This window comes from Phodopus roborovskii, unplaced genomic scaffold, assembly GCF_943737965.1.
Source record: "Phodopus roborovskii unplaced genomic scaffold, PHOROB, whole genome shotgun sequence".
Taxonomy (NCBI): Eukaryota; Metazoa; Chordata; class Mammalia; order Rodentia; family Cricetidae; genus Phodopus; species Phodopus roborovskii.
Window position 1 is genome coordinate 5,235,618 of NW_026126599.1, and position 121,086 is coordinate 5,356,703.

Consider the following 121,086-nt stretch of genomic DNA (forward strand, 5'->3'; position numbering starts at 1 on the left):
AGTCTTTGTTTTTGAGTCAGAAAATCCCACTAGGTAGACCAGGCTGATCTGTAATCTCTACTTCCCAAGTGCTGGGATCAAAGATTTATCCCACCATGCCCGGCTAGAATGCATCTTGATTCTGTTACTGAAAACTGACAGATCCCAGAGCCTGGGCTCCAATAGCCTGGACAAATGTGACAGACATCCAAGGACTATCACAGCTGAGCTATTGTTAGGGATGGGCCCGAGCATGACAGGAAAGAAGCCTTCACCCCCATGTTCCTTCCAATCAAGCAAAACAGACAGCTCCTGTTAGAGGAAGCAATGGGAGGAACTGATGCCTGGTGAAGTCAGTCTGGTGAAGGCTGCGACAAACCCCAAGACTCTGTCAGTGACTGTCTGCCCAGGGGTCAAGAGACAGAGTGCTGGCACCACAACAGCCACATCGAGGCCAGCAAGTTCAAGCAGGAGTAGAGCCTGTGGCAGGAGGGTTTGGAGCTTTGCTGCCACCCCAGGAGGGAAACCCTTGCTGGACTGAGGGGAAGGCTTCAGAGCACGTTGGCACATGGCCAAGGTAGGAGTCCAAGTTCAGGATGCATGCATATGGAGCCTATTTTGATTACCTGCCCCCCCCCCCAGACAGGAGAAAACTGAAGCATATCTATCACAGCAAAGAACCACACAAATACCCCTAACAAAAGAACATGGAAGGGGCTGGACAGATGGCTCAGTCAGTAAAGGTCTTGCCACAGAAGCATGAGGATTCAAGATCCATATAAAAATTAAACCAAACTCCAGACCAGTGGGCAAGTAGGCCATGTGTAGCTGAGCACTAGTCAGGTGCTTGTTAGTCAGCCAGCTTAGCTAAGTGGGTGAATTTTAGGTTCAGAGAGGTCTCAAAAAAGTAAGATTTATTTACACCTTTGATTCCACCCCTTGGGAGGTAGAGGCAGGCAGATCTCTGTGAAGCCAATATAGTGGACTCCAAGCCAGTTAGGGCAACACTGAAACCATTGTTTCACAAAACAATAAAAGATGGAGAACCTCCATAGGCACACTTGTACACAAACTCCTGGATGCTAAATCCCTACAGATGCTATATAGGCCAGGTGTGGTGGTTCCTGCCTGTAATCCCAACACTTGGGGCACCAAGGCAGGGGCATTCTAAGTTTGAGGGCAGACTAGGCTTTGTAGAGTTCAAGGCTTAGCCTCGGCTACAAAATTCCGTCTCCATGTTTGAGGGTGGTTCTTCTTGGATAGCACCTGTGACCCATTATGCACACGGTGTTTAGTGAAGGTCTGGGTGTGATGGCAACATTGGAAGCCTCTGGATTTATTAACTAGGGCAGTGCTTGAGAATCCAGGTAAATCCAGAGTGAAGTACAAATCTGTAGGTCATGGTGGCATTTCTTTAATTCCAGCATGCAAGAAGCAGAGGCAGGAAGATCTGTTTGAGGTCAGCTTGGCCTACAGTGAGTTCCAGGCCAGCCTGATCTATATACAGAGAAACCCTGTCTTCAAAGAACTCCTCCCACGCACATGGTACCCAGGAAAGCTGTAATGAATCCTGAAAAAAACTTGTGGGAACGAAGGTCTAAAGCCTTAGCAGTGGGTATGAACATGCAAGCAGGGTCATAGTGGTGGTGGGGGAGGTGAGGGAGGCCACTGTCACCTAGAAGGGAGGATGGGCAGCTTTTACTAATGCAACCCAGCTGCAGAGCCTTAGCCAACACAATGTGTAACCTATGCAGGTGCAGTTCAGGATGGTTGGGGACAACTAAGGAAGTCTGTAGGCAATGATTGCTTTGGAACTTGGGGATATAGAGAAATTTCATCCCTAAATTTTACTTCAGCAGACTTTTTCTCATGTGAAACAAATCCAGTAAGACAACAAATGGCAGGAAAGGACACTGTGTCTTCCTGGAGTGCTGTCTTGGCTCTCCTCGATCTGCAGGTCCCATTTCCCCTATACCTAGGTCCTCCTGGCTGGGTGGCAGACAAGGGGAAGGGGTGTTGTCTGGAGTGCAGTAAGCCAGTCAGCCAGGCCAGGCAGCCCCATGCCAGACTAAGTGCTGTTTTCTTCTCCCTGTCGTTTGGGTGAGCCTAGCCCAGGATTTGAGGGCTACCCTCTAATGCCTCACTGGGAGCATCTGGGGAGTCCTATAAGAATTACCTGTGCTTTCAAGCGGGTTCTCTAACGCGACATAAATTGTGTGTCCTGGTTGGGACTTGGCAGCCAAGGCAGAGTTTCTCCCTGGAAAGTGAAAGGAGCATTTCTCCCCATCCCATGCTGCTGCATCCTTCATGGGGAAGTGAGTGGCACTTGGTGCTTCTTTGCACCCAAGGGCTCCTGGGAACCTGTAATCTGAGTGGCCACAAACAGCTGAGAGTAGCCTTCACAAACATTTATTTACACAAAATTCAAGTTACATATGATACAGTCTTTTTACACAGTTTAAACAGACTTGGTTTCCTTCTCTATTTTTACTACCAAAAGGTAAAGAAAAGCATGTAACCATCTACTTCATTTTTTTTTCTTTTTTCTTTTGTACAAAGTGAGATCATGCACTTTTAACTTTGAAATCTTTTGCTAAGTGCAAATACTAGATTCTCTCCAGTTTTAAGGCAAGTACACTGGGGGTGGCTAGGCAGTTTCTCAGATCAGGAAGCGGCCTGGGCCCCAGAGGTTGGGTGCCAGCTGCCTCAGGGGTCCCTGCTGGCACACAGATTCTGGGAGGGCCACTAAGGACAAGATGCCTTGATGGAGACAGGCATAAGCAGTCTGCCCTGCAGCTACATGAGGCCACAGACAGGCTGTATTTCCAAGGACATGACCCTGACTTCACCTCGCTGATGGTCAAGGTCTGGGTGGCACCTGTTCTTCCAGCAACCCCAGAAACTGCCAAGCTCACCTGGCCTCTTGGTGGAGTTATGCGATAGGGGTACTGGGTAGACCCAGAACTGAGTGTCTAGTCCAGCGGCTCATGAGGCTTGGAGGGGCAGTGCTTGGAGGAACCACCCACCCGTGGGGCCTCTGGAGAAGTGCAGGGAACACAAATACACTAAAAGTTAAGGTACTTGGAGGATCCTGTCATGCAGCATGTGGCCCATCTTTCCAAGGCACTGTCATTCAGACTAGTAGCACAGTTCAGGTGACCCATAGCAGAGCTCCTGAGTGGCCACTGTGTGTGCCCCACCTACACTCAGGTGATCATGGGCACCTCAAGGAGTCTTTCCCCTCTACAGGGACATCTCACTTCCAAGTCTGCACACTTTGACCATGGGGCACCCCACAGCAATGGGAGGAAAAGGACAGCCGATACAACTGAGAAACCCACCTGCCTCCAATCCTGTTTCACAAACAGGCTACAGGGACACAGGGACCTGGTGTGGACAGGAGAGGACACAGGCAGTGGGAGCATGGCTGGAACATTCAAGAAGGCAGCTGTTCTCATCCTGGAGCTGGGCCTCAGCCTCTGCCTGCTTCCACTACTAACTAATGAGGGAACAGATAAGCAGGCAGGACGGTTGCTGTGACAGCTGCAGCAGTCACGAGGCCATCTGCGCCCCTAGGGAAACCCAAAACACCTTAGAGGAGATGTGGCTCATCCCAGGTTGGTGACAAGTGAGCCCTCTGCCCCCAAAAGGGGGTAGCCCAGGAGTAAATGACAACTTTGCAAAAAGGCCCTTTTGTCTGATGTCAAGTGTTAGGATGACTGGCTCTCAGCAGTTGCCAGCCCTGTGGAAATACTTTCAACTTGACTTTCAAGGATGGGGACAAACTTGAGTAGCTCACAAACAACTTCAGGTCAAACTATGTGAACAGGAGCAACTACATTGATAACAGAACAAAACTTGGGCCACAGACGAGTCTTGAAGGCCCTTAAACCTGAGTAGGCCTTGGCTTACAAGGGGAGGGAGGCCTGGCCTTGGGATGGCAGGTTACTTCCCTTGAGCTTTCAAATGTCTGCTGGGGAGGGAATGTGGCAAATGACTAAAGGGCCTTAGCTTCATGGACTGGACCATTGTACCCTGGAACAATCTGGGAGCTGCCCTAACACTGGCCCAGTGACAGTCAGCACCCAAAGGGTATCAGACTGAAGGATCAGTGACCCTTGCAAAGGAAAGAGGAGGAGGACACAGGTCCACCCTCAAGAGGGAAGCAAAGACTCCACCCACATAGGTGAGACTGGGTCCTCCTGCAGACTCAGTGTGGCTGGATGGGCTTTGGGTGTCAGAAGCGATGCCGTGGCTGGGGGCCAAAGTGCATGGGCAGGTTGTGCTCCAAGGGCACATGCACATGGCCAAAGTCGTAGTTGACACGCACGTTGGGCAGAGGGGGTACGTAGGGTGCGGGCACAGGACCTATGTTGATGGGGAAGTTGTTGAACACGGGCCGTACAGGTGCCAGGGGGAAAGGTGGGTGCACAAAGGCATAGGGTGGCATCTGTGGGTGCAGGTTCTGTGGGACAGGCCGTGGCAGGGCTTCTACACGCTGTACTTTCTCAGCTGGCTTCTCCAGTGGGGGGCCGATGCGTTTGAATGTGTTCTCTGAAAGGAAGATGGGATTCAGTGGAAGCAAACAGAACTAACTCCAATACACTTTTGCCTGTGACTAGGGCACTGCATGCCAATTTTTACTGTGCCATGGCATGGAAGCCCAGCATAAGAGGGCTACTTCTGACTCTCGGTATACTCTCCTTTGGACCCAGAAGTTGTGGCTCTGAAGAGTAGGCTGGATGCCAAATTCCAGACAAAAGAATGTCAGAGCAAGATGCCAAAGGGCAAATCTATACTTTGCCAGTGGTCACTTGCATAGCCCATAGAGGGCAGTATATTGTTTATCTAGCTTGGAACAACCCACATGAGATGTCCCTTCATAGCCTCAGGGACTTGCTGTCATTTCTCCCTAAGCCCCAATAATGGTAAGGCAACCTTCTTAGTCAGGCTTCTATCTGCCTTCAGTGTGCCATCTTGAGGAACCCATGACTTTCATTGACCTCCCATGGCTTGAAGTAGTCACCCGAGGGACAGCCTTTACCCAACCACCTCCAGGCCCATTTGTGCCTGGAAAGAATACTTGCCTCCATTCTTCCTTTTCTGTTCCTCTTCAGCCTCCTTTTGGATTTCCTCAATCAGCTTTTCATCATCTTCCTAGAATAAAAGCAACACCAGGGGGTGAGTCTGTAGCACAGTGTACTAAGGCCAGAGGGCAGCAGCTCATTAAAGCACTTTACTATCTCCTGCACCGTCCTCCTTCACCAGCTGTTAGCCATCTAGTAAGGAGGCCTGGGGGTTGTTGAGTGGTGTCTATGTGCTCAGTAAGCTGCATGAAGGCAGAGGGCAGGTGGTGACAAAAGGGCTAAAAGCCTGAGGCAGCTCTGGGCATAGCAGGCCTGCTGGGTGGAAGCTGCCTGTAATTCTGAATAGCTGGGTTTTTGCCATGTGATTTTTTTTTTTTTTTTGTTTTGTTTTGTTTTTTTGAGACAAGGTTTCTCTGTGTAGCTTTGGAGCTTGTCCTGGAACTAGCTCTGTAGACCAGGCTGGCCTAAAACTCGAACTCACAGAGATCCACCGGCCTCTGCCTCCCAAGTGCTGGGATTAAAGGGTGTGCCACCAATACCCAGCAATGTGCTATTCTTGTGTTTCCATGTGCTCCGAAGGAGACCTCAACTTTTGTCAGAGCCATCACCCATGCTTGCTTCATGTGTGGGGCTAGGGGTCATCCCATTCTTGAGGAGACTGCAAAGTAGGATCAAAAGGCTTCCCTGTTTTGAAAATCCCGACCAAGGGCTGTGTATGGTGGCACACACCTTTAATCTCCACCCTTAGGAGGCAGAGGCAGGAAGATCTCTGAGTTGAGGCCAGCCTGATCTCCAGAGCTAAGTTCTCTCAAGAAACCAAAAGAAAATCCATCAAGATGGTGGACGTTTTCAGGCCAGCAAAAAGTCTCAAGGGGTGGTGGCTCATCAGAAGCAGGGCATGGCAATACAGCAGACTTGGACAAATCAACAAAACTGACTGGGAGCATGTGAAAGAGCTCATTAAGGGTCATAAACAGCCAAACATGGTGCATACCTATGATTCAAGCAACTAGAAAGCAGAGGCAAGAATACTGTGAGTTCTAGGCTGGCCTGGGCTACCCTAACCAAAGCTGAGTGTGGTGGTGCATGTCTGTAATCCCAGCAAGATCAGGAGTTTAAGGTCATCCTTTGGTTACATAGTGAGTTCAAGGCCATCTTGGGTTACTTGAGACCTGGTCTCAAAAAACCCACATGGGGAGTGAGGGCAAGTTTGTAAGTTCTTGTAAACACTTGATTCTCTGCTTCACCAACCTATCTTTGACAATGTTGGTTTTTTTCTCTTTTTTAAAAATTATTTATTTATGTACTGTATATGTGGGGTGTGTGTATGTATGCATGTATATGTATGTTATGACACCTGTGTGGAGGTCAGAGGCCCGTTGGCAGAAGTTGGTTCTCTCCTTTTACCATGCATGCTCTCAGGTCTGGCAGTAGGCTCCTTTATCACATGCATGATCTTGCTGGCTCTTTTTGAGACAGGGTCCTACTGCCATCGATGCTAGCCTAAGCCAATAAGTACATATGCCATTAGGGTTCTAATGCTGATCTAATGATACCCAAGAAAGTTCTGGGATGAAAAAGGATACATAGAGCCTGAAAGTGACAAATACCATATCCCTGGACCTCTTGCTGAGGAAGTCTGTGCATCTGCATTGCAGGTGAGTGACTCAGGTCACAGCCAAGCAGTAATTATTGACCTTATCACATGGCTATCATGTCCCCCAAGCCAGGAATTTCATTACACAGATGTGTACCACTGTTCTGTTGAGCCCACCCAGCAGGCCTGTGTCACTATGCAGCATATTCCCTTGCTCTGACAAAGGACTTTAGAATCTAAGAGAGCTGTTGGAGCAGGTTCTGTAATAATTTAAGTAACATTGGCAAATGCTCACATTCTCCAGGCCTTAGGTGACAAGTAACAAGCAACTGAAAATGATCCAAGTTTTTTTTGTTTTGTTGTTTTTTTCCATAACAGGGTTTGTCTGTTTAACAGCTCTGGCTGTCTTGGAACTCTCTCTGTAGACTAGGCTGGCTTCGATCTCACAGGAGATCCACCCGCCTCTGCCTCCTAAGTGCTGGAATTAAAGGAGTGTGCCAACAGACAGAGTCATAGCTGGCCAGATATGTCCCCCAGCATTTCAGAAATTGTAAGATAATGCCCATGTTCACTGTCTGGGAAGAGCACTGAAGGTCATACACATCTTCTAGGTGATACATAAAATCCTCTACATGAAAACTCAAGGTTGTTGGGTGGTGGTGGCACAAGCGTTTAATTCCAGTACTAGGGAGGCAGAGCCAGATGGATCTCTGTGAGTTTGAGGCTACCCTGACCTACAGAGAAAGTTTCAGGATGGCCAGGACTACACAGAGAAACCCTGATTTGGGAAAACAAAAACAAACAAACAAAAACATTGTCTGCTGGCTAAAAGTTGTTTTCCTTTTTTCACTACAGAGCTAGTAGCAGGCTTCTGAAGAAAGATTAAACAAACCAAAGTGACACAGACAACTGGGACGTTCAATGGGCTCTCTACCACAGGCTAAGTGGCCCAGGCACATTCCCACCAGTTGAGTCTCAAGGCATTGCCCTGAGAGAGGTTGGTGAAGGGTTCAAATAAGACAATACCTGAACAGGACTCAGTGCAAGGCAAGCACTAATTTAGAAGGCATGAAGTTCTGCAGGAAATGATGGACACAGGTTTTAGAAACATTTAAAATAAGGTAGAAATTGGGACATGTCTTTATTACATGTTTCACTGGTCTTTAAAAATTATATTTGGGACTGGAGAGATGGCTCAGAGATTAAGAGCACTGGATGCTCTTCTAAAGGTCTTGAGTTCAATTCCCAGCCAACTACATGGAGGCTCACAACCATCTGTAATGAGATCTGGTGCCCTCTTCCGGTGTGCAGGCATATATGCAGCCAGAACATACATAAGTAAATAATTAAAAAAAAATTGTATTTATTTTTTACTATTATTTATTAGATTTATTTTTCACGTGCACTGGTGTTTTGTAAGCGTATATATCTGTGTGTTGGATTTCCTGGAACTGGAGTTACAAACAGTTGTGAGCTGCCATGTGGGCGCTGGGAATTGAACCCGGGACCTCTGGAAGATCAGTACATTCTCTTAACCACTGAGCCATCTCTCCAGTCCATATTTATTTTATTTTTAGGACAGAGTCTTTCTATGTGGCCCTGGCTGTCCTAGAACTTGTTATGTATAACAGACTAGACTGGCTTCTGTTTCTTGCCAAGACATCCTGGCAAGAATGCCTTTTTAAATCCAGTGTCACTCAAATAGTTTCTTGAGGAAAATTCAGTAAAGGAATGCTGAAGGTCCTTTTATCTTGAAGGTTTACAGAGCTTAAGGGTGGGTTGCCTTTGCCTGCCTTCCTTTAGTTTGTGAACCAACACTATGCACTGTGCACTATCTTGAAAGATATGGGAAAGGTGAGGACAGAAGAAGTGTGGTCCCCTACAGGATCATCACAGTCCTGAGCATAGGTTGTAGATGGCTCTTCACCACACACTTTTTTGCTATTAAGTTTCAAGAGCAGTGGACACTAGATCCCTCTGTCTCAGTTTTAATGAGCAAGAATACTACATGGACTTCCAGATCCATGAATTTAACCAACTATGGATGGAAACTATTTGGGAGAAAAACAGCATTTGCTGAGATCAGGGCAGAGCCTGAACATAGTACCTCTGACTTGGAAGCCATGGTTTTGGTTAATTGCTTATGCTCTGAGGTGGCAATGTCTAGACAGAACCTTGAATCTGCCACCAAGGATGGCTGGAACATAAGAGACATGGGAGCTTTTCTTTTTAGAAAGAAGGCTATATGCTTGTCACTCAGAATCCTTTCCTGAGAACAGTAAGCAGCCACCACAGCTTTTCCTCCCATTCCTTCCTTTGTTTTGATCATTCCCTGATGTGCCAAGTATCCTCAATACCATTTGTCCTGAGTCTGGAGATGTCTTTGTTGCCTATGTCAGTTTCTGTTACCGAGACAGTGGGGCTCAGCTACGATCTATGAAGAATCATGAGTAAACTTCTGGTCAGTCAGTTCAGACCTCAACTATGAGCTGGGCATGGGGCACAGACTTGTGAGGCTCACCCTTAGATGACAGAGGAAGGTCTGTGAGTTTCTGGATAGTCTGGGTGATTTAGCTAGGGACCCATCTTAAAATGAAAAAAAAAAAAAAACCCAACCAAAAAACCCAACCAACTCTGAGCAAATACTGCATCAGTTGGTTTTTGCTGTTTAGCAACTTTAAGGGGAGAGGGAGAGACAGAGACACACCACATGCAGCCAGGATGTGTTCTCTGGTCACTTCCTTTGTCACTGAGTGGAGGTCCCTACCCAGCAGCTTCCCTTCAGTTTATAGTTCCTTAAGCAGAGGCTGGACCGACACAGTTTTTATCTAATAATTACTTTATCAAAACTGAAGAAAAACAAGTAACGTTAAAAAGCTAGGGAAGGCTGGGGTTTGAGGTTGATATAACCCTTTGGTCTGAAGACAGATGAGGCAATAGAGGTTCTATAAAGACACTCTAGGTCACACTGGCTTGCTGTGGGGCTGCTGGAAATGGGAACAATAGGAGGAAAGAGGATGATAGGCTAGTCTTCCAGCTCTTTGGCTGAGTCACTTGCAGGAAGCTGAAGCCTGTCTGGCCATAGCCACAGGGTTAAGTGGTGGATGTGACTAGAGCACCTACCTACAACTCTGGGGGCTCCAGAACCAGGTCTGGGGTCTAGTCCTAACCCCACTCCCTACCCAGGTAGAAGGTTCTTTAACTAAGGAATTACCTCCATCAGAGCTGCCACAGACAAGTCTATGGGAAATTTAAGAATTCCTGATTACTTTAGAGGAAAATAAGGTACACTGAGGTTCCATGTAGGCCGTCCCCTCTACAGCTTACAGCACTTAGCCACACAAACCATGGTTTCCAAGTCAGAGGCCTATGTCATTCAGTGTGTCTTGTTCTTTGAGCAAATGTTATTTCTTCTGCTCCAAAATATCTTCCATCCATGGTTAGTTATTGGCTATATAGGGCCAAGGTATTAGTGCACACAGGCTAGAGATGATGGTTCAATGACTAAATGCACAAATTTCTCTTGCAGGGGAGCTGAGTCTGAATCTCAGTACCCACAAATAAGACCCAACAAATAAAAACTTTCAAACAAGCAAAAACAACCAACCATCTACTGGAAGCAACTCTTAGTAACATTTTGGTATACTACCAATGTTTCTTTCTGACTTGACTTTAATTCCTGAGATTTCACACTGAAAGGATCCTCTGCAACTGCCACCCTATACCATGGCTCATGTTTACACACAAGGACTGGCAGGGTACAGTCAGAAGGCACTGAAGCCAAAGATCCAGAGATATGCTGAGAGTCGGCCCACAGGACCTCAGGCTATCCCGAGATCCACTCCCACCTGCCTACCTTGGCCAGAGGCAACTGTGGGGAAGAATCCTGCAGTGTTCTCTTCTGGCCCTCCCTGGACCCTGGCTGTAGGAGGATGCTACAGGCCTGAATGAGTTTCTCTCTGTGTCCTTTTTTGACTCGTCCTAATCTTAGGGTGTAGGGCAGGTATTTACTTTACATATCTACAGAGTTCCTTTCTGAAGAGCAGGGCCAGCTGATGGGAAGCAGGTGGACACTGGTCAGTGCTGACTGAAGCTGTCTTAAAGGAAAGGGGTAAGGACACATCAGGTTGTCATGGCAGTGCATCAAGTGCCTCTTTCACACTTACAGCCCTTAGATTACCTGAATTCCGTGAGAATAGAGAAGGAAATATGTGAAGCACCCCACAGTGGACTAGGTCACCCCAATTTGCAGGGCCAAGGACAAAAGAAGAAGATGTAATGTGGAACCTCATACCCAAAAATTTCCCTGGAGGAGTGAGTGCTTTCAATAAAGACAAGGAGGGTGGGAGATGTTTTATTTTCCATCCTTGAAATCTTTGAGCTCAGCAAGACACAAAAGGCCCTGGCAAAACTTTTTCACATGCAAGGCTACAAGGCATGTGGGTGGGGAGGAGAGCTGGGTACAGTCTGAGGGAGAAAGCAGGGGCCCAGCTGTTCTAGAAACTCACAGGAAGTGAGGTAGAGTAGAAATCACCAGAGAAGTTTTCATTAAGAGTGCAAAGACCTTTGCTTGTCCCTCAACCGCAAGTGCCACAGCTGTCCACACAGCAGGGTCTGGACAAAGAAACCACAGAAGAGAAACCCTAAGTAGTGAAGTGGAGACAGAGGTTGTCTTTACAGGTCAGGTACTAACAGCCACCACCAGCCACGGCTTGTGGATCCCAAGATGGATGCTTGAGCACTTGGCACAAACTTTTCCAAAACCTGATGAGCCCAAACCCCAATCTGATTTCTCATTACTTGCTTGCCTGCTGGCCTAGATCATGTGACCACGGGTGACTTTAGTTTTCTCTCCCCCTAGAAAATTGACAGGCAAGCCTGCTGCTGCCCAATCCCAGCCCCTTCCCCCGATGATTCTGGGCCAGGATTCTGGTCATATGTGGTCACAGCTGTTGTTAATAAACTTGCAAGGATTTTGTGAAAGGCTTCCAAAAGGCTAGAGATTTAATTTCAAATTATTCCCAGCTCAGTTGCGGTGCTGCCTGAACAACAGCAGCCCTAACCCCCACCCCCAGCTGTCTCCCTACAACAGGAAATTGGTGGTGGAGGTGGAGGGGAAAGCCCAGCTCAGGGAGGCACATGCTGTGCAGAAGGAAATGGACAATGTGCTGGGGAGGAGCAAAGATTACACACAAGAGCTCCAGACTAGCCTTTAGCTTCAGCAGCCATCTTATAGTCACAGACACCAGGCATCCAAGTGCCTCTGACTGGGGTACCTCCTCCACAAAGACGGAGGCAGGCAGAATGTGTCAGTTTGACTCCAGGTAGGGTTCAGTGTTCAGGCAAGGCCTGCTGGGCACTGCTGAAGATGATTTGCATGTGTACAGGGACTCACTGGACTGCTGTCCACTCTGACAAGGTTTCTTTAGTGATTCAGTGAAGGAGGTGGAGCTGTAGGGCTTCTCCTACCATCTGCAGCTTGCTGGGTTGGGAAGGTCAGTGAGTCCCCATCCTATATTACAAGGCCTGTCTGGTTCACAGGAGTGACCCCAGGGGCACCTTTAGGACATCTCCTGTTTTTGTGGAAGAAGCCCGATGGGCAGGAGATGTGGGCTTTCACCCTGCCTTTATTAAGTCCAGAATCCTGGGCAGTTTTCTTAGTCTGTAAAAGTGGGAAATCACTCCTCCCTGCCATGCTGTCAAAATCCCACCTAACATTGGAAAAGCAAAGTGCTGTGTACTAAAGGAAGTTATGACACCCACTTTCCTCACCTTCCTCTTTGTATTTTCTTATAGACACAATGGGATTGAAGGCAGTGACTAGAAATAAAAGCCAAGGCCAGCTGTTGGAACTGATGATTGGAAGGTTTTTTGGTTTGTTTATTTTGAGACAGTCTCTCTATTATTTAGCTCCAGCTGTCCTGGAACTTGCTATGTAGACCAGGCTGACCTGAACTCACAGAGAATTGACCTGCTTCTACAGCCCAAGTGCCTGCATTAAAGGAGCGTGCCACCATGTATATTAGCTAGGTTTTAAAACTGGGGACACAGATGCTGACTGCTTTTTGGGTAAGAGATTGTTTTAGTTCTTTTAATACTATAGATGAAGACATACAGCAACATGGTGAGGGCTCTGAGAGATTAGATCCATGTATTTGAGTGAGGTTCTCTTACATTTTAGAGGAGGCAGGGGCGGGTTATATCATGTGACTGATGGGTAGTCTATAGTACATGCTTATAATCAGACTATCTGATTCTAGGCCAAAGGGGAGGAAGTGGGAGAGAGACTGTAAGTCTCTCTAGGGACAATTTACAGCCAGGTATGAGAGAGCAAGAATATTGAAAAAACAAAAACAAAAAAAACAAAAACAAAAAACAAAAAAGGTTAATAAATTGGGCATAGTGGTGTATGCCTCTAATCCCAGCATACAGAGGCAGGTGGATCTCTGTGAGCTTGAGGCCAGCCATCAATTTCACCATTCCAGAGCCCAGCTTGCCAAGTGATGCTCTTGTGAACACAGCTCTAGTCAGATACAGCTTCCTGACCGTGGCTACCCCATTCCCAGCCATGTGTGGACAAGCAGAATTGAACTCTGGGATTTAGTCCTTTCCTTGAACAACTCTCCACTTCAGAGCAACACCTGCCCCTTCCCTCTTCTGGGCAGCACTGGGGTTTGAACCTAGAGTCTTGTACATGCTATGCAAGTACTCTACTGCTATGTCCCTTGTCTCACATCACTCCTGGTTTCCCTTCTTCCTAAAGGCAGCTTGCTTCATGACTTGTTTCTGGCATACTTGTGGCAAAGTATTTGTGGTAGCAAACAAAGAGAACTACTATTTGCCATCTGAGCCTTAGCGTAGAGTCCATTCAGGATCCTTAAGCCACCTCTAGTCATTAAGGGCTCAAACTTCTCTTCACTCCAAGCTATGCAGAAACAATTCCCTGCTGACAATGAGAGCTTCTTCCTGGCCTGCTGGTTAATGAAGCAGAGGCTAGGAGCAGGACAGTGCAAGCTTTGTCTCTGGCGATTCTGAATGGCTTTGTGTTCTCAGAGGACTCAGCAGATGCTGGGTTGGAATTTAATCCGTCTCCTGGTGAGATCAAGGAAACCAGGCTGATCCCTGGTTTGATGGGAAAGGGACAAGTGGAACAACATCTATAGGGGAACTGCTATTTGCCTGACCTTCTTTTCAAACTTGGAGTGACCACAGAACCTTCTTCGGAGATGGTAATTCAACAAAACAGGGACAGGTACCTGTTATGGCAGACAGATGAGGTGCAAAACAGAATTCCATGTAGGGTAAAAGAAAGCATGGAGCAGTAAACAAGACAGTGGCTCCAAGCCCAGGCCTGGCTGCTAAACTCCAGCTTTGTGTGGTGATGCCCACTGTACTGTTTCTAGAGATGAAGTACAGCTCTAGAAAAAGCCCCAGCTTAGGAAAGAGACTCCATTTTCTCCTGAACCTCTCCAGATGCAAGTTAGAGAGGCAGTGGCAGGAGACAGCAGAATGACCAGGCCTATCTCAAGCGGCCTCCTAAGTACCTGAGGTGTACGCCTTCCCTTGTAGGCTGCCTTCCCACAGCCAGCAATTTGGGAAGATTATACTTTCTACCTGTAAAACCTCTGCTTTGTCCCACGGACCCATTGGAGGATAGGCTTACTGGGGTTTCATTGGCTTGTGTGCTACATGACCACTTCTGAGGTCAGTTCCTCAACTTATTACCAGCATAATGAGCCATTGGAACCTGCTCCCAACAAAGCATTACTGACATAGGCATGCCTGGCCCCCAGACCGTCACTGCTTTCCCACTGTGGTGGCTCTGAGGCTGGTATGGTTACTTTTTAAAAATACATGTATTTAAGTTAACTTCCATGGCTACCAGAGTGACCTGGCTGTTTGTGATATGTATGCCGGACATTTCCACACCAAAGCAGAAAAAGGTCTTTGCTTTGGGTGACAGATTCCTGGCTGGAACAGTTTTCAAGATACTTGAGTAAATGCCAATTTTTTTTTTTTTTTTTTTTTACAACCAGAAGATCTTACATTAAGGCACAGATTTTCTGAGAGTTGGAGAATGGGACTACTCTAAGCAGCCTCATGTGACCAGCAACAAGTGCCAAACTGAGCAGCAGCCCCTAAAACAGGCCACACCTTTCTGTGCCATGCTGGTTCCCCAGAACTCAGGCCAGATTGCCAGCTGGCCCTAGGGTAATTTGTCTATGGCTCCAGCTATAGCCATGTAACTTTTTCTACAAGTTAATCTTTCACATTTCTTTTCCATATTTGGAGAAAACTGACATACATATGGCATTTTTTGTATTATTCTAACCTCAGCATATCTAAAATATGACATATAACTTGGTCTGAGCTATTTAAAAAATGTGGTTCTAAATGTACAATCTTTAAATTACTATGGAGCAATTTTGTAGACCTTTCTGAACCGGTCATTAACATAATAGTTGATACATATTCAAATTTCTGCTCTGGCCATAATCCTAGTTACTTGGAAAGCTTGGGAAGGAGGACTGCAAGGTAAGATCAATGTAGGCCACACAGGCAGCACACAGTGAGAACCCATCTCAACAAATCCCCTTTGTACACTGTCCCCCACATGTGCTTGTTACTTCAATGTGCATGGTGCCACTTCCCAATCCCTCAACAACTGGTTCTTATGAACAGAAGCGAACTTTGACAGGCAACATGCCACCTCCATGTACTAGATATTAGGGATGTCAGTACCATCTGTTCTCTGCTTCCTGTAACTCTTCACTTGCTTATTCATCTCTTCCAGCAGGAGTAAACTGAGTTGACTCACTTCAAGAACATTTGTTTCTCCAAAGCAAGGGGATATTAGCTGGGTCCATCCTCACCTAAAATACATGCAAAGATCCTATCTCTGGCATTACTGAGACCACAGGATTAAGATTCTTCTAATGGGACCAAAGCAGAGGTGACATGAGGCAGTGTCTATCTGGAAGCATGACATTCTTGAGTTAGACAGGCTCTCTGTCCCTTTTAGCCACCAGTCATATGGGATTCTAAAGACATGAGTTCCTAGATGGTGAAGCAGAATGCTAGAAGCAACTGATCCCTAGTGGACTGCTACTCTAGTCCAGGGCTGTCCACTTCTGGACGCAGAGAGGGTGAAAGGTATCTCTAGACACTTTCCTTTTTATTTTTGGATGCTGAACCTAGGTCTTTCCATATGTGCTAGGCAACTGTTCTACTAAGCCATTTCATTGGCCACTCTCACTATTTTAGGCTCAATGTTATACCTAAGCTGATGATGCTTTTCTAAAAAATTTATTTATGCATTAAAGGTACGTGCCACCACTGCCCAGCATAACATTACTTCTTAAAGTTAAAATTAAGAATGCAGCTGGGGATGGGGATTACACTTGTAATCCCAGGACTCAGGAAGCAGAGGCAGGAGACTCTCCAAGTTCGAGGCCAGCCTGGTCCACAGACTGAATTCTAGAACAGCCAGGCCTACCATTTATTTGGTTTTGCTTCCCTTTTTAAATTTTTTGGGACAGGGTCCCAAAACCCCTATAGAGCCTTAACCTTGTAATCCTCCTGACTCATCCTCTGAATGCTGGAATTACAAGTGTGGGGTCTTGTTTCTCTGTGAGGCTCCTGAGAACTCTGCAGGACTCTTTTGTCGGTAACTTTCCATCGCTCTGCATAACACTTTAGATGGCAGAGAATTTGCCCAGAAGACTTTTTTTGAGATGGTGCTATCCTCTGTTGCTCAGTTGATCTCAGTGATTCTACCTTAGCCTCTTGAGAACAGCTATAAGAGATGCCCACCACACCCATTTTGTGATGAGTGTTTTTTGATGACATTTTAAGTTTTTCTTGTGGTTATTGGTCTATGTAATTCCTATGTTTCCATGAGTCAGAACTTGTCATGTATATACAAAATGTGTGCCTGTTTTCCCATATTTGGAACTGGGCTGCCATGCATCTACTCACAGTAGGGTCGGTCCAGAGGGAACACCTGGAACATTCCTGGCAAGGGGCTCCTGGAGAGCGAGGATGCTGGCAGAAATGGTCATAGCCATTGATAGAAACTCGACAGAGGTAGCACATCTGGGCACCACAGCGGCAAGACATTCGGTTGCAGCCTTCGGATTTGATGAGGCCGGTCCCACACTTGTGGCATTTTCTAATTCGAGCAGCAGTCATTTTCTCTTCACTGAGAAAACAAACAAACAAAAATAATATGGTCACTAATATTTCTTTTTTCCATGTGTAATGACTGAGGCTTTTGGTGACATATAAACAGTGGAATGGGCCTATGTTTTGGAGGCTGAGAGAGAGCTAGGCTCAAACTTGGGTAAATTTCCCAACTGCCAGGAGACTCAGTTTTTTCACTTTTAATTTTTTTTTTTTTTTTTTTCCTTTTTGGAATTCAAGTAAGATTTAAAGCTGCCTGGCCCAATGCCTGGCATTTATCACTTAGAAAATGACTTCTTCATTTTAGAAATTCTACAGGCTAACAATGTGGAGAAGAAACTCAGCTTCTTCCTAAACCAAATTTCATTTATGAAAAGCTAGTACCTAAGAACCTGGAGCCTAAACCTTATACAACCTGGGCCTCTGAAAACTTGGCCTGAGAATGAGCAATCTTACTGTCAGTATACTATTTCCCTGTTGAAATAACATACTTCTTATGTCAAAAGTTCCCTCTCCCACAGTTCCCCCAAGTGAGATTGTTTTTAGAACCATTTTAACTGATAAGGAGGGCACCTTACTTTTGCCAGGGACTCCTTGTTGTGTTGAAATTTTGCTACTGAGACAAAGAGTAGCCAGCTACAAGATGAACCAGTGAGGGAGTTCAGCAGGATGTGCTGCAATCTAGAGGTGAGTCTAGGCAGGAAGTGCTTCTACTGCACTACAGATATTTAAACACTGCTGCAGTTCCCTCCTTAAGACACCAGACCATGTATCTAAAAATAGTAAAATGCATGAGAAAACTGGCTGATACTTGTTTAGGTCCAATCGTTCAGTGGCCTGAAATGGAAGAAGCAGAACTTTATAGCTTGGAAAGAATTTACAGCCAGTTCATGTTACAGAAGAACTAATGATTTCTAAATATTGCTGAATAGAAGGCCAAGCTTAATTAATCTTTGGGAACCAGGGTCGCACTAAACCGTTGCTGGCTGGGAATTCACCATGTAGGCCATGCTGGCCTCAAATCTACAGAGAGCTGCTTATCTCTGCTTCCTGTGCTGGGATTAAGACCAGCACAGGAGACCAGATTTAAAAGTGACTTTATTACTACTGCTGACTGAGAGTAGTACATGAGTTGATGAATGTATTTACTTGGGAACTGTGAAGATACTTCTCAATGATGCTTACTAAGACTCAAGGTTCTGCCAGGCCATGTGGTGGTGAACGCCTTCAATTCTGGCACCTGGGAGGCAGAGGCAGGTGGATCTTGAGTTCTAGGCCAGCCTTGTCTATAGAGTGAATTCCAGGACAGCCAGGACTACACAGACAAACCTTATCTTGAAAAACCAAAACAACAACAACAAATCAAATCCCAAAAGGACAAAAATGGGCACACACCAAAAAAGAACTGCCACTATGAGAATGTGCTGCTAGGTGGAACTGAGAAGCCATTGCTGCTGCTTTTGTTAGAGTGATTCAGTAAGAAGTCTGTGAACTAGGCAGGAAAGAGTCCCACAGGATGTGCTTCCAGAAGCAGGACAGGAAGTGAAGCCTAAGTTGAAGCTGGCTATGTCTGCTGACCTAATGTTCAACAGGAAGACTCAGGGACATCCTCTGTACAGCCAGCTGACATCCCATGATTCTGTTACTATTGTGCTTTACTATCCAAGGGTAGTGAAAAATAATCCTTGGGAGTTTCTTTCTCTCTCTATCTCCCCTCCCCCTGCCAAGATCTTACTATGCAGTCTTGGCTGGTCCATAACTTACTATATAGACAAGACTGGCTTTAAACTTATAGAGACCCACCTACCTCTTTCTCTTAAGTGTGGGGTTTATAAATGCATAAGTACCACAATTAGTTTAGGACAATTTCTTTTAAAAAAAAATTAATAGGATTGGATAGATAATACAGTTGATAAAGTACTTGTCATATATAAGCACGACTTAAATTAGATTCTCAACACTCATGTAAAAGCCACGGATGGCAGTGCATGTGTCTCAGCCCAGTACTGGAGAGGTGGAGACAGGAAGATCCCTGGGGTTTGCTAACTAACTAGTTTTGTTGAATTGGTGAATTTTAGGTTCAATGAGAAACCCTGTCTTAAAACATAAGGTTAAGTGCTGGTGAGAAGGCTTAGTGGGTGGGGCCATCATCAGTCCTAGGACCCACATGATAGAGGGAACCTCCTGAAAGTTGTCCTCTGATCTCTACAAGTTATGTGTGTACAGGGTCAGGGAGATCTCTGTAAGTTTGAGACTAGTCTACAAGCCTGGTCTACAAGAGCTAGTTCCAGGACATCCTCCAAAGCCACAGAGAAACACTGTCTCGAAAAAAAAACAAACAGTCTTAGCTTCCAAGTGGTGGTGCACACCTTTAATCCCAGTGCTTTGGAGCCATCCTGAGTCACTCTTCCGAGACAAAGTCTAATGCAGGCCTCAAATATGCTATTTAGTTGAAGATGACCCTAAACTCCTGATCCTCCAGCTTTGACAGCCCAAGTGCTGGGATTACAGGTATGTACCATTGTAGCAGGTTTTATGAAGTGCTGGGAATTCAACTCAGGGTTTTGTGTATACAAATTAGACCCTTTACCAATTGAGCTATAACACTAGCTCTCTTGGATTAATTCTTTTGCTCAAATCTGTTATTACATTTTCATAGTTTTTCACTGCAGCTCTTGTAATTTTCAATGTTATCTTTCCATAATCTTTCGTTATTTTTCACTTGCTTATTCACCTTGAACTGGCTTCTTTTTACTCTCTAAGACAATAGACTTTAAGGATTGTATAACTCTGTCCAGAGTTTTTCCCTAGGTGAATAGACCACACTTCCTAGTTTTTTTTGAATGTCTTGCAAATTTTGGAAATTCCAAATCAGATGCTTTTTAAAAGCCCTTTCTGTAAGCATTATATTTTCTTTTGTGTGGGGTTATGATTTATGATCAATGCTGGAACTGAGAGATATTTTTTAAGCCCTGAAGCTAAACACACAGAAAAAAAAAAAAAAAAACCAAACAAACAACGGTAGGTATCCTGATCCCTGCTGGCTGGGTCTGATTCTACCCTTTTTCTACCTAGCCAAGACTACTTTCAACTCCCACCTGCCTTTTATCTGTCATTAGCATGGCCACAGTGGAAGTCCAAGGTTGTAGTGAGATATTCACCTTGTAAGCACCTGTGGCATAGACCATGCCCATTGGGGGGTGGAGACAGGGCTGGACGTGACCTGGGGGGGCTAAGGCTGAGGAGGGGGCTCGGCGAGCTCTCTTGCTGACAGCACGGGGACAGGGGTACACCCGGAAGCACCAGGAACCTGCTGGTGTTCATCTGTCTATGTTGTAAGTTATTTCTCCCTGAATAAACATCTATTTGGCCTATTTGTTTCTCCTGACCCTTATTAAACATCAATACAAGGTCTTCTTGGATTTGTCTTAAGTGTGTTACCCTGGTCCCGTGGTCATTCATACAGCCTCCTAGGTCTCAGGTTGCTGCAAATAGTCTGTCTTTAAATCTTCCCAACAAAATCCCTGGGGAGGTTGTTCAGTCCAAGGTTTGCCTTTGGCAGCTCCTGTTAATTGTTGCTTTAGTGTGAAGTGTGTGCTGTTTTCAGCTCCATACACAACCATTTTTAGCAGCATCATTTTCCTTTCAGTGTATTAATTTTTTTTGGTATGAAATAAACTGATGCGTCATGAGGCTGATTGCTATGTTCACATGTGAAACCTTAATTTTACTCCATTACTGCCTGTCCTGATTTAGTCACCCAGGCTGGAATCCTGAGAATCCATTACTGAATCAATCTACTTTCACACCCTCATCTATTAGTCCTGCTAATTTGTCTCTTTAAAAATTTCCTAAATCTGCTAGATACGATGACACATGACTTTAATCTTAATCCCAGCACTCAGGAGGCTGATCTTCTGAGTTCCAGGTCAACCTGTTTTATATAGTGAGTTCTAGGACAGTCATAACTATACACAGATCCAATCTCAAAAAATAAGCAAAAAACCAAAACACACCACTACCAAACCTAAACCTATCTCCCCCTTCAGTGTCATGATCCCTTGAGGCTCTGTAACTGTAGCTTGGACTACTGCAGGAGTTTTCTGCCCCCCTCCCCACCTTTTTTGGTTTTTCCAGACAGGGTTTCTCTGTAGCATTTATCCGGGAACTCACAGAGATCTGTCTGCCTCTGTGCCTCCTGAGTGCTGGAATTAAAGGTGTGAGCCACCCCCCCCCCAACACTTCTTTCCCTTTTTTTCCTGAGAGAAGAGTCTTTTCTACTTAGTTCATTCTGGTCTTCAACTCACTGTATAATATGGATTACTTGAAGTTCTACTGTAGACTACTGTCCTCTTCCAGGCATGGTGGTGCACACCTTTAAATCCAGCAGCAGTCGGGAGGCAGAGGCAGGCTAAAGTACATAGAGTTCCAGGAAAGCCAGGGCTGCATAGAGAGACACTGTCTTACTCCCACCTCCAAAAGAAAGCTGACCTCTGAGAGCACAGCAGCCTCCACCATTTCCGAGTACACGTACATGAATAACCTCAGAGGATGCTAATCTGAGATTTCAGCTACTCCTTCACCTTCTTCTAATTTCTATGTAACTGCCCACATTGCAAGTAGTCTCAAAGGCTTGAGAGGTGTAAGAATATATAGAACCACATCCTGGGGAGAAAGAAGTAGGAGGATCTCTGTGTGTTTAAAGGCTAGCCAAGGTTATAGTGAGACCCTGTCTCAAAAAAAAAAAAAAAAAAAAAACAAAAAACCAAACAAACAAACAAAAAACCAAACAAACCAGGACTTGGGGGAGGGCCTAGGCCCTACCCCAAATGACTTGACAGACTTTGATGATCCCTCATGATGGCCTCACCCTCCCTGGAGAGTGGATGTGGGATGGAAGGGTCGGTAGGGGGCATGGGAGAATGGGAGGGAGAGGGAACTGGCATCAGTATGTAAAATAAGAAAGAAAAAAAGTTAGAAAAAGAGAGAAAATATACAGAGGAGAGAAGCTCAACATGAACAGGTAGGCTTCATTTATTCAGCTGCAGGAAGTTAGCTTCTCAGGTGGAACTTTTGCTGGGATGGCTGTTTTGGGATTACTCATGCTCTAAAAGTAAGCCCAATATTTTATTTGTTCCCCAAGTTGGTCCTTTCTAAGATGAATATATGCTTACTTCCATCTCCCCAGGTAAAGTTTAAATGACAACTTATTTATTCTTTTTGAGATTGTTTTTCTGTGTAGTCCTAGTTGGATCTTACCTTGTAGACCAAGCTGCACTGGAACTCACTGATATCCTCCAAGCTTCTCCCGTCTGAGTGCTGGGATCAATACAGTAGTTATCACCATTCAACAACTTCTAATCCTGTTGCTTTCACCTCCTGAATGCTAGAATTGTGGCTGTTGGCCACCATGCTGGGCTCTTTTTAACCCTAGCCTATTTTTTGTTAAAGATATTTGCCATGTAGCCATCAACTCCAAGGCATCTGGGCCTAACACTTGTTTAGGAGCATCTGATGCTAGGCCAGATAGACACTTAAGTAGCTCAGCTCCTCTGTGAAATCTCCTCACTAAAGCCACCTGACAGCAAAACTTTCACACCTGACTATTGCGGTAAATAAGGATCAGGATAAACAAATAGGCGGAATAGATGTTTATTCAGGGAGAAATAACTTACAACCTAGACAGATGAACACCAGGGAATTCAACCCGATCCTCTCCTGTCCGAGTCACGCCAGAAAGAGAGAGCGCCTTCCTGGCCCCCTCCGACCTCCTTCCTCAGGTCACCTCCACCCATCGCTCCACCCCCCAATGGGCGTGGTCAGTGCTACAGAAGGACTACCTCACTACACCTGACTCTATGCTAGAGGACATACAAGGGAGAAACAAGTCTGATAGGACCATGAGAACGCAGTCAATGTCAGAATGTAATCTGTAGGCCAACTGCTATTGTCAGAAGTCACTAACATGGTAATCTGTGCAAGATTTTGGGTATGGGGCTAGCTGGTGAACTCATGGGAAAAGTAGACCTTCTATGGACCTGATGTGTTGCAGTTCTTTTGAGACAACTGGGGGCTCATGAATCTGGCAACAGACACTCATTACAGACTTACTGCCAAATTTTGTAAATGATGACATTGGCAAATGCTAAGTACTTAGGGCTGTAACATTCAATCCCAAGGACAAACTTGCTTGACACTACATAGGGCTTTGCCTGGCGTTGGTGGTACAAGCCCTTAGTCCCAGTGCTTGGGAGGCAGAGGCAGGTGGGTCTCAGTGTTCGAGGCCAGCCTGGTCTACAGAGCTAGTTCCAGGACAGGCTCCAAAGCAATACAGAGAAACCCTGTCTTGAAAAAACAAACAAACAAATAATAAACAAATAAAAAAAGAAAATATACAGGGCTTTAAACAAGCACAACAGACAGACAAAGCAAGTATGACTACTGGGTGTTAATTCACCAGTATTTCTACTGTAGACACCTGAAGTTTATGTGTTGCTAAGTATCTCATCTGAGCCTCACACATCTAAGCAAGCACTTTAATCACTGAGTTGCACCACCAGTTGGATGCTTAAGTATTTTCATAAGATACGAGTGAATTTTTAAAAACACAGATGGGGCTGGAAAGATGGCTCATGGTTAGGAGCACTTATCATTGCAGAGGACACTGGGTTTGATTCCCACCACTTACACTTTGGTTCATAAGCATCCAAAACTCGAGCTTTAAGAGATCCAAAGCTCTCTTCTGCATTTCTTGGGTATCAGGTACGTATAATCAAACATTTGTATATCATAGCATTCATCATTACAAAGTTAATTTTACTGCTTCCCATTGCTGTAATAAACTACCTGACTCTAGGAAATTAATAAAAGGTTTATTTAGTTCATAGTTCTGAAAGTTCAAGAACACAACAATGACATCTACTTGGCTGTGATGAGAATCTTGATGTAGATGTCTCATAGCAGGGAAAAAATGCACAAAGGATCACATGGTTATCCCTCCTTTTTGGTTGAGAGGGTCTACCTTCCTATGCAGGCTCTTTTTGTGTAAACTGTCTTTAGTTTTGTGAAAATGTCTTCTCATTGTATACAGCCAAGGCTGGTTCTGACCTCTAGGTAGTCCTCCTGTTTTTCTCTGAATACAACAGAAAGTACTCAACCACTGAGTCACATTCCAGTCTAAGTTTACTATTGTTTTGGTTTTTTTTTTGGTGGCTGTCCTGGAACTCAGCGATCCACCTGCCTCCCGAGTGCTGGGAATAAAGGCACGTGCCTCTACCACCTGGCAAGCTTATTCTTTTAAAATAGCCTATTCTGATGGGACTACCTTGGTTCTGTGGGAGCTAATATTAACCTTATCCAAGGGTAGTGCCCCAAATTTCCTTTTGGTAGATACCACTTTTTTGTTTTGGGGGCAGGGTGTCAAGACAGGGTTTCTCTGTGTAGCCTTGGCTATTCTGGAACTAGCTCTGTAAACCAGGCTAGCCTTGAACTCACAATTCTTGTCTCTGTCTCCCAAGTGCTAGGATTAAAGGTGTGCCCCCCCAACCCCACTTATTAAAGGTCCTGCTACCTCAAGACACAAAATTAGGGGCAAAGCTTCCAGCACATGAAACTTTAGGAGAAACAATTATACCAAAGCCTACTGTGAGGTGAATGTTCTATATTCAGCCCTCTACACAGTTTTGCCTTGCATGTGTGTGTTGTGTCTTTATTTTTGAAACATGGTCTTACTCTGTAACCTAGGGAAGTCTCAAAATCATAACATTCTTCCCACCTTAGCCCCCTAAGTGCTGGAATTATAGGCTTATGCCACCACACCAAGCTCAGAATACATGTCTTGCCAGGGCACCCAGACAGAGCAGTATCTCATAGCATTTCTCTGAGTATACCTTGAGTTTTTTTATTATTGCTACTTGGCAACAAGCAGGATCCCCTAGGTCAAAAAAGGGCTACATGGTAAGGGGGGCAAATTAAAGCTCCCCAACTCCCACAGGCATTTTAAGAGACTGTAGTCACCACTGACTTGATTCTCCTCACAGGTTATTTACTTCTCTTTGTGGCCTGCACAGAAGAATGGGCCTAGGCAAGCAGTATGCCAGGGACACTGCTGATGCCTCATCAGGTACAGAATAACTGCAGCTGTTGTTCCAGATGCTATTCTTACTGTAGCAATAAACAGCTCCGGGCAACTGGCACACAGCTACTGATATGGAAAATGCTTTTATTCTTTTGTTCAATGGTAGAGAATAGCAGGTGACAAGGATCTTATCTGTCACACACCAAGACAATATATTAGTCTGTGACTCAAGTGAAACACAGACAGGTCTGACCTGATGAATACAAGTAGCAGGTGATCTAGATGCACTGATATGGAACAGTGTGGGTGTCATCTCTACAAAGTTCTGGTGGTTGGGAGGCCAGGTTTGCATCAGGACAGCCTTCCCAAAAGCTAGCGTGTGTTGTGTATCTTCACTGTCTTTCACTTACAGTGAGGCATATTTGGATTCTGGAACTGACAGATATTGTATTGGATGGTCTACTCTGATAGGTCTGTTGATCTAGAAGGTACTGCATACTCCAAGTGTCCAGGGCTATCAGAATCTCAGAATGGGAGTATCTACTCTAAAATAATTACAGACTCCCTGAGAAACATCCATGGCCTGCTGGCTACACAGCTGAGCTGTTGGCAAGATGCAGCTCCTTGATACTGAGGATCAATATTTCCATTTCTTTGGTGGCTGCAGGGTAAGGGTTGCTTTTAAAAGCTATCTCATTCTTGGCTTAGGGCCCTTCCCTCCAGACTTGGGTTTTCCTTGCCTTGACTGCAAAATGAGGACAATAGGACCTATCTGTGATGCAGATCCAGAGACTTCTAACTGTCCCAAATGTCATTCTCCACTTCATCTTCTAAGCAATAAATTCCTACCCCCATTCTCCCTATTTAAGAAGAACACAAAGTCATCCACCTAGAGGCCATATATAGTGCCAGGCTGTCCCTATGTATTACTCCCAATTTGAGGAAAACCTGCCTGCCTAATAACCGACCCCCTTCCTCCTTTCATATGTACAACCACCCAGGGGATACCATGACACATAGGGAGCGGGGACCTAACGGGACACAGCCCAGCCTGCCAGAGCTGGATTCTTTATGAAAGAGACTTCTCTAGCATTTAAGTGATTGCATTTTCATATGAAATTGCTCAGTTACACAGGGAGTACAGCACAGTGCTAGTTATATGGTCTTTTGCCTTTCAGAGGTTGCCAACTCTACTCACTGTCTCAGGCCACCAATATTCTATGATTCAGGCAATCTCACCTATGAAGACCTGTTACACCTGCTTACTGGCTAGACACTAAGAAGAAGGAGGTGGCTGATTTTTATTGTGCACATATAAGCCAGACATTCCACAGGTACCACCTGACATTTGAATACCTATAGTTTGTAGAAATAAAGAAATAGGCTCTGGGGTTATGGTCCTGCCTAAGATTCCTCTGTGCAGGGGTGGTTTGAGATGGTACTTCCCATAGAACCCTGTGCTCCTTGCAGGACCAGCTCAGCCATCATATTTACTCACATAGATGTCCGGTACTTGATGTCATCCTTTTCGGCCAGCTCTTCACAGGTGAGGCCGTTATGCTCTTTCCAGAGTCCCTGACACTTCCTACAGGTCTCCTGAGGGACAAAAGACAGACACAAAGACAGTTTGTGGGTGCCACACAACTTTTGTTAACAAAATGCCTATAATATCCATTTCTTGGGGCCCTGAGTCTGTCTGCTGCTGTCCCAGTGAGCAAGTCTGCTTCTGAAGACAGAGAGCAGCAGCAGGAGAGAAGAGCACCAGAAGGCACAGGCTAGTCTTCAAAACACTGTGAGCTGCTTGAGGGTGTGACTGTTAGGATCTTACCCTCCACAATTCTTCCAGCCAGGCTCTTGGCATAGAACTGAGGAATAGTTTGGATTATGATCACTAATGATAAAAAGGGGTGGGTTGGAGTGGACTGACACAAGATTTTTCCTGTAAGTCTCCAATGTCTGCCCCCAAGACATGGTGTCATGCATCCCTGGCTCACTTGATTTTGCCATAGAGCCGAGGATTACCTTAACAGCCTTTTAAAATTTCTTGATACATATGTGTGTGCATGTTTATGTATGTAAGTGGATGTTTTGCCTACATCTGCATATCAGAAGAGGTTATCCCATGGAACTATAGTTATTGACAGTTGTGAGTTGCCATATCGGTACTGGGAATTGAACTCAGGACTGATGGGCCTTTGTGAGTTCGTGGCCAGCCTAGTCCACAGAGCTAGCTCCAGGACAGCCAGGGCTACACAAAGAAACCCTGTTTCCCAAAACAACAACAAAAGACTTTGTGTGGCTAGGCATGGTGGTTCATGCCTTTAATTCCAGCACTCAGGAGGCAGAGGCAAGTGGTTTTCAATGAATTAAATGCCAGCCAGGTCTGTGTATAAAGTTCCAGGACAGCCCCAGGGATACATAGAAAGAACCTGTCTCCAGAAGAGAAAAAAAAAAAAAAAAAAAAAGATCTTGTGACTATTCCAGGAAAGTGGCATAAACAACAGCTAGAAAATAAATGAGCTGTGTTTGGATCCTGTCCTCCTCCTAAACAATAACAAGAGCCACCCACCAGAAATGACAGCTTGTAAACAATACATAGCAGAAAGGCAGTACTGTTGAACATTTCTAGTGAGTCAGTCCTTAATTCATGGCCTGTCTTCTTAAGAGAAGAAACCCCATTCTCTAGGTAAGGCCAAGCCCATAAATTAGCCCATACACACTGGAGCCTATGGTTCATGAGGGTGAAGGGAAGTCCTCTGGTCTGTTCTTCAATACTACAGTGATCAGGCTGTTAGTTATAGTTCTTCACACAGCAAAAGGTCCCAGTGGTCCCAGAGAATAAACCTCAATTGTATTCTAAAGAGGCACTGTAGCCAGACACTGAAAACCACAATTAAAATAAGGCCAGTCCAGAGTAGGCTGGGCAGAGTTATCATGCGGAGCTCCTGGCATCAACTATTAAAGTGTGTACTAAACTGTAATTCTCTTCTCCCAAGCTCAGCTAGGCTTTGTTGCTAAACCCCAAGAAGCTTCTGTAATGTGAAGACAACCATGTTCTTCAAACAGGGGAGAATGAGAAATACCAGAAGGTCATTTTGGAGGGCAGTGTACCCTGACAGTAACTTACCAACACAAAGCACAGCACACCATATCCACCCAACTCAGCCAGGCCTGAGTTTTCCATCCCAACAGTTTCCTGGCGACTTCAGCCCAGGAGGAAGAGAGGGAACACAGGTGCTGGCTAACCTAAAGGAGCTATTAGCAGCTGCTGCTCATTATCATATTAGGAGCCTGCTGCTGAGGTCTTATGGGGCCCTTTGGTCCTTGAAATGCTAAGATATCTTGCAATACAGAGAAAAACACAAGTGGCTGAGGAAATAGCTCAGTTGGTAAAATGCTTGCAAGCATTAAGATCTGAGTTCAATCCCCAGAACCCATATTTAAAAAGGCAGGCATAGTAGAGAGTACTTGTAATCTTAGTTTTAGCAGGGAAGAAGGGGTAGGTTGACCCCAGAGTCCTATGGCCAGCCAGCCAGTTGTTAATCAGCAGGCCCTCAATGAGAGATCCCATTTCAAAAAGATGGAGGAACACCAGAGATTGATCATTGGATTCCCATGAATTTACATACATGCACACACTCAGACTCTCCTCTTATCCATTTTCTGTTACCTAAATGTTTAATAAGCAAAACAGATTAGAATCTGTTTTGTCGTAGGCCTAGGTATAATGATTGTCAAAGCCAGGCCTAGGGCGGGAGGTGGGGGACACAAGGCACTAGAGAGATGGCTCAGCTGTTAAGATCACTGACTGCCCTTCCAGAGGACCTGTTCAATTCCCAACACCCACATGGTAGCTCACAAATTTCTGTAACTTCAGTTCCAGATGATCTGATGCCCTTACACAGGCAAAAACACCAATGCACATATTACAAAATAAATAAAAAATGTAAAAAAGCCAGACTAGAAGAGTTCAAAAGCAGTATGTACTACTACATAGCAAGTTTCTGTCCCTCAAACAACATCAAAAGACAGATTTAGATGAGTATCAGAGAGTTGAATTTTCTTCTCAGAAACATAGCTTCCTCAAAACCAACAAATGTCCCTGGACCATCATCTATCTCCCACATCCTAGAGTATTACAAAGGTCTCTTTGGTCTTCAGTTTGTGGTGGGGAAAAATATATATATATATATATGACCCAATGCTGCATCAGGTATACTAACCACCCTTTCCAGGCTACTGTATTCCAGGTTCAAGCCTATCTCAGAGTCAGAACACCAGACAAACTTCTCTCTTGTTTTTGATTGATTCTTCCAGCTAAATCTTACAACCTGCTCTCCAGTAGATAGGAAATTGCAGCCACAGCTCTAGGGCGAAGACTGTTAGCCCATCCAAATCTAATCTGAGAAATTAAAGTTTTCTGTTGTCATCTAAGACACACACAGGCAAAACACAAAAAACAAAACAAAACCCCCATAACAAAAACTACCAACCCAGGCCAATTCCCTGATGTCTCCAAGTGAAAGAAGAGACACACCTTACTCCACTAATGCTCAGCAAACTCTAGGGACCACAATGACACAGGCTTTCAGGCTACCCGTGTCTTCCAGCTGCTGAAGATGCTAGTCTTCCACACCGCCATCCCCTAGGCCACATGGGTTAAGAGCCAGAAGATCTAAAAAGATACTGATTTAAGGATGTTGTGACAGATGCAGGAAGCTGTGAAAAGTGAATATATTCAGTTAAGCCAAAGCCTGGGCAGATTCAGTGAGCTTCCTTTCTCCCAGACAAGGAATAGGTACCAGCAGGAGCCTATTCTGTTCAGTAGCTACCTAGTTCAGCAAACCAAGCAGGGCACCAGTGGTATGACGTGACATAGTGTGAGAGAGTGGTGGCATGTGTACTCTAAGGAGCTGATGTCTTTTTTTTTTTTTTTTTTTTTTTGTATTTGTTTTTTTGAGACAGGAGTCTCTCTACAGAGTGTGGTAGAATATTATTTTAAGGGGTGCTACATTTGTTTATTCACATGGAACATTTGTTTAAATGATGCAAAGATGTGTTGTATTCTTTTATGTGGCATTTGTTTAACTCTGTGAAGCTTTGCCTGCCTAAAGCACCTGATGGTCTAATGAAGAGCTGATTGGCCAATAGCAAGACAGGAGAAAGGATAGGCAGGGTTGGCAGGCAGACAAAACTGGAGAAGAAATCTGGGAAGAGTAAGGAGCAAGATAGAACAAAGACAGGAAGATGTCAGGAGCCAGCCACACAGCTACACAGCTAGATAAGGGGTAAAAAGGAAAGAAAAGACAGAAATAGAGAAAGGTAAAAGCCCAGAGACAAAAGGTAGATAGGATAACTTAAGAAAAGTTGACCAAAAAAAAAAAGCCAAGCTAAGACCGGCATTTATCAGTAAGAAAGAATAAGCCCCCGTGTGTGATTTATTTGGGAGCGGGGTGGCAGATCCCTCAAAGAGCAAAGAGCCCAAAGAGTAACAGTAAAGAATAAAAAACAACCAACCAAAAATAACAGAGCCCTGGAACTTATGCTACAGACCAGGCTGGCCTCAAACTTACAGAGATGTGCACACCTCTGCCTCCTGAATGCTGAAATTACAGGTGTGTGCTATTTTACCTGGCTGGACCTACACTGCCTGGTAAGGTGCCCTTACCAGCCACAACAACTAAATATCCAAACATTTGGAAAAGACCAGCATAAGAATGAGATACATTCCGTAAGTTAAACTTTGAAACAACACAGAATGATTTCATATTAATAAACAAAAATTATCTCAAGGTATGGTTCATTACAAGCTGGATAGGTGCTATTTGGTAAGCCTGAGTGATACAATGAGATCCTATCTTTAAAACAAACAAACAATGCCAGGTGGTGGTAGCATACACCTTTAATCCTGGTACTTGGGAGGCATAGGCAGGTGGATCCCTGTGAGTTAAAGCCAGCCTGATCTACAAAGCAAGTTCTAGAATAGCCAGAGCTGCAACAAAGAAACCTTTTTTTTTGGGGGGGGGGGGACGGACACAGTAATAATATAAATAGAGGTGATGAGATAGCTCTGAAACTAAGCTTGAAAGGTAAGGAGAGAACTGGACTGTCCTGACTTCTATGTGTATTCCATGGCACAGGCTCCTGCATACACATTTGCACTCATGTGTACATCACCAATAATGAAACTATAAAGTAAAATTTTCATCCTACCATATTCTTTTTTCTTTTTTTTTTTTTTTCAGACAGCGTTTCTTTGTGTAGCTTTGGAACCTGTCCTGGCACTCACTCTGTAGACCAGGCTGCTTAACTCACAAAGATCTGCCTGTCTCTGCCTCCCAAGAGTTGGAGTTTACCACCTGGCTTCATCCTACCCCTTTCAATTTTATTTGTTCAGAGTGTCTGCAACACAGCTAACAGCATTACCCACGTGTAAATTATAAACAAGCTCATGTGCAAGGGTGTCTTCTGCTCTATACAGCCATGACACAGTGAGCTTTTAGAAAGCTGTGTGTCTATTCCTGTTGATACCAGGTAACTAAGTATAGGCAACACTTCAATATAATTCCATAATGGACTGAAGAAACAGAGACCCATGGTGAGAAGACACTTAACAAGAAAATGGAAGAAAAGTCTAGAAAGATTCCTTAGCTTGGAACTTGTGACACGAGCTGGGTTGGAACATATGGTGAATTGCACAGGATGAGAGGGCTGGTCTGAGTCAGGGCTCAAGTTTCTACTACTTGTAAAATGTAGGGCTGTGGCAGTGGGCAAATGAGACACAGTTTCTGCCATCTTGCAACTTACATTTTACTTGTTTGTTTGGTTTTTTTGAGGCGGAGTTTCTCCATGTAACGTCGTGACTAAGCTGGAATTCATTCTGTAGACCAGACTGGCCTCAAAGTCAGAGATCTGCCTCCCTAGTACTGGGAATAAAGGAGTGGATTACCATGGCCTGGTTGAACATATGTTTTAAGGAATCCAGTGCTATCATGTAGGCAGGGCAAGGCACTGGAACAACCATAGCCAGTCAGCCCAGTGGTTGGAGAAGTCTGTGGAGGATGAGATGCTGAGGCTGAGCATGGAAGGTAAGCAGGAATTGGCTGGCTAGTGATAGGAAAGTGCATGCTCAGGCATGGTAGAGGAGCAGAGAGGAGACCTGGGTTAGCAGGCTGCTGGTGCAAAAGCTACAGGAAGTCAGATGGAGTGGGAGGGTCTGATGCCTTTTTCTGGCCTCCCTGGGGTTCAGCATGCCCATGGTGAGCATAAACTCAACCCAGGTTCACATATAAACACACACACACACCCCTACCTTTAAAAAAGGAAGGTAGGCAGTACCCCAGATTTTTGGAGCTAGAAAAGACAGCTGCCAGGTACTGAAAACCCTTTGTAAGGACAGCTCATGGTGTCTCTCTCTCTCTCTTTTTTCTTCTTCAAGATTTAAATTTTTCTTTTTTAATTACATGTATCTGTGATTCTAGGTGCACAGATTCAGGTTAAGATAACTGATGTGGGTGCTGGGAATCAAACTTAGAAACTTCAGTCCCTTGGAAGAGCAACAAGTTGTTTAATCCATCTCTGCAGCCTCCGGTCCTCCTGTTTCATTTTTACAGTAACTCTGTGAAGAAAAGCCTGCACTATTAGACCTATATAGGTATGCATTTAGAAGCAAATGAGAAAGGAAGCTAAGAAAGTCACATTACTTGGCCAAGACAATGGAAGTATAGACACAATTCAGCCTGGCTCCAAGTAGGCTTGCTCTTTCCCACTCTCTGTTCCCACTGCTTCCCTGAGTGGTATTTGCTGGCAAGAACAGGCCATTGTTTAGCAGAAAACTTGAGGCACAAAGCCATGAGATAAGCTGTGATGTTCCAGTGGAGTCTCGAGTAAAGAGGCCACAGATGGGCAACTGGCAAGCCTGCATAGTTGCAGCTGTGCAGGACCGTGCTTCCTGACTGGGCTTCCTGGAGAGCTGAGAATGACCCAGTGAACACAATGGAATGGCATCAAATATGAGGCTACCCCCCCCTTTTTTTTTAGACCATCACAGCAGCCTGCTAATCAGAGTATCCTTAAACTGGTCACGTGCACGGAAGTGGCTATTCCTTCTACCTTCAGCCACTGAGCATATCTGGTAGGGCAACAGAAAGATGTATGTACAAAGACAGACTCCAAGTGTGCTTTCCACACCAGAGCCAAGGATCAGTTAGCCATTTTCCATGGCTGGCCAGTCCTGGATCTTTCCTGTGAATACTCATCATTGTCTCTAGAGTGGCTAGGACTCTGACCATTAGAATTTAAAATCTTTATGTTTTTGGGAGTCTCACTATATAGCACAGACTAGTTTATAGCCCACAATCCTTTTGTGTCTGCCTCCTGGGACTTTATACATGTGTCACTGTGCATAGCTATTAGGATTTGCTGATGATCATGATTACTACTGTCACAGGATTGGGTCAAAGTTTTGGTACAGAGTGATATTCAAAATGGCAATGACTTCTGCGCTGAAAAGAATGAAAACATTTTCACTGGCTCATTCTTGCCTCTTTATCCAGTGCTATTCGATATTAAACCATTTGGCAGGACTTCTCTCAGCAAAGGGCTGAGAGGAGGGTATTATGAGGCCCTTCCTTCTCCATCTCCCTCTAGGCTGGTTGGGTCATCATCAGGCCTTGGGGTCTTCTAAGGACAGAGCATGATGAGGTCAGGCCAGGAAAGGGAAGGTATATGGATAGAGGGGCTTCCCTTTCCTTCAGGCTGACATGAAGGCCCCGTACAGAGATGGTATTGTTGATCAACCTGAGGGTATTTGGGAAAGTTGTTGGATACAGAGAGAATTGAAGTGGGGCAGTGGTGGGATCCAGAAATGGAATGAGGAGTGTGGAAAAAAAATCAACGGAATAGCCAAGACCCTCTTGCCAACGTCCACATCCTCTATCTACCAACGGCATAGCTGTTTCATGCATCATATTAATAAACAAAAATTATCTCAAGGTATGGTTCATTACAAGCTGGATAGGTGCTATTTGGTAAGCCTGAGTGATACAATGAGATCCTATCTTTAAAACAAACAAACAATGCCAGGTGGTGGTAGCATACACCTTTAATCCTGGTACTTGGGAGGCATAGGCAGGTGGATCCCTGTGAGTTAAAGCCAGCCTGATCTACAAAGCAAGTTCTAGAATAGCCAGAGCTGCAACAAAGAAACCTTTTTTTTTTGGGGGGGGGGGGGGACGGACACAGTAATAATATAAATAGAGGTGATGAGATAGCTCTGAAACTAAGCTTGAAAGGTAAGGAGAGAACTGGACTGTCCTGACTTCATGTGTATTCCATGGCACAGGCTCCTGCATACACATTTGCACTCATGTGTACATCACCAATAATGAAACTATAAAGTAAAATTTTCATCCTACCATATTCCTCTTTCCCTTTTTTTTTTTTTCAGACAGCGTTTCTTTGTGTAGCTTTGGAACCTGTCCTGGCACTCACTCTGTAGACCAGGCTGCTTAACTCACAAAGATCTGCCTGCTCTGCCTCCCAAGAGTTGGAGTTTACCACCTGGCTTCATCCTACCCCTTTCAATTTTATTTGTTCAGAGTGTCTGCAACACAGCTAACAGCATTACCCACGTGTAAATTATAAACAAGCTCATGTGCAAGGGTGTCTTCTGCTCTATACAGCCATGACACAGTGAGCTTTTAGAAAGCTGTGTGTCTATTCCTGTTGATACCAGGTAACTAAGTATAGGCAACACTTCAATATAATTCCATAATGGACTGAAGAAACAGAGACCCATGGTGAGAAGACACTTAACAAGAAAATGGAAGAAAAGTCTAGAAAGATTCCTTAGCTTGGAACTTGTGACACGAGCTGGGTTGGAACATATGGTGAATTGCACAGGATGAGAGGGCTGGTCTGAGTCAGGGCTCAAGTTTCTACTACTTGTAAATGTAGGGCTGTGGCAGTGGGCAAATGAGACACAGTTTCTGCCATCTTGCAACTTACATTTTACTTGTTTGTTTGGTTTTTTTGAGGCGGAGTTTCTCCATGTAACGTCGTGACTAAGCTGGAATTCATTCTGTAGACCAGACTGGCCTCAAAGTCAGAGATCTGCCTCCCTAGTACTGGGAATAAAGGAGTGGATTACCATGGCCTGGTTGAACATATGTTTTAAGGAATCCAGTGCTATCATGTAGGCAGGGCAAGGCACTGGAACAACCATAGCCAGTCAGCCCAGTGGTTGGAGAAGTCTGTGGAGGATGAGATGCTGAGGCTGAGCATGGAAGGTAAGCAGGAATTGGCTGGCTAGTGATAGGAAAGTGCATGCTCAGGCATGGTAGAGGAGCAGAGAGGAGACCTGGGTTAGCAGGCTGCTGGTGCAAAAGCTACAGGAAGTCAGATGGAGTGGGAGGGAAGTATGATAGGATGGCTGCAGTGGCAGAGGTTTTTCTGTATAGTCCTGATTGTCCTGAACTCACTAGCCTCAAACTCATATATTCACCTACCTCTACCTCCTGATTGCTGTTGAGACTAACGGCATGGCCACCACTGCCCAACTACATGTGTGTTTTTAAGAATGGTCTCACTGGGGCTGGAGAGATGGCTCAGAGGTTAAGAGCATTGACTGCTATTCCAGAAGTTCTGAGTTCAATTCCCAGCAACCACATGGTGACTCACAACCATCTGTAATGAGATCTGCTCCCCTCTTCTGACCTGCAGGGATACAGGCAGATAGAATACTGTATACATAATAAATAAATCTTTAAAAAAAAAATGGTCTCATTGTAACCTAGGCTGTCCTTGTATCAAGACTCAGTTTCTTAAATGCTCTTTTACCACTCATTCTAAAAAGTGTACTTAACAAACAACTCACACCTTTCCAGGAAGTGGTGCTCTATATGTAGGGGTTTTTAACTGTTTCAAAAGGTACCATCTCTCAGAAATTTCAACCTGGGTGTGGCCAGCCAGGTAATGTGAAATCTTACAATGACCCTGGTTTTCTCTTTGGTCTCCAAGATCTGAAGGAAAAGATTATACTTAGTTTTAAAAGATTACATAAACACACACTAACTCTAAAGTATGCGTGCACTGGATACATGCTGCACTACTTCTCAGTAAAGGAACTACTCAGTGTTATTTCCATAGGCTAGAAAGTCAAGCAGATTTGGGTTTCTGTCCTAATGTTGCCCTCTAGGGACAAGAAGTTGTAAGAGCACATGGTTTCTACCATGCTTTGGAGACTGGACCCTTAGATAATAATCAGGGCCACAGAGACTGGGTTCCTTTCTGTTCAATTGGGATCAGAGTTCTGAGATAAAGTGGCTGGCAAAGCCTTTCTGGCATCAATGACAGTTCAGTTTACCTTTATCAGAAATGACTTCAAATTAAACCCGTCAATCTCCCCCAGAAGTGATTAAATACTGAGTCTGGTTTCTCTGAAGCCCTTTAAGCAGATCTTATGCAAAACCTGGCAAATGGACTCTTATGCAGAAGCTAGAAACAAACATCTGAGTTTCTTTTAGGCACTCCAGGTCCTGTTCTGGGGAATTAAAAACAAAACAAAACAAAACCCCTCATCAATCCAGCGTCCATCAGGAAGTAACACTGGAAGGAGATGGTGACATATGAGATAAGTAAAACACAAATAAGACAGGATTATAAGTACTAAAGGTGCTTATCAGAGTTAGGGTTCAGGGCTGTAGGTTAGAGTCATGAGATGGGTAGCAGGGAAGGCCTGTAATGAAGTAAAGATGTATAGAAGCCAATGTGTTATGTCTTGTGATGTCTCAGAGAACTGGGAGGAGAGGCAGATTAGTCAAGAGAATCAAGCAGGGGCTGTGGGAGTATAATGCTGCCTGGTTCTGGCAGGTAAGACCCAGAATAGACAGAGGCTAGATAGAGTCTGCTCACAGTGATCCTGCATAAGCTAATTCTAAAGAACCTCTACCTGCTGGGCTCCCTTTCAAGGGGACACTCTCAGGCTTGAGCCACACCTCTGTTAGGCTGGGACCTTGCCTGCCTCTGCTTTGTGCCCAGAGGTTCAGTTCTCATAGCCTTGAAAGGGCAGGAAGGAAGAGGCCATGACTCAGGCCCTTTCAGAGGTATTTGCCTATTACAAAGACTCCACACAATTTAGATTTGTGGAGTCAAAGTCACTGTAGTTATGAATTTAAGAACTGCAACCCTCTGGTAGGTTGTGAAATCATTCCACAAGATTATAAGTGGGTTTTGAACTAGGATAGAAAAGTGTGCATTCCACATACTAAATGTTTTGTTAAACTGTTACCTCAGACATTTATATACTCATGCAATCACTTTATCCTAAGTAAAAATGTTCATAGGCTAATATAGATTTAATCATTCCAAACTAGGTTTAAGAAAGGACCTGATGGGGCTGGAGAGATGGCTCAGCAGTTAAGAGCACTGTCTGCTTTTCCAAGGACACAGGTTCAATTCCAAGCACCTATATGGCAGCTGGTAACTGTAAGTTCCAAAGGATCAACACCCACATGCAGGGAAAGCACCAATGCACATAAAAAAAAAAAAAAAAAAGTAACAGGCTCATTATCACCCTGAGAAGTCCCTAGGATCGCTTCGGGGGTGGGAATAGGAGATGAAGAATCCTGCATGAATCCATGAACATTAGACAGAAACAGGGGCCTAACTATGGTCAAGGAGCAGGTGATATGGTAGCAAGTGGGGGACCTAACAAACAACAGACACTTCAAACTCAAAAATAAACACTGCAGGGCTTGCGTCTGCTCACTGCTTAGGCTATTCTGGGCTTTCCAGAATTTGCTGGAAATGTTGGCCAGGAAGGAGAAGTTAGCACATTCAGCTTGTCCCTGCTCAGCCTCAACTGTTATCATCCTCAGAAGGAGGGTGATGATTGAGGCCAAGTCACAGCAGTCTGTTCCCTCAGGAGTAGCATACAGCGTACATTAAAGCCACACTAGCACCAGCATTGTAACGGGCAAAAGACACAACAGGATCCACAGCACACAAGCACAGAAACTCACTTTTTCAAGATACACATCCAAGGACATATAGAACATTTAAGTGAGGTTTAAGGGGAGTGGGATTAGAAAATTAGAGTGGGTTGGGAGGTAGCTAAATTGTTTAGCATATGCAAGGCCTAGGTTTGATCCCTAATACCAAAAACGAAACTTAACAAACCTGAGAGGGGACCTTAAAAAAGACAGTGCTGACTGTGTGCTTTGGGGTAGAGGTCATGATTAATTCAGATATATAGTCGATACATTTTCCCAATAACTTCTGGATTGGCCACATCATCAGAAACCAGGCATTACCCAGTGGGGCATGAGGACAAGAAGGTATTCATTCTGGGGTTCCGTTTTCTGTCACCTTTCTACTCTGATTAAATTTAGGGATCTATTTCATTGTCTAAAGCTAACAAAATTTTTTATAGACTGCTAAGAAAATTAAAACAGTAGGAAATAGCAAACACTTAAAAAAAAAAAAAAGACTTGTCCTGTTAATGTAAAAAGAGCCATGTATTTCTCAGATGCCTCTACTAGATATTCTAAATATTAGCACTGTTCATTTTGAACCATTTGAGAATTCTTTTTTGTGTTTTGTTTTTCAAAACAGGGTTTCTCTGTATCCTGGCACTCGATCTGTAGACCAGGATGGCCTCAAACTCATGGTCTACTTGCTTCTGGTTCCCACATGCTGGGATTACAGGCATGGGCCACCACCGCCAGGCTGGGAAAACATTCATAGTGTAGGGCCCTCAATTCAATCTCTTCCTTATAATTAGTGGCTAAGGTATCAGGGTACACCACTGGTTGCTCTGAGCTGTGACCTGGGGTAGCAGTTGGGAGTCTATCACGATGTGTGGTGCTGTATGTCCCTCTGTGTATCTGCAGACTTTCTATGCCTTTGTGGAGCCTTCATGACTGTCTTGGTCAGTCTGTTCCTGTTTAGCTTAGCTCATACACTTCCACGTTCTTCCCACTAAGGACTAGAAATCAGTATAGGGCATTCAGTATGAATCTGAAACAAGAACAGACTTGTTTGCCCACAGACTGTAGGTGAACCACATGAAGCTTCAAAGGTTGGTGTGCTGAGGATTTGCACAGCTTGGCTGATGAGAAAGGCACAAATCGATCTGGTTGACCCTTCTCACCCTGTAGGTCTCCACCTACTTTGGTGAGAGTAGGGAGGGAGGGCCTATTGTTGCCTCTGGCTGCAAGGATATGGGGCAACTGACATCTCGGGGAGAAGGAAGACAGCATCTCACTGTACCTAAGGACAGGTCTAAATGCTGGGAGCATGCTAGATTGGTTTTCACCAACACTCAACATAAGTCATGCCCTGGGAGTCAAGTGCATTGGTTTTCCTGGGTCTAATCTTCAGGTATTACTAAACTAATCCTAACTTCTTAGGGGCTATGTTTTTGAGTAGTTGACACTACTTTTAAGAACCAAATTGTTAAACAAAACAGAACAAAAACTTAACATTACTAAACAGGAAAAGTATCTTAGCCGTAAATGTCAATTTCTCTCTCATACAGGGCCTGCAGTCTGTGGTCCTGTATTTGGTGAATCAAGAGATACAGACTCAGGCTAATAACTTACCTTTGAGGAAACCAGTGTTGCTCACAAAATAGCCCTGTATCATGGCCACTGGTGATTCTACTCAAAACTTCGTTTATATTTAGGGTGGAAAATGTAAGTACATGGGAACACAGCTCCCACAGGTATAAAACTGGTGGTAGTAGTTCACATGATTTTTGCTATGGTAATGATTTCTGGAAGAACATAGAATAAAACTGGTTCTTGGAAGTGGGATAGATAGAGCACAAGCTTCTCACTGCTCCTCTGTCTTATTACCCACACCACCCCTGCATGTATCCTGGAGGTTGCCTAAGTCCCACCTTGGTTTTCTAGTGACAACTTTCACTTTAAGGACTGGGCTTTGGGCAAGAGGGCCTGACACTGGTTGAGCCTGCTGTCCGGGTTACCTGACCATGACTCCACTCAACCTTTTTTTGAACTTTAGGAAATGAAGTCTCTACTTCCCTACTCCCCTTTTTCTTTTGTGTGTGTGTGTGTGTGTGTGTGTGTGTGTGTGTGTGTGTGTGTGTGTGTGTGTGGTGTGTTAGTGCTTGTGCCATGAACATTCAGAGTTTGGAAGAAACTTTCAGGAGTTGGTTCATCTTACTTTCTTCCTTGTTTAAGGCAGGTGCTCTTGTTTCTGCTGTACTATGTACCCCAGGCTAGTTACCCACTAGATTTGAGGAGTCCCCCATCTGTCTCCCATTTTACAAAAGACTTGTGGAGATTACAGAAGCTCACTATCTCATCCTACTACTCATAGGTTCCTGGGATCAAATTCAGGTCCTCAGGCTTTTTGTAGCAAGTACTTTTACTTACTAGAGCCATTCGCCATCCCACCATCCAACTCTCCCTTTCTTTGTTTCCTTAGTGTTTTACGAGAAACATTTTACTATTCTTCATCCTGGATGAACAGATTGGAGGTAGAAATGACAAGCAGGAAGTCATGGGCTTGTTTTGCAGTCATGGACTCTGAGTCCTAGTTTCAGGTATATTTTGGGGCTGCTAACTGGGAAGTTTCACTGGTTTTCCTTCTACTTTTATTTTTGAAGTTTACATCCCTCTATCTGCTGCCCAATCTCCTGAGAGGAACAGAAACAGAATGCATGTGTGTGGGAGGAGTTCAGGCTTTAGCAACGGAAACAGGCTGGAGTTTAATGCCTTGGATCTGTTAGCTTCTGGGCAGTGTAAGGACCAGCTGAAGGTACAGCTGCTCCTGACACTCAGTAGGCTGTCTAGATCATGACATGATGGGATGGCCTGGCTTTGCCCCTCTAACATCTGTGTCTTTACTGACAGTTCAGTACCAACAAGCCTGATGGGTTGCTAGCTTATACTTTCTGCTTCAATGTAGAATGTATTTATGTGCTTCTCTTTCTGTTGTTCTTTGTTAGATTTCTAGAGCAGATTCTGTGTTGGCATAACACACTTGAAAACCACTCCCCTTTCCAAGGAATGTAAGTACTTTAATAATGCCTTTTAGTTTGGTGGGATAACATAGAGAACATATTTTTGACAAGACAATTGAGTGGTTTCAACTGACTGCACAATCTGGGAAGCCATGACTCCTTTGACAGGTCTTGGTTTAACTGATCTCTTGATACCTGTTCTGACCAGGTGAGATCCTAATTTTTTTATAATCACAAGCAAGTAGTAGCTCTTTCTTTTCAATGTGCCAGAGTTCATACAATGTTCATTGGAACCCACTGGGCTCCAAATGAAATAGAAGATCTTAATTTTATCATTTTTTTGTTGTTAAAACATATAATTGTGTAGCTCTGATTGGCCTGTTGTGAACTCACAGAGGTCATCTTTCTGGTACTGGGATCAAAAGTGTATGCCACCATGCCTGGCTCTGTGTTTTTGTTTGTTTGTTTGTTTATTTGTTTTTAAAAGACAGCATCTTCACTATGTAGCCCTGTCTGGCCTGGAGCTCAGATCCTCTGGCCTCTGCATCCTGAGTGCTAAGATTAAAAGTGTATGTGGCTATGCCTGGTTGTTTTTTAAATTTTTTTTTTTTTTTAAAAGATGGGGTTTTTCTATGTAGTCCTGGATGTCCTAGAACTCAGAGATCCACCTGCCTCTGCCTTCCAAGTGCTGGGATTAAAGATGTATGCCACTATGCCCAGTGCTGCTCACCATATAGTCCTTAAATTCATGATCTTCTGTCTTGTCTTTCATTTGCTAAAATAACAAGTATGCATTATCACACTTGGCTAAGATCCAAACTTTATATCAAATCCACAAAAATGTTTTTGAAAATGCATCTGGGGATAGTGCACTGTCAGGGCAGTATACACATTGGCCACAAAGAGCATTAACACAGGTTAACCAGTTACTCTAGTCTCCACTGATGTTGATAGCAAATAATCTCAGCCTACAAAAACTGGAGGGCTACGTCTGTTAAATTTAAATTAAGTAGAAATAAGGCATACACATTTAACAGAGTGTAATATCTACCACACATTTAACAGAGTGTATGGAAGAAGACAACAAATTTTTTTCTAGTTGATTTACTTCAATGGAACGTGACTATGGATCATTTTCTGAGAACAGAGAAGGTTTAGAGTTCACAGAATCCATGTTGAATTAAATTTGTAGTTATAGTACTTAGTGTGATTGACCAGAACTATTTCAGCACTTATTGAATTTAAGCAAGGCAGAAACACATGAAACTTTTGTCTCTGACTTTTAGTGGAACAGGGTCTAACCCCAAATCTGTGAATGTGAAATGCTGCATGGGAAGTGAGTTGAAAATCTGTAACACCAGGGATGAGTATCAGCTACCAGGCAGGATGTGATTTCATGTGAAATATGGTTACATGTGTTATAGATAATAAAACATCATTTATATTGCTGTTGAGGACCAAACATATTTGGTAAGGTCCAGGGTACGTATGTTCTAGAGGCCCAGATTACCATCTTCAGGTATACACTTTACAGACTAGGGACATTTTGGCAGACCAGAAGAGCGTTTCTCTGATTGTACACACATGCTGAGCTGCTAGCACATAAACTAGACTTTGCTGTGGTCTTTACCCAGCCTGAAGCCTTTCCTCCTTCTGCCCTGTTCAAGAGATGTTATCCCCTTGCTCTTCTTTGATTGCTTGGCCTCTCTTAAGTTACTGACACCAGCCTGAACCCACAAAACATTAGCTTGTACTGAAAGTGGCAGCATGTCCTCCTCATGACTCACATCCTTGATCATTCAAACCAATGCAAGCAGAAACCACACAAGCCAGGAGAGGACTGGGTACCTCTTAATGAGTTCTTCCCATTCCAAAGACATTCTGTTTCTCCCAGACATAAACTCTGAAATTTTATCTGACCTTAAAACAAAGATGGTAGTATAAGTGTTAAGTGCAGGTAAAAATCGTAAGGCTCCAAACCATCAGAAAAGTTGTAGGACTTCCTGGCAGTAATTATAGCTGTGCTCAAGGCTGAGCAGGTTTCTTAGTTGCCTCTCATCCTGTCCTGATACCTATCTGTTTGGCTGCCACCTCCCAAGGGGCTCTTGGAACACAAAGGCCACCTTTTGTGTGGACAGGCATAGCAGGGAAGGGAATCCACATACCACTAAAAAGAGCATGGGTGTGGGGGAGGGCAGTGGTAGTCCCATCTGAGGTCCTGTTTTGAAAGAATGGCGTTTCAAGCTTAACAACTGTGAAGAAAAGATATCTAAACACCTGACTCAGTTGAGCCATGACACACACACAAGTCACTTCCCCTCTAGCCATTGTCCTCTGCTCCTAATTCCAGGCTGGCTTTAGACCTGTGAAGCAGGTGTGGGCCCACGTGGGGTCAGGGGTGCAGATATAACCTCATCCAAGGTCCATTATTTCCATGAATAGAAATCATTGTTCAGAAGTGACAAAACAAAACCAAGACATACGAGACACATGAAATGATCTAAAGGAACAGGGGGGCTTGATCTTGGTTAAAACACTGTATGGACTACATATATCCAGAACAGACTTAGGATAAATCTGATGCATGGCTTGTAGTAAAAACTCTCCTGCCCCAGCTTCCTGAGTGGGCTATCACACGCAGATTCTACAGCTTACCTGGTTTAGTCCAGAGCATGATTCTAGGCAGAGCTAATTCTCCTTAGTGACTTACTTAAGCAGAAGCCCCGATTGAGCAAGTGGTCTCCTGCCCTAGCCTAGGCTTCTTTATGTATAAAAGGAGATATCAGAAATAATTGAGGTAATGCATTCCAAGCACCCAGCACGGTGGCTAATTTCCAGCATTGACTAAAAAATGTTACCTCCTGTTCTACTTTTACTGCTATCACCAGGCCAGCCTGAGCTCCTGGGTTTTCTGTTCTCCTAGCAATGACCATGCTCAATGGGATGAGCTGAAGGCCACTTTTCATAGAGATGGGGGACAGATCATGTTTCTGGACAGACCCAGCCTACCAGGAAAGAAAGTGAGAACTAACTGGAATGGGCAGCTTAAAGGCAGAAATAAACTTTCAGAAGGATATAGTAAGAGTACTAAAAAACTGCAGCTAGATCTGCAGATCTAACAATATGGAGCTAAATATATCAAGAGTTACTTTGTCAATGACTTCCCCAACAACTCTGATAATGAGAACAAGGGAAAACAACACCTTTTTGTCTTTTTTGAGGGTCTCAACTACGTAGTTCTGGCTGTCCTGGAATTCACTATGTAGACCGGGGTGGTCTCAAATTTATAGAGACTCACCTGCTGGGATTAAAGGCATGCACCATTATGCTTAGCTGGAGGAGTATCTTAAAGTTTACTGAATGGAGCAGGAAAGACTGGGAACAGCAGGAGGAATAGTGGCAGCCACCTCTGAGGCCATGTTTAGGGCTGAACCCCACTCACCAAGCTGCCTATCTTCATTCCCCTTCCGGAGTTTCTGTCACCCTTCCCTGATCACAAGGAAGAACTAGCTGTAGCTGATACTCCACGTGCAAGGGAAAGTCATCTAAAAACAGGTAACAGGACCTCAGCCAGTTCTTGCTAAGGGCTCTGAACAAAGGATCTACTTTACTCCATCTAGTGACATGGCTTGGGGAAACTGGTTAGGTCCAGAATGGTGTGGGATGGGGCAAAGAGCTGAGTGGCCAGCTTTAAGAGGTGGGCAGGTGATAGGTGTACACTGACATGAAGAGATAGATATGGTGTTAACTAGGCTTCTGGTGCACCATGGAAACTTGGCAGAGAACTAGGGTAGCAAGAAACCCGAGCAAGGGCCCTTTGAGAGCCTTTCTGTCTCTTGTTTCTGTAGTCTAAGTATTCATGGGATGAGTGTTTGATATGGACTGTGCTCTGGAGCTATGGCAATGGACCACAAAATTAAGACCCTGAAATTAAGCAATCAAGATGGATCACCCTTATTATGGAATCTTCCCAAAGAATGTACTACTGCAGGAAAGGCGTGGGAGAAGGGTGGAGGCATAGGTATACTCTATTATTCACAAAAGGCCTTTACCAGCCTGCTGGCATTTCCCACAACTAGTCTCATGGGAGTAAGGTCAGTTTTAGAACTGCCTGTGGTACAACTGGCTCCAGTAGTCAGAATAGCATGGGTGGATGACAGAGCCAGCCTCATCCGAGCCACTTTGGAACCCTCAGATCAGACTCTCTATTGAATATCCAGAGTCTCAGGGCAGGTGAGCAAGTTGACTTCTCACAGTACCCACTAATGGCACCCTTGAGCAGATCTCCAAAAGTCTCTTACTTCCAGCTTGTTTATCAAATTGCTATCAAAATAATTTTTAAAACACCTAAGACTGGTCTGTGCTCATGACCCTCAGGACCCTGTTGCCTACAGAAAGAGGCCTACATTCTTCACAAGGGCACACCATCCCTTCCCACAGTAACTGAGGCTTCCAGTTCCCTGTCACAGGCCTTGTTCTCTAATACAATGTCTTTTTCTGGAAGGCTCCTCCATAGTCCTCTACTGAGCTCTAAAAGGCCTTTATGTTCAATAACAAGGCACTGCTATGATGGTTCTTGCATGTACCTGGCAGAGCTAGGGTACTTCTTATTTATCTACAAAGAATATGGTCTGCTTCACTGGATACTCAATACCTTCAGGTGGATTTCTAACAGGTACACCAACACAGTATCAAAGTTTCTGATCTGCTGGACTCCCCACAAAGCTGTTCTTTGTCTCCTCTGCATCACGGAAGGCTACAACTACTCACTAGTTGTTCAAGCAAACTTCCCTAATGTTTCTTTTCCCTTTAGTCCTCGCATCATATCTACCAGCTAGCCTTTCCCATTCCACCCTATGAATACCTCACATCCCCCATTCATGCCAAGGTCAACCTTTGTCCTAGACTGCCATGGCTACCTGGACTGTAATCTTCCTCAAATGAATCTTTGTGATTCTAGGCATTCTTGATATTATAAGCCTTAATTTCTGAAGGATTACTTTAGCAGCAGTTTGAAAAAACAGACTGAAGACAAACAAGAAATGACAACTACCACTACCAGGAAAAACAAAGTCCTAGCAGGAATGGCAGAAAGATTATATAGAAAAATGTCATGTGTCTTATTAACAATAGCTGCTACCTTATACAGCTAGTGTTCATCCAGTAGTGGTGCCTGGTAGCTCCAAACACTAAAGAAGGACCTGCTTTAATGTACCTGGAATGAACAGACACACACAGGACATACTTAACTTAACCACCATAACCTTCTAAATAGATGCCTGCAAAGAAATTCTCTAACTTTGTCCTAAGTGTGCACTTAACCTAGAACCTTGGTTTTCCCATCAAGTAGCCTGAAAATAACCTGACAGGATAACAGTAGATAAGCTTGTTTTCGGAAACCTAGGCAGTTCCCAGCCTATTAGCTACCTGTCACTCAGAGAAGAAACAAACAAGAGACTGCCTTTTAGCTTCCTGCAGAGGCTTGGCATTCATACTATTTGTATTTCCAAACAGACAGTGCCATTCTGTCCAGTTTGGTCAGATGAGAAGGTAGAATGGGCTGGTATGAGGTTAAAAAGACTGAGGTGTGAGCAGTAATGCAATACTGAAGCTGGCTCTGGCCCTGGCATGGCACATGTGTCCATTTTGGTTTTTTGGAAGTCTTTTTTTATGAATAGGATTCCAGGTGACTAAGGGAGGTACCAGCTGTACTCCTGAAGGGTTCAGGCAGCACAGATTCTCAGGGGTTCTGGAGATAGAAATTGGCAGGTAAAGCTGGGTGGAGGTGGCACACGCCTTTAATCCCAGCACTCAGGAGGCAGAGGCAGGTGGATCTCTGTGAGTTTGAGGCCAGCCTGGTCTACAGAGCCAGTGCCAGGACAGGCTCCAAAGCTACCAAAAAAAAAAAGTTGGCGGGTAGAGGGGCAGCAGATAAACTCACATGTCCATGTCTCCATTCCCTAGCTGGCACATTTTCCCCACTGCAAAGGGAAAAGTACAGCTATCTTAGCAGGAAGAATAGCTGTTCCAATGGGTACTCATGGCTACTAAAGGCACCTGATGAATGGAAAAAAAAAAAAAAAAAACTTATATTTTTCTGGTTTCTACCTTCTAATAAACTGAGTAAGTTTCATTATTTCTAAGGTAGACACAGTCTTACTGTGTAGTTTTTCCTGCTAAGGAACTCCTATGCAGACCATGGCCTCAAATCCAGAGATGCCCTCCAGAGGGCTGGAATTAAAGGTTCCTGGTGTGGAACTTTCTGAATACAAGTGCTCAAAGACATTCTCTACTTCTCAAAAGGGAAAAAGGCTTGGGTACCCAGACAAGTTTGGGAAGGGCTAAGGCTCCTTTACAACAGGCAGCTCAAGAGGGCATTGGACTGAACAGAACAACCACGTGCCAGAGCACAGGCCTCCAAGCGACAAGCTACCTGGGTCTCAGGTGTTGTGAGCTACAACTCTGGATAGTACTGGCTTTGCTAGTAAGCCCTCTGTATTGGCTACTAGATGTTCTTGCCACAGTGGGCCTGTCAGGAGCCACACAGGCAAGAGCAGTGGACCTCTAGCTGCTTTGTCCTCCATGGTCACCACCACTACAGATGCATAGACAGCCAAAGACAGAAATGAGCTGGGAAAAAAATAAGGCCCTCATTGATGCCTCTCAGGACTGTGACTACATGGCAGCTGGGCCACTGTTTCCCGTGCCCATTTTCCACATAGGTCTTTGGGACTCAGGCCAGGGTCTAGAGAGGATTTCTTAGTCTTTTGGAGAACAAGGGGTGATTGGTTAGCATTAACTGTCAACATGACAGAATATAGTTACCTGGGAGACAGGCCCCTAGACATGCCTGTGGGGGATTATCTTGGTTACATTAATTGAGGGAGTTGACCTGGTTACTAGGGATGGCACTTGGCTGGAATCCTAGACTATGACTAAAGAAAAGGAGTAGGGCAGCAACATGCACTCATCATGCTTTGCTTTCTGAATGTGATGTGAACAACTCCTTCAAGCTCCTGTCAGTTTACCTTCCCCACCATGGTGGCCTGTACCCTTGAATAGCGCAGAACAAACTGGTTCTCTCTTAGCCCCCCCCCCCCCAAATCACAGCAACAGGGAAAGACATAAAGATGCAGAGCTAGAGAAACTGTTCTGTTACCCACTTCCTCAGGCACCAGGGCATGCACACTAAGTACTGCTGCTGCAGCAAACAGTGCTATGAAAAAAAACCCTTCCCCTCTCCTCCCAGGACAGAAGAGATGCACAAAAAGCCAGAGGGGTGGGGGCACCATGGGGAAGTAAAAAGCCCAAAGCTGAACCTGTCAGAAGTCACAGATTTGTCCCCTTCTCTTTCACATTCCCATCCAAATGGCAAGTCACCAAGGCTGCAAACGCCTGTCTCAGGAGTAATTAAATCAAATGAATCTTGGGAGAAGAGCTTTAAATATTCAAAGCCCCATTAATCCTCATGCCTTAGAATTAAATATGTATGCTAAGAAGGCTTGGACAAAAGCAAAAACACTTTCAAAATGTGCGTTCTTTAAATCTGTTGCATTAGTATCCATTTCTGTTCTGACCTTGTAGAAAACTAGGTGTGTGTGGGTGTGTGTGTGTGTGTGTGTGTGTGTGTGTGTGTGTGTGTGTGTGTGTGTGTGTGTGTATCATAAAGCACACACTGTAAAAACTGGTAGAAAAATGCAGATACAATCTCAGGCCATATTGAGATATACCTGAATAAACAGTTTTCTCTTCTCTTTCCTTTCTTCTTCATTTCAGGAGCCTGAGTCCAGGGCTTTACTCATGTAAGTTACTGAGTCCAGGGGCTGAGCTACACCCCTGAGTCCTCACAGATTCACTTTTTAGGACTCTGAATCTCCAAATCATAACTTCTGTTTCCTGTTCTTCGATCTGACATGGAGAGACTTCTTGTTTCTGCAGTTCTGATCTCCTCTCTCACTTGAGTTTAAAAGCTCAGTGACTTCTTAGTCCTCAGAGTGGAATGACTAAAGGTTACCCCAACACATTGCATTCTGTAGGAGGACAAGCTAAGGGAGTCAGTTTTTCCTTGCATAAGTAATGTGTACATCAAAACTCCCAAGGACACTGGACAGCCACAAGTTCTCTGGTGAGAAAGTCAGGGTGAACACTCTGCTGACCATCATACAGCAGTTTTTAAATGTCTTTTATGTGATCAGGAGCTGCTGCAGGGAACTATCAGAGCCATAGTGCAGGTGGAGTCACCTACTGAGTGCCCCAGTGACAGCCCTATTACTTTCTGTTGTTAGAATCATGCACTTCTTTAAAATATATGAGTGGGGTTTGGGAAACTTGTCAAAGGAGCAAGTACTATTTTCAGCATTGGACTGTTACTTTATAGAGGGTCCTAAGGACAACTAACCAGCCCAGCTGGATTCATTACCACGGTCAATTGATTGTGCCGTTCAGGAACACCACATTAAAAGCTAAAAATTAAGGAATATGTGAAATTTCTAGACATTAGAGTCTAAGAGCAGCTGGCTCTGGAGCAAAGACAGTGGCGAAGGACCCTCTTGTCAGCACCATGGACTTAAGTGACACTCAAGTTTCTTCTAACCTAAGCTAGATTCAGCCCTCTGCTCTTTGCAAGATTCTGAGGTAAAGAGGTCTCAGAGAAATAGAATGAACCCAAATGTGAACCAGGAAAACAAATAACAAAAAAAAAAAAAACCCAAGAGCAGCTCAGCAGAGGGAAGGGATAAAAGAATCTACTTGACTTCCAAGGACCTGAAGGTGAAAGATGATAAAATTGCAGGTGTGCCCCACTCATCTCACTCCCATATTTCTATGTGTAGCTCTGGCTGTACTGGAACTCACTAAGTAGACCAGGCTGGCCTTGACCTAAGAGATCAGCTTGTCTTTGCCACCCTAGTGCTGGGATTCAAGGTATGTGCTAAGAGATCAAGGATTTGCTCTGATCATGAAGAATGGCTTGGAACTTTTTAATCACACCACGTATACCAACCACCTGCCACAGTCTGTCAACACAGCTTCCTGTTTCCTAGCAGGAAAAAAAATGGCCATCCAGAAAATGGGAGGCACTGGCATAGCACAACACATTTCTGATGACATCAGTAAGGCTATAGCTGGCTGGTGAGACACCAGGCTTTCATTTTGTTGCTAAAAGCAGAGAACTGTGCAGAGTGGAAAGCACTTCCAGCAATGTTTTGAGAGAAAAAAACATAAAAAAAAGTATAATCTGACAGTAAATGAAACTGAGGTGAACTGCATATTCTATTATATCCTCATATACCTATGAGCCAAAAAAAGAACGAAGGGCTACCACTTGGTTCATTCTAGAAAGAACAAGGGGAGGGTGTTCAGCCTAAATCACTTTTTAAAAAATTTCTGTTAGCACATGTACACACCATCCTTTATCAGTTAATTCCTCCCCCCGGGGGGGGGGGAGATATGCTTCATTTAGCAAATAGATACTGGACATTTAGAAAAGATCAGACATGTTCATCAGACACATCTGGTATGGCCACAGCCTGCCCTGGACATTTAGACAGAGGATTAAGAAGCTCACACAAGACATTTCATGCCTTGCCCTGAGCCTTTGATAAGACTTCCTTCCTTATTAGGTCTTACACATTTTTGGGATAGAATATGAAACTTGATGACTAACACTAATTCTATGTGTTTCACTTTCTTATCAATGAAAGGTTTGCTTCAGATAACTATGACACATGATCTCATGGATCAAGACATAAAACACTGCTTTTCTGTTGTTGTTTCTTTCTCTGTGTAGCTATGGAGCCTGTTTGGAACTCACTCTGTAGACCAGGCTAGCCTTGAACTCACAGAGATCTATCTGCTTCTGCCTTCCTGGTGCTGGGATTAAAGGCATGGACCACTATTGCCTGGCTCTAAATACTTTTCTTAAAGGTAAAACTTAGGGGTAGGTATGGTGGTGCCTACCTATAAGCCCAATCCAGGTGGTAAAATTTAGGAGCCTAAATGCCAATGTTGACTGAATGTAGGAAAGGAAGCAGTTAAGTGTTAAAAGACTAAACAAAAGCACTGCTTGTTCTGTCCTCAGTGTATCTGATAGACTGGGTTCTGCTCAAAACCAAGAAACAGAATGAAGGTCCATAATGCAGCAGCATCTTTAGGATTCTGTGTGTCAACCTGTATAGGTCCAAGACCATCACTGTGGGAGGAAGTAATTCTTTGGAGCAGGTTTGAGGAGTGATGGCGGCTGCAAGGTTGGTATCTCTCTTGTCAACTACAACACCATTTCTTGCTATGAAAGACGACATGGGAAACCTGACAGGATTTACTTTCAGTTTTGGGAATCATGCATAACTCATTCCAAAACTCTCTCAAGCATGGCCATATTTGAGTAATACACGGGGGGGGGGGGGGAGGAATAAGAGGGGAAGGGGAGCGGAAAGGAAGAGAGAGAGAGAGAGAGAGAGAGAGAGAGAGAGAGAGAGAGAGAGAGAGGAGGGAGACAGGGAGGTAGAGAGGAGGAGAGGGGGAGGGAGGGAGGGGGAGAGAGAGAACACCTGGGAAGGAGGAAGCTATTCCTTTCTGTTTACCCCACAATAACTCCTTATTTTCACAGAGCTCTTTTAAGAAAAGCCTAAGCTTGTGTTCCCATGTCCTCTTCTGCCTCAAAATTTTTAAATTACCTATTTTGCACACAGGAGGCAGAGGCAGGGGGATCTCTAAGTTCAAGGCCAGCTGATCTACAAAACTATACAGAGAAACCCTGTCTGGAAAAACCCAACCCCCCCCAAATATATATATATATATAATTTTACCTATCTTTTGAGACAGGGTCTCACTGTGTATCCCAGGTTGGCCTTTAGCTCCAGAGTCTGCTATTATGTGCATATTTTGCTAGCACAGCTCTGTTCCAGCAACTTCAGGTATTTTAATCACACACTTGCATAAAAATGTACACAATCACTATGATTTGAGAGGTGGGAGAAGCTGAACTTAAGATGAGTTAACTCTGGAAGTCACAGGCTTATCCAAGCACTCTGAGCCAGTGAGTGTTCACTTCCAGCAAGTGCACCCTGCCACTTTCACACAAAGAACTCTGTCCTCACTTTGGTGATACTGCAGGTTGTGACAGAAGCACTTCTCTAAACCCTTGCCCAAAATGACCAATTGAAGAGTATCTGGATTCCCACCCAGCTGGGTCTGCTTGTCTGAGGGGAAAAAACCTAGCCACACCCTGAACACACAACAGACAGACAACTTCTTGACAGTTGGAATGTATTGCTAGGAAGAATGTCTCAGGACCCTCCTCTTTGCTTCTAACTTTTGCCTTCTAAGTAGTGATTAGTAGTGTCAGGGTTTTGCAGAATTGCTTCAGACCCATTAATAATGGAAGAGGAGGACTAGGAAGGGGTTTCAAGGTTAAAAGCATCAAAGGAACTAACTGGGATAGGAAGAGGGAGAGGAGGAGAAAAACGATGTGGTCAAGCATGTGTGTCAGAAAGAGAATGCCAGTTTCAAAGAGACTCTATGGAATGCCCAGCTTTCCTTAGGAGCACCAAACAAAACAAAGCACTGGAGGCATGGCCTTTTCTGTCTGGAGTGTGCCAACATTCCTGATTACCTGTCAGAGTCCATTGGCACTGGAGAGCTGTCAGTGGACAAAACTGAGGTCAGAGGAACTATGCTGGCACCTTTCAAACACCTTATCTCCCACATTTGAAACAACTTATTTCATAAAGGGCTGGACCTGCTTGTTCAGCAGAACATGCCTGCTGCCCACTTTTTTAGAGACAGCCAAGAGCAGCAGCACATGGTAGCCCGGGTGGTTGCAGCTCTCTCCTCTGCTGTAATGGGTGGGGGTAGTCTGCATTGTTGCTACTGCTTCCCTGGCTCCACAAATCTCCATGTCTGCAAGAAGTGATTTCAAAAGCTCCCACTTCTGACATTCCTACACAGAGCTTTATAGACAAACTGAATGACAAAGAAGCCTGCAAATTATGCCTGGGAAAGGCTTAGTTTGGCTATTTGAAGAGCATCTGCTTGGGAGGAGGCCACAGCCATATGTGAATTCTTCAGCTGTTTATATCCCACATTGCCCCCTCAGCAGAGGGATTTGCTACTCAGCCTCCAGCACATACTAAAAAAGCAAGCTGTGTCACATACTAGGAAAGCAGAGACTTCATCAGCTGTTCTCACAACCCAAACCAGACATTTTAAAAGTCTGGCATGGCAATGCTTCTTGAATCAGAACCTATCCTGACCTGCTAGTCAGGAGTAGTCTTTAAACTCAATCATAAAGGTAGTTCACATCTAGCAGTGGCAGATCTAAAGCAACTGGTGTGAATGGAGCTGGGGCAGAAAAGCTTCAAGGAAAGTGGTGCAGCTTTTTCCGTTCACACAAATCTAGCACTTCACCAAAGACCGAGGCACTGAGGCATAGCAGCCCTTATGGGGAACCATGAAGACCAGCGACACACAGCTACAAAACTAGAAACACACAAACATATTTTGACTATTGCGTTTTCTTCCATTTGAGTTCTCTTGAAATGAATTCTTTAGCTCTAAAAGACTAAACGAGGGCTAGAGAGACAGCAGCAAAATGCACTGGCTGCTCCTGCAAATTGCTGACGTTTGACTTCTAGCACTCACACAGCAGCTAAGTCCAGTTCTTGGGGATGCAGTGTCCTCTTCTGGCTTCTATGGGCACTGCACACACACAAAGTGCAAAGACATTCACGCAGGCAAAAATCCAAATACATAAAATAAATCTGTGAGTTCAAGGTCAGCCTATTCTATAGAGTGAGTTCCAAACAGGCTCCAAAGCAACACAGAGAAACCCGGCCTTGAAAAAAATTATACAAAGAAATGATCAGAACGATGAATTGGTGACAACCTTAATTCTAGCAGTAAATATGTATATTTGCTTCTTCTCTTGACCCCCAGCAAGCCTTCCTATATGAGGATGTCTCCTATCAATGGCATGTATAGCCTTTCAAATCAGTTTCATGTATGTTAGCAAATATCTTTCTTACCCCATTTAAGATTCCAAAGTAGAGGTGAGTATGGTGGTGCATGCCTATGACATCAGCACTGGGAGCAGGAGGACTTTGTTTGAACCTTGTATCCAAACCAAACCAAACCAAACAACTGACCTAACACAAGCACTCTACATCCATTACCCAAATCTTCATTCTTTCCATTCAGTGTATATGGTGAAGGCGGCTACATGCTAGCATACTATATTTGAGAAGCCATATCTGATCTGCTTTATTAATTATAAACACATACTATTTACTTATTTATGTGCAACCTACAATTAGTGTCATGCTTTTTAAAAAGCACAAGTGAACAGTCAGACAATATATAGTCTGTAAAACCTTGCTTTTTATAAGAACTTTGCTGCCTCCTACCTAGCATATGCCATTGTATTAGCTTCTCTAACTATTCCCTGTTCATAGCTGTCCAAAGAGAAAATGGACAGCCTCTACTCCCTTTCTGACAAGGTCTCATTCTGCAGCCAAGTTAGCCTCAAATTCTTTCTGCCTCTGAATCCTGAATGCTGGGATTACAGGCATGAAAATGGATGTCCTTAAGAATAAAATTAAGGCCTAGTGGTGGTGATGCATGGTTTTAACCCAGCACTTGGGAAATAAAGGCAGGTGGATCTCTGAGTCTGAGGTCAGCCTGGTCTACAGAGCTTGACCCAGGACAGCTGGTCTACACAGAGAAACTGTCTCAAAACACAAAATAAAATAATAAAATTAAACTTATACTTGGGAAGAATTCAGGATGAGGAAGAGGCCAAGATTCAAGAGGGAACTTGGAGAGAGCAACCACCTCTTCAAAATGTCACTTCTTCTTTGTAGAGGAAGTAAGAAGGGAACCATGGTTTTTTGATAACAGGAAATTCCCCTCTGCTCTATGGGAGCTATTCCTTGTGTTTGTATTTTCTAAGGTTAGGCAAGACTGCTTAGAGCATACCGTAACCAAATTAGGAAACAAGTTGGCTGCTATCTCTTAAGTGGTCACCACATGGTCAGAATGTACAGGCATGCAGAGAGATGATGGATGGGGAAGAAGTATCACTCCCAGAAAAAAATGCTATTTGCTTGAGAAATCAAGCTTAAAAATTAGAATTACTCAGAATTAGTATTTTTTTTCTTGCTGTGGCAGACCAAAAAACCCAACCAACCAACCAACCAACCAAACAAACAAAATCAAAAAAAAAAAAGAAAAAAAAAAAAAAGAAAAAAAGGGAAGGGGCCCACAAGTTTCCACCAGGCTTGGTGTGCTGGTTCATACTTGTGATCCCAGCACTCCAGTGGAATTGGAGCAATACAGCACACAAGTTTGAGGTTAGTCTGAGGTACATAATAAAATAGAGGAGCGGGTGGAGAAATAATGACAGAGAAGAAGTTTCCAGAAGCAAGTCATATATGGACCAGTAAATGCCCACTCCCAGGGCAGCACAGATCCTTGAGATAGGCCAGGGATATCACATTTCAGCAATTCAACAGATCAGAAAGAGGCAAGAGCTGAGGCATATGCAAAGCCTCAGGTTTTGGCTAGTTGAGAATAAGGAACTGAAAGAAAAGAAACAAGACAAAACCTGAACTTTCCATTTTCAGGATACCAATCTAGCTGCTCTACTTGCCAGAAAATGGGGTTTCAAGCTAGTCTTAAAGCTTCAAAACAGGGTCCAGTTATGTGACACTTGACTCCCAGAAAGCAAAGCTTGGATGACCTTTATCTCCTTAAGAATTCATTCCACTCAGTTTCAGCTTCCGCTATAAAATCGGTCATAATAAAGGGAGATTTAAAAGATAATGCCAACTGTAGTTCTTTATAGGAATCCCTAATCAATGGTCCTTGTCTTGCAGTTGGCTGAAGCAGCTTGTCCTTTGACACTCTTGCCTAGCTTTATGTCAGGATGCTATCCTAGTCCCTTGGCTACGGAGCACAGGTCAGAAACTGAGCAGCCACTATCTTTAAAGTATTCTATTCAAAAGTATTTTATTAATTTTAGGGGCTTGAGAGATGCCTCAGTGGCATCTGACTACTGACTACTCTTCCAGAGGAACAACAAATGTTCAATTTCCATCACCAACATGGCATCTAACAACTGTATCTCCAAGATCTGACACCCTCACACAGACATACATGCAGGCAAAACAACAGTGCAAATAAAAGTATCATTACTAAGATATTTTTCTTTAACTTTTAATTATGTTTGTGTGAGAGTGGTTATTGTGGAGGCCAGAGGTTTCAAGTCCCTTGGAATTACAGGTGTTTGTGAGCTGCCTGACCTGGTTGTGGGGGAACTGAACTTAGGTTCTCACTATGAGCAGCAGGTGCACTTAAGCACTAAGTCAACTCCAACCCCATTCAAAGTATTATACTGATGCCAGGATAGCTGGGTGTTTGCTTTCTCTTTTGATTTTTTTTTTTTTTTTTTGAGATAAGGTTTCATGTACCCCAGGCTGGCCTCAAACTTCTTATTATCCTTGTCTCTACCTCTTAAGTGCTGATACTGCAGCTGTGCACCTACCAAACCTGGCATGAGTATTTACTTTTTAAAAAGTACTTTTATGTTGGTTCTAATAATAATTTATTACCATGGAGGAGATCCAGGGTGTTTTTTTTTTTTTTGCTTTTTAAGACAGGTTTTCACTGTGTAACAAATCCTGGCTGTCCTGGAACTAGCTCTGTAGATCAGGCTGGCCTTGAACTCATAGAGATGTACCTGCCTTTGCCTCCAAAATGCTGGGATTAAAGGTGTGTGCCACTACTGCCTGGCAGACCACCAATTTTTAATAGTTTACAATTTATGCACTTTCCAAAAGACTTCAGGTAACCAACATAATCTACCAATTAACACCCTCATTTCTACTGGCTAAGAACATTGAGGTTATCTAAGGTACATGATCTCTCAGGTAGCTACAGTTATAAGCCATGAGAACCAAATATCAACATTAAACACCTGTGCAGGCTCCACTGGACAAACTAGAAAGGGAAACAAATACCACATCCGGTTTGAGCTCCCATGCTCAAGTCTTCTTTGCAGGCAGGGCAGAGTCAGATGAGTCCTCCTACAGCTTCCATGGTCATGCTGGAGCCTGAGCTAAGCAAGACCAGGACTAATCAGAGCAGCTCTTCTTGCCTGTCTTTGCCTTCTCCCCATGGTGCAGCAGGCACAGTAGTTATAGACAAATCTCATTGCCCTTTTATGGTAGAAAAATGAATTGCTTGCCCAGGGCTGAGGCCCAGAGATGACAAAAGGGGAAAGTTGTTATTTGTTGTGGTTTTGGCAGCCACAGAATAGTGTTCTTCCTTCAGCCACCCTGGCTATATGGTACATACCAGGGATCTGCTAAGAAAGAAGACAAGCCTGGCCAACTGTTGGAGGAATCCTCCCTTACTCAGCCTGTGAAAGGACATGCTGTTTATGATGCTTGGTGAGCCCTGGTTTTGTGGAAATGTTCTTTTTTTATAAAACAAGGTATAAAAAGGTCTTGTTTTGTATGAAAGGTCTAAGCAAAAAATGTCCCAGAAGTTGAGTTCTAACCACTAGGCCCAAGCTAATGGAACTGGGGTTGAGCAGGGAGGTGGCTTCACCTGACAGGGGATTAGTGTGGCCATGGGTTCCCCTCTCCTGTGAAAAGCACAGGCAGCCAGGAAAACAGCCACCCAATGTAGATAAGCCCACACCAGGAAAGCACAGCAGTGTCCCAGGCCATTCTGCTGATAAAGCAGCAGTATGCAACACAGAGCCTTAAATTGTTTGCATTTCTGTCAAGAGGCCCACAGGAGGGGAGGGGAAAAAAAAAAAAAAAGCAGGCTTCCCAGCAGCTGCAGACACACATTGCAAAAGGAGAATTAGGCAATTCTCTGTAGGCACATCAAGAGTTAGGAAAATTAAGCTTATCTGAGTGAGAGAAATTAAGCTTAACCAACATGCTTTCAGCTGGAAAACAAGCCTTTTAAAATGGGTAGGGAGCACACAACTGTGATGCTTGAAGTTTCTTCTACATTAATGTTAGCAAAGACCCCCCCCCCCAAAAAAAAAAGTAAGCCGGCCTGTCTAATTGTAGGGACACACCGACTGCCCAGGAATCTGCTCCAGGGACAACCACAGGAAACCAGTTACAGGAAGAATGAACAATACTCCTGGCATGCATGTGGGGGTCTGTATCCCAGAAGGCCCTGGAGTGGCGGTCTGTCTGGCCCAAAGCCACCTCTCCTTGGCACATATATTTCATCAGAATCCAAAGGATTGGTGCTTCTTCAGCCACTTCTACCTTGGCCTTCTGGGAAAAGAGCCATGCAAATACTCAGAGCTTTGTTAAAAGGCTTTAAGGTGAGACTGAGCTAGGACTGTAAGACTGTGTCCCCAGGTTGCCAGCAATGACCTACTGTGGTATGTTGATGAGGCTCCCTGAAGGTCTCTATCTACTGCTTCTTCTCAAAGTTAAAGGTCCACTCTCTAAACCACCATGAACCCACTGTGGCACTTGAAATAGTTCCCTGACATCTGCAGAACTAACTATACCCTCCTTGCTCTAAACTGCGATAGCCCAGGGTCTGGAGTCTATTTCTCTGCCTAATTCTATTTCCTTCCACTGTGCTCATTACTTGGTTGATCCTGAATACAGTTTGGCTTACATGATCCTCTGGCCCCACAGTAAAATTCTGTCTCCACCTATTAAGTCTTACTGTAGCAGCGTCAGGCCAAGACCATGCTCACACCAGTGGTTTACTCACTCAGTGTGCCAAATCCTAGAGACCTTTTCTTACTGGGAGTCTCAGTATCTCCCAGTGCTGTCTACATGAGTGGGCCTATAGAATTCTTTCTACCACAGCTGCTTAATTACCAGACTGCTGCTGGAACTAGTGGCCCATTTCCTTTGTGCAGAAGCAGCAAGAGGGGTACAGGGGCAGCACTTGTTCCAGTCTGGGTAAGAAGCAGCAAGAAGACCCTAGAAGAGAACTCAAGCACTTGCCTGGAGAGCAACGAGGAGGCTTTCATGGGGCAAGAGAGCTTCAAGTTGAGAGATCTATGGCAATCAGAGGTGTTTTTAGTCTCCCAAGGCTGAGAGTGGAGGGGAGGAAGGCAAAAAGACAAGCAATAGTCAAAGACAAGAAAAGAGAGATAGTGATACTTTATTTGCTCTGGGCTAGAATCTGGATCAGCTTCTCAGGTTCAGGGAGCTTTTGAAGTGAAAATGCTTTTCATATGAACCTCTGATGGGGAGTAAGTGGGGGGGGGCGGGGAAAGTGCTTTCATGAGGCTACTGGGATTTGATGTGAAAGACTCTTAGTCCGTTTCTTTTTGAAAAGTAAATGCCAATCCTAGCTTTCTAGAAACTATTGATTTTAGGATGGTGAACACTAAAAAGATTATCTGTTTCTCTTCTGACCTTTCTGGGAATAGCCTGCATGCAAGCTGCCCTGGAGTTGGAACAATTAGCTGTAGCCACACTGATACAGGGTCTCAGGTTTCCCAGAAGCCTCTCTGCTGGCCCTTCGGGCCAAGATGAATTCCATGTGTGAGGCTCTGATAGGTTCTGTGTGTCCCACTTCCCAGGTACTGGTCAAAGAACACAGACTCTCAAAAACTCAACACAGAACCCTCCTGCCAGGACAATGACCCCTTTGACTTCCCACAGGCAGTTGCTACCACTTTCCTGTTACATCACCAATTTTTCTCATCTCAGCAAAGTGACTGACAGCCCTAGGAGAACCCATTTGAATAAGGTCTTTCCAGTCCCTGTGAGGAATGTACACAAATACTAGCAAAGCAGACAAGGGTATAGACACAGGTAAAATAAGATACAAATTTGTTTGCTTGGTGTTGTTGTAGTGCTGGAACTTGAACTCAGGGCCTTGCACATGGCTAGGCAAGAGCTACACCTCCAACACTTAGTAATGTCTTAATATTATTTATTTTTGGTAAGAAAAGTGCAAAGGTAGAATCCCATTCACCCAGTTACTAATGGCGACTAATTATTGACTCAAGGCAAATACTAGCTTATCTGCTCCCTTCATCTTCTTCCATTCCCTCCACATAACCATGGAACAAATTCCAGACTAACTCCAGACTACTTGGTTCATTTACTAACAATTCAGTGTCTGTCTCCAAAAGATAAAGACTCTGAAAACTAACACATTAAAACCACCCCAAGTATACACAATGTGCAAGTGGAAGCCCGGGGTTTGACTCCCACTGATACCACTTGCTACAGTGTGACTCCAAGCATAAAGTATCTCACACTCATTAGGGAAGAGCTCCCATTAACATGCCTCTGGACTTCAGCCTAAAGATAGGCTCCCAAGCCAGGAAGTCAAGACTACATACACTGAGTTGGCAGAGGCACTGCTCACTAGTTGTGTTTTTTGTACTTAGGACCCTGACTTCAGCTTATCAGATTCTGTTTCACTCCACTACTACTCTGAGTTACCAAGGTTACCGAGTCATCTCAGGCTTCATTACCACGGAGTGCAGACACAGAGCACACAGCACAATGCAGTTTCAAAGGGACTGACGTCTTCCCCTGTTGTAGGCAGTGAGGTTTTCCAGGCCCGGGTGTCAGACCAAAAAGGGACTGTAACTGTGGTCTGTGGGAAGGTCATGGAACGTGTAGGGGTTAGTAAGCTAACAGTTGTTTCCTGTCTCTAGTTCAGGGAGGATTAACTGGCCCCAAAATTGCTGTCATTTTGCTCAGTGAATGCTCTCCCATTGCTTTGCTACTACATCCCTCCCATGTCCTCTGCCATGACACATACAGACCCTCCCTCCAGGACTCAGGGGCTTCCTGCCTCTAGTATTGCCATAGCAACGATGTCTCTTTTTACCTGGGAAAGCTGGAAACCCTGCAGTGCTCTGTGCTGAGAATGCAAAGGAGGGAACCCGATTGCCTATGCTGTCTTTAGTACCCTCACAGCACATGCGTACTCTCCACACACAGCCCTTGCTCAAGGACATTACAATGAAATCAATAAAACAAATTAAAGTGCTGGCACCTGGTCATTCACAATTAGTGTGAAGATTAAGATGGGGTAAATCACTGTTTTTTATAAAGAGTTTGCTATCAACTCTTGAGACATCTTTAACATGAGATTTTTAAATACCATCAAAACACATTTTTTCAGTGAAGTTATAACATAGAAAAATTACATTAAATAACTTTACACAAAACATAGTAAGTGGCTAAGTAAACTGATGTGTGGTTTCTAGAAAGAGCCCCTGCAAGCTTAAGGTGCTGGTAGAATGTGCAAATGAGATGGGGCTGTGATGAGTTTAAAAAGCAAAGCTAAACCAGTGACCACAAAGCCACTAAAAGGACGGCAGTTTCTATTTCAATAGAGCAGACCTGATAAAAATCCAGTCTTTTTCTGCAATTAACACAGAGCAAACCCAAGAGATGGCAGGTATGTTCTGTTTCAAGAATAGCAGACAATAAATAGCAGCCCTGTTTGGAGGACCCCTACTGCGGGACAGGGGAAGTAGTATAAGGACCAGGGCCTCCCATTAAGTAAAAAATGTGACCAACAAGTCACACAGACAAACATATCCTATCTTTACTTTTAATTAATTCTGAGTTCTCCAGCAAAGTGTGCTGTGATCTTTCCTTTTAGGTTCTTCCCATGCCATCTCTGAGCATCATTCTAATCCTTCTAGATACCAGTGGGAAACCAATGAGCAATGCATGAGGAGAGGGGACAGCAGAGCTATGGACAGAAGTGCAAAGCCTTCAGTGACAGTAACAGTCCATAGGCAGCCTTCCTTGGGACAAAGCTGTCCCTGGGCAGTACCAAGCCTTTCTTGGAGCCTGGGTAATTTGGGTTTACAGGGGGTGGGAAGTTGGGAGGAGTCACATCTGTCCCTCATCTCCTCTCCTTTTTTCCATGTTGGGGTTATTGCTGAGTCCCTACTAGAGGGAGTTGTAGTCTTCACCCATTTATTTTGATAATACAGGCCTATAATCCTAGCACTTAGGAGGCTATATAAAGAACCCCTGTCTAAAAAAAAAAAAAACAAAAAAAGTCAAACCTACCTATCTCTTTTATGTTGTAACAGACTATAAGCAGGTTAAAAATAAGTGCTTTGAATGTAATTTTAAAATACAAGGTGAGTGACAAGTCACTTGCTTCCTGGTGGGATGTTATGCCTGGTCGCTTAACAATCTCAGAGGCAGTAAATTGTATGAATCTGGAAGAAGTTCTAACTTTCTAAGAATTCTTCTCATTACTGGGCTTGTAGCTCACTGGCCCCTCAAACATGCAGCCATTACTGAGTGACATAAAGCACCAGACACTGACCTTACCTTTGCTTATATGATGCCATGTATTTTTCGTATTTATCCCCCCCCCCCTTTTTTTTTTCTCCGAGAAAGGGTTTCTCAGTGGCTTTGGAAGTTGTCTTGGTACTAGCTCTTGTAGACCAGGCTGGCCTCAAACACAGAGATCCGCCTGTCTCTATGTCCCAAGTGCTGGGATTAAAGGCATGCACCACCACAGCCTGGCTTGCTATTTATTTTTCTTTGATTTAACAGGTAAAAAAGTATGGTCAGGGGAGTATTGAGAATAGATCTCAATGCTAGAAAGGGAAGTGGAGTCAGAGCTCCTCAGGTAACCAATGTGCTGCCCTTTTTCTGCAGGTAGCCATGACATTAGTGGACACTCACAGTCTCACAGTACCCAGCAAAAGGATGAGCCCAAAGGACTTCATCAATGGATGCTAACTTATCACCAACAGTCTTTAAGACAACCCTTAAAACAGATAGCTTAGCAAGAAAGTACACCAAAAAGGACTTGTGCTGTATAGTGCTAACAGAGGAAAAAGACATGCTTTGTTGACTGAATGGAACAGAGGGTTCTGTGATCATCTCCTGGGAAATGGTAACTCAAACCATCATCAGAGGCTGCTTCATGGGTTTGAGAAATAAGTACCAGTCCATTCAAGAGGATAGGCAGAGAGATGTCAGTTCCTGGGCAAGTGGGCAAACACCCAAAGCCCAGGGGATTTGCTGCTAGGTCCTTGAGGCCCTGAGATTCCTTGCTGACTGCTGAGCTGTAGACAGGAAAAAATGGATGAAATATAAAAACGGAAACTTTCTTTAGGGCTAAGAGGGAATGAAGGTTTTTATTTATATTTTCTTCCCCTGTATGGGGTAGTTATCATTCTTCCTTTTAAAGCCACTGCAAGTAATAGCAAACATAGGATTTATTCAACTCAGTGGGAAGATGAGGAAGAGGCACGCACGCACCCACATCCCCTGGGCTTTCCTTTGGGTTGCTAGCTCTGTCACTGTCCATCACCCAAAAATCAAGCTTCATTGTCTATTAAGCACAGTTTCTGTGGTGACTAGCACTGAGCCAAGGACTCTGGTCCATCCACAGTTCTTTAATGGGACCTTTCTGGAAACTGCATGAAAGGAAGGTCACATTCAAACAAGGACTTCCCATTCTAACACCTCTCTTTCTGACTCAAATTATGTATTATGAAGTGAGCCCTCACAGGCCTAGCAATCTTTTTGTCACCAAGACATTTAGTTGTCAATGTACTTGCTGATTAAAGGTCCTCTCTGACAGAGATGACACAAACATCAGGCCTTCTCATCTCTGGATAATGTGAAGACTTGGTTTGTCTAAGATTCAGCACACTTACTAGATTCCCCCACTAAAGTGCCAATGGCCTACTACTACAGCAGGAGCTGTCCTGGCAATGACAGCTAGGCCAGATTAATTTACATTCTCTCCACATGGGCATTCAGCTACTGTAGGCAGCTGAAGTTGCCCAGTTTTTAACAACAAACTGGTTTACTGCAGATGTGACTTTTGGTTATATTTCATAGACAGAGTTAAAGAGCACTGAAGATGAGAGGATACGATGAGATGGAACCTGAGAACTGTTGTAAATGACAAATAAACAACAACAACAAAAAACAAAAACAGATGAGCAGGTCTGTAGGTGGAATGAACCCAAGTGATTCTGAGCAGAGATAGGTAGTTACACAACCACATTCACATTCTTAGTATCCACTAAAAGACCACAGACAAGACTTTCTTCATGTTATTTTCATTCAACTCTCTATACTGGCTGCCTTTCCTTCCTTAGCACTTGCTTATTGCGGACTGGTGAATCTCTACCCCATGGCCCTGGCCAATTTTCTAGGAAGTTCTACATGTACTGTGGAGCATATAGCAAAGTTGTATCACCAAGAAGGTAGGAAGAAATTCTACAGGGAAATGTCTGAACCTAAGAATAAATATTCCACAGAATATTTGAAACCATCTCAGAACCTGCCCAAAGCTACCTTTCTTCCACTCCATGCCAAAACTACTCTTATCCACTGCTGAAAGAAGCATGGCAAAACAATGCTTTGAGAGCCACCAGGGAACTGAAGGTTCAGACAAGCATTCCATCACACCCAGGAGACCCAACCTACTTCACAGAAGACTGTCTCAGTCTTCAGTGATTTGGGTATCAACCCTCTTTCAGATTAACACATAACTATAATTCCTTATCTCATAGTTCCTGGAAGTACAACTGGATTGTAGGTTACTTGGCAAATACTGCAATGAGAAAACAGATGCCTTCAATCTTACACAGTACAAAATTAACTTGTGGATCATATTTTACACATGCAAAATTCTCAAGGATTAACTGCCAGTTTAGCCACCCTGCTGAAGAGAAAGATTGTTACCTAGAGAATTAGGGCGAGTACAGACAAAAGGGCAGACATCCTAACAGCGGAGCTATCTCTGCAATGAAGTTCTGTATGCATGCAGTGGTTTGCTTTAGTACTAACATGGAAGAATTTTGTCAATTCTGCTTACAAGACAGTTATGCTGACACATCTACGTTGGAAATACCCAAAAGGGAGAGGGACCCTTCTTGTGGAGAACTACTGCCATCTAGTGGCAGCTCACACAAGCGGGCTTTCTATTATCTCCCACTGACCCACTACCCAAAGAACAGAAAAGGAACCTAAGAACATGAGTGCCATTACCCATAGGCAAAGGTTAAATTCTGAAGCAGATGGTCCTCGAAGATGTAACACCCTGTGCTGCATTCTCTTCACGTTAGTACTTTAAACCCTTTGAGATTCCCATTCCATCATTACTAACACAATGCTAGTTCTTTGATCAAAGAAGTGTCACTTACACTTTAAAAGTGACAGGAAGCACATGTGTACTGCATTTGAGCACAGGACAGGGAAAAAAGCAAGCAAGAAATACAACACAGAAGAAGAAATATAAAACCCTTCACTTTTTTTTTTTTTAAAATCAGAGCACCCGTTTGCAACTGTAATCTATAAGTAATCTCATCTTCAACCATGATAACTAACTACCCTCACAAAGCACTGATCTTTAGCTGCTTCATGAAGAAGAACAGGCAAACTGTTCTCATGTATTAGCATGCAGTTCACAGAACAAAGTACATGGTTCATCAGGATAGTGCAAAGTGCCAAAATTCAAGCAAATGTGTTAGGAAGAAATTCTCTCCCTTACCTTCCGGCAGCGAGGATTAGGGCAGCTGAACCTCTTCACATCACTGTCCAACAGAGCAGGGAAGCTACAGGAGGGGCATCTGGAATAAATAGGGAAGGTGTATCACTCAAAATGGTTAAGGGGGTTTCATGGGATTGTGCTACCCAGCTGGAGTGTTAAGCAAGGCAGACAGTGCTTTGTACTCCTTAGTTTTCATTATAACCTAGACTGAACTTCTTCCTTTACTTGCATTTACCAGGAATAACAGATACCCATCCATCCCAAGCCCAAATTTACTAACAACAGCATACCTCAAGTTTTCAAGAATTCCCTATAACCATTATTTTTCCTACCACCCAGGGAATGGTGATTCAGCAATCAGGTGGTAAGAAAAGCACAAAAGATATCCACTGAGAGATGTTTTCATTATAAAGCTTAATTATTTCATTTCTCAGCAAGAAGTGCTAGAAAACCCAGACATGCCTGATCAAATGCTCCAACAGACTTTACCTTGGGGATCAGCGGAGTCTCAGAACTCACCGGACAAGCTCATCAGCATAGGCTGCAGTGACTTCTTCTTCAGCTTTCCGTTCATAGTATTTGAACAGAATGGTCTGGGGGAGCACCTTCTCCAGTTCACTGGTTGGGAAAGAACATGTGCAGCTGCCTTCCATGCAGCTGAGTTCTGACTAGAATAAAGCAAGCAGGCAAGGGGGTGGGGGGAGAAAAAAGGGATTCAGAATAATAAAAGAGCTAAGGAAGTCAAACACATCTTTTAAGGGAAGGGCCAATGGCAAGAACACAGATGTGTTCTCTCTCAGAAATCACTCTCAAAGCCAGGAAGCATAAAGGGCCTTCCTTGATCTTAGTAGATGACTTCTAGCAGCCCAAGCTACAATCTCTAAAGATGGAACACCAACAGCTAAAGTGACATGGTCAGTAGGTTGGAGGAGGCTGGCTACAATGTCTGAAGTAAGCTGCTTCCCTGGTAGGATCTGTAAAGCTGGAGACCCTTTTGGAAGGGAATGGAAGAGGTGGTAACTATTTTTTTTTTTTTTTTAAATTTTAAGGGGGGGGGATGGTTTGGACTTCTATTCTCACTTTCTTTGGATAGAAATCAACAGAAAGGGAAAAATGTTCAGGTACAGCTGAGCTCCAGTGTGGCCTCAAGAAGACCTGAAGCAAAACTTGCACACGGAATTGCTGTTTCCTTCTTCCCAGTCAGTTCTAGGATGCTGGGACCAGGGCAGTATCATATCTGCATTCAGTGATAATGCATTACAATGAGGATCACAACTAGAAACACTATTTAAACACCCAAAGTCACCACTCAGCCTATACACCTGTGGCTCAAATAGCTTCCAAACAGACCCTTATTAAGAATGGAAAGTGCCAGATATCTGAAGAACCATACCAGGAGAAAGATGGACACCAAAGTAAACACAGGGAAATGATCTCACAGAATGTTTCTAGCAGTTCCTGAGCATCTCCCTTTTCCAAGGGAATAAGCTGAGCCACAAGATTTTACTGGGTGTAGGAGACCACATGGCAGCTCTCTTTAGTCTGTTCCAAACTGTGTTAGGATGCCATAACTGTGACATATAAATACTGTGATTTTCAACATGGTTCTCATTGCTCATATTAATTCCTCAGTGAATACAACACTAAAGTTAAAGTTTGTGGCGTCTTATCCTTGGCTCCAGAACAGCTTCAAAACAATTTCTGAGTGATAGAATTGAGAGAATCATTTGTTATAATGTTGGGTACTTTCAGCCTGAGAAAGCAGTCTCTCTGACCCTTTCCTGCCTTCTTTCAACCACTCCTTTTTCCTACCCAAGGCAAGCCACAGATGCTAGAATTTCTCTTCAAGGCCACTCACTCCAAACTACTACATACACTATTAACTCTTTTTTGTCTTTTTGTATTGGAGCTGGCCATAAAGAATTTTCAAATCTTGTTATGTGATAGCACAATGTAGAATCCTTAATTTCAGATGGGGCCATACTCCACATCCACAGAAACACTACAGAAAACCCAGGAAGAATGTGAACGGCTTTGTTGAGTTTTTCTAGTCAAACTCTTATCTAATGCCATTTCCACAAGTTGTCCATACTTCAATTCTATGTAATAAAGTCTCCATAAAAATTCAAAGGACAGGGTCGGGAGAACTTCTGGATGATGAACTTTGGAGGCTTACAGGAAGGGGAACAACACTCCAACCCCTTGCTAGCATGTTTGTATATCCTAAGTCTTTAGGGACAGAGTTCTTATACTAGCTCTTATGCTCTGTCTGGAGCTGTCTGCTCAGTATGCTGATCTGGAGCTCAAATAACCTTTGTAATAAGCCTGAAGTATAAGCATTTCTCTGAGTTCTGAGAAATACAGGTCTTTTTCTTTTGTTCTTGTTGTTGTTTATGAGGCAGGGTTTCTCTGTGTTAACACCTGGAGCTATCCTGAAACCAGCTATTCACACCAGGCTGGCCTCAAACTCACAGAGAACCACCTGAGATTAAAGGCATGTGCCACCACAGCCTGGCTGAATTCTGAGAACTACTTTAAGCAAGCCAACTAAGCCTACTGATCAGGTCATGAAAACCCCAGTTTGTAGTTCAAAAGACAGGCTTTCCAGAAGCCTTCAACCTACAGAATCAGACACCCCCCCCCAGGTAGGTGGTATCAAAACTGAATTGACTTTACAGCATGTGAAATAGTAACAACTACAGAACTGAATGCCTGGCTTGCTAGTGGAAAGGAATCCACATGTTTAGTATGAGAGCTTGAGGCTGAGCCTTTTACCCCCAACACTAGAGGGTATTTCTCAGTATTTCATGATCTTTTAGTTAGGATGCTGATTTTTAAAGGTTGTTAGTAACTATTTCTCAATTCAGATTTGTCTCAGGATTAGATTAAAATCACATACTCATGGCAATTTTTCAGTGAACCACAAGAGGAAGTAAAAGATTCCATGGTGTCATAAAGGTGATGCTAACAGCCATTTAAAAGGTTATGTTTGAGGATGGTAGGCACAGAAAACTTTGGATGGATTTGGAAGGGAAGAGAGAGGAAGAAGGAGAGGGAGAGGGAGAGGGAGAGGGAAAAGGGGAGGGAGGGAGGGAAAGGTCTTTAAAAATAAAAAGGTCACTTTCTAGATCATGGTGTTGGTTTCTTCTCTCTTACCCTCTCTCTCCACTCTCCCCCTTCTCCTTACTCTGCTAGTACTAGGGATGGAACCCAGGGCCTTATTCATGTTAGTCCTCCCCTATTTTTTTTTTTTTTTTTTTTTTTTTTTTAACTTTGAAACAGGGTCTTGTGATCCTCTGCCTCTCAGCCTTCCATGTAGTTGGTATTAATTACAGAACCGAGCCACTTGGCTCATTATTACTTTGTTACAGTTGCTCCAAGAGATATAACACAATATACAATTCCTCTTAATATAGTTTTGTTGGTGTTCAGTGAAATGGACTTTGGACAGAGGAGCATGAACTTATAATTATTATGACTTTTAAACAAAATCTTTAAAGTATGTGAAAATATATTAATGTACTTTCATATGCTCAAATAAACTAATCCTGAGCTTACTCTTTATCTAATTGTAACCAGGAAAGTGAATGCTCAGGCACAGGGCAGTCACGGTTCTACTCAGAACCAACACGATAGAAGTCAGGTCATGCACATATCACCTATCATCAGAACATTGCTCCTCTCACACAGTCACCTTTTTTATATGTATGACACACCTTACCTTTCCAGCCCCGAACACTGCCTCTTGGGCATATCTGATAAGACATTCTTTGCAGAACAAGTGAGCATCAGTGCACTGTGTCAGTTCCTCAAATGGAAACTCCCCATAGCAGCATCGACACTCAATCAGCTGTCCGTCCTATGAGTCAAAGATACATGTGAATGCTCCCATACCCGATTCAAGCACTGAGGCCTCATTATAGCCCTTTACACTTCCTTGTACCAGACACACATTGAAGTCAAAACTGAATCCTAGCAGACACCAAGTAACAAACTTACTATCTAAAACTAGCTCAAAAGCTGGGTATCATGACAATGTATGCATAATAATGACACTTAGGACACTGAGAAAGAAGGAATTCAAGTTTGAGGCCAACCAGGGTAATGGAATAAGACCCTGTCTCAAAAAGAAGGTAAATAAACAACAAGATAAACCCAACTCAAGATATCAGTGTAACACTACACCATAGCTAAAGACAGCAAGCAACTGATGCAACAGATGCTGATATGTCTTTAAAAGGGTTAATGGCATGACACTTTATCCAAGAAGCTTTCTAAAGCTGGATTTGTTCCTCTTGTCAGAAGACAGTGGTGTGAAGAGACGATAAGCCAGCCCTTGCTTTTGGTTAGGGGACTGAGGAAAACTAAGCCCCATCCTTAAGTACCTAGAGAGATGGAATGTCAGCAGCTTGCTCTTGGTCATGCTCAAAAAGGCCACTAAGCAAGTAGGCAGATATGGCACAGAATCTGAGTGTAGGAATGCAGAACAGTGCCTTCTAGTGAATTTCTGTCCATGAACACATTTATCTCCTTTCAGTTCTGTTCTAGTGTTATATGAAGATAACCTTCTCTAGCTGATATAATTGACTGTGACTTGAGAGAACTGCAAAATCACAAGTCAACAGCAGGTCATATACAAAAAGCTTTCAAAAAGCCCAATGAGGAGTTCAAGGCCAGCCTGGTCTACAGAGGGAGTTCCAGGACAGTCTCCAAAGCTACACAGAGAATCCCTGTCTCGAAAAAAACCAAAAAGCCCAATCCAATGAGTACACCCTGAATAAATGAACTTGGTGAGATTTCCAAATACCTTTTGATACTGTTCTTCATTCATCTGCAGGGCAAGCAAAAAGTCTTCATGCTGAAGAACAAAAGAATCAACATTCAGATACAAATGTAGAAAAGAGACAACCATAAGCCATTAGCATGCATTTCAATTTATGTACACTATTAACCCTTCAGTTAACATGGTTTAGTAGTTGAAAAGGCTACCAAAGAATAAATCTGCAGAATGAATAAGGGGAACAGATTAACACAAAACACTGGAATAGGAAAGAATAGCATAAGCAAACAGGAAGCTAATGGGCCAAAACCAAGTTTGATAACACAATTTGCTGGTGAAGTTGGGAAGCAACCAGCACTTGCATATTGTTGCAGAAGATGTAAAGTGGCTGACCATGAAGGAGGCATGTAGTGTGAATTCAACAGTAGAAAAAAAAACTTGTTTTTTGAAATACTATCTCTCTATGTAGTCTTGGCCTTGCAGACCTAAAACTTGTTATGTAAATCAGGCTGGCCTCAAACTCATAAACAACACCCTACTTTCTTCCCCTATCTCAAGTACTGAGATTAAAGACATGAGCTACCTAGCCTGGCCAAAACTTCTATTTTGAGATGGAGTCTCACTTATAGTCCTGGCTGGCATCAAAATCATGGAAATCTGCCTGTCCCTGCTTCCCAAGAGCTTCAATTAAGTTGTGTGCCACTATATTTTGCGATCAAAGTCATGTTTAGGAAGCTGTCCCAAGATGCACTGAGGCATTAAAGAGGAACTGATTGATGTATGTACAAACTTGTTTACAAACAGCCAGACCCTGGAAACAAGCCTGGACCTCCATCAGACAATGTTATAGCAGTTAAAAACGGAAGAGGAAAACCTCTGGTTGCTATATGGTTGCTAGGATACACACTGCTAAGTGAAATAGCAGATGCTGGAGTACTTCCCTTATAACTGTCTTGATAATGCTATACATGTGTGTATGTAACCATGTGTCAGAAGACAACTTTGTGAAGCCAGTTCTCTCCACACACCTGAAGGTGTATGGGTTGAGTCAAACTCAGGTCTCCAGGTTTGATCCGCAACTGTCTTTACCCAGTGGGCCATCTTGCTAGACTTATTTCCTTTAAAAAAAATAATTTATTTCAGCCTATCTTTTGGATAAGAAAGAGAAATAAATAAAATACACATATATACTTGCTTTTACTTAAAGTAAAAATAAACTAAAATGAATATTATTAAGAGGAAGTGAGAGAAGAATCTGGCTCGCTGGACATTTCTTGCTTTATAGTTTTGACTTAAATAAAAATGTTACAAAACTGGCCAGGCATTGGTGGCGCACACCTTTAGTTCTAGCACTTGGGAGACAGAGGCAGGCAGATCTCTTGTGAGTTTGAGACCAGCCTGGTCTACAGAGCAAGCTCCAAAACAATAGAGAGAAACCCTGTCTTGAAAAACAAAACAAAAAATTACAAAACTGAAGGATAAAGAGGCCCCCTCAAAAAGCCATTTCCCCATAAGTCAAATATTAATAACAGTACAAATAAACATAACTACTCATGTTACTGACATAATCAGACTTGTTTCAAGCAACTTTATGGTTTTCATTTGTATTTTTCTTTGAAGCACAGTCTTGCTATGTTTGTTCTGAGCTAATTCCCCTGCCTCAGTCTCCCCTCTGGGTTGTAATAGTGTCTATCACTGTGCTCAAGTGATTTTAAATTCTAATCTGGTAGGTATTATGTTAGGTCATAAAGAGTCAAAACTGTCCTTGGCACATACACAAAATAAACACAAAATGAAAGAAATAATAAAACCTGTACATTGAGCCTGGTGGTGGTGGCACACACCTTTAATCCCAGCACTTGGGAAGCAGAGGCAAGGGGAGAGTGTGACAAATCGAGAGCGAGTGAGAAAGAAAACAAGAGAGCACAAGAATGAGATAGAGAGAGATAGAGAGAGAGAGATAGAGAGAGAGAGAGAGAGAGAGACACTTTGGGAGAATTTTCAGGTCTAGGCCTGTGCTGGATGTTTTATGTCAACTTGATGCAAGTTAAAGTCATTTGAGAGGAGGGAACCTCAATTAAGAAAATGTTTCCATATGATCAGGCTATAGGCAAGCCTGTAGGTATTTTCTTAGTGATTAGATAGATAAAGGACCCAGCCCATTACTGGTGGTGCCATCCCTATGTTGCTTGGTGATACTGGTTTCTTTCTTCCTTATTTTTTTCTTTCCCTGAGACAGGGTTTCTCTGTGGCTTTGGAGCCTGTACTGGAACTAGCTCTGTAGATCAGGCCGGCCTCAAACTCAGAGATCCACCTGACTCTGCCTCCCAAGTGCTGGGACTAAAGGCATGCACTACCAACACCTGGCTGATACTGGGTTCTATAAGAAAGCAAGATGAACAAACCAGTAACCACCCACCCCCAGCTGGTGGCTTCTGATCAGCTCCAGCCTCCAGATTTTAGCTCTATTTCAGTTCCTGCCCTGATTTCCTTACATGATGAACACTAATATGGTAATATGTAAGTGAAATAAATCCCTTCCTCCCTATGGTGTTTCATCACAGCAATAGAAACCCTAACTAAGGACAAACCCAGAGACACCAGACCACTTCACTATGCCAGACCAAAATGAGGTCAACTAGAGTTAAAGATGTGAGGAACCATGTGCGTGCTGGAAATTGAGCCTAAATCCTGTTTTTCAAGACAGGGTTTCTCTGAAACTCTTAGTAGACCAGACTGGCCTCAAACTCATAGAGATCCAACTGCCTCTGTCTCCCATGTGCTGGAATCAGAGGCGAGTACCATCATGCCTGGTGTACTTCTCATTTTGTTGCACAGAATTACTTCAAAATTTGAAAAACCAAAACAAGACAAAACAGCAAGAAAAACTAACTTTTTGACTGCTTTATCAAAGATATCGCCAGGTGAAAGTAGTCTTTCTTTTTACTTTTTCTTGGAGGCAGGGTCTCAGTATACACCTCAGGATGGCCTTGAACTTGTGATTCCCCACCTTAGTCTCCTTTGTGCTAGGACTACAGGTGTATGTCCCACACGTGACTAACAGCATATTGTGCTATTTTCTTGGTGGTCTGGGAATTAAACATAACCATCTCACACATGCTAAGTCAAATGCTCTCCCATTCAGCCATATCCTTGGCTCTCTTGATAACTAGGCTAGCCTTGAACTTTTATTAATCCCTTGGCCACAGCTTCCAGGGTAGCTGGGATTACATCACTACACATAAGAATAGCTACATAAGACTAGCATCTTAAAAAGTATGAGTGCAGAGAGACTGCTAAGTCACCACTGCTTTTTTTCTATTGCTACAAATTTAACACAGTTCAAAAAAATAAATGTGGCCTCAAATGGGACAAGGTGGTATACACTTTAATCCCAGGCAGAGGTAAGTTTATCTCTGAGTTCCAAGAACAAAACAAAACAAAACAAAAAATGTAACCTCATAGGCTTGGGTCATCATAAACTCAGAACCCACGGCCACCAAAGCCTACAAGATTTTTATTAATTAATTATATGTATTGCAATAGGATTGAATGTTTAATAATATTTGGGAAAGTTATAGAGCTAAAAGAGACTCCTGTTTTTTTGTTTTTTGTTTTTTTTTCCCCCACCAATTGTGGCTGAAAGAAGTGAAAGACATATCTTACAGGTCATGGTACACATGTGCACACAAACATACACATGTGCAATAAAGAAATGCAATAAACTTTTTTTTAAAGGTCTCTAATGTCAATCTGATTCATGAGATTAGTTGAAACCATGAGATTAGTCAGTATTATTACAAAGTATAGTTTTGTTTTTTGTTTAAAACCTTTTCTGTGCTAAAAGGACCAAAAAGAAGAAACTCAACACAGAAAGCAAACAAACTGAATAATTGATCAATGATATAGTAAGAAGGGACAAACAAAACAAAAACTCAAAAATCTTTGTTGTGAGCTGGGTATGTTGGCACACTCCTGTAACCTAAATAGTTGGAGTAAGGAGGCAGGAAGATTTCCAAGAGTTCAATACCAGTCTGAACGGCATATGGAGTACTAGGAGAAACTGGTTGACAGTGTGACCTTGCCTCAAAAAAACTAAAAACCTAAAGGCAAACTAAACTTTACTATGGAACCATTCAAAAAACAGAAATTTGGGGCGGGCTGGGTGTGTAAACAAATCCTCCAATTCAAGATTCTCCTGCTTTAGCTATCAGTGCTAGACTTACAGATGAACAACCACACTTTTCTTATGTGTGTGATACTAGTGAGGAACCCAAGCTGGGCTATACCCCAGCATCCAAAGGAACTCTTGAAGGCAGCCATGTACCATACTCCATCAGGGAGCAAACTAGAACTTCATAACCACATTCCAAGATCAAAGAACAGCTTCTTACCTCTGCCATCTCTTTGACTTTCTGCTCATAGAATTCCTGTTCTTGCTGAACAGCTGGAAGGAGGGCTTGCTGGTCATAGGATCTATAGTGTCGACGCTTGTTTTCCAGAAAGAACATCCTCTTTTCTATTTTTATGTTACCTACAGACATATGACAGAGTGAAACCACAGAGAAAACTGTTCACTAGGAATACAGGCCAAGCATTCTGTCTTCTACAACTTAGCACCCCACCAGCCCTGTGGCAAGACACTACTACAGCTTCCTACAATTCATCTTGCAGTTAGACCATATGCTTCTCATGTTTCATCTGTCATTCCTCACTTTCTTTGTGCGAACCAACTGCAAAGCCTCTCCCACTCTGACTGCACTGTTCTGAGTGATCATACAGTTTATTTTTATTTTATTATTTTTTTCATGTTCATTGATGTTCTGTCTGCATATGTGTCTATGTGAGAGGTTCAGAAGCTCTGGAATGGGAGCTACAGTTGTGCACTGCTGTTTGTTCGGGTGCTGGGAATTGAAGCCAGGCCTTCTGGAGGAGTAGCCAGTGCTCTTAACCTCTGAGCTATCTCTCCAACCCCAGAGCATACAGTTTATTACCCTTGTAGAAATAGTGGCTTTTCACTTCTGAACTATTACAGGTATACAGCTAGAATGCTTTTTTTTTTTTTTTTTTTTTTTTGGTTTTGTTTTTAACTTTGTTTTGATATAAAAAAGAACTTTGTGAAAAACAAAGCTGGTCAACAAGGTATTAAAACATATTGCAAGCAACATGCTCTCCACTACTGAACACCAGAAACTTATGACTACATCTTAGAGATGACAGAAACTGCTTTAGTTTAGCTCAGTGAGACACCTATATTATAACCAGAGACCAGTGAGATTGTCACATAAGGCACTGCTCCCCAAACTGCTGAGGGACCTGACCTCTATGTCACAGTCTCTATGTCACAGTCTCACTTACTAAAAGGTAGAACAAAGAATTCATAAATCCAAAACCTTTCTAATTTTTATTTAATCATAACTGAATGAAGCTTTAGAAACACACGTAACAAAAGACAAATTGAAGACAACTTTCCCATCTGTGATGTTGCTAAAGAGCAGTACATTCCTTTGTTGACACAATCAAGTCACACGAAATGTTATAAAATCCTGCTTCCCATGTTTGAGGGGGGCTCAGACCCCAAGTGATTTCTTTGAAAGACTTCCTGCAGTTATTCCTAATGAATAAAGTAATTACTTTATTGTTTATTAACAAGCAAAATCCATGCAGTTATCACAAAACAGAATGGAGAATCTGAAATGCTAAGCTGAGGCTCCTGCTCCTTCAATTCCAAAGGGCCAAGAATGCCTCCCCTACTGCACCTTATCTTTTAGTCACTAAAAACTCCACCCCCCAGGACCCAAATGCTCTTTTCAACAGGCTAGTGGACCAGTGACAGAATTTCCATAACGTATTCCAATGGGAATAAAGAAATTTTATAAAAATATGTCTACCAGCCATGCTATCAGGTGCAAAACTGACTCTCAGTAGCATGAATTGATTACTGACTAAAGGTTGAAACCATTATATAGCCAATTCTGACTAAGTGCAGCGTTTATCCATTAGTCCACACACGAAGTTCTCCACTGTACAACATTGTCCTGCTATAATAAACCTACAGAAAGAGGAAGCCAACAATGGCAGCTCCTGTCTCTAAGTTGTGATGTGCTATCCAAACAGTCCTAGTCAGTTCCTTTTGTGCTTATTTGGTCTTTGTAAACAATGAATACAATGTGCCTCGTTTCAGTGACTTCACAAAAAAGAAGGTACCAGATCACAACTTTACATGGTATCATCAACACTCAGCTTCCATTACCTTGTTCAAATTTGAAATCTATGAAAGAATACTGATTCATTTCTTTCCTCTTTTTCCGTTTTCCACTGGCTTCAGGTGATAGCTCCTGCCATTTTTTAATAGCATCAGAAAAGGCCTAAAAGTTGAAAAAGGGAAAGATTATCATCATAAATGTAAAGAACAAATAAAAAAAGGCAATCCTTAACGTTTCATCTTCCCTCACAGTGCTGGATCTGCCCAGTGTGACAACATTAACAGGTTAAAAGGCAACATAAAGAAACGAAAGCTATCCACACATGAACACATGCTAGGTTATAAAATACTTGTGAGTAGTACTCTGGGTTCCACAGCCACAGCACACACACTGTTTTTGGTAGCAGTCCTCTAGTCCCAACTGATTCCTTCCCTAGCACACTTTATTATATGTTGCAGTCTCAAATCCTTCAACCAGTGTCTATCTTTTTCCTTGAAACTCCAGCTTCTTCCTCATTTCTTAGATGTTTCCAATCAACACTTAAAAAGAACTCACTGATCCTTCAGTTCTTAGCCCTAACCTTCTTCACCTCTTTGTGGTTAAAGCAGTGTCTGATCATGTTTCACCCTGTCCCCTCCTATGGGCACGAACAAAACTCACAGAGGCCATGTTTCTCAGGCCATATACTAAGGAGAGGCCAAGCACACTCCTCCACATGAATCTTCATCTCCTGGACCTCCCTGGCAGTGTGCATATGCTCATGCTCCTTACTATTCCTCATTGCTCTGCTAGCCTATCATCATGTTGTGAGTCCTCTCTATCTGACAGATTCTCAGGCTATCACAATACAGGTTTGCCTTCTGCAAACTGGTCACTCTCAGCATCCCATCTCTAGACATTTCTCTAACCTTTTCTGTCCATTCAACTACCTAATAAATTGACTGCCTCAGACACTACACATTAGAATGCTTCTTATTCTTTCCCTACAAGCCAGTTCTTTTAGGTTTTCCTTCTTCTAGCAGATGACATTACAGTCTTCTTCCATGCCTGTTATGTCCTCTGTAAACTTGTTTTTTTTTTTCCTTTCAGAGAACATCTCAATCATTAACAGCATAACTGTTTGTTAGCTTCTCTGCTTCAAGTCATTTCCTCCAACAGACTATGAGCTTCTGGAGAACAAAAATTGTTGCACAGCACATAACACACCCTTGCTTGGTAACCTGCAGTTTGCATGCAAATGGTTACTGCATGTCCTGCCTAAACAACAATACCTAACTCAGGATATAGTTACCTGGTATAGTTGCTGTATGTCTTGCCTAAACACAATACTTAACTAAGGAGGGAATTACTTGATGTTTTGGGTATTGAGAAGGTAATCAACTTAAACTTATTTGTTCTTTGTATCTTAGTAAAGAAGTCTTTTGCCTTCTCCCCATCTTTTGATGGGAGTAGAAACAGACTTTGAACAATAAACATGGGCGGTTCAGCACTCACTGAACGCCCTCCTGATTCTTATCTCTTGTCTTTTGTATATTTCTTTCCTCAATCCACACTCCTCCTTCCAAGTACAGACTGGACAGACTAGCCAGCGGGACAGGACAGAAGACCCACAAAATTGGGTTACTACAAAGAACAACATACTCATATTGATGTATTATTTAAAAAAAAAAAAAAGTCACTTTAGCACCTTTCAGCTTATCCTTCCAAGAGCTTAAAACAAGGTTTAGAGAGGAAGGACTACCCAAGTTACACCTCAAAATGACTTGAATTACAAACAGTACACTATAGGAACTGAAGCTCACCTCTTTGACAATGCCACCTCATCCTCATACAAATCTGGAGAAACCCCAAGCAAAGCCTGCTAAGGGGCAAAACCCATCATGCTACTTTTTGGCTCTCCTTTGGCTGTGGAACTTCCTATTTCCTCTTTCTAAAATTTCCAAACCCCATGCATCAATCTTAAAGTCACATCTTAATACTCAGCTGCAAGAATATTATAATTCATCAACTTTGAACTGCATAGATGATTCAGTAGTTAAGAACAATGGCTATTCTTGCAGAAGACATGGGTCTGATTCACAGCACTCAGGGAATCTCACACCTTCTTCTAGTCACCCCTGGCACCATGCACGAATGTGGTGGTGCATTGACATATATGTAGGCAAAACACTTAAACACATTTTCTTTTCTTTTTGGTTTTAAAAGATAGAATTTCTCTTGTGTAGTCTTGGCTGTCCTGAAACTAGCTCTGTAGATCAAGCTGGCATTGAATTCAGAGATCCATGCCTCTGCCTACCAAGTGGTGGGGTTAAAAGTGTATGCCAACAGTACCAACAGCACCACTGGGCTCATACTTTTTTTTTTTTTAATTAAAGATTTGTCGGGCAGTGGTGGTGCACACCTTTAATCCCAGAACTTGGGAGGCAGAGGCAGGTGGATCTTTGTGAATTTGAGGCCAGCCTAATCTACAGAGTAAGTTCCAGGATAGGCTCTAAAGATACAGAAAAACCCTGTCTTGAAAAACAATTAATAAATAAAAATGAAAGATTCATTAACTTTACCCAAAGCTAAACATGCCACCTTTGAACTAGAGCTATTTGCTAAAATTCCTACCATAATTACATTTTATAAGTGAGGCCATTAAAGCAGAGGTGCTATTTGGAAGGTGAAATCAGAGCTCCTGGAATGGTGGTGTACTGGCTTGGTGGCTCCTAATAAAGGGAGGAAAAAGCTCCAGATTGGAGCCCTAGAGGGGTTGTTATTTCATTAGGTGAGAAAGTCCACTTAAAATGAGCATTCAGAACTTGTCAGGGAACCACACCTTTTAAAATGTCATATATAAATTAGTCTCCAAGTTTTCACTTTAACCCTTGTATTAGTAGCAGTGTGTACTATTTTACAGTTGGCCAAATGCCTAATTATGTAGACTAGATATAATAAGATTACAGGGCAAGAATAAGAATGTCTTATGCCCTGTGTCTATGCACCTAGACACTCAGATAACTTTCTTGCTTCAGCCATCTGCATCATGGCTTCGGTGAAAGCATCGTTCCATCAAGGCTCTGTTCTAGTGACTGTTCAGTTCCTCCAGCTCTCTTATTTGCCTTTTGAGAACTTATCACACTGTGGTTCCAAATAGCCTAAAAACTCTTTGGGTGGAAGCTACTCTGTGTCCTAGTTTTCTTTCTTTATTCTTGTTCTTTTTAATAGTGCTGAGGGTATATGCATGACAGGCATACCCTACTTTGTGGTTTACTGATCCCCCGATTTTCACTGTCAGCCTAGGTGCGAACTAAGAAGGAATCAAAAAACAAAAACAAAAACAACAACAACAACAAAAAAAAAACCTGCCAAGGAACTAAAAAATGTTCGTTTAGCTATTTATTGTCTAATCTTTTCCCCCAGTTTATTTACATTTTTAAATTGAACAGCTACTCACATCATAGTTATAAGTCAAGCATATAGTCAGTCTGATAAGGATTTTAAGACATCTAATACTAACCAAAGTTACCTTAGGAGATACATAGAGCTTCCAAGAAGCTTTGGAGGTATACACCTGTATTCCTAACACCTGGGGCCAGAAGACACTGAGGCAGTAAGATCCTGAGTTTTAGGCTAGATGAGGCTACACAGCAAGTCTCTGCCTCAGAAGAGAATGGGCAAGTTGATGCCTTAAAGGACAAGGGACAGGAAGAGACTTAAGTCTGGTAGAGTGGATGGGTAAAAGTAGGGACTTGCCACTCACACAGAAGCCAAGATGACCACTAAAGCTACATGGCAGGAGGAAACTTGGAAGCCTGGGAAGTGAACGAGCAACTGGAGAGAGACCAAGTTAGAGAATAGATTAAAAGATGACCTCAAAATAATGGAGAAAAAAAGCTGAACAGGAAATTAATTTCCAAGCTGGTGAAGCTCACAGGCCTGAGTATGCAAATCAAGACAGCCATCCTAGTCAATCTTGGTTGGATCTGGAATTAGCTTTATAAAAAAAAAAAAAAAAAAAAAAAGCCTCTGGGAAGATGTATAAAGTTATTTTCTGGATGAAATTAACTGACAGGAAAAGACCCTTCCCCAGAGTGGGCAACACCTTCCCAGCAATGGCCCAGATATAAGGAGGTCCAAGGGAAAAGCTACTGCTTTCTGCTTTCTTGTGTCTGACCCTTTGTGAAGACTGTTATCTAGCCTGCTGCTACCATTACCACCATACTTAATTTTAACTACAAACCCCGATTTCAAGAAAACATAGTAAAGAGTACATTATTTGTTCTAGTAACAAACACATTTCCAAAGTGTTAATAAAGAAAATCTTGGTGGTGGTGCATGCTTTTAATCCCAGTACTCAGGAAACAGAGGTAGGTGGATCTCAGTGAGTTTGAGGCCAGCTTGGTGTACAGAGCTAGTTCCAGGACAGCCAAAGCTACACCAAAAAACCCTGTCTTAAAAAACAAAACAAAACTATGTTGGGGGTGGGGAGGGAGAGAGGTATGTAAGACCTTCTTATAACCGACAAGTTCTCAAAATGATCCATTAAGCCTAAGTCTCTGATAAAATCATGAAGGCAAATGCTACAAAACTGACCAAAGAGAACAGAAGCTTCCAGCCTCCCACTTTAAAACTGCACACCAGCAGTTCCAGGACAGCCAGGGATACACTGAGAAAACAAAACAAAAACAAACAAACAAACAAAAAACCTGTCTGCACACAGGCATTTGAACAATATTTGATTAAAAAAAAAAAAAAGACTTATTTTTCTGTTAGGTATACGGATGCTCTGCCTGCATGTATGTCTGTCTACCATATACATGCAGTACCCAGAGGCCAGAGAAGGTGTCATATCCCCTGAGATTGGAATCCCCTGAGATTGGAGTCACAGACATGAAGTGTGCTAGGGCAGAACTTGCTTACTAAAACCCTCCTACTTGAACCAGGAACCACATCACAGCCTTACATGAGTATCTAGTTCTTCTAATGGATGTATTTGAGATCCTTTCTATATTGCAAAAAACTGAAACTCCTGTGTACCAGACACTTGCTCAAATCACAGACTAATCATCAGCAGAACCTGAATGTTTAAATTTGGAGAATTTAACCCTACATTTCATAAGATTGAAGAGCTAGAAATTTAGAAGAAAAAAAAAAAAAAAAAGTAAACATAGGGACCAGCAGATGACACCTGGGGGATTACAGTTGACAAAATCCAGACTCTTGAAGGGTATAGGATAAACAACCTTTTTTTTTTTCTTCAACAAACAAGTTTCAAGGGAAAAAAAAAAAAAAAAAAAAAAAAAAAAAAAAAGCAAGGAGACATTGAGAACCTATAGGTAAAACACTTAATAACCAAAGGCTCTACACAGGTTTAACTCAGAACTTAATATGATTGAACAAGCTATGATATGGGTAGATACACATACTCCTGGCATCCTGCTTTCCAAAGTACAAATATCATCCTGTAGAGCCTTATGGAAGATTTGTGATTCCCTGCTTTTTAGTAGCATCTTTTCTCAGTGATCTCTGTAATCGAGAAAAATCAAGGAGATCCCAAAAGGAGCTCAAGGGCATACCTTTCGGGTGATTGCATAGTGTCCTTTGAGCTCATGTAGAGCCCACTTGATGTCTTGGCTGCTAAGCATCTTGAAATCAGCCATCAAGAGGTCAGCAGCTTGGATGAAACATCGCTGGTCAAGTGGAGTCAGTTTGGAATAGTCAAAAAAGTCCACTTTAGGCAACTGAAATGAGGCAAAAAGCATGAAGTTAGAGGTGAGAGCACATTCCTCCACAAGGGAGAAAGTGCTCTACAGTTAAGAGCATTTGCTGCTTTTCCAGAAGAGCTGGGTTTGATTTCCAGGACACACACCAGACACTAAATAAAAGCTACCTGTAACCCCAGTTTCAGGGAATCCAATGCTATGTTCTAGTATTCATGGGTAACTGCAAGCATACTATGGTACACATATACATACTGGGTTCCTACCCCACAAAAAAAAAAATAACAAATAAGCTGGGCAGTGGTAATGTGTACTTTCAATCCCAACACTTGGGATCCAGAGGCAGATGCCATCTCTTGAGTTCCAGACCAGCCTAGTCTATAGAGCTTGTTCTAGGACATCCAGGGCTACATAGTGAAACCCTGTCTCGAAAAACCAACCAAACAAATAAATCTTTAAAAAAGTATATATTACAGTAAAGAATTGGTTTGTTTTCATAATTACTTTATAAGGAGGTGAACAGACTGAAACAAAAATGAGGAAGTGATAGATAAGCTTAGACATGGTGGTACATGTCTGTAATTCTGGTATTCAGGAGGCTGAGGCAGGGGATGATGAATCCAGGACCAGTAAAGGCTACACATTAAGAACTCATCTCTCTCAAAAAAACCAAAACCAAACCTCTCATATCTTTGGGGGTGGGATGGGGTTGTACCACAAATTATACTCAACATTAGCTTAGATCACAATTATTGGATATAAAGATTTTAAACTTCTGAAATTTTTAATATGGGATTTGGGTCAAAAGATTGAACACATATCTTTCTTGCAAGGATGTCTATGCATGCTGAAGTATTTGTAGGTAAGTGTAGTAATGTTTTTACAACTTAGGATGAAAATAATTCTAATAAATGGAGATAGAAGACAGAGATATAATAGAGCAGGTACAATAAAATTTTACTAGTATTAGTGGTAAGTATGCCAACAATTCATGTGATGTATTTCAATTTTTTATTTTTATTTTTTATTTTACATGTTAATCCCAGTTCCCTCCCCCTCCTTCCCTCCCTCCTTCCCTCTCTGCCCCCTCACATGCACCCTGACCTCCCTCCCCTCCCAACCCCCCACCTCAATTCCACATGTAGGGCAATGCCATCCAGGTGGGGTCATGTAAATCTGTCAAGTCATTTGAAGTAGGGACTAGGACTTCTCTCCTGTCTCTAGGTTAAGGCAAGGTCCTTTTGTGCACCAGGATACATTTTGGTTCCACTGTCCGAGGTCCCTTAGACTGCTCAGTCCTTCTGGCTGAGACCCATATTCAGGGGGGCCTGAGTCAGTCCCATGCTGGATCCCAGCTATCAGTCTGGGGGGCCTATTAGCTCCTCCTTGTGTATTCCAATGTTTGTATAAATTCACAATTACAAAATTTATTAAGAAAAACAAACTAACAGAACAACACAGAATCTTGGGCAATTCTTTTCCCATTTTAGGCATTTGTTCTGTATGATTAAAGGCACAGGGATTTACTTAATTTTTTTATGGGAAGGGGTAGATAAAAGTAACAATATAGCCCAGTGTTGGTGGCATACACCTTTAATCCCAGCACTCGGGAGGCAGAGGCAGGTGTGCCAGGGCAGGCTTGTATAAACAATACAGAGAAACCCTGTCTCAAAAAACAAAAAAAAAAGTAACAATACAAGAAGGGAGCCCAAGGAGAGTTCCAGGGAGGTTCACAAATATTCTGAAACCCTAATTTCCCTGCTTGCCTTTAAAGCCCTGTGTTAACAGTACTTTGATGCTTTCAAGACAACAAAGAAAGCATCATCAATAGAGCAGACCAGGTTCAAGTGGTGAAGCCACCAGGAATACTTGCCTTTACATCATCCTGGCTGGCAAGCAGGCTGCTGCTGGGGTGGATAATAATTCGGTCTTCTCTCTTTGGATAATCTGGGTTTTCCAGAAGAAAATTACAAAGTCTGCAAAAACCCCCAAATAGTGTTATTTTCATTACTTTCATAGGACTTTCCAAATCCCATATTTACCCACTGAGTCAGAGTACATATTTAAAAAAAAAAAAATGTTTCTAGTGGCACTTATCAAAGAATTAAGATGTACCAGTGGCAGCACATTCCTGTAATCCCTACACTCAGAGGATCTCAAATTGGACACTGTTTCAGCATAAAAAAGAAAGGGAGAGAGGGAGAGAGAGGGGGAGAGAGAGAAGAGGGAGGGGGAGAAAGAATTAAGATGCTGTACCCCAGAAAAACTAAGCAAATAATGAAGACAGCCACATCAGGTTTCTGGTTTCACTTTGCTAGATATGGTCATAAACACATATAACCCCAGGACTCAGGAGAGTTGAAGCAGAAGACTTTTAAGTCCTAAGCCAGCTAAAGCTGGACTGCAGGACTCTAGCCCAAACAGAACAAAAACAATGAACACACTGACAAATGCTCTGAACTTTCTCTACAAGAGAATGTCAACTGAAATGAGTAACACTTAAATTGCATGGAACAAGAGAATATAGAAGAAAATTAGTTACTAAGAAAACTGTGACTGGCCAGGCAGTGGCGACGCATGCCTTTAATCCCACCACTGGGGAGGAAGAGGCACGAAGATTTCTGAGAGTTTAAGACCAGCCTAGTTTAAAAAAGCCTGTACCAGGACAGGCTCCAAAGCTACAGAGTAACCCTGTCTCAATCTGTGCTCTCTGCCCTCCCAACCCCCCCCCCCAAGAAAAACCTATGAGCATATCAACAGGAGAAGGTGTTGTGGGACATTTTTACTGTGTGAAAATGTATTGTTGTGACTGGTGTAATAAAAAGCTGAATGGCCAAAAGCTAGTCAGGGGAGTATAGGTGCTACTTCCAGACAGAGAACTCTGGGGATAAGAAAGGCAGCGTGGCCAATCAGAAACAGATGAAACAGGTACTCAGATGAGGTGACAAGCCTTGTGAAGTATGTAGATTAAAAACTACAGGTTAATTTAAGTAATAAGAATTAGTTAGGAACAGGTATAAGCTAGGCTAAACTTTTATAATGAATAGTAAATAACTCTCCATGTCATTATTTGTGAACTGGCAGTCACAATCAAACATATTTGCTATGAGATTTAGTTGGTGACCAAACTCTGAGGCATCAATACCCTTTGTAAGCCTGTGGTAATACAAGCCTCTTGCTACATGATCCAGGCTCAGCTTATTAGGACTGATGAGCTGACCTAGTCTTCTCAGGACAGAATCTCTTCATATCAATAGAGGCTTTCTCTATTCACTGCTGAATATAATTCTCTGTCACTGTTGAAATACTTCAAGCTAAGATGAGGTAGCACAAGGTAACCCACAATGACACATTAGTGTGAAGACTCAGCAAAGTCAACTATCCATGCTTGCCATTCACTAACCAAGACAAATCAGAAGGCTGGAGAGAGGAAAGCACAGCAGTGGTAAAGCTGGTCTGGGTAGGGCTCAGTAACAAGAAAGTGTCAGCTCATAGGGAATCAGGATTTTCTCTGTATTCCTCTCCTCTCCTTGCTCGGGCAAGTTCCTTCTTGTTCAATATTAGTTGTGTGGCCCGTAACAGAATGACAGATGTGGCCAGAAGAGAACAGAGAAAAGGTGCAGTTGAGAGGACCCTATGTTAGGGACAATGAGGAACTGGGTGTAGTGGCATACACTGTTGATCCCAGCACACAAGAAGCAGAGGCATGTGAGTGGCCTAGCCAGGGTTATATAGTAAGACCCAGTATCAAAAAACAAAACAAATAAAATCATTAAAGAGACATTGAAACTAGCTGCATGCATCTCTTCCATGTCTGGTCCAGGGTCTTTTTTCTTCTCCCAGTTTGTTCAGTCAAAAAAATGACAAATGCTTTATGATTTTATGGATATGAGATACCTAGGATAATCAAATTCCCTGAGACTGAAGAAATGGTGAGCTTGGGGACTGAGAGAGGGGATGAGAAAGTTAAATGCTCAATGGATAGAGTCTCAGCTTGAGAAGATGCTATACTTTCTGGAGATCAACAGTTGATAGGGCTATATAATAATAAGAAAAGTGTCTAATGACATCTAAGTGTATGCTCGTAAATGGCCAAAATGTTAACTATATTTTACTAGAGAGAGGAGAGTGCACACAAGCAAGCATGATGGAATACTTACACATTCAAATCATAGTAATTCTTCAAATGAATTATCTCTTTAACATATCCACTGGCTACATCTGGAAATCTTGCTTCCTAGAAAGGAGTAAATATTACTTATATTTTGTTCCTTAGAATGGTTCTGGAAAGCAATAAAAATTATAGGACATAAAGTATATAAAATGCAAGCTGGGTGTTGGTGGCACATGCTTTTAATTCCAGCACTCTGGGAGGCAGACAAAGGCAGGCCAATCTCTGTGAGTTCGAGGCCAGCCTGGTCTACAGAGCTAGTTCCAGGACAGGCTCCAAAGCAATCCAGAGAAACCCTGTCTCGAAAAAAACAAATAGAAACAACAGTATATAAAATGCCTAAAGACCATAAAAACAGCTGTAAAGCAGCTCTGTAGCTCTGTGCTTGGCTTAAAAGCCCTTAGTTTCCAGGTTAGATGGCAAAGACGGGGCCTAGAAAAGATAGACTCATAGGTATCTATGTCTTATTATTTTATAGCTCTAGTTTCCATTCTTCCAATAAATATTGAGCATGCAGGCCAGAGATGAAGACACAATCCCCATGCTTGCCTTCAAGGACACATCTCACAGTGTCAAATAAAAACACCTGGCCAATTAGGATTAAGAGACTCAGGGAAAGAAAAAGCAGGTGACCCCCAGAAAACAAAGACCTGCTTTTTCTCTTTACCTCAGGTATCCTACTAAATTAAGCTATTAAAATGACTAATGCACTGGAAATAGAATGTTACTTTATTCAGCTGTCAGAGACTGTAATGTAAATATCCACAGGGGCTTGCTAGTGGCTGCTGCATTAGATGGCCCAGATCTAGGAAATCCAATAAACAAGAACTCAAGGCCTTTTATAAACAGGAGTTTTATAAACAGGAATGCCAGCACAAGGCACCATGATATACAGCTAGCACCAAGAGCACCTCCTGAGGGTAGAATGCATAGTCTGTGTTACAGGTTTTAGAGATATTTGGATTCCTTTTCTTTTACTCTAGATATATACTTCTTAGGAAAATCAAATTTACACAAAGCACTCCTTTGTTTATTGCAATGACAGAAAACAGAACAATGAGTATTAATAGTATAGTATTATTTAAATCATAATAAAAAGAAACTTACTGTTTCTTTCACTAATAGTGTAACGAGTTCTTGATCTACTTCAGCAGCTTCTTGTCCCCACATGTTTTCCAAATTGGCCTGCTGCGATTCTGGCAGGGGGAAAGCTGGCCCAGGGTCTTCATCAATTGCTAACTGCTCATCTTCAAGTTCTCCCAGAGGATGGGCCAGCTGAGGGGAAACAGGGCCTGGAATCCCCTCCTGCTGGGGTTCTGGCCTTGGAAAAGCAGGCTCTGGGAAATCATGGCGTAAGAACAATGGGCCCATTTCTGCTTCAGAATGCCGCTCTTGGGGTACAATCTGGTTTGTTCTCTCCTGAGGCTGTGGATTCAGAGCCTGGAAGTATGGATGGTCAAGCCAGTACTCTTCTTCAATTACCTGGTCATCTACTGAAGTTGCTGGCTCTTCAGGATTTGCTAAGAAATCTATCTCTGAGTCTTCAGATGATTGGTTCTGAGCTTCCAAAGGCTCACTTTCTGGGAAAAGAAGGCCATTTTCTCCCAATAAAATAACTTTCTGCTCCAATGTGGGGTTGACAGTGTTGTTTGCTGTCTGCTGATTGCTTGATCCAGGTGTGGCTTCTTTTTTACCACTCTCAAGATCCAGAAATTCACCATATTCATCCTCAGAATCATCCTGTGCCCCAGAACCAAACAGTGACTTGTTACAAAAGGAAAGATAGCTGTGGGTATCTGCTTCACAGTCTGCTCTAGACTTTCTAGGCCTTTCTTCTCCCAATCTGTTCAGATCTTGCCACTGGGCAGCTGGTTTGATGAGATTGGGTCGGGATGTTTGAGGTTTATGTTTCTAAGAAAAAATGAAATTTTGATAATAAAAATTCAATTTCTTTCCTATATCTATGCCTGCTTCTGACTTTACAGTAAAAGGACAGGAAAGAAACAAAACCAGAAGCAACACCTGAGGAAAAAAAAACTATCACATCTTTTTTTTTTTTTTTAAAGTTAGGGAGGGTTTCCCTACATACTCACAGCTGGCCTCAAACTTAGAGATCCACCTGGGATTAAAGGCATATACACCATAAATACCACTCATGTTTATTTTAATACTGGAAACTGATCAAACTACAGTATATGTGACTCAAAGTAGAGGCTGGGGAGACAGGTCATTCAGGTAGTAGAAGTCTTTGACATAAGCACAAGGACCTCTAAGTTTAATGCCCAGAACACAGATAAAATGTTGGGTGAGGTAGTACAGGCGTGTTGAAAATGTTGGGTGAGGTAGTACAGGCGTGTTGATCCCAACATCAAGGAGACAGGCAGATGGTAATGGTCTCCTAGCTAACCCTAACCAGTCTAGCCAAAATGGTGAGTTCTGGGTTCTCTGACAGACAGCATTAATAACATAGATAGAGAACAACAGAGGAAGACAGCAACCCCTAAAGTCTCCATTTGTGTATCACATTCGCACACAAAATGCTCCAATCACTGGCCACTGGGAAGTGTAAATCAAACCACAGTAAAAAGATAATCAACAAGAACACAAAAAATTAAACCTAGTATGAAACTAAAATGGCATAGCTGCTGGCAGGGTTTAACAGTTTGAGTGATTCAGCAACTCTACTTGGCAAACACAGATAGAAGTACACATTATTCATGAGAGTCAAAATGTACAATTTAATTGACCATCATCTGTTGTGTACATAAACAAGATGTGATATACTGTACATAAACAAGATAAAATACTGCCTGGCAATAAAAAGGAGTAAAATAGGGTCTGGTAGATAGGCCTATTCATTTAATCCCTGTGGTTGGGAGGCAGAAGCAGTTGGAATATGAGTTCAAAACTATCCAGGTCTACACAGGACTTAGAGAGACCTTGTCTCAATGCTTCTCACACTTCAACCCAAAAAATAGGGACCGGAGAAGATACAGCAGTTAAGAACACATACAGTTTTTACAAAGGACAAAATTTAATTTGTAGAACTCTCACAGGAAAGCTCACAACTACCTGTAATTTCCGCTCCAGGAGGATTTGAATCCTCAGACCTCTGCACTCACCTGCACTCACCTGCATATAACACTGCACAGACACACACATTCAAAAATAGTAAAAAAAAAAAAAAAAAAAAAAAAAAAAAATTAAAATTAAAATTAAAATAAAAAAATAAAATACTAATATGCTAAGTGAAAGAAAGAAGATAGCTGCAAAGAACTATATATGACTATATTTATGTGAAGTGTTCAGAATAGGCAGTAAGAACAGCCAGAAGTTAGATTAATGGCTGCCGAGGACAAGTGATTTGGAGAGGATAGCTAATAAATCAGGATTTCTTCATGAGGTAATGAAAAATATTCTAAAAATTATCTGTGACAACAAATATAAGACTGTATGAACATACTAAAAGCTATTGATTTATATGCTTTACACAGTTGAACTGTTTGATCCTGAGTTTGATCCTTACTACCTACATGGTGGAAGGATGAACTTGACTCTCCCAACTTGTCCTTTGATCTCCATATGTGCCATGCATGTACACACATCAAGTAAAATGTAATAAAAGGAATTATATGATGTCTATTGCAGTGTTTATCAAACTTGGAAAATAAGCTACAGAGCTAGGTGGTGGTGGCACATGCCTTTGATTCCAGCACTTGGGAGGCAGGTGGATCTCTGAGTTTGAGGCCAGTCTAGTACTCCAGGAGAGCCAGGGCTGTTGTTACACAGAGAAACCCTGTCCCAAGAAACCAACCAACCAATCAACCCCCCCCCCAAAAAAAAGAAAACACACATGAATGATTATAGTAGTGAAGAAACTACATAATAAACCAACCAAGTGTGTCAAACACGATAAAGCAGAAGAGAACTACTAAATACCAAAGCAGAAATCCATGTATGAGAAAACAAATACCAGCACCACCAGGTTAAGTTGCAGAGCTGTTTCTTTGGTAAAGGAAATGAAGAAAACCAAGGGAATGGGCTGAAAAGATGCCTTAGCTGTTAAGAGCACTTGCTGTTCTTCCATAAGACCAGTTTGGTTTCCAGTACCTTTATCAGGTAGCTTAGAAATAAATGCCTGTAATTCCAATTCCAATGGATCTGATGCCCTCTTTTGGACAAAGGCACTTGCAAACAGGTGACAGTCTTTCTCACAGACAGACAAAAATAAAAACAAATCTTAAATATTATTAAAAACAAGGAAGGAAAACAATGGTTAGTTAATCAAATCAAAAAACAACAAAACAAAAACAAACAAAAAAACAGGAGAAATGCCCAGTGGGTTAGACCTAGCACTCAACTTAGATTTAGGTTAAATCTCTGTAATTCCAAGGTCAGCCTGTTCTACATTTTCTATATAACAAGCTTCAGGTCACCTGGACTACACGAGACCGATAGGAGGGAGGAAGGAAGAAACAAATAATCAAAATGAAAAGGAAACTGAAAAAACGACAGTAGAAATAAAAATGAAAGATTTTACTTTTTTTCGATTTATATTCAAAACCATAAAGAAATAAAGAAAATAAATATTTCCATTAAGTCAGCATCAAGGTCATAAGATACTCACTTCTGTCAGTATGACATCATCATCCAGGTCGTCATCTTCATGTTGCTCAGTAGCTGGAGTAACCAGCATTGGAATCCCTTCCTCATCAGAGGAGTCAGATATGGTAATAGGCCCATCTCTGACACTCCTCCATTCTGTAGGGAGGGAGAAAATGTGGTCACTGTACAAGGCCAGAATGAGCACATTCAGTCGCCCGCATTCACTGCTGGCCCAAGCCTCAAACCAATTCAAAGCTACTAACAGTTAACTTACCATCTCAAGTGCACAGAGACTCAAGCAGTAAGAACTGTTTCCATGTTGATTTTTGCCAGTAACACTGAGAGATACCAGACAAAATAAAATGCTCACTTTTTCTTATATTAAGTGGGAGAAATCTGAAGGGTTTTTTGGTTTGGTTTTATGACAGGGTCTTATGCTATAGCCATCCATGGCTGGCTAGCTTGGTACTATGCATACCAGACTAGCCTCAAATCCCTAGCAATCCCCCACTTTACCATTTCAAGAACTAGGAATATAGGCATTTAATCTGTTCTTTTTAGTTGGGTACATTGGTGCATGCCTGAGAATTTAGCACTCAGGAAGATCAAAGAAAATCAAGGCCATCCTCCAGACATAGAAATTCAGCATAAGGGAGTCAGACTTCCCATCAATTTAAAAAAAAAAAAAAAAAAACTTTCCTTAAGGAACTCAGGCCCACTGTAAATATCTTTTTTTAATATATGAAATTGTTTTAATTAAGGCATTGTCATAGAACTACCAGTTTCTTTTTAGAGACTCCCCATGTTTACTCCTTGAAAAAAGAAAAGACCATTTTGTTAATTTAAACAGCTACATCTCAAAAAACTATCACTCAAAAAGAGTAATATATTATTCACTTAAGATTTAGAAATCAGCTTAATGTATACATAAACTATTTAAGCAAAATTTCCATTTGAACCAAACACTTAGCATCTACCAAGAAATCACCTGTCATCTGTGACAATGGGCAATTTAACTTGCCTGCTCTTTTAAATGGAACCACAGCTAGTTAAAACCAAAGACCCAGCTCTGTAGGTGAAGACGGCTGACAACAGTTGTTGCTCACTCTATAGTCTGTTTGTGTGTGAGTATGGATCCATCTGTGGAAACTTTTCCCCACTGATTGGGGATGATAGCTATTCTTACCTTTTTCTTGAAGAAATTTTTATTATTTATTTGAGTGTGGGGGCCCATAAGCACTTGTGTGTTTAGGTTGGAGGAGGAATATCAAATGCCATACTCAATTTCTCTCTGATTCAGCCACACTGATGGGCCAGTAAGGTCTTAGAATCTCTCCCATCTTTGAATCCCCAGCACTAGGATTACAGATACACACTGCTGTGTCTAGACTTCTGAAATAAAATTTTGTGGTATACGTGAGCACTTGAGTTCCTATGTGAGAGGACACTAGGGTACATGTATTATGGTTAGAGGACAACATCAGACGTTGTTAGTCCTTGCTTTCTACTTTGTCTGAGAAGGTCTCTTGTTCACGACTGTGTATACCAAACTAGCTGGCCTGTAAGCTTCTAGACATTCTCCTGTTTCCACCTCCTAATTTTTGCTGGAGAACTACCAGGATTATAGACATATTCTATCATGTCTGGCTTTATGTAGACTCTGGGGTACAGAGAGGAGAGAAACCAAATGAAGGTCCTGCTCAGTGGCTATTTTACCCACTGAGCTCTCCATCTCCCAGGGCTTCCTACATACTAGGCAAGAGCATTATCACTGAGCTATATCCCTAGCCTTAACTTTTTTTATGTTTGTTTTTCCTTTTAGACAGGATCTTACACTATAATTCAGGCTAGTATGGAACTCACTGTGTTACCTAAGCAAGTAAACACAACAAATTGAGTGTTTGGCTCCATGAATTGCCACAAAATGCCTATGTAACTATGACAAGATCAGGGACTATTTCTAGCCTATTATAGCACCCTTCTTGTGTCTCTTCCCATCACTGTCCTATATCCTCCTCAAAAGGAGGACTCCTAACTCTATATATTTGTTTTGGTTGGTTCTAAGAAAGGATTCTTCTGTATCTGGCTTTCTTGCAAATCACACGACTGAGATACATCCATATTGCTGTGATGACAGTTCTCTTTGCTACATGTGAATCTGTACTGTGAATATATCACAAATTATTAATTCTTCCCTTGTGGACATCTGAGTTGGTGCTAATATGGGCTAATTTGGATATTGATGTTACGTACATGCTTTGGTATGCTCATTTCAGTTGGGAACATTCTAGGAAAGGAATGGAAATGTTGAGTCACAAGGTAAGCATATATTCAATCTTAGGAGACAAACTGTATTGCTAAGTTGATGCAATAGAGACTCATGGTCTGCAAGGCAATACTATTTGGACTTTAACATTGCTGATCCTTGACTTAGGCTCTTAGTTTCCCAGCTTTACTTGACATAAAATACATGTACTTTTTAGGCCTTAAATTTTATTCAAAACCCAGATTTCCACTGTGATGGATTAGCCTGAAGACTATTCAGAGATCCACCTCCCTGTCTCCCAAGTACTGGGATTAAAGGTGTATGCCACCACTGCCCAACTTTGTAAGGATTTTCTAATAAGAACTTGTGGGACTGGAGAGATGGCTTAGTGATTAAGGGCACTGGCAACTCTTCCAAAGGTCCTGAGTTCACAGGTTCATAACTGTCTATAATAAAATTGAATGCCCTCTTCTGATATACAGATATACATGTAGACAAAAACATCCAAATACATAAGTCAATCAATCTTAAAAACAATAACAACTTCTAATTGATCTGTCTTAGTTCTAATATGCTGAGCAAAAGAATTCTAGCCCCCCCCCTAAAAAAAAGTGTACTGTGGTTCATTTATAGGAAACTGAGTAGCAGCACAAAGTAGATTTGTGGCCTCCTGAGGTCAAGATGGAATGAGGCACGACTGCAAAGAAGCACAGAGGAATCGTCATAGGGTGACAGAAATGGTCTGGTCAAAACCGTAAGATTCCAAGTTGGTTTGTCAGAACTGTTAATAAGAAAAAAAACTTGAAACTGGCACAACAAAATTTGCTAATCAACTATATACACCTGACAAACATCCTTATGGTGGGCATAGAGTGTTTTTATTTGTTGAACAAAAAATACATTTTCAAAGTCAAGAATTTTCAAAGGAAGTAGTTATCTGTCTGTCTTGTCTGTCTGTCTATTTTTTTTTTGAGATAGAATCTTACTATGTAACTTTGCCTATTCTGGAACTCTGTAGACCAGGCTGGCATCACACTGATAAGAGATTCACTTCCTTCTCCCTCCTGAGTGCTAGGATTAAAAGGATGTGCCTCCATACCCAGCTTAGTAATTGTTTTTGAAAAAAACTGTTCAACCATATTTAAGGCCTAATTAAAAAATTCTAACATTAGCCAGGCAGTAGTGGCATATGCCTTTAAACCCAGCAATTGGAAGCAGAGGCAGTCGATCTATGTGAGTTTAAGGCCAGCCTGGTCTACAAAGCTATTACACAGAGAAACCTTACCTCAAAAATAAATAAATAAATAAATAAATAAATAAATAAATAAATAAATCTAATATTAATTCAATATTCATGTACAGAAGTCAGAAATGAGTGTGTATACAATTACAGCTAAGATTTCAAACTAAATCACAAGCTATGGCTACAATCACTACTAAGTTGTAACACATTATTACCAAAATCTTAAACTCAGTATTTTTGTGCCTAAAATTTGTATAGTTTGAGTGACTTTGTTTCCTTTAAACTTATTCACTTAGTAAAATTTCCTATACTTTAAATGTGCTGAAGGCAAATACATGACTTATTTCATACTAGGAAAAAAAAATCTTTACAACCATAAAATGTCTACAAGAGAAAAAACAAAGCTAGCTTAGCACTAGAATTTTTACTCAAAAGAAAGGAATATATATATATTAAGGATTCTCTTTATTCAATTTCTTTTTCTCTTTTAGAACAATGTATATTCAGATTACAGGACATTTCACATACATTTAGGAAATCTATATAAATGCAGTTACTTTTTTGCTCTTTGCAAATCAATGAATTTATCAAAATTTTAAGGACTATAAGACAAAAAACATTCTCAATGAGGCTAAGCTAGAATCTTACAGCAAAAAAGAAAAGAAATTAAGAGCAAGAATGTGTAATATTGTCTGTGGTATTTTATATTTGGTGGGCCCAGAGTGCTACTGTGTGATCTCCATTTCCTCAAAAACCTCTAGAGGCAAATCACTTACCACCTACCATCACACTATGAAAAAGCATTGAATAGAGGGGGGAAAGAAAGAAATTTACTTACCCTCTCCCTGGTGGCAGTGAAAGTTGTTCAAGTGAATGACCTCCTCTTTGTTGTTTCCCTCTGCCATTTTCAAATTCCTATATAGATACAGGTGGTTGTTAGTACCCAAATATAGCCATCATCTGTTCCACAGGATCTGAAAAAGAGAAAACATTGTTAACAGTATAAACTGTGAGGTGGTGGTTGGAAACTTTATTCCTAGTACTGAGGGGCAGAGGGATGCTCAAGGCCACCCTGGTTTACATAAAGTTCCAGGATAGCCAGGGCCACACAGAGGAATCCCATCTTCAAATACCAAAAACCAGCCAACAAACCAGCCAACCAACCAACCAACCAACCACAACAAAACAAACCCACAAACAGAACTTAAATCCTTTGACTGAGGAGATTGAGGCAGGATGACCATGGAGTCCAAGGCCAGACTGAAACACAAAGAAAGACACTAACACAAAAATAAAAAAATAGGATCCTAAAAATCTCCACAAGATATTGCCATATAGCTCATTGCAACTGTTAAAATATGTAATAGAATCACTCTGAAATCGGCAGTTTTTAAAGGCCAATTATGTATCTTTGTCAATGTGAAAGTATATAGCATTTTCCTTGAAGAATTTAAACCATCCCCTATCCCCACAAAATAAAAACTAGAAAATACGTGCAGGAAAAAACCCGTGTTAAGAATGTTCAGGTGGCCTCCAAGAAGGCTCAGTGTGAAAGATACTGGCCATAAAGCCTGACTACCTGACTTGATGCCTGTGACCCACAACTCTGGAAGTTGTTCTCTGACCCCCACATTCAGGCCTGGTATGTGATGCTGTTTCAGAGGACCTACACTTGGAACCTGGAACCCAGAACCCATGCTGGGCAGCTCACAACTGTGTATAACTCCAGCTTCAAGCAATCCCATACTCTCTTCTTGCTGTTTCGGGGACATGTATACAACTGTCACACACTCATACATACATATAAACTTTAAAAAAAAATCAGTAGCCATCTAACATAAAAACAATGTTCAGAGGCCAGAGAGATGGTACAGTGGGCAGCGGTGTGTGTGTGCGCGTGCATGCGTGCGTGCGTAAAGGTGCCTGACACTAAGCCTGGGTGATTTGGTTCTTGAAACCCACATGATGAAAGAAGAAAAATCAACCCCTATAAACTGTCCTGTCCTCCACAGGTGCATGTGTGAAACAAATAAATAAAATGTAAAAAAAAAAAAAAAAAAAAAAAGAAAGAAAGAAAAATGTACACAGCAGCTTTCATTATATATAATAACTGGAAGTAGCCCAGGTCTCCATCAACACAAAAAGAGTTCAATTAGTATACACTTAGGCAATACACACTAGACTACTCAGCAAAAAGGAGGATTGGGGGAGTTAGTGTGCCCAAAACTCAAATTAGGGAAAATATTGTTTAAGAAAGGAATTAACACAATATATGCAACATGGATAAATCTCATAAACAGTATGCTGAATCAAAGAAATCTGACAAAAAATATAATTTACATGTCATTTTTCTTCCCATAACTTCTTCTTTATTTAAATAAAAAGGTTTGGAAGAGCGCTCAATGACAGAATTCTTGTTCAGGAGGGTTAAGGGCCTAGGTTCAATCTTCAGTCTTAGAAGAAAAATAATTTTGTGATAAAGTACTTTTTTTTTGTGGGGGATAGGGTTTCAGTGTAGCCCTGATTTTCCTGGAACTTGATTTATAGACCAGGCTGGGATTAAAGGCATGCACCATTAAACCTGGTGCTTTACCACATTTTCACAGCATTATTTAAACTTACTTCCTAAGTATTTTAATAAGAGCTAATTGTGGGCAGTGATGGTGCACATCTTTAATCCCAGTGCCCAGTGCTTGAGAGGCAGAGGCAGGCAGATAACTCTGTAAGTTTGAGGCCAGACTGGTCTACAAAGCTACACAGAAACCCTGACTAGGAAAATGCAGAAAAAGAAAAAAAAAAAAAAAAAAAAAAAAAAAAAAAAAAAAAAAAAAAGAAGAAGAAAAGAAAAAAGAGCTAATGGTTTGGTCACACACACACACACACACACACACACACACACACACACAAACTCAATTTTAAAATTGACTGACACAGGTTGTGGTGGCCAACAACACCAGTAGGATTTGCTGAAGGAGGCAGAGGCAGGAGATCTCTCTGAGTTCCAGACCAGCCTGGTCTACAAAAGCTAGTTCCAGGACAGGCTCCAAAGAGAAACCCTGTATTGACTGACAAACTGAAGTGCTAGGGAACTTAAGACCTTCTACATGCTAGGCAAGCAATCTTTCTACCACTGAACTATACCCTCCCCAAACCTAATATTTCATTACAATAAAAAATCTACAAGTGAGAGCCGGGGGTGGGGGGGGATGGGGGATGAGGGGTAGGGGAGGGTGTCAGGTCGGTTGGGGGGGGGTTAACTTTTAATCCCAACATTCAGGAGGCAAAGGCAAGGAATGTGAGTTCAAGGCCATCCAGATCTACAGAGCAAGCCCCAGGACAGAGAAACTCCACCTCAAAAAACAAACTAACAACAACAAATAATGACGTACAAGTGTGAAAACTCATATATGATATATAATATATACAACACACATAGATGATATATATTATCATATTGTTATATATATGTATATATATATATGTATACCTTTTTTTGGACAAAATTTAAAAAAATTTTGGAGGCAAGGTCTCACTGTGTAGCCCTGGCTGGCCTTGAGAAATCCTCTCATTTACGCCTCAAGATTCCTGGATAGTGCTGAAATAAAGTTGCTTGCCACCATGTAGTTTTTTTTTTTGTTGTTGTTGTTGTTTTGCTTTATCAGAAAGAGCCTCACTCTGTAGCCCAGGTAGGCCTTGAACAATCCTTCAACCTCATTTCTGAAACACTGGGATTATAGGTCTGCACTAGGATGATAGGTTTGCCCAACTGAAGAAACTAATTTATAATGACAGAAAATCAAGAGCTGCTTTGTAGCAGGAAAGGTGACCTCAAAGAATATGAAGCAACTTTGGGGGGGACAACAGAATTGTTATAAAGCTCAATGAAGTATCTACTACATGACTCTATTACATGCATCTGTTGAGGAGATCAAATTGGGAATGGGTCAAACTATACCTTCAGTTATCTTTTCATGTCATTTGAGTATAGATTATACTAAAAAAATGTTAAGGACAGGTTAGTCACAGAAGACAAATCACAGAAGTGCCAGAGAATTCAGAAAGAGAAATTATGCAAAGCAGTGGTTCTCAAACTGTGGGTCAAACAACTCTTTCACAGGGGTCACCTAAGACTAGCAGGAAACACAGGTATCTACATTATGATTCATAACAGTAGTAAAATAATAGTTATGATGAAAATAACTGTACGGTTTGGGGTCACAACATGAGGAACTGTATTAAAGGGTCACAGCATTAGAAAAGTTGAGAGCTACTGATGTAAAGGGATATTTTAGAAGGTAGGATTTTTTTTCCTGAGTTGTCACGAATTGTTACATTCACTTCATTATTTGTTAATTTTGTAGAGACAGATGTCACTTTTACTCATATAACTGCAAGAAAAGCAGGCAGAAGCTCATCCTGCTGGCTAAGTATACTCAGCATATTATACATTATACATTTTACAATCTCAAGGACCAGGACTTCATTCCCTGGGTATGGAGTGAAAGGGTCAGGAGGAACATCAGTTTCATAGACTACATAGAGGGCATGCCACAGTACGGATAAGGCTGGCAGAGCTCTGAGCTGGGACAAAGTCCACAGACGAGTTAAGAAGATAAGATATAGGGTATGAACAGCAAAGCTAGAGCTGAGAGAGGAAACGGTATAGTAGCTTCCTCTCAAGATTCCCTACAATGCCTATGTTAGCACTTCACTTGCTTTTCATTCAGTCCTCCCCTAGAGAAGCTGTGTATGCTCTTGGAAACCCACTTTCCTCTGTATAAGAAGTCATCTGAGGTGACACTGGCTCTGTGGCTCAGAATGGTATAAGGATGGCCAGAATAAATGACTTGCCTTCCCAGTAAAGAGTGTGATTGGGAGGGAAGAAAGGAAGGAGAGACAGACTGTATTCTCCTCAAATCCCACCATTCCTAGGTGGAAGAACCAATATAAAAGATGGCCCCTGAGCTAATACCATCTTCTCCTATGGTATCTTGCTTGTAGTTAAGGAGGCCCAATGACATTCTAGAACTGCTACTGCTTAGTTCCCAAAGATAGGTGTCTGAACTATAAATGTCTGCAGACTATCTGGCTGTGGGGCTGCAGATTCTCAATTTTGTTTTTTCTTTTTTTATTTATTAATGATTCAGTCAGCATCTTCAATGGTTCTTTTTAATAATCTGCTGAATTCTCACAGGTTCCTCTTCATCCAAGTGAACCCAGAAACTGTTGAACCAGGAACAATATTAACAAGTATCAGTAGAGCTAGAATGCCTCTGGACCAGTTCCACCCTGGGAAGAGGGCCATTTCCAAGTCCCAGTCTCTGAATTCAATCATGAATATCACATAATCCTGGAATGCAAGTCTCAGTCCCTGAATTCAATCATGAGTATCACATAATCCTGGAATGGTGGTATAGACCTTTGATTCCAGCACTCAAAAAGGTAGAATCAAGATCATCCTAAACTACATTGTGAGTTTGAGGCCAGCCTACATTATGAGAAACTATGTTTTAGAAAAAATTAACATAAAATGTTAAGATTTTTCTCAACTGTTAGAAAACTGAATCTGACCAGGGTGGTGGTAACACACTTGTTTAATCCCAGCACTCTGGAGGTAGGCAGATCTCTGTAAGTGGAAGGAAGGGAGGGAGGGACAGAGGGAGAAGGAAAGGAAGAAAACTGACTATGAAATAAATGGAAGTGCAGTGTCACATTTTCAATTTGTGGTGGTGGGGTACAGTACGAGGAACTGAACCCAGAGCCTAGCAGGTGCTAGGTATTATACTCCTGAGTTACAGCTCTAGCCCTTGAAGATCAATTGACTAGGAGTTTGTAGCACTGCTTCTTGCTTTTAGCTTAAGTACTGCCTTCTAGGCCCTACACTTTGACCTATTCAGCACTGAGGGTTGTTTTTGTTTGTTTTGTTTTCTAGACTGGGTTTCACTAAGTATAAGTAGCCCTGGCTGACCCAGAACTTCTTGATTAAAGGCATACCTGGCTGGGCTTTTTGTTTTGTTTTGGTTTTTTTTTTTTTTGGAGATAGGGTTTCTCTGTATTGTTTTGGAGCCTATCCTGGAACTAGCTCAGTAGACTAGGCTGGCCTTGAACTCAGAGAGATCCACCTGCCTCTGCTTCCTGAATACTGGGATTAAAGGCATGTACCACCATCCTGGTTGTTTTTTAAATTACAAGTGTCACCATGACAGAACCCAAGTCCTTACCACAGTATACAAAACGCGTTTCATCCAGCACTTGCTGATCCAGGTAGTGTAACCTGATAGCTTCTCCTCCCCTCCCCCCATTCTCTAGCAGCAATAACTTGGTTCCTTGATCTTACCAACTCTCAAGCTGAATTCTCTTTGTGAGACTGCCTCTCTTTGGCCAAATTACTTCTGTTCATCCTTCAATTCTCCACTTCCTCAGAGAAAAATCTTTCTTGACTGTTTTTTTCTTTAAGTATCTGTGACCCGTGTTCATTTAAAAAAAAAAAAAAAAAAATCCCTCAATTCTTCAACTACTACACCTTAACTTCAACTATGTAGGAAACTATACTTAATGTTAAATCTTCTGCTGGATCTTAAGTTCCAAATGCACAGGACTCAATACTTCCAAAGCCTGGGGACAAGGACAACTGCCAGGCACCAAGAAGCTGGTCTAAAAGCACATAAAATAGTGTAGCATGAAAAAAATAAATGAACAAGGGACTAATATTGGGGCTCAAGCTGAAGATCAGGGAAGCAAAGCAGCAGGCCACTAGCTCTCTCAAGTTTGGTCTGAAAGAGTTGATCCATGCACAAGCTCTTCACCAAGCCTCAAACTGCTGCCTCTCCTCAGCTTGGCAGGAGAAGGAATGCCTCGTACTGAATAAGAGTTAAAGGAGTGTGATCTGTATCCCTGGGTGGCATGGAACTCAGAAAGATCAGCCTACCTCTTAATACTGAGTCCTAGGAATACATCTCCTAGCTTCTGGCTGTTGGTTTTAAAGATGTGTGCCTGGCCAGGCGGTGGTGGTGACTTATGCCTTTAATCCCAGCACAATGAAGTGCAGAGGCAGTGAGTTAGAGACCAGCCTGGTCTACTGAGAGAGTTCCAGGACAGCCTCTAAAGCTACAGAGAAATCCTGTCTCAAAAAACATAAATAAATAAAGTGTGCCTGACTTCTATGGCTTGTGGCTGGTTTTGCTTTCTGAATCCTCAGGCAAGTTTTAATAGATCATAAATAATATATCACCACAGAATAGCATTAACAAGGTACAGCAGGATAATTAGAGGCAAGAACTGTACAACCAAATTAGTTCCAGACTCAGCTTTGAACCTTACTCCCTTTGTTATTTTTCAGCGCCTCCCTTTACACCTTTACATCTTTAAACACACACACACACACACACACACACACACACACACACACACACACACACAGACCTACTGGAGAACCTACCTCACTGACAGGACTAAGAGTGATATGAAAAATGCTTAGGGATTTATGTAGCACTTGGCACCAAGTTTTGTAAAGATAAGGCTGGTGAGTTAGCATAACAGGTTAAAGGGTACTTGCTGCTAAGTTTGAAACCTGGGAACCCAGATGGTGGAAAAGAACTGATTTCCAAAAGTCCTCTGACCATTAAGCAAACATAAGTGCCCATATACATACTAAACAAATGTTTTCAAAAATTAAAGCTTCTGCCAGGGGGTGGTAGCACATGTCTTTAATTCCAGCACTTGGATGGCAGAGGCAGGTGGATCTTTGTGAGTTCAAGGCCAGCCTGGTCTATAGAGTGAGTCCCAGGACAGCCAAAGCTACACAGAGAAATCCTGTCTCGAAAACAAAAAAAAAAAAAAAAAAAAAAAAAAACAAAAACAAAAACAAAAACAAAAAACAAAACCCTCAAAAAAAAAGGGGACTGAAGTAATGGTTAAGAGCATCGACTGTTCTCCCAGAGGACCCAGGTTCAATCCTCAGCACCCACATGGCAGCTCACAACTGTCTGTAACTCTAAGACATGACACCCTCACATAGAAATACATGCAAAACCAACAATGCGCATAAAATAAAGATAATAAATTTTTTAAAAATTAAAGCTTTTGAGCCTGGAGTGGGACACATGTCTTTAATCCCAGGTGTGTCTTTAATCCCAACACCTAGAAGACAGAGGCAGGCAGAACTCTGTGAACTAGAAGCCAGCCTGTTCTACAAAGTGACTTCCAGGGTAGCCAAGGCTACACAGAGAAACCCTGTCTCAAAACAAACAAAATACTGTAGTTCCCTTCCTCCCAGCAAGGGAGGGCAAGAACTCCTTCTCTGCATATGTTAAAATACCAAGCAGAAGCAGCTTTCATAAGGTCACTATCCATGATGGGGGTGAAACTTTAGCCTAATCTTCCACCCCTGTTCTATATGCAAGCCCCCAAAAATCATTAGTCTCACCCAAACCTATCAACCAGAACAAACAAACAAAAAACCAGCAAGGGATATGTGTGGCACTCAAGCTCAGCGACAAGCAGATATCGGAGTACGAGGCCAGACCCTAGCTTAACAATAAAAAAAAAAAAAAAAAAAAAAAAAAAACTGTAATAAAACAGGCCTAGGTGGCCTACACCTTTAATCCCATCACTCCCAAGGTAGAGATATGTGAATTCCTAAATTCCGGGGTACGGGGGCAACCTCATCTACTTGTCAGGTACCAGGTCAAACTCCAAAAGGAACGGCTATCCAAGACACCAAACACAAAGAGAAGGTCCCAGGTCACTGCACCCTTTAGACAGGCAAGGAGTCTAGAATCACGGATGAGCAACAAGGGGCCGCCTCGTTCACTCGAGCGTGGGTCTCGCCGCTCACCCAGCTTACCACGCGCCACGGGAGCACCAGGGCTCCGACTGCAAAAGCTGTGTGTCCCCTTGCTCCGCCGAGCGCTGGCTGGAATGACAGCGTCAACTCGCACTCGAAGGGGCCCAAACTAGCCCAGGCTGGAGTTCAAAGTCAACAATCCGCCGCCTCTTCCGCTTCTCCAGGCCGCGGTAGGGAGCGCGGCCACCAAAGCGAGGGGCGCCTGCGAACAGTCGCTCAGCGGCTCGCCGCCCCCCGCACAGCAGGCCGGCCTGAGAAACTTCCTAAGTGGCGGGAGGACAGCCGGCTGACCAGCGGCCGTCCCCGCCGCTCCCCTCCCGACACCCCCTGCGCCATCCCCCCCCCCCGGACCCCCGGGACGCGCGAACGCGTCCCCTCCACCCCCGCCCCCACCCCAGCGGCGCCCTGGCGGGAGGCCACTCTCCTCCCTCGACCCGCGGCCCGAGGAGCCCACGCGCGCGTCCGTCACGTACTTGCCACGCAACTAGCCCAGCTCCGCGAGCGCGGCTCGGCGCCCGGAGTTGAGTCTCAAGTCACCTGAAACAGCCGCTTGAAAAGCTTCGTCGCCGCAGCCGCTGCCGCCACCGAGGCCGCTGCTGCGTTCCTTCCGGCCTCGCCACGGCGTCCACCTCGCGCCTGCGCGCAGCGCCCCCTCCCGACTAATGACAGGAAGAACCATAGAGGCACACGGATGGCCGGAGAGGAGGGGCTTGGAGAGCGAGACCATAGAGATGGCTGCCTAGCGGGCCTCCATCTGGGCTCCACAGTTCCAGAGCCTTGACTCCACCTTAAGACTGGAGGACAAAAGAACAGCTGAACCCCAGGGTCAATGTCTCATTTTAAAGCTGGGGTAGGCAGCTGACCGTGGAATCAACTGATTAACCACTAATCTGTTCCCTTATGAGCTGTTTCTGTGTACCAGGTGAGAGAGGTAAAATACCCAACTCTCCCCTAAGGGTATTTGGAAAAGAATAAAGTATTCTCCTTCTTCTTTTTTGAGACAGGGCTTCTCTGTGTAGCAGTCCCGCCAGTGTCCTGGAATTCACTTTATAGACTAGGTTGACCTCAAACTCACTGAGATGCGCCTGCCTCTGCCTCCCAAGTGCTGGGACTAAAGGCGTGCACCACCACTAACCTTAAATTTTATTCAAACTCTGTTAAATAAAGGCTGAAGATTTGGCTCAGGGGTTAAAAGCATTGACCCGGATTTAATTCCTAGCACCTCCCTTACAGCTCACTGTGGTCTGTAGCTTCAGTTCCAGAAGATCCAGTGACCTTATCTGGCCTCTGTGGGCACTAGGCATGCAAATGCTGCACAGATAAACATGCAGGCAAAACACCCATACACATAAAATGTTTTAAAGGAAGTAAAAGATGTTAATTTTTTCCGATGGGCAGTGGTAGCACTTGCCTTTAATCCCAGCATTCAGAAAGCAGAGGCAGGAGGATGCGTTCGTGATGTACAAGGGCACATAACTTCAGAGTCTAGGAGAGGCCATCAGATCCCCTAGAGCTAGTTCTGAGTCATGAGTTATGCATGCTAAAAATGGAACTCTGGTCCTCTTTTAGAGCTGCAAGCACTCTTACCTCTGAGCCATCTCTCTAGTTGTTTTAGGTTCCATTAGATGCAAGTGTGTGCATTTGTTCATGCATGCCTGAGTGTGTGTGTATGTGTGTTGCTGAAATTGACCCCCTAGGGTCACTCACACATGCTGGGCAAACTTTCAATCCAGCCCCCTTTTTTACTTTTACTTAAATTTTAAGATAAGAGTTTACTAGGTTATTTAGGCTGGCCTTGAACTCATACATAGCTTAGCCCCACCTTGAACTTGTGATCTTTCTGGGAAGTCCAAAGACCAGAAGATACTGTGGAACAGAAGAAAAACTCCTTACTGAATCATAAAAGAGTAAAAGGCATTGCATTGTCAAAACCAGCAGGTGTGCTAGCTTGGGTGTCTCTTCCTGTTTATAAAGCCACTAATTTCATTGGGAGAGCCCCACCCTCATGACCTTATCTTACCTCAGAAAAGCGCCATTTCCAAATACCAATAACACACAGAACCAAGGAGTAAGTTTCAGTACATGAACTTTTTCTTTTCGTTTTGTTTTTTCAAGATAGGGTTTCTCTGTGGCTTTGGAAGTTGTCCTGGAACTAGCTCTTGTAGACCAGGATGGCCTCAAACTCACAGAGCTCCGCCTGCCTCTGCCTCCCCAGTGCAGGGATTAAAGGCACTGCGCCACCACCGCCAGGCATCAGGAGGAGATTAATAAGACCTGTGGTCATGCTTCTAGGATTCAGGGTTACTTTGCTATTGTCATTGTCATATGGTCCAGCTATGTAGCTCAGGTTGGCCTCCAACTTTCTCCCAAGTACTGAAATTTCTAGAACTAACCAAACAAAACAGTAAGGTTTTTTTTTTGTGTGTGTGTGTGTGAAAAAAATTACACTTATTATTTATATAATTTTACATATAATTAAAAAATCTTTAAAACAATTCTCTTACGTTGCTGTCATTAATGTATAAAATATTAATAATTAGTGCTACATCCCAGTAGTACCACCCTGGAGACCAAATCTTTTTTATGATTTATTTATTCCTATTGTATGTTAATTAGTGTTGTGCCTGTATGTATGTCTGTGTGAGGAAATCAGATCTCTGGAACTGGGATCACAAACAGTTGTGAGCTGCCATATGAGTGCCAGGAATTGAACCCTGGTCCTTTGGAAAAACAGCTCTTAACCACTGAGCCATCTCTCCAGCCCCACCTCTGCCCCTCAGGGGACCAAATCCTTAACACATGGACCTTTAGGGGACAGTTACAGTCCAAACAATAGCAAAGGACATGGGGCCTGCTGGGTTCATCATCTAGGATTGTGCCCTTGGGGTAGGTAGATGATGCCTTCAGCTGTGATGCTGAGATGGACAGTATTGAGATGAACCTTTGAGTACATTTCCATGGACCAAGCCATACCCTGGTCTCCACAGACTACCTGATTTATCCCCCTGGTTGCACTTTGTTAATGTTCATTTAACTGAAAGACTAGTCTCAGTAGTACAGGGCTGCCATTACTGCCAATGTGTGTCCCTTCCTTCTGATCCCAAGAGCTATGTCCATTGTCATCAATTTAATGGGGACTAAGGCTCCATGAGTCTTATTACAGAGGAAACCAGACCCAACTGGATCTGCTTTCACAAGCAGTAATTTTCTATCATTCAGGCCCATTATTATAAAAAAAAAAAGAAAATTGATGTTATTGAGGTATAATTTATATACAGAGCACAGCACCCAAATAAGTGCACTTTCTATCAGTTTTAACAAATCTGCAAACTCACAAAATTATCACACAACCAGGACTAAGCTCTGGCACTGGGGAGTTGGCTCAGCCACAGTGTCTCCTTCAAAAGCATGAGGATCTGAGTTCAGTTCCCCAGCACCCAGTAGTGGCTAGGCAATGACACCTGTAACCTCAGCACTAGCAGGTCTCTGAAACAGATTGGCAGGCCAGCCTAGCTGAATAAACACAAGAAGAAGCCCTCAGCTTCACTGAGAGACCTGGTCTCTCAGTTAATGGTGGCTGGGGGAAAGGGTGTGATTTTCTTCAGTGCTGTGGCCACTAGTAAGTTGACTATGCTCCTATAACCTCCTACCTATAGTCATGCAAATGACCGTACTTAAAGTTACTGGGTCACAGGTTTTTGAAAAAGACATGAAGATTTCCTGAGAAGAAAAAGGTTTTAAAGGGAGAAAGAGGGAGGATTGAGGGGTAATAAGTCAAGGAATGTATAGATCCATTGTATGCATGTGTGAATCTTAACAAGGTTGGCCTGTGGGCATGTCTTGATTGTAGACTGATGTGGAAAGACCTAGTCCACCGTGGGCAGCACCATTAATCTAGGTGAAGGTCCTAGACTGAATAAAAAAGGAGAAGGGATCCTGGCGGTGGTGGCCCACACCTTTTAAACCAGGACTAGGGAGGCAGAGGCAGGCAAATCTTGGTTTGAAGCCAGCCTGGTATACGGGACAGCCAGGACTACAAAGAGAAACCCTGTCTCATAAAAAGAAAAAAAGAAAAGAAAAAAAGGAGAATGGGTTGGACAGATGTCTCATCGAATGATTGATCAATGCTTTTGTTGTTGTTTTGTTTTGTTTCTTGTTTTTCAAGACAGGGTTTCTCTGTGTATCCCTGGCTGGCTTGGAAGTCACTTTGTAGACCAGGCTGGTCTCAAACTCACAGAGATCGGCCTGCCTCTGCCTCCCAAGTACTGGAATTAAAGTTGAGCGCCAGCGTTACCCGTTCAATGCTTTTATATGGAAGTTCCATTTCCAACACCCATTTCTAGAGATCTACAACTGCCTGTAACTCTAGCTCTTCTTCTGGTTTCTAAAGACACCCCCACACATGTGCCATACATTACACATACAGAGACATACATGTATAGACATTAAAAATAAATAAAAGGGGGAAACAAGCTGAGCATTGTGTATGCATGCTATGAGCTACAATAAACCCTTTCTCTGTTGGGTTGCTTTTTATCAGGGTGCTTTGTCCCAGCAATAGAACCATACTAGGACAGGAAGTAGTCATAAAACAGACTGAAAGCTGGGGAACCAGCATAAGACCAAAGCAGGCTCCCTGAATGCTGAATGTAGGTGTCAGTTAGGGGGCCTAGGCAATCTATGCAGCCTCTGGCAGTGGAAACAGTATTTATCCCCAGGGCACAAATGGATTTTGGGAGCCTATTCCCTATGGAGGGATACCCCCAGCCTAGATACACGGGTGTGTGTGTATGCGTGGGTGTGGTAGGTCCTGCCCCAAATGATGTGACAGGCTTTGGCGATCCCTCATGGGAAGCCTCACCGTCCCTGAGGAGTGGATGGGGTGTGGGATGGGGGAGTATGTGCGGTGGGAGGAATGGGATGATGAGAGGGAGAGGGAACTGGGATTAATATGTAAAATAAGATTGTTTTCTAACTGAAATAAAAGTTAATCAAAATAAAACAAAAAATAAACAAACAGAAAAACCACAATAGTTCCTCCAAGCAGTGGTAGTCCATGCCTTTAATCCTAACACTCGGCAGAAGCAGATGGTTCTCTGAGTTTGAGGCCAGCCTGGTCTACAAATAGAGTTCTAGGACAGGCTCCAAAGCCATACAGAAAAACCCTGCCTCAGAAAAAAATTAAAAATTGAACCCAGGTCCTATCAGCTCTCACTCACTGTTTAGGAAATCAATGGCATTTGGGGAGCTGTGGCCAAGAACAAAACCAAAATTCTCCCCTCCCCCAAACAAGGTTTCTCTATATTGTTTGGGAGCCTGTCCTAGAACTAGCTCTATAGACCAGGCTGGCCTCCAACTCACAGAGATCTGCCTGCCTCTGTCACCCAAATGCTGGGATAAGAGGTTTGTGCCACCACCTTTCAGACTCATTTAGAAATTTTAAAGCTGGGAGGTAATGGTGCAAGACCTTAATCTCAGCACTCAGGAGGCAGAGGCAGGTGGAGCTCTGTGAGTTGGAGACCAGCTTGGTCTACAGAGGGAGTTCCAGGACAGACTCAAAAGCTACACAGAGAAACCCTGTCTCAAAAAACAAAACAAAACAAAAACATTTAATGACAATTTATTTATTTAATATGTATGCATGTGCATGTGCATTTGTTTGTACATGAGTGGGTGCACACCTGTGTGTGTGTGTGTGTGTGTGTGTGTGTGTGTGTGTGAGAGAGAGAGAGAGAGAGAGAGAGAGAGAGAGAGAGAGAGAGAGAGGACAATTTGTAGAAGTTGGTTCATCTGTCCTGCCTGTGGGTCCCATGAATTGAACTAAGGTTTCTCAGCCTTTACCCCCTGAGCCATATTGCTAGCCCTGGGACCACCTTCTCTGTTCCTAACTGTAGAAAGATTAAGATGAAAGAGATGTTCTGGTTTGTTTATCAAAGCAAGCTTCTTTCAACCACTCTTATTTGTACACAATGAAGTGACTTTTATTTTTCAATTCTGTTCAATAGTTAATTCTGTTTGTGTTCAGCACATGCACCCATGGGTAAAGGCTACAGGTCAACATCAGGATTCTTCATTTTTCACTCTGACTGAGGCATCCCCCAACACACTGCTGACAACTTCTGAGTTTTCAAAACTGAAGAGCGGGGCTGGAGAGATGGCTCAGTACTTAATAGTACTTGCTGCTCTTTCAAAGGACCCAGGTTTTCTCAGCATCCACACAGTGGCTCACAAACATCTGTAACTCCAGTTCTAAGAGATCTGATGTCCTCTTCTAGTCTCCATGGGCATCACAAGAAGAACTCCCTTCCCCTGTGAGCCACTCCTCCTCCATGACTTTGCAATTTACAAGTTGACCTCTGTTACACTTCTACTTAGTGATAGAGTCCACTTCCCTCTGCTCGATCCTGGGCTTGCCTTGTGACCAGCCAGGTCCAGTAGAAGGCAATGGAAGGGATATTATACTACTTCCAAGGCTAGGCCCCAAGGAGTGAAGGCAACTTTGTCTTTTGGGTTCTATGTTTAAAAAGCCAGGTCTATAGGTCTGGGAGGTGGATTGTCTTAGTTAGGGTTTTTATTGCTGTGAAGAGACACCACGACCACAGCAACTCTTATAAAGGAAGGGCTGGCTCCCTTATAGTTTCAGGGGTTCAATTCAGTCCATTACCATCATGGTGAGGAGCATGGCAGCGTGCATGCAGAGGTGGTGTTGGCTACGTCTTGTTAAGCAAGTCACAGGAAATCAAATGAGACACTGAGCAGTATCCTCAACATAGCAAACCTCAAAGCCCGCCCCCCCACAGTGACACACTCCTTCCAACTAGGCCATACCCACTCCAACAAGCCACACCTCCCAAGAGTGCCATTCCCTATGAGATTATGGGGGTCGATTACATTCAAACCATCACATGGATCCACCAGTAAAGTGTCTGCCACATAAGCAAGAAAACCAGAGTTTGTTTGATCCCCAGCACCCATGTAAAAAAAAGCCAGGTGTGGTTTGTAACCTTTACATGAGGGAAGCAGCAGGACAGAACAGGAGAATCCCTGGAGCTCACTGTTCAGCCTGTCTAGCCATTGTTGAGCACTGGATTGATTCAGTGAGAGAGGTTGTTTCAAAAGATAAGGTAGGGGATGTGGAGATGGGTTAGTGGAATAGAGGTATAGAGGTAATTGCCGCTAAACCTCGTGACTTGAGTTTGATCCCTGGGACCAATAAGGTTAAAGAGAGAGAACCACTTTTTTGATCTTACAAGTTTTTCACAACACACACACACACACACACAAAACATAGTAAGAAAATTGAAGGAAAAAAAGATGACAGAAAATGGTCAAGACAGACACTTGCCATTGACCTCTGACCTCCAAATGCATGTGTACACACATGCACCAGTACTGGCATGCATTTATACATTATGCATAGACACACACATTTAAAGCAAATTTTAAGGTCAGGAAAAGCCTGCTGGCCAGCAAGAAGCCAAATAGAGAGGAGAGAGAAGAAGAGAAAGAGAGAGAGAGACCTAGTGTCTTCATCATTTTTCTTTTGATGTGACAAGACATGGTGACTAATGAAATTTTTTGGAGTGGGGGGAGGTGGGTTGGTTTTGTTTTTTCAAGACACTACTTCTCTGTGTAGCCCTGGCTGTCCTGAAACTGGTTCTGTAGACCAGACTGGCCTCGAGCTCACAGAGATCCTCCTGCCTCTGCCTCTAGCATTGCTGCTGCTGCTGCTACAATTAAGGGCATGTGTGCCACTACACTGAGCTGGTTATCTGTTTTTCTTACCCATTGCAGGTTATGGAGGGAGGGAGTGATTGAAAAGTAGGGGGAGGGGAGAGAAGGGGAAAGGGCAGGCAGCCTGAGCCTTGTGCTCTTCCAGCATTGGTGACTGTCACCACTGACTGACCTGTCACCACTCTGACAGGAATCCCTTACTTTTCTCCCACTTGTAGAGGTCAGGGTTCTCCAGAGGGACAGAACATGCAGAATGAATGTAGCTAGCAAAGGACTTACTAGATTGGTTTATTTGATGCAGACGGACTAGTCCAACAATTGCTGTCAGCTTGCTGGAGTGGCTGGAGACACAGTAGCTGCTCAGTCCATCAGGCTTAATGCTACAGGGCCCAGCCGTGATAGCCCAATAGAGGCCTGAGTTTCCCTAAAGTGATTACCTGGCTCTAGGAAAAACCACAAACTGAAACCACCCAGGCACCACACAGGAACAGACCACCCAAGAGCAAAGTACCGAAGGTTCCAAAGGAAATTCCTATTTGTAGATAGGATCACCTTATGTCCCCTAGCCCAGCATAAATGTCAGTCAATCAGGGGTCCTGAACTTTAGAAATCCCTCACTCCAACCAATGCTATGATTAAAAAAACAAACAAAAACCAAAACACCCCACCTCTACTGAGCTCAAGGCTCTCTGATGGTATCAGTGTGTTGGACACGGAGAGTCTGAGTTCAAACTTGAATAAAGGCTCTTTGCTTTTACATATGGGGATTCAGTCTCCTTGTTGGTTTCTGGGGGACCCCAAAGTTTTGATTGGCATTGAAGTTCTGAAGGATTCTAGGAGAGTTGCTGGTCCTTATTGGAAAACAAAAGTAGTTGTGTTCCAGTGTCAGCTAGGGACGATGGTGGGAGCAGCAGCCATGTGGGGTGGATGCACTCACCTGCAGGAAGTCAAGGCAAGCAAGCAGACAGTAGGGTTCTGTCCTCTGACTTCTATATACCTGGGTTGCCTCTAGAAGCTCCTATCCACTCAGGAGGAGGGGCTTCTCCTCTTAGTTACTCCTTTCTGGTGTGTCTCTGATTAGATTCCACATCCCACCAAAGTGACAACCAATATTAACCATCACAGAGGCAGAGGATAGCTTGGGCATAAAGTGGGTGGGAGTGGGGTGCTTGACAACGGGTTTGTGCACCCCCTCCAGGTTTGCGAGGGTTCTGATTAAAGCCCTGCAGATAGGCATCTTCAGATAATCTTCCTGAGAGCCAGGTGCTTCCAGAACAGGTGCTCTGGCTGGTTAACACTAACTTCCCACCTGCAGAGATGCAGAAACAGAAGGGCTCCCTCCCCCAGCCTCTCTAATGTTTCTTACCTTTGGAGCCCATTCCACCCCACAAGATAGTCCTGGGCCAACAGCCAGGTCCCCCTGGAGAAGCTCTCACTCTAGTAATTCACCATTGAACATTCCTGTTTTACTGCCTGTCGCCAGTTCCGGGAGAGGTTTCTGCTCAGGTGAGTCCTGACTGGCAACTTCCTGTATTCCTCTCTTGGTTTGAGGTCATCGGTGTGCCCTGAGGTCTCTGATGGGCCTTAGCTGAGTCACTAAGTTTCCAGTCTGTTCTTATTGGGACAAGGTGGGGATATCCATGAATTTTGTCTAACCAGCCCACAGATGAGAAGTCCTGTGGTGAGTTCCAAACCAGCCTGGTCTATATAGTAAGTTCTAGGCAAGCCCAGGCTACATAGGGAGACCCTGTCTCAAAATAAGTAAATAAATAACCAAACAAACAAACAAACAACTTGTTCCCAGGCCATGAGTTAGTGCTATAACTGCAGAGAAAATATTTTCCTATTATAATATGTAATTAGAGCTGATGAAAAGGACAGACATTACCTTGCCTGGCAGCCTCAATAACTGAGGATGATGTAGCCTCATTTGTTTTAAGGAGAAAACAAATAAGGAATCCTTGCTTTGTGGTCTCCAGTACTAACATCTCCACATTCATCCCTGCCAAGTTTGCTTTTCCTTCATCACTCAGAAGAAAAATATTTTTTGCTCCTTTGTTTCTAATAACCAGGCTACACATTTAAATTAGCTGAAGAACTGGCAAAGTGGGGGCCAGGAAAGTGGTTTGGGGTACATAGTATTTACTATTTACTGTGCAAGCATGAGGACCTGAGTTCAGTTTCCAGCACCTACATAAAAGCCATGGCTATGTGTGTGCCTGTATCCCCAGTACCGGTCAGATAGAAGTAAGGGGCTGCCAAACAGTCTAGCGACAGACACTGTCTCAAAAAATAAGGTGGGGAACAATGGAGGAAAATACCAGAAGTTAAGCCGGGAGTTACTGCCGCATGCCTTTAATCCCAGCACTTGGGAGACAGAGGCAGGGAGATCTCTGTGAGTTCGAGGCCAGCCTAGTCTACAGAGCTAATTCTGGGGCAGGATCCAAAGCAATACGGAGAAACCTGGTCTCAAAAAACCAAAAAAAAAAAAAAAAAAAAAAACAAAAACAAAAACAAAAAACCAGAAGTTAACATCTAGGTGACAAAAGTGCACACACTGGTGGCAAATTTACCTACACACACACACACACACACACACACACACACACACAGAGAGAGAGAGAGAGAGAGAGAGAGAGAGAGAGAGATGCAGGCAGACAGGCAGGCAGACAGGCAGAGAATAGGCAAAGTGGTTACTCCCATGCTCATCCCCTTTGTATTAACATCCCACTGTATTTCCAAGGAATAACACAGACTTTGAAAACCATCTAGGTTGTACAGATCTTTATTGGTTTGTTTCTGTGTGTGTGTGTGGGGGGGTTTCCATTAAAGAGGTTTGTTTCTGTGTGTGTGTGTGGGGGGGGTTTCCATTAAAGAGGTTAGACTAAAGAGGCGCTACTGTCACGGGACTCCAAAAGGCTATGATTCTGCGTTGCTATGGAGATGAGACTATTCAAATGCACAGCATGTTCTGTTGCTAAGGCAATAGCTGACATCCTCACCTTTTCTGTCAGGAGTGGTTTTCACTTTATTATTTATTTTGAGGGCATGTATGTGGTATATTTGTACATGTTCTTGTGAGCATGTAAAGGCCAGAAGACAACTTGGGGAAGCTGGATCTCTCCTTCTACCAGATAGGTCCCAGGGATAGACCTCAGATCCTTAGGTTCACAGTGAGCACCTTACTGAAGGAACTGTCTGCCTCATCCAAATGCCCATTTTTATGTCAAGGTTTTTGCCATCTTCTTCTCACCTTAAGAACTACCTAGTAGCAGGGCAGTGGTGTGCACACCTTCAATCCCAGCACTCGGGACACAGAGCAGGTCGATCTCTGTGAGTTCAAGACCAGCCTGGTTTACAAAGCTACACAGAGAAACCTTGTCTCAGAAAAGAAAAGAAAGGAAGGAAGGAATGAATAAAGAGAGAGAGAGAGAGAGAGAGAGAGAGAGAGAGAGAGAGAGAGAGAGAGAACCTGGTAAGCCCAGTAGTGGTAGCACAGGTCTATAATCCCAGCATTTGGAAGGCAGAGATGGATCTCTGTGAGTTCAAGGGCAGCCTGGTCTACAGAGTGAGTTCCAGGTTAAAAAAAGTAAAAAACTACCTGGTAGACATAGTTAGTTTGTTTATGTTGGCAAGACACAAATCATATCCACGCCCCATGTAAGTAACTTGTTTATTAACTTTGGGCATATTATTTTATTCTATGTAAATACTTTATTTTTATTTTGTACTTTCATGTAGTTGAATTTTATTGTTATGAAAGTTCCCTGCACTGAAGATGTGGCTCTATTGGTAGAGTGCTTGCTCAGCATGTACAAAGCCCTGGATTTGATTTTTTTTTGTTTTGTTTTTAGAGACAGGGTTTCTCTGTATTGCTTTGGAGCCTGTCCTGGAACTCTGTAGACCAGGTTGGCTTCAAACTCACAACAGAAATCCACCTGCCTCTGCTCCTGAGTGCTGGGATTAAAGGAATGAGCCACCAACACCCAGTTTGATTCTTAACACTGCATAACCCAAGTATAGTAATATACACCTGTAATCCAGCATTGGGGAGGCACAGGCAAGAGGACCAAGCACTCAAAGTCATCCTCAACTAATAGAAGTGCTCAAGCTCAGCCTCGGATGTGTGAGACCATGTCTTAATCAAACAATAGAAAAACCTTTCCCGTTACAAATTGTGGGAGAGTTTCTACATTTGTCTTTTTCTCTTCGTATAATTTGTTTGTTTGGTTTTGTTCATGGAGGCAGGGTTTCTCTGTGTAACCCTAACTGTCCTGGAACTTACTCTGTAGATCAGGCTGGCTTCACACTCACAGAGATCTACCTGCCTCTGCCTCCCAGTGCTAGGATTAAAGGCGTGCACCACCAGTGCCTGGCTTGCTTTTCTCTTGGTATGGTTTATGGTTTCTTCCTTCCTTCCTTTCTTTTTTCCTCCCAAGACAGGGTTTCTCTATATTGCTTTGGAACATGTCCTGGAACTCTCTCTGTAGACCAGGCTGGCCTGGAACTCACAGAGATCTGCCTACCTCTGCCTCCATTTTTTAAGATTTAAAAAAGTTTTAATTAAGTGTATGTATCTATGTATGGGTATGAGCCTTGTGAGTACAAATACCTGAAGAGGGTGCTGAATCCCCTCAAGCTGGAGTTACAGGCAGTTGTGAGACACTTGGTTTGGGTATGGAGTAAAACTTGGGTCCTCTGGGTCCTCTGCAAGAGCAGCAAGCGCTCTTAACTTCTGGCCCATTTCTCCAGCCTCTGGTTTCATCTTTTTTCCCATTTCAATCTTTGGTTCATTTCAAATGTATCAACTAGATGGAATGAGGACTGGATTTCATTTTGTTTTCATCAGCCCACCATCACTCACTGGTGTCTTTTATCTCCATTACTGGCTTGAGATGCTACTGTATTGCATGCTGGCTTTGCATCTGTAGTGGGTCTATTTCTTTCTTTCTTTCTTTGTAAAAAGTTGAGCAGTTATTTTATTATTTTAAAATAAACATTGAAGCTTCCCCATTATCCACCACCCTACAAAACTTTTGAATGTGGAAAGTTCAACAGCCCAACCATTTTTAGTAGGCAACAAAACCAGCAAAAACTCCAGTTGTCTAATGATGAGAATAATTTTGTTTTGTTTTTGAGTAGCTGATTACCTGCTTGGAAAAAAATAGTGTGCTAAAGGCTAAAAGTAAAATTAATTTTCTGTACAGAAAACATTAACTTAGTAGCCTTTGCATAATGTAAGGAATTAATTCTTCATGAAAGAAAAGGGAATGCGCAACAAGCAGCATCAAGTTCATAGACACACAGAACCAGTGTTCAAACTGCTAACACAAATTCCAACACAGAACATATATGGCTAAACACTCCTAAACTTTCCATCAAACTTCATACTCTCCCTATGCATCTAAGGCAAAGAATCAACACTTTCAATGTAAATGTCTCCACAAGAAAAGGAGAATTCAATTAAGATTAAATCAGACAAAAAGATAAGTAGAAGTCCTTCACAAACAGCTGCTAGACATAGCCACATGTCTGTGACACTAACAATGCATGTGGTGACTCACTTTAGCTGCTAGCGGTGAAACACCAGTGTTTCAAAATACAACTTTTAGAAACATGTTTTATTGTTTTGCTTATAACATCAGAACTGAAACTACTGTCTGTCATTTCCCTAAAACAGGGAAATCAATCTAAGACACATACTGGTGCTTTTCAAAAGATAGCCATTTTAAAGGGTGGTAGCAGCAGGCATTTGATATCTTTTTCTTTTAAGAACTTTCAAGCTGCAGGAGAAAAACATGTGATCAAAAGTGTTATGACTATCCATCCATTAAAGATTTTCATCAGTACCTATACCAATTTAGGTAACAATACAGAAAGACCCAAGGATTAGTGACCACAATGCACATTATCATGAGGAAGCACAAACAGTACCAATCCTCATGTAAGTCACTGTTTCAGAGAAACTGGTAAATGTTCAAAAAAGTATCTGAATAGTTCACATTAAGTACAGAAGCAACACATCAAGATTATACCCCATATTTGTTGCATATTTTTCCAGAAGAGCCAATCAAAGCCTAATTTGCATTTGGCTTTGTCTTACACCATATTCACTACTAAAAAGCAATTTACATGTGTTTTTAATCATAGTCATTTGGCCAGATGACTAGTGCTATGTCAAGGCTGGTAGTCAGCCTCACTTGTGTGATTAAGGAACCATGCATAATTTGGTATGCTTCTAATCAGTCCGTGCTCCAATTTAACGGAGAAAAGCTGTGAAATGCAGTTGGTTTTCCCAAACCACAATCCACTCATTCCATCTTTCTTTCAAGGAAAATGCTTTCACTTTGTCAATTACCATTGAATAATTCTAGGGCTGATGTAGATTTTATCAAATATCAAAGAGTCAAACTTGCTTTTTGTTTTTCAAGCCACTTCAAATGACTGTGGAGATATTATCACCCCATGAGTATATAATGTTTTACTCCTAAGCAAGGGTGAGGAATCTGAGTATCGTAAGGCTCAAGATGATGCTTAGGACAGAAAATGCAGAGTAAAAATTGTTTCCTTCCATATCCAGATAATATAAAGCTGACAACTGTAATCCTGTCTTTATGGGATGAACAGTGCCTTTACAATAAGTTTCCTGAAAGGGAGAACAAATAGATAATAACTCTTCTGGTAACATATTATGGTACACTGGCCAGTGTGTTTTTGGCTATTAAACATAATCCTGTGAATCACATTAATTCACTTGCTGAGTGTTCATTTGCGGCATCCCTCTGTTGGGTCTTGGGGGCCCTCCACAACCTCGTGGGGATCCCCGTGGTCCACTCTGCACAGAGCCTCGCTTGAAATTCTGCTGATATCCATCCCGCTGGTAGCCAGGAAGCACTGTGTGTAGCCACTGTTTGGGGTGTTTGAGAAGGAAGGGCGGTAATCTTCATATCCTCCTCTAAATCCATTGGCAGGGCCCCTGTATCCATTCATCAAGTCTCTGGCATTTCGAGACCCTCCTCTGGACACACCACGACTGTTGTAATAAGGCTGACTGCTACGTGGAAACCCAGTGTTCTGCTGGGGGAAGGGGGCTGTTGGTGGTTATCAGGCACTTGATGGGTCTGATCCTGGCTGGGAACCATGGTAAGCGCCAACCACAGTTTGCAGTTGATCTTCTTGAAGCTTTGTTTGTTCCACTTGGTGAGGCTGCCTGGGAAAACTCTGCGTATAACTGGCCTGGTACTGATTCTGCTGTTTCAAAGTATCTGGTTCATTGATGGGAGGAACTGGGGCATTCATATTGAACACTGTTTGCATGAACTGGATTGGAGCTGCATCCACATTGATTCCACTGCTATGCAAAGGTTTACTTGTCCCAGCTTGGAGCACTTGAGGCTGAGAAGCAGCAGGAAGGGATGATGATGCTGTAGTCTGGTCTGTACTTAAAGACATTGTTGCCTGAATCTGGTCAATTGGCTCTTTTTGTGGCCTCTGCTCTGTAGCATGAGAAGGCTGGTACAGGGGTTGAGATGAAGTATAGTGGGTTCTATTTCTAGATTTGATTTTTACTGCTTCCCTGTGGTGTCTGCAAATGACAGTGTCTTGTTTTAATGACAAAAGCTTAAAATATGGCTCAATATATAGCAACCTGCTGCCTTTCAAGAATTGCCAGGCACTTTTGCTTTTTTTTAAAATGATACTCAACTCGTTTCTAATTTAAAGATGGGGAAATAGTGTTTTTATTGAGCTCATGTCTGGTTTATTGATTCACACAGAGAAGATGGATATCCACAGGAAATTAAATCTATCTAAGAATGGGCATGTCCTTACATTTGTTCACACCTGTCTTTTGTTATTCAAGTGTTTGTTTGTTTGTTTTTTGTGAGTTCTGAGTTATTTCCTACAAGGTTGACCTGGAACTATGCTCAATCTACAGCCATCAACCTATTCATCTTTCTTCCCCTGTACTTACTTCCTCCCCACCTCCCTGTTCATAGTCATCCTTTGTAGTTCTGGCTATCCTGGAGGGAAATATATGTATGTATGTATGTATGTATGTATGTATGTATATGTGTGCACCACATTATTACCTAGTGCCCGTGGAGATTATAGGATCTCCTGGAACTGAAGTTTTAATGATAAGCAAACCCAAGTCTTCTGCAAAGTGTTAAGTGGTTCACAATCTATGGGTACCGTTTCCAGGATATGCCAGACAACCTTTTCACAGGGGTCGCCCAAGGCCATCTGAAAACATAGACATTTACATTGCAATTCATAACAGTGGCAAAATTACAGTTATGAAATAGCAACGAAAATAATTTTATGGTTGGGGTCACTACAACATGAGGAACTGTATATTAAAGTGTGGCAGCATTTGGGAATGTTGAGAACCACTGCTCTAGACCCTTGAGCCATCTATACCGCCCCCAAGTGTTCAGATCTTTTTGACAGCTAATTAATTCTTCGTGACCGCACAGGGTCAATCCACGTGGTATGTTCGAAGGATATGATTGGTACGCGGGAGGACGTAGTGCATCATAACTTCTATGACAGGAGTGCCATGAAAGCATCTTCCGGTCAGGCCACGTAGCTAATGGGAATCGGGAACTGGGTCACTTCATCCAACCCCGTGAGGCTGTAGACGGAAATGTGTCATTGATGACCGGAAGCACCTTGCCGCAGTATGCTGCAGTGACCTTCGGGATTTGTATGCTATTTACCCACGGGTGTGGGGTCTCTTATGCTTGTTTTCAGGGGTCGGACTCGGATGTGCGCACCTCAGGACTCCAGGCAGTACGGTGGCAACTGCTGATCTCTGGTAGTGCCGGGCACGATTGCTACAGAGCCTAGTGTGTTGTGCTTGGCTCAGGTGGCGCGGTTCTGCTAGTGTAGAGGTCCATACATTTTGGTGGATCCTAGATCTGTCGCCAGCCAATTATCTCATGACCATTTTTCCTTCAGCTCAGAGCTGGTGGTTCACCGGAGGTTCTTGAGTGTCATGACAGTACGGAGCCCAGAAAGCTGCCGAGATATCAGCCTCTCTTTCCCTAGTGGATTTCCTTCCATCCCTTCACTAGTAGCTTCACAATCCATCCAGGTACCCAGACACCACCTCTGTATACTACTGTGTCTGGATATCTAGGGGAAGGAGGGGCTGCCAAACAAAGGCAGTGCACCACCTTCTTCCATAATCTTCCCTGGCTGCTTCTGACCTCATTTTACAGCCAGCTTGAAATTCAGAGCAGTGAGCAAATCAAAGGGAAGATTTTGAAAAGTTTTCATTTCAGGGATCTGCGCTCATTTAAGAAACATTTGTGGAGCCCAGCTGTGGTAGTGCATGCCTTAATCCCAGGCAGGAGGTAGATCTCTGAGTTGGAGGCCAGCTACCTGTACAATATTCTTTTTATTTTTTGTTTAATTTTATGTGTTTGGGTATTTTGCCTATATGTGTGTCTGTGCAGCACATGCATGTAGTACCGTTAGAGGCCAGAAGATGATGTGACATCCTCTGGGATAGGAGTTATAGATGGTTGTGAGCCATCATGTACATGCTGGGAGTCAAACTCTGGAAGAACAGCCAGTACTCTTAACACTGAGTCATCTCTCCAGCCCCTGTGTGATGTTCATTTTAGACACTTGGCAAAGACAGATGAGCACCAGTTATGTGGGTGTGATAGACTGTGCAAGGAGGATTTGGACCTGGATGGGGGATAAAACGGCATTATGCTGCCTCCTCCCTATTTCTATTTCTCCCTTCCCCGTCTCTTCTTTCTCTCCCTTCTTGTTTTTCTTCCTCCCTTCTCTTTTCTTTTTTGTGGTGCTGAGTATCCCAATCCAGGGTTTTAAGTATACAAGATGATCACATTCAGATTAGGGAAAAAAAATACATTTTTTTTAGCTGGGCGTTGGTGCCACATGCCCAGCACTTGGGAGACAGAGGCAGGTGGATCTCTGAGTTCAAGGCCAGCCTGGTCTACAGAGCTAGTTCCAGGACTGGCTCCAAAGTAATACAGAGAAACCCTGTCTCAAAACAAAAACAAAAACAAAAAACAAATAAACAAAAACCAAACCCCCAAAATACATTTACAAATAGTAAATAAATTAATAAAAACAC

General features: G+C 42.9%; 1 protein-coding gene across 7 annotated transcripts; it reads right to left on the reverse strand.

The window, feature by feature from the left end:
* Positions 1 to 2,372: 2,372 nt before the first annotated feature.
* Rnf216 (ring finger protein 216) lies at positions 2,373 to 103,924 on the reverse strand. 7 transcript variants are annotated; one of them, XM_051205498.1, is made up of 17 exons: positions 103,776 to 103,924; positions 95,232 to 95,367; positions 90,907 to 91,040; positions 87,387 to 88,019; positions 86,269 to 86,345; positions 83,982 to 84,084; positions 81,965 to 82,129; positions 76,451 to 76,565; positions 74,592 to 74,731; positions 70,225 to 70,275; positions 69,139 to 69,276; positions 65,937 to 66,085; positions 65,418 to 65,496; positions 26,421 to 26,518; positions 16,642 to 16,864; positions 5,067 to 5,136; positions 2,373 to 4,533 (listed from the first exon to the last, which is right to left on the reverse strand). In XM_051205498.1, exons 2-17 carry the CDS (start codon positions 95,296 to 95,298, stop codon positions 4,217 to 4,219), a joined length of 2,559 nt encoding a protein of 852 aa, XP_051061455.1. In that variant the 5' UTR covers positions 95,299 to 95,367; positions 103,776 to 103,924; the 3' UTR covers positions 2,373 to 4,216. The 7 variants fall into 7 exon arrangements, with proteins under 7 accessions (XP_051061455.1, XP_051061449.1, XP_051061452.1 ...); XM_051205492.1 differs by having other exon boundaries at positions 87,387 to 88,190; XM_051205495.1 differs by having other exon boundaries at positions 87,387 to 88,190; positions 95,232 to 95,308; positions 103,776 to 103,905.
* Between the last annotated feature and the right edge of the window lie 17,162 nt (positions 103,925 to 121,086).

Bases quoted from the DNA above. Each gene is read 5' to 3' on its own strand.
- Rnf216 (XM_051205492.1), bottom strand. From the start codon at position 95,298: ATGGCAGAGGGAAACAACAAAGAGGAGGTCATTCACTTGAACAACTTT. The intron at 26,519-65,417 runs GTAAGGGAGAGA...TTTGTCCCTCAG, and splicing joins CTAATCCTCGCTGCCGGAAG to GAGACCTGTAGGAAGTGTCA. The intron at 4,534-5,066 runs GCAAGTATTCTT...TCTTCCTTTCAG, and splicing joins ACAGAAAAGGAAGAATGGAG to AGAACACATTCAAACGCATC.